Genomic DNA, 116,797 nt, shown 5'->3' with positions numbered 1-116,797 from the left:
GAGAAGTATGTCTTTGTTGAATCAGGCAACGGGGCCCACCAATGATTCTGGACTGAGCCACCATTTTTTAGATATTGAATGCATTTGGTGTGAAAATTGAGGGATCACTCCTTCTGCCTTTACATGTGAGCTCACATGTTTCTTGTTGGGTCAATATTTGCTAGGCCATTGCGGCCCACACAACTGAGAAGAACAACTTTTATGGCACAATACATCATGGTGAGTTGAGTCGGTGAAAATATATCCGTAAGTCGTAACATAGAAATCTTTCTCTACAGTTACAGTTGTGCCGTCAAACTTTAACGGTTGGAAAACTACCATACCAAAGCATGCATGAAATAGTGTTAGAAAGACTGCATTACAGACCACCTCTCTAATGTCAGTGGGTCTCATATACGATATTGGTGTCCTCTTTTATCAGGAGAGGTGTTCAACAATGTGATCAAGTTTGGAACGAGAATCTGCTTACGATGAGGTAAATTACTAGGTGAGAAGGGGTGAAAGTGAACAGAACATGAGAGGGGAAGAAGAAAGCAGTCAAACGCTAGGAAAGAAGAAGCCAATAAGACCAAAAGGCTCAAGTAACATAGTTGATAGTACTAATACATGCATCTAAGGGCCAGTTTGGGATTGTTGTGTTTTTTTTTAAACTGCTTCAGTTGTGCTTTTTTTTAAACTGCTTCAGTTGTGCTTTATTAAGAATAATCAGCTGTAAAATAAAGTTGATGAGTGTTTGGTTAATTGAATTTTAAAAGCTAGATGAGTATAAAAAGCACCGTAAAAGTAATAAATAATCAGCTGTAAAATAAAGTTGATGAGTGTTTGGTTAATTGAATTTTAAAAGCTATATGAGTATAAAAGCACCGTAAAAGTGTTTGGTAAAGTTATATAATTGTATAGACATTGTAGTAGAATTGGAGGTGAGGACAACAGTGGTAGTAATGGTGATGGTGCTAATAGTGGGATGTGTTGGTTGGCGAGGAGAGGTCACAATGGTGGTAGGGCGGTGGTAGCACCGGTAGTGGCGGTTGAGGTGGTAGTGGTGGTGGTTGCGATTATGGTGGTAGTGGCGGTGGCGGCAATGATGGTGGTAGTGGCAGTTTTGGTTGTGGTGGGAGTGGAGGCGGTTGTGGTAATGATGGTGGTGGTGGTGGTGATGGCGGCAATGGTGTAACAATGGTGATAGTGATGGTGGTGACAATGTTGGTGGTGGAGGTAGTGATGGTGGTGACAATGGTGGAGGTTGTGGTTATGGCAGTGGTAGTGGCAAAAAGGGTTGTTGTAATGGTAGTGATGATGTAAAGTTAGTATTTGTAGTGGTAGATAGTAGCATTTAATTTTTTTAAAAGGATAAAATGTGTGTGGAAAGCTAAATAATGTCATTTAAAAAAAAATAATGAAGGTATAAAACAATTGTAAATATTTATTAAAGACACAACTCTGCTTTTTATTAAAGCAGCTTTTAAAAGCATTTAAAAGCTATTCTCCGGAGCCAATTGCTTTTAAAATAAGTAGGATATTTTACTTTTACCAAACATTTTTAACTACATAACTTTAAAGTGAATCAGTTTTTAATGAAAAAAATACAATACCAAACGGGGTCTAAGTCAAGGCTCAAAGGCTAATAGTTGACGCTAATACAAACTCTAGATATATCGTCTTGGCAAGCACTGCACTGCAATTACTAGTTACTGTTACAGGCATACGAAATCTACAGTAGAAGGCACTTTTTCCTTGAGATATCGAATAACATGATCTCTCGCATTCTCTTCCTCATTCTCCGGTAGGGCATTGCTCTCGATTCCCGTAGGCCAACACCAAAACCAGACAGGATTAATAACGATCTTCTCCCGTTCAACGTTTGTTCTTCATCAAGTACTTGACATGCTTAACACAACATTTATGACCACGATACCCCGCTATTTCTACTATCTTGAGGTTCTGATGGGGGGCACAGGGCAGCTTTCTCTATTTTTGCCATCTCTGCGTTGGATCCGAAACCCAACTGCATCAAGGAAAACAGTTTGACAAAACTCAAAACCTTAACTTTTGCTCCCCAATATTTATACTATTGGTTCTTCGAAAATATTGGTAAAAGAAGGGAGAGAAGATACGAATGCAAATGCATACATACAAATATCAAGTTATACTTTGTAATGTATTGATAACAAACACATACATACCCCCAAAACAAGTTTCTGCAAGTTAGGAGCTGCGTTCATCAAAGAAGCTAAGTGAACAAGGGACAAACAGTATTCGGCATCAACTAATAATTCCAAATGCTTCAGATTTGATAGCACTGGAAATTTATAATTCTGATGGTAAACCTGAAACCCAGCGAAAAAGTTAGGAACAAAACAATACAACAAAGAAGAAAAGAAACTGGCACATCATATATAACAACATGGGTATACTAACCGCTCCTCTGATATCCAGCTTCAGAATCTCTATATGAAACAGTTGGCATGAGAGTCGGCTGAAGACACCCCTTAAAAATTCAGCAAGAACGCCAAACTTAGAAATGGATACCTCAATAACCAGCATCGGCACATTATTGAAATGAAAATCTGCCAGCCATCCATGATGACTAAACGAAACAATTTTTGCATAAAAAATCTCAATCTTTTGGAGTTCACGACAATATTCTCAGAAGATATTTCAATGCGATCGAGGGACCAACAACTCTTAGACTAACTAAGTCTTTGGCAAAACTCAGCGATAATCGTTCAAGAACTGGACAGTTGGACAATAAGAACTCAACAGCTTCTCCGGTCACACCAACATACTGAAAACGTTCGAAGAGCTTTGAGGGCCTTGAAACCAAAATTGTTTCCGCAAGGCGCGGTAGACTTGGAACGTCAGAAAACGGACCCATCTCCAGACCCAGTAGTAGTTTTTGGGGAAATGCATGTATAGTTATTACCTAAGAAAGCAATTGATTCTGCCAGAAACTCCAACTCAAGTATTTCAACCCTCTTTTCCATTGCAAATTGAATCCATTTATCAATGGAAGCTGCATATCCGCTTTCTATAAAAAAGCAAGCCCTGAATCGTTCAATGCATGCATTGTCCTCTGTGCTGCTCCACAACGTGATTCACCCAATTGACGTAGCCATGACTGTCCCGGTCTCTCGTTTCTTCTTCGAGGTACAAGAAGCGGTGTTAAGTATCACCTCCTTCAAAGTTAATAGCTTCGAAATTGAGAGTCATAGCAGACGCCCAGACATACCGCCATGGCCTCGTAAGGACACTAGTAGCTGCTAGCTACTGCTTTCTTTAGCGGCAAGAAAGACACTATACGAACAAGAAGTTCGGGTGGTGAATTACTGATTCGGTCCACATTGTTCTCATCATTGACATCCCACTGATCTGGTTCAACCTTGACCCTGTAACAATGGCGTATGAAGCTGGAGGTAGAAGACGAAGGAAATCCTAAAAGACGAAGGAGCAACAGAAGGATAAAACCAATTTCGTAACATATTAAAATATGAGAATGAGCGTTACGATATAAGGAAGGCTATTGAGCCGTGCAAGTCACGTGAGACCTCAATTGCCAACTGGCCCAATAAATAACAACCCTCTAACAGACAAAGCCCAGCAAATTACAATTTATTATTCCCAAAAGCCCATTTCACAAGGGAAATTTTTTATTATGACAGGAATACGGATGATATATTACGTGTTTTTATGTAAATGGTGGAAAATTTTATTTTTAAGTTATTAACTTTTTAAAGATATTTTCACAAATATCGATATACAAATTTGTGAAAATATTGACAAATAATGAATATCCATTGCTTTCAATAGAAATGATGGAAATTTAAAATGAACTTTTAGGGATTATATACATTAGTTTGGACAAAATTTAAGAGGCTTTCTAATATTTAACAGATGTGTAAAAAATATTAATGACATTTGTCGATTTTAACTTAAGTTTAAAAGTTTCTTTGATATAAGAACTTCATCCCTATTTCTATATCTTTCTCTAATATTTTTAGATATTTTCAAATATGGATGGTGTCGAGTAAACTTTAAATATTAGTCCTAGCTTACGTGCTCTATTTTATTTTCTCTTCCCTTCACTGTTTGCTGCAAAGAAGCACACTAGAGATTTTTCAATGTGATCGTCACACGAGGTGGTATACCACGTGTTTTTATATAAATTATGGAGTATGTGTGTTAAAAGGTTAATAACTTAAAAATTAAAATTTTCCACCACTTACATAAAAATACGTGATGTACCATCTATATTTCCGTCACTAACAAAAAATTTCTCGAAGCAAACAGTAAGACAAAAAAGAACCAATCCCGACGATGAAAATCCGGAGGTAAAAATAATATTTACCGCTCGATTTTGCCACCACCAATTTAGGCAAAAAATTTAGTAGACAAATATTTCCCTCCTGCCTCGACCTGCCCTACTCCCCCATCATTTACCACACAGTGACAGAGCGGACGACGACCCAGAAAAATTTCAGTGGCAGAGACCACCACCTGCGTATAAACCTCTGTGTCTCCGAGGGCTTTTGTACATAGTTTTCCGCCGCTCTAGGGCTTCTGTCACGCTTCTGCATCTTCTGGAAGCTTTTCGGAGTTTCTGTATCGTAGGTAAGAACTATGATCATGTTTTGTGTATTGGGTTTTCGTTTTTTTCGATTTTAATTTGGTGTTCAATTGGGGGTTTTTGAGTTTTTGGTTTGGTGATTATTGGGTTGGTTTTTCTGGGTTTGAATGTATTGCCCTTGTTGATTTTTTAGATTTTGGAATTCTGAGGTTTTTGTTCTTGGGTTGTTTTTGATTCCAGGAATTCTGAGGTTTTTAGATTGTTTTTTGTTTAGGATGTGTTTTTTAATCATGTGTTCGTGTGGATGAGTAAAAGGTGTTCACTTTACTGAGGTTTTGAGAGATTGCATGCGATTGAATCCAATTTCACAAAGACAAAAATAATGGGAATTTAGTTGTTCATTCGAAGTTGTTAAATTCAAACAAAACCAAATCTTGTTTCAGCCTGCAAAAGTCGAACAAAGTTTTATGCGTGCTGCCAATGAATGCTGCCAATGAAAAGAAAAAAGAGAATGGGAAATTGTGATATGAGTGCTGTTGCTTTTCTTATAGTTCCCGTTACGATGTTTTCTTGTGGTGATGAGTAGATTTTGGTCATAAATTTTCTTGATGCGATGGGGCGTTTAACTGTAATGAATGCCCTTATGCTAACGTTTATGCTATGCCTTGCATGTGTGCAGACTGTGTAGTGCAATGTTGTTAACTAAGAATAGGGAGAAAGGGTTTGTATTTACACAAAATCATGTTTTGAAGTTGGCTTAGGTAATGGAATATCAAACATATTGTATATATGTTGGACTGGACATTCGAGTTTTTCGTTGGAAATACTTGTGGTGGTTTGGGAATTAACCAAGAATTGCTACCCATGTTTTTACTACAATTGTGTGTTATGGTTAAGTAGAGACGGGCATGCCTTATAACATTAATGGTTTTTCCTTTTTCTCATTTTGTTTTTCATGTTTTTCGATTATCAATGTCATTATATAAAGTAGTAGTTGATTGAATGCTCAAGTTTCCCCATCCCAACCTCTAATAATGGAGAAAGAAAGCTGTTTCATAATTTATACTCTTTCTCTTTTGCAGGTTCATTGCGGTCTGAGGAGAATGGGTAGTAATGGTACTGAACATATTCCCATGGATGAGCAGGTTGAAGGGTCTGAAGCCACTATTGAGATTAAAATTAAAACATTGGATTCACAAACCTATACTCTCAGGGTGGATAAACAGGTTGCATCTCTTGTGACTTTTCATTATATTTCCTGCTTTTGGGCAACAGTTATATCCTTGTGTACAATCTTGACCACCATAATGTTTGTGCATTTTTAGTGTACCCATATAATATGTTCTTACAGGTTGAGATAGTTTCCTTCAGTTAAAAGTGCTTTATGTGTGAAAACTCTAAACGTTAGTACTGAAGCTTATTGGTGAAGGGATATTGCATGTGAGGACATGCTAGTAGAAAGTCTTTTTTGTAGAAGTTTTCCAAACAGGTTTGAATTTACCAAATTGTGTCTTCTGAACTGCAGATGCCAGTTCCTGCTTTGAAAGAACAGATTGCTTCTGTCACCGGTGTGCTATCAGAACAACAACGACTGATATGCCGAGGAAAAGTTCTAAAGGATGATCAGCTTCTCTCTGCCTATCGTATCCTATTCTTTTTGTCTTTTGAATTGTGGAAGACTTTTTAGTTTTGAAAACCTTGTGGCACCTCTATGTTACTTAATTCTATGTGTGCTTCATCGGCCCATTTCCATTATACTCACCAACTTTTCATTTTACGGATTTGATATTTCCTTAACACAGTTTAGATGTTGAAGATGGCCACACCTTACATTTGGTTTTGAGACAACCTATTCCACCATCACCTGAAGGATTACCAGATCATCCAGGTTGATCTTAATACTATGTAGTATTCTACAGTTCTACATCTGTTAACATGTTTTAAGTTATGGGCACATTGATGGCAAATTATCTGATAGTTTGGGTTCCTGGGTTGTTTTGTAAGATTGGTTACCATTAGTGGCAAACCTTATTTCTCTTCTAGATCTTTGATTCAACTGTTAACGTCATTGACATTGTTTTCATACTGCCAACTCTCTGTGTAGGAACTAATCCGGCTTCAAGTACAAGCCGTCATGTTGGCCCTGGTGTTGTCATTGAAACTTTCAGCATGCCTGTTCAAGGGGATGGGTTTGCACCTGAAGTAAATCGGGTGAGTCTTTAATTATATACTTTGTATTCCTATTTGGTGTAAATAATTTTCATGGTAATGATTTCCACCTTATCTCTGTGTCTGAGCAGATAATCTCTGCTGTTCTTGGCTCTATAGGAATGCCAAATATTGCTGGTGGCAGTGAAGGGATCGAAGTCAGGGTAAATTTAAAATTGAAAATTTCTGAAGCTAATCTCACTTTAATGGATATTGCGTGTGTGTGTGCATATGTATATCATTTGCTATTTTAAATTCATGTGCACCTTGTGCTTACATATTTAATCTGTTATGGGGATGGTTGATATGCTGAAGGAACATGGGTCACAGAGGCCAGAAAGGACATCGGGTTTGGGGGGTATGTTTGATTTCTCCCAATTTCATTCTGAACAAGCTGCCACAAGGGGTCCATCTGACAGATCAAATGGGACTTTTATTCATTCAACATCATTTCCTTTGGGGCCTCATCCACCTCTGGCAAGTTAAAAGTTTCCAATTTGTTTTGATTAAGTTTTAATCTTCTTGCGTAGTTTGAACTTAACTTAATGAATCTCCTTGAAACAATAGTATAAATATTCTGCTTTATCGGTGGTCTTTGCAGGTAATTCCTGATTCTTTGACCACTTTAACCCAATATCTGAGTCATATGAGGTGTGAATTTGAGGCCATTGGTGAGTTTTCTATGTGCAGGAATTTTTATTATATAAAGTTGTTTCACAAATGGTGCTAGTTTTCTGAAATATTTTAAGTGTCAGCTCATTTAACAACAGGCATAGATGCGGGAAGCAATCAAGCAGCTGCTACTCATAGGACGGAAGAAAGCTCCAATTCCTCCTCACGTTCAGGGACAAGGCAAGAGGGGCTCCCCACTCCTGCATCATTGGCAGAAGTCATGCGTTCTACTCGACAATTACTCGCTGAACAAGTTGGAGAATCCTTACTTGTGCGTTCTCATGTGTCATTGTAATTTTTCGCTATATTATTGCAAGTATATATATTGGTGTTCCAAGTTGACAAGTAGTGCTGGTAGCTTGATTTTCCATTAGTTGTCACAAATGAGCAATTTATTGTTTAAAGTAGAACAATCTAGTTACTGTAATTCTATATTAGCTACAAGCTTTTGGCTGTTTGATTTATCATGTTAAACAAAAGGACCTTGCAATTTTCATGTTACATCTTGGCAGCAATTTGCAAGTCAACTGGATAATCAAGTGAATGTGACTGATCCGGCAGCACGGTTGAGCACCCAAGCTAGTGCATCGAGAAATGGAGCTTTATTTCATAACCTAGGTGCCTTTTTACTTGAACTTGGTCGTACAACCATGACATTGCAAATGGGTCAAGCACCGGTAGTGTTTCCTGGAATTGTCCTTGTCATGTCATTTTGTCCATTTAGATCTCTGCTGACTTATAAACTTTTATCTGGGTCAACTTATGCAGTCTGACGCGGTGGTTAATGCTGGACCTGCTGTTTTCATATCCCCTACTGGCCCTAATCCCATTATGGTTCAGGTACTGTAACTTTCTAAACACTTAATTAAGACCTTGTTGAAAATAGTTCTATTTGTACTGACTGAATTGAATCATATTTGGCTAGCCTCTTCCTTTCCAATCTGGAACGAACTTTGGTGCCATCCCCATGGGAGCTGTGCAGCCTGGTTCTGGTCTTGGTAGTGGACTTGGTACCGGTTTTCTTCCAAGGCGTATTGATATACAAATACGAAGAGGTACCTTTAAGTATTTATTCCCAGGTTATTTCCGTCGTTTGGTTTACTTTTATTTAATGCTTAAGTAGAAGTTAACTTTAAGAATTATTCATTTTATCCATAAGGTTCGTCAGCAACCACACCCAATGCCACTCGAGAGGAAAATGGGGAGACTCATCAGCCGTCAGGGCAAAGAAACCCAGCAACAAGTTCTGGTGGTGAAGATCCTACTAATCAAGCCACTTCAAGGGTCCCAGGTGGTTCAGCTTTTGCTGGAGATCCGGCTGTAAGGATAGTGCCAATGAGGACCATGGTTGCAACAGTCCCTGCTTCCCTCAGTCGCCAACCATCAGATTCTTCTGGTATTTCGGGAGGGTTATACTATCCACTGCTTGGAAGGTTTCAGCATGTAGCTTCAGGGAATGTGAGTAGTGAACGAGTAACTCCAGCGTCTAGAGATCATCACCCTGCCAATCTCCATACTGATCAGCAGTCTTCTGAATCTGCAGCAGAACAGCAAAATGCTGCAGATTCTTCTGCTGCAGATTCTGCAAGAGATGGTAATATACTCGTTGGCAGTGCCAAGAGAGGACAATTTGTTCTCTGTGGTGGTGCCAGAAGTTTCTCAAATATTTTGTTCTTTTAATTTAGATAATGCATGTGTCTTAATTTGCTGTACTACGTAATTTGTGAAGTAGCATCTAAAGAAAAGATTAGTTCAACAAATAATAACACATAGCTCGTCCAAGGTCTTACGCACAAGAATTGAGTTAGGCAGTAGCTCATCCAAGGACTGGATTTGAGTTTTTCATCTCTTCTAATGTAGTTAACCATGGTGGTTAAGTTGCTGTCATTGGTTGAGTGTATTCATTAGTGGCTTTTTCCTGCAGGATCAGCTCCCAATGTCAGACGGCCATCTATCTCACGAAGTGTCAGTATCAATATTTTATCAGCTGGTGGAACCCCAAACAGCCAAGACTCTGAGAGACAGGTCCCAAGCAGTATATTACAGTTTATAAGGACCCTCTTTCCGAATGGTGAACTTCATGTAGAAGATGGCAGTGCTGAGGGAGTGATTGCAGGTTCTGTACCAGATCAGGCAAGGACATCTAGTGGTGGTGTAGCTGCACCGGAAGCAGAGCCAAGGGCCACCGATGAAGGAATATTTTTGTCAAATTTACTTCACCAAATCATGCCATTCATATCTCAAGCCACAGGGGGAGAGCCAGGAAATTCTTCTGAGCACAGAATGGCCCAAGATTCTTCCACCAGGGTACGTTTTCTACACCAGTCATCATTTCCATGGCATTTTACGCCAACATTCAGTGCCCTCGTTCTCGTGAATGGCCAAACAAAGCATACCTGCACATTAAGTTGTAAATCTTGATGTTAGGCTGAAACAAAATGTTACCGATCGGTTTAAAAAGTGATAAAGAACAAAAAGATGACTCTGTTTTGCAGGCTGAAACGTCCAATGTTGGGTCATCCCATCAGCGTAGTGATTCTGAACCAGATCCTCCAACTTCAAAACGCCAAAAGGTGACAACGATGTAGATGAAAATCTAAATCCGTTTTCTTTTCTTTCTTGTACTCCTTATCTGCGTTCTTTGATTTTCCGATGTTTATAACTAGTATCTCATTTCTTCAATGCAGACGGAGTAGTTATGATCGGACAGTTCAAGCAACGTTATTCATTGTCGTGAAAAAGTGATCGGTTTTTTTTTAGCACAATCATTAAGTATGGCTTTTGTTTTTTCAACACAGATTGCTTCTTGTTTTTCACTTCATGCGAGACTGGAAAAATTTCTTTCGAGTTGTGGAGATAGTATTGAGATATAGTTTTTGGTCGGATGTAATATCATAGTGTTACATAAAATTCGTGAAACAGAATTTCGTCTTTGCTAATTAATGCCTAGTTCTCCATGGAGTTTTGATCCAGAGAAGGCAGATAGATGCTTTGTTAATTTCCATTCCTCACCATATTGGACTAACCTGACGGAATTTGGATCCTCTATGGACCTTAGTGTTCGTAGGCTAAGGACCACGAAATATGGACCCTTGGTTTGTGTGCCAGAGAGATCGAAGTACTTGATTTCTATGAGCCGAGCCGATGGAATGAGTTTTTGAGGACTGTCAAATTTAATTTGAATGGTTCGGATTGTTTGGTCCTTGGACTCTGGATAGTGAGATTCAGAGAGGATCTTTGTCCAACCTGATGGGCTAACGGATAAGAACTTTACACCGGGCTACTTGGTTGCACTTATCATCTGTCGTGAACATACAATTAATTGTATGCATGAACGGCACTACGATATTTGACAAAATCTCCCACAAGTAGTAAATTAATCTAGTGAATATATTTTTTTCAAACAAGTAACTGGTAAATGTAGCTTAGAGTAGTAATATGCTCGTAATAAAAATAAACTTGAAATTCTCTCATCGAAAAAAAAGAAACGGAAACAAAGGCTGGCAGAGTGGGAGTCGGCCCGAACTCACTCAATTCGCGCCTTCTTTAAAAGATACATGCTAATACAAACACGCGTGCGGAGCGCCAACGTAAGAGGGGTAGGGTTTTGTGAAACGTTGAATCGCCTCCTCTGCTAACACCTGGACTCCTCTCGAGCTATCAATCATGGCAGTACAGGTCGGTTCTTTTCTTCTATACCTGCTAGTTGTTACTGTGTCCAAAATGTTGTCGTTTATATCTTTCAAGCAGTCGTTCTATTTGATATTTTTGACATTTTTGGTTGCAGACTGAGAAGGCGTTTCTGAAGCAGCCCAAAGTGTTCATCAGGTAACCGGTTAATCAAATAAATTTCAATTTTCTTGTTGGGATTAAGATTTGTTTGTTTTAAATTTGTTTTGCTTAATTATGCATTTGCATTTGGGTTTTATTTATATTTATATTTATATTTTTTGTTCTACTGTAATCGAATTTATTAACCAGCTCGAAGAAATCGGGGAAGGGAAAGAGACCCGGAAAGGGCGGCAACCGGTTCTGGAAGAGCGTTGGGCTCGGTTTCAAGACCCCAGGGATGCCATTGAAGGTCCCCTTGTAAGATGATTGTAAATAAAATCAGCGGAATAGATTAATCACAGTACCATAAGTAACCACTTACCTGAAGAAGACATCTCTTGGGAACTAGGAATCTTCTGCAGCTCTCCTCAACTGGATGCAATCGCTCAATGAATGGGATCTGAGTATTCTTTACGTTTGCGTGTGTTTGAGTGAGCGCAAGGACCCCTTGTTTTAAACTGTATACGATGATCATTGATTATGACTCTTCCCATTATGCAATCCCAATCATTCTAACCTTATCACCGAGAAAACCTATCATTCACATCCATTATAAGTGTTTTAACACTATCGTGACTGTTTTAGCTGAAACTCCAATTACACAAAATCCTTATCAGCTTACAACGTTAGTTAATTCCAATCTCTTATATCCTCACGTCTCCAAACTAAAGATGATACAAGTGTTCATCTCTCATTAGAACTTACATTCTCCCACTAGAGCTAACACTTGATTCAATAGTAGCTGGCGTTATGTGAAGCTATTCTTAAATGGCCACGAGATCAGCACCAACTTGAATCACGAATACAAGTTCAGGTCATCAATTAGTATTCATGAAGAACTAAAGGGTAACATGTTCATTTCGTCGAACAATATCCCCATAATTACTTTCACAAATCTAACTAACACATTGAACTCCCACAAGATGCAAAAATTTGTGTAAAATGTGTCTGTAGATGTATAGTTTCTCACATCCTTCACTTGGTCCCCTTAAGAATCGATAGATCAATTCATCTTAAAGTTTCATATTGAAACCCTTTGGTTGTTTGCCCTACTGACAATCATAACATTGTCAAAACCCTTATGCATAATAAAATATACACATACTGTCATAACTAAAGCTGTGCATCTAGAGGGAAAACTTTGAAACAACCTCACAACTTTAAGACTTCAGTAGTGGGGAAACCCTATCAATGAAGAAAACTTTATTAATACTTATTCAAAAATACCAGTCATGTGAACTAGTGACTGATAACAAAACACGTTCGAAGATTTACTTGCTCCCACTAATTAACATCATCAAAACTAGCTAACAGACCCATCTTTGCAACATGCTTCTTGAAAACCACAATTGGAAGTGCTTTGTTTAAAGGATCTGCAATCATAGAACTGGTCTCTAAGTAATCAATCTTCACCAAACCTGCCATCACTTTCTCTCGAGCAATCAAATATTTGATATCTAAATTCCTCGTTGCAGATGATCTTTTGTTGTTCTTGCTGAAGAAAATAGCTGCATTATTATCATAATAAATTTGAATTGGTCTCGAAATAGAATCCACAACATTAAGTCCTCCAATGAAAATTTTCAACAAAATAGCTTGATTGAAAGTTTCACAACATGAGAGATATTCAGCCACCATGGTAGAGGCTGCCACTGTTGCCTGCTTCACACTTCTCCACGAAACTGCACCACCTGCCATAGTGAAAATATAACCCGAAGTAGACTTAAGGTCATCTGGACATTCAGCAAAATTTGAATCACTATACCCTTCTAAAACAAGCTCACCAGTTTCCCTGTAAATAAGCATATGTTCCTTGGTTCTTTGAAGATACCTCAATACCCTCTTGGCTGCATTCTAGTGAGTCTCTCCTGCGTCTGATTGAAACCTCCCAAGAACACTGATTGTGAAAGCAAGATCAGGTCTTGTGCACACTTGTGCATACATTAAGCTTCCAACAAGAGAGGCATATGGTTTGCCTTCCATGTTTCTTCTTTCCAACTCATTCTTGGGACATTGTTCTTTGCTTAATTTGTCACCCTTTGAAATTGGCATTTCAGCAGTGCCACAAGAAGCCATGTTGAATCTTTTTAAAACCTTGTCAATGTAACCCTTTTGCGATAACCCCAGCATTCCATTCTTCCTATCTCTTTTAATTTTAATACCGAGAACATATGAAGCTTCTCCAAGGTCTTTCATTTCAAAGTTTTCTTGCAGCAATTTCTTGGTTTCATCCAATAAGCTAGTTGTGTTCGTTGCAAGTAGTATGTCATCCATATAAAGAACCAATATTATGAAGCTACTCCCACTGATCCTCAAGTATATGCAGTTATCAGAAGAATTCTCAACAAAGCCATTCACTTTAACAACTCTATGAAACTTGAGATACCATTGTCTCGATGCTTGTTTTAACCCATAGATTGACTTTTTCAATCTACAAACTGAATTTTCATTCCCTTCTTCTATGAATCCCTCTGGTTGCTTCATGTAGATGCATTCTTCCAAGTCACCATTTAAGAACGCTGTCTTGACGTCCATTTGGTGCAAGATTACATCAAAATGTGCAACGATAGCCATAATAACTCTAAATTCATCTTTTGTTGAAACAGGACTGAAGGTCTCTTTATAATCAATTCCCTCTCTCTGAGTAAACCCTTTTGCTACAAGTCTCGCTTTTTGCCTCTCTACGTTTCCCTTCGAATCTCTTTTAGTCTTGAATAACCATTTGCAACCTATTGGCTTCATGTTTTCTGTTTTCTCTACAAGCTCCCAGACTTCGTTATTTTTCATTGATCCCAGTTCATTTTCCATTGCTTCTATCCATTTGGTAGCATTTATATTTGAGACTGCTTCTTTAAAAGTTTTGGGATCATCGAATTCTGACAAATCAATGTCGTTGGCTGCTGCTTCAGTCATGTACACAAAATCTTCTAAGGCGGTTGATTTCCTTACCCTAGTTGATTTCCTTAGAGCCATTGGTTGATTTTCAACTATGCCACCCTCTTGCCCTTGTTGTGTTTGCATGTTTAATGCTTCGGTGTCCATAGGCTCATTGACATCATTGGTATTATCAATCGGTGGTATGGCTCCCACATTATTTCCTTGCTCAGAATTCATGTTCCCTTCAACTTCATTTGTGTCATCATGCATGTGCATTGGAAATTCAATTGCATCCATGTCATTATGCATGTGGTTTGAAAATTCACTTGCATCCGTGTCATTATGCATGTGATTTGAAAACTCACTTGCCATTGTTGGTGCCTCGAGATAAGAAGTCTTTGCATGTTCTATAGTAGTGTCAATGTCTATTTCCTCTTCAAACACAAAATCATTATCATTTGTCCCAGAATCATCGTCCAGATTATACTCCATAAATATTGCTTTCCGTGTCTCAACAATTTTCGGACCTTGATTGCTAGAACAGTAGAATCTAAACCCTTTTGATCTCTCGGCATAACCAATGAAGTAACAACTAATTGTCTTGGGATCAAGTTTAACACTACTGGGGTTGTAAATTTTGGCTTCTGCTTTACATCCCCAGATGTGTAAATGATTCAAGCTCGGTCTTCTTCCAGTCCATAATTCAGATGGAGTGTTTTCTACTGCTTTTGAAGGAACTCTATTCAACAAATAATTTGTAGTTTTACTGCGTCTCCCCATAAATATTTAGGCAAGTGAACCCTACAAATCATGCTTCTTACCATATCCATTAGGGTTCTATTCCTTCTCTCTGCAACCCCATTCTGCTCGGGTGTGCCTGGGGTGGTGTATTGAGCCACTATTCCATTGTCTTGTAAAAACAAGGCAAATGGTCCTGGATGCCTACCATTTTGTGTATATCTGCCATAATATTCTCCACCTCTATTAGACCTTATGATTTTAATTTTCTTTTCCAAATGGTTTTCAACTTCAGTTTTATAAATTTTAAACACTTCCAAGGCTTTTGATTTTTCTGGGATCAAATATATGTAGCAATATCTAGAATAATCGTCAATGAAAGTGATAAAATATTTATTTCCTTCGATTGTTTGTGTAGGGAATGGACCACATATGTCTGTATGGATTATTTCTAGGAGCTGCTTACTCCTAGTTGAACCCTCTTTACGTTTATTAACCATTTTTCCCTTAACACATTCAATGCAAAAATCAAAATCATTGAAATTCAATGGAGGCAAGATGTCACTTTTAACCAAAAGTTCCATTCTTTGTTTTGATATGTGGCCGAGTCTCCTATGCCAAAGATTTGAAGAATTTGTCAAAATTTTGACTTCCTTTTCAACATTAAAGACACTTTCAATCAAATTGGTTTTGAATTTAAACATACCGTCACATAGAAAACCAGTGCCGATATGAGAAGATTTATAAAAAACATTGAAGCCAATATTATTTAAAGTAAAATAAAATCCCAATAAACGGAAACCAATTTCCTTCTCATGGAAGGTACATAGACCACGTTTTCTAGCTCTAAGCAAAAACCAAAATCTAATTTTAATCTAACAGTTCCTAGTGCCTTGACTTCAACTCTTCTTCCATTGCCAACTGAAACCTTGACTTCATCCTTATTTGGTGTTCTCTTTGTTATGAAGTCCTGCAATGAATTTGTAACATGAATAGAAGAGCCGGAATCAAGCCACCAAGCATTGCTAGGTGTATCAATCAAATTGGACTTAAAACAAGCAAAAACATTTGAAAATTTATTTTTACCTTTATTTGCCTCTTGTTTGGCAATCCATGACTTGTATTTAGGATAATTTCTCTTCATATGGCCTGTCTTTTTGCAAAAATAACACTTAAAAACTGATGAGTTATTAACTTTGAAGGTCCTTTTAGAGGGAGGAATGTTTCTGGAAGAATTCCTTTTGGCAGTATCTGAGTTATAGTTATTGGCATTCTTTGCATAACCTTGAACAAAATTCACCGACTCACCCTTCTCCTTTTCAGCCTTTTCCTTCTTAATCCTCACTTCCTCACCCACACATATAGATATTAATTCATTGACATCCCACTTTGCTTGCAGTGCATTATAGGATACTTTCAACTGAGTATAAGAACTAGGCAAGGAATTCATGATGACATGGACCAAAAATGTTTCAGAAATGGGTATGTCGAGTGTTCTAAGCTTCCCAGCAATGTCGATAACCTTGAGAATGTATTCACGGACATTCCTTTCACCATCGTATTTGATGGTTGTCAGTGAGTTCATCAAGTTCCCAGTTTTTGTCTTTTCAGATTCTTTGTTCTTCTCTTCGATCGATTTCATGAACTCCTTTGCATTAGTTGCATCTCGGAAGCCTCCACGAACTACATCAGTCATGGCCCTCTTGATTATCATGAGGCATATTCTGTTTGATTTCTCCCATTTTTCATGCTTGGATCTTTGGCTCGAAGTGCATCCTTCATTTGGCATTGGTGGTTCTTCCGTTCTCAGCTCTAAATCCATATCTATGACACCCAAAAGTATCTCCAAATCTTGTTTCCACTTCTTATAGTTGACACCGGTGAGATGTTCAACTGTGTTGAGGTTCATGGAACTTGGGTTCATGGCTGTATTCATATATAATGAAAGTATTAATCTTTAATCCCCATCTTTATTTCACAGACTCAACAATTTTATATTGAGAAGTATGTGAGTAATTCTCTTAATCATACCACCTTCATATCCAATGTATGAGTTTTCTGTAGTCATGAATAGAAACCTTTATGATTTATAAACTGACTTGATTCACACGTTGATATATGAAGTGTTATGCCACTTCGAATCCAAGACATAAACAACTGAACTTCTTTAGATGATCAGTGTCTATGTTTCAAATCCTAGTGCCATTACTGATGTATATATATTGGTATTGATAACACTTTCGTCAACACAGACAGCTTTAGTTGTCATGTGTTCATAGACATCCTTCTCTGTATAATATATATATCAGTTCTTTAATCTGCAACACAAAAGAATTCTTGATGCTTTCTTCTTAGGGTTAATTGGTATGTGAAAGCTTTGATACCAAATGTAAGATGATTGTAAATAAAATCAGTGGAATAGATTAATCACAGTACCATAAGTAACCACTTACCTGAAGAAGACATCTCTTGGGAACTAGGAATCTTCTGCCACTCTCCTCAACTAGATGCAATCGCTCAATGAATGAGATCTGAGTATTCTTTACGTTTGCGTGTGTTTGAGTGAGCGCAGGGACCCCTTGTTTTAATCTGTATACGATGATCATTGATTAGGACTCTTCCCATTATACAATCCTAATCATTCTAACCTTATCACCGAGAAAACCTATCATTCACATCCATTATAAGTGTTATAACACTATCGTGACTGTTTTAGTTGAAACTCCAATTATACAAAATCCTTATCAACTTACAACCTTAGTTAATTCCAATTTCTTATATCCTCACGTCTCCAAACTAAAGATGATACAAGTGTTCAGCTCTCATTAGAACTTACACCCCTTCCCACCCTCATCTCTCTCGATCTTCCTTCTACTTTTGTATCTTACTATCTTGTATATGTATAGTATTTCAAGTTATGCAATGAATGAATTTAAAGCGTTTTAGTATGATTGATTAGTTGTAACCGGATTGATTAGAACACGGTGTCTGTGTAATGTTGCATTAGCATTGCCCATTTTATAGATGATTTGCATTTTTGAAGTCTTCAGGGTATGCAACAATGTGGTTGATTAGCGTATACACAACTACCTTTGAATTAGAAGAATTAAGCAGACAAAGACTATTGTGGCGGGTTGACTTCTAAGTTCTAATAGAAAGTTTAGGTACCATTATGATCTTGATATATGAGTGTTGTTCCGTGAAATAACTCGAATTTCAAATCAATCACTTGAAATGCTTATGTTTTTTGGGATTTCTAAAGTTCGGTTCATAGTTCTACTCCAAATTGAGCATGGTTGTACTCTTCATTTCTTGTCTCAGTATTGGGCACGTGCAGTGTTGTATTGGCTGATACGATGGCTTCCTGTGCTTACTGTATCTTACAGGGACCTACATTGATAAGAAATGCTCTTTCACTGGAAACGTTTCTATCAGGGGCCGCATCTTGGCTGGCACTTGCCAGAGTGCTAAGATGAATAAAACAATCATCGTTCGAAGGAATTATCTACATTATATAAAGAAATATCAGAGGTATGACGTTCACGATCATTTTTTTTCACTTTCTATTGTGAGAATTGACAAGTACCATCCTCTTTGCTCTTCTGAAATCTTTTTCTTTCATGCCACTTACTTAAGATATGAAAAGAGACATTCCAACATCCCGGCTCACGCATCTCCATGCTTCCGTGTGAAGGAAGGAGATCATGTTACCATCGGCCAGTGCAGGTGATTTACCTCCGCTCGTTTCTAACTACATGTTTAAATATGTAATTTGGCATGCGCTAGTGCTCATTTTGTTTATTTTCTTTTGTACTCTGCCAATGTTCAGTCCGCTGTCCAAGACTAAGTCTCCTGCTGGATCTTCCGGCACTGGCAAGAAGGCTTTCGCTGGAATTTGAATTTGGAATTCTTGAGTTTCATGGTAGGCCGGCGCTGTAGGCATTGAGGAGACAAAGTAGCTTCCCCTGTACCCTTTCAATTTCTTCCGCTGTAGGCATTCATCCATGAAACTTGGTGGTGGGGAATCAAAGACGGGCTGCCCGTCCTGGAAGGGGGAGGGGGATGCTTGCTGGGTTATTTTATGTTATTTTGGCCTTTTAGCGAAAATCTTCTCTAAAATTGGCATAACTCTTTATTTTGGGTTTTGAGATTTGAAATCATTAGAAGTTGTCATTCCCTAAAAAATCTTCATTAAATAAGGATAAAATGACAAAAATACCCTCAATTTTGTTGTCAAATCAGTTTGGCCAATTGCTTATTAAATTGAAGGTATTTTTTTGTCATTTTGGTCCTTATTTAACAAAAAATTTCACGTAAAGATTATAATGATTGATAGTGGACAAATTGAAGAACCACTTCTATCGATTTCAAATATCATGGACCAAAGTGAGGAATTATGCCAATCTCAGACCTTTTTTGCTATAAAGCCTTTTATTTTTTCACTATTTTTTGTAATTCAATTATTAAAAAATATTCAATGGATGAGATTTTATTAACTAGGCTATATATAATTGTGCCGTGTGTCCATTTATTTCTGTGTTGAATAATAGAGTTAATTAAACTTTAAAAGGCTCCTCCCCAACGCCGGACTAGCGCCTAACGCTTTTTAGAACCTTGATTTTCAATAAATAGTATCGTTCGATGCTTGAGCCCGAATAAAAGATGAATTTAGGCGTTTTACTTCGTTTAGAGGGTTAAATACAAACTTTGATATATTTATGTATATTTCAAGTAGTGTTATAACTCGCACCATTGATATCTTATAATATTTTAATAGGTTGATGCATATCTAGGGAAAGATCATATAGAATTTTGGTGTGAGGATGAGAAAAATTGGAGGAGAAAACTAGCCGTTGGACATTTTTGAAAAAAAAAAGGATTTTTTTTACCTTTTTTAATTTTATTTACAAAAAAATGAGGGTCGATGGATTAAATTAAGTGTTAGAATTGGATAATAAAAAACTTGCCATGTGGATTTTTTTTTCATTCAAACCTGAACCCGAAAGAGCCTATTGGAGAACAGTAACAAGAGTAATTAATTAATGACGGATTCACTCTCAAATCGTCCTTCTCATCTTTAAAAGCCAAATCATCGTCGGCATCTAAATTGGACTAGTATTTGGAATTACAGCTGACCATCGTGACAGGACCTGTCCGTCGATTATTATCAGTCACTCTCCCTCTCATGTGGCGTAAAGTGTACACGTTTGGCGCAAAAAAATAAAAAATAAAAAATTACCTCGTGGCTGACGTCAGCAAGAACAATCCTAATCCTCCTTTCCATTTCCTTAGTCACAGAGTTGTAATTTCGTTTGTAATGAAGGGTGACAAGAAAAAAAATGTATAAAATGATTATAACAAATAAATTGATCAAACTTTGTTTGAAACTTTCTATTTTATAACAGCAACAAGAAGGCTAGCAGGAAAACCGGACGGAGAGGAGTACTAAAACGAAGAAATTTTACCAAGACTCTGTTTTATCTTGCTTTCTGCTTGCCCGGCCCTGAGATTTCCCAGGTACGCCATTAATGTTTTTCCATTTCCTAGATCTTTTCAACTTTTTGCATGCATGCTTTCTTTCTTCAACTTTTTCGCTTAGATTTCCCAGGTATGCAACTAATCCTTTTCATTCCTACATCTTTCTAACTTTTTGCATGCATGCATGCTTTCTTTTCTTCAACTTTTTCGCATGCATGCTTGATTGCTTTGCTTTCTTTTCAGGTCTCTTGGTAATATGACAAATTTAAATGAAGAAATCAAACAGTACGAGCCAATGCTTTAATATTTACTGTCTTTTTAATTACTTTCACTGTTTGTCTTTTTAATTACTCTCGCTGTTTTGTACTTATGCTTCCTGCTTATGGGTTTCTTCTTCTGGCCATTGTTTTCTCGAATTTAGGGTGGATTCCTGGCTCAATTATGACTATGATCCATTTAACGAAGAAGCATCAAATCCCGAGGGTAAAAATGAGACGATAGAGTAAGTACAATTTTATGTGTATATGAATCTTGATTGATTCTTTGATGTTTCTTGGTTTTCTTTACATATTTATTCAATGTCTTTCTCTTTCTTTCTTGCGAACCACAAATCACATGGGTTTTCTTGTAATCTTTCTCTCTCTCTCTCTCTCTTTATAATTAGGGTTATCGTCTTCGGTGTGATCGGAGGAATAAGTCAACAGCGTACTGTAGCATTGCCCACTCAAGCCACAGTGGGTATCCTGAAGAAAAAGATACAGGAAATGCTAGGCCTGCCCATTGCTAGGCAAGTCCTGTCGCTCGACTCTTGCATCCTTGCGGACGATGAGAGAGAAGTCGTTGAGTCACTTGTATCGCCTTCACCCATAAGAATCGAGCTTACATGTCCAGACTCACCAGAACCCGTTGCACCTTCAACTGCAGATGCGACATTGGCAACAGCCACAGCTGCAGCTGCACAAGTGACAGACACAGCCACAGCTACAGTGCCAACAGCCACAGTTGCAGTGCCAGAAGTGACAGACACAGTTGCACTGCCAACCGTCACAACTTCAGCTGCAGAAGTGATAGCCAGCACGACTTCGTCAGCTCTGCTTCCAAAAGCACGGAAGTCTAGGGAGCCTAGTGAAGTGCTTCCAAATGCACGGAAGTCTAGGAAGGCTACCGCTGCACGTACGCTGAGGCTAAATGTAATGCTGAATGCAGGAGGAAATTCCATGGAGGTGGTAGTAGATAGACTGGACAAAGTCGAGGGATTGAGACAAATGCTACCATCACTGTTTCCTGCAAATGAAATTCCAAATTTCTATTTGTTTGCCCACAACAAATCAGTCATGGACGATAGCCAGTCATATTCGTGGAACGGCGTTCGACTAGAGGGGGAAGCCGTACAGGTTCTTACACAGGAGCAGTCTCCTGCAATGCCCTACAACATAAATGCCAACCTAAACGTTTGGGTGGCTCAGCGTGGGTGTGACAGCAAAGTTCCGGTGCAAGTGCACCCGGGAGCTACCGTGGAAGTGTTGAAGAGTATAGTTTCAGAACACCATTTGGATTTCAACGTTCCAGCACGTATCTTCTGGAACCTGTTCCATGAACAGAAAAGCACTGGATTGTTGTTCCAACTCAGTAATGTAAACAGGTCCCTCAGTTCCTACAATATTCGTGAAGAAGATATTTTACATGTGGTTCCAAGTTCTGCAGAATTGACTACAATGAAGGTGGAGTTTGCAGGGACAAATCAGATAATTGAAGTGCCTGTGCAAGTAACAGATGATGTAAGGATGCTGAGGAACTTGCTGATACAGAAGGTCCAGCACGAGCCTCTGCCACAGGGGTATTCCTTGATGTACAATGGACATCTGATGCACGAAGAAAAACCCTTCTATTGGCACAGAATTGTTGGGGACGGTCCTCATCAGAATATAAAGCAGCTTCCTCTACTTGACCAGTCTGCAGGATCACTGTGTAAGAAGATGATCATACCTTCACTATTAGCTAGAATGCAGCAATGGGTAGCGAGCACCTACTAGCTTGTATATAACCTGATACACATTGGTTCACAAATCATTACTCCTCCGTATAGCTAGAAATGAATGTTCTGAAATTTGAAAACTTGTTAATGAGTTCCGAATTCTGATGAATGTGTTGAGAATTAAGCTGCATTCTTGCTTTAGAAGTTACCCTGCAGAAGCTAAACCTGCAGATGAAATAAAAAAGGAGCTGAGAAATGTGAAGAAATTAAGACCTTACTAAATCAGGAGTAGCCATTGAAATTTAACGGCTAGTGTCTTTTACTAGTTTAAGAAAGTTACAGCTGGTGTTTTTCTTTCTTTTGTCTTGTTAATTGGACTGAGCCTTCCCATCTTCTTCCAAGTGGATGGATGATATCCTCCAATAACCATTTATGGTCGGAGAGGAGTTCTAGGTTCCTAGATGTAGGATCTGATTTTAGACCGGCTGTAAAAAGATATAGTCTTTTGTAATTTGTCTTTTGAGATATATGAAAATACACAGACTCTTGCTCTTCCTCCTCTCTCTTGAAAGAAACAAATTTCTTCAAACCCTTTCTCAAAGTTTCAATCTTTATCAACCTAAAACGATATGCCTGGTACCATTTCAAACATGGTATCAGAGCTCCGGTTCTGATTTCGAAGAAGGGACGTGATTCTGTGAAGATAAAAAAAAAATTCAGAAAGGGTTAAAGGTGGTACCTTTATAACCATTCGTGCTGTGCTACCTGAGAAGATGGCTGGATCAAGCTCCTCCGGTGGTGATTTACGAACACCACAATTTAATGGATCAAACTACGATTTTTGGTCCGTAAAAATGGAAACCATTCTCATAGCTTACGACTTATGGGATGTGGTTGAAGTTGGTCTTGCTGGACAACAAACAACCAGAGAGGAAACCTCTGAGGAAGAAGAAGAAAGCGAGTCAGAGCATATTCCAGTTGAAAAACCAGTTGTTTCAAAGGAGGAAAAGATCAAGAATGCCAAGGCTCTAAGCCTCATTCAAGGAGCAATCACTGATGAACTTTTTCCCAGAATCCGAAATGAGAAGACTGCAAAGGGTGCCTGGGAAATCCTGAGAAGAGAGTTTAGAGGAGATAAAAAGGTAAGAGCTGTGAAATTACAAGCCATTAGAGCTGATTTTGAATATCTAAGGATGAATGATGTTGAATCTTTGGATGACTACCTGGCTCGGTTCTTTGAAATAGTAAACAACTTGAAATCTCTAGGAGAAGATGTAACAGAGAAAAGAATTGTTCAAAAGTTGTTGATGAGTCTAGGTAGGAGATATAAGTCTATAGTGTCAATCATTGAAGAAACCAGAGATCTGGACACTATTAGAGTTGAGGAAGTCTTAGCTTCAGTGAAGGTCTATGATAAAAGAGAAGACCTACATGATGAAAGAGAGAAATAAACAGGTACTGAGAGAGCTTTCAGTAGCCTTAAAGTCGGAGGAAATGGAAATGGGAATGGAAGTGTCAAAGGGAATCAGTATAAGACAAACCCAAAATGGGGTCAGTATAAGAAGGGTAAGAACTGGTCTCAAAACACCTGGAATAATGGAAGTGGAAGTGGCTGGAACAACAAATTTTCTACACACAACAGGCAATCAAGTGGCAGCCAAGGAAATGTGAAACCTCAGTGTCAAGTCTGTGAAAAATACCATTTTGGTGTGTGCAGATACAAAGGAAAAGCCAAGTGTGGAAGGTGTAATCGATTTGGTCATTTAACTAAGGATTGTGACAACGGTAAACAAGTTGCAAACTGTGCAAAGGAAGAAGATGCAGTCACAGCAACCATGTTCTATGCTTGTCGTGCAAGTTCAATTGCATTAAGCAAGTCAGTGTGGTTTGTGGACAGTGCATGTAGCAACCACATGACCTCTCAAGAGTCCTTATTGATCAATCTTGATAAATCTGTGACCTGCAAAGTAAAAATGGGTACTGGTGATCTTGTTCAAGCCACAGGAAAAGGAACACTTGTAATTGAGACAAGAAGAGGGAAAAGATACATAAATGAAGTGCTGCTAGTTCCAGGATTAGATGAAAATCTGTTAAGTGTTGGTCAAATGATGGAACACGGTTATTATGTTCTATTTGGTGGCAACATGGCTGTGATATTTGATGATAGAAATCTTGAAAATGTGGTAGCAAAGGTGATTATGACAGGGAACAGATGTTTTCCATTGTCCTTTGAATCTATAAATGCAGTTGCTAGAAAAGCCTCAATTGAAGAAGAGTCAAGGATCTGGCATAAAAGGCTTGGTCACTTGAACTTTAACAGTCTAAAAAGGATGCAAAAAGAAGGATTGGTGCTTGGGCTGCCTGCATTATCTGAGATGAAGGAAGTTTGTGAGAGTTGTGTTTCTGGGAAAATGCATATAGAACCATTTGATAAGGAGAAAGTGTGGAGAGCTAGTCAACCATTAGAACTGGTATACACTGATGTTTGTGGACCAATGCAGAATGAATCTGTTGGTGGTAACAGATATTTCATAACATTCATAGATGACTTCTCAAGAATGTGTTGGGTGTATTTCCTAAGGAACAAATCTGATGTGTTCAATGTGTTTAAGAAATTTAAAGCCTTTGTTGAGCTACAAAGTGGTTTCAAGCTTAAGAAGCTGAGAAGTGACAGAGGAGGTGAATATACCTCACATGAATTCTTGAATTTCTGTTCTAACATTGGAATGGAGAGACAATTAACAATTGCATACTCCCCTCAACAAAATGGAGTTGCTGAGAGAAGAAATAGAACTATTTGTGAAATGGCTAGATCAATGATGGCTGAGAAGAATATTCCTGTGATTTTTTGGGCTGAAGCAGTTGGAACTGCAGTATACTTGCAGAATAGGTGTCCTACAATCTCAGTGAAGGGTAAAACACCATTTGAAGCTTTCACAGGGAGAAAACCAGGTGTAAAACATTTGAGAGTGTTTGGAAGTATTTGTTACAGCCACATTCCATCAAATCTGAGACAGAAATTTGATGACAAAGCAAGCAAGGGGATCTTTATGGGGTATGGCAGTTGTGAGAAAGGTTACAAGATTTATAATCTTCAAACAGAGAAGATTATTCTCTCAAGAAGTGTAGTGTTTGATGAGTATAAGACCTGGAATTGGGAAAACAAACAAGATGAAGATGTCTACATGCCTCTCAACATTGGAAATGAAAACACTGAGATAACAGAAATGGAAGAATCCTCTCATGAAACTCACAGCATTGACTCTCCAAATCCTACTCAATTAATCTCAGATGATGAACATGTTCCTGGAAGCAACATTGCCAATACAAGTCAAGGCTCAACACCAAGCAATACACCAGTAAAGCTGAGAAACTTGGATGGCATTTATGCAAGATGTCATATGACCATCATTGAGCCTGAAACCTATCATGAAGCTATTGAAGACAATGCATGGAAGGAAGCAATGGATGCTGAGATTGAAACTATTGAGAAAAATGGAACTTGGGAGCTTGTGGAAAGACCTGCAGACAAGCCTGTCATAGGAGTCAAATGGGTGTTCAAAACCAAACTGAATCTCGATGGATCAGTTCAAAAACACAAGGCTAGACTTGTGGCAAAAGGGTATGCTCAGAAACCTGGTATTGACTATAATGAAACCTTTGCCCCAGTGGCAAGGTTGGATACAATTCGAACTTTGATTGCACTTGCAGCACAAAAGGGTTGGAAATTGTTCCAACTAGATGTTAAGTCAGCCTTCTTAAATGGAGTGCTTGAGGAGGAAGTTTACACTGAGCAACCCGAGGGTTTTGAAGTCAAAAATGCAAGTCACAAGGTCTATAAGTTGAAGAAGGCTCTCTATGGTTTGAAGCAGGCTCCTAGAGCCTGGTACAGTGAGATTGACACTTATCTCACAAACTGCAATTTCAAAAGAAGCATAAGTGAGGCTACCTTATACACTAGAACTGATGATGAAGGAAATATGATCATAGTCTCTATATATGTTGATGATATAGTATACACTGGAGGTAGCAATACACTGCTCAGTGAGTTTAAAAGAGACATGATGCAGAAATATGAGATGACTGACTTAGGACTCTTACATCATTTCTTGGGAATGGGAGTTCTACAAACTGAAAGAGGGGTTTTTATTCATCAAAGCAAATATGCAAAGTCCTTACTTGTAAAGTTTGGTCTGGAGGATTGTAAGTCAGTGACAATACCTCTACCAACAGGTGAGAAACTGAAGAAAGTTGATGGAAGTGAGTTGACCGATGAAGGGTTGTTCAGGAAAATAGTTGGCAGTTTGCTATATTTAACTACAACTAGGCCTGATATAATGTATGCAGCCAGTTTGCTATCAAGGTTCATGCATGGTCCCACGAAGAAGCACATGGGAATAGCTAAAAGAGTTCTCAGATACATTCAAGGTACTCTCAGCTATGGCATTGAATTTACAAGGGACAAGGATGCTGTTTTGATTGGATTTTGTGACTCAGATTGGGCTGGAAGTGAAGATGACAGTAGAAGCACATCTGGATATGCATTTAGTTTTGGAAGTGGTGTTTTTTCATGGGCCTCAGTCAGGCAAAACACAGTTGCATTGTCAACTGCAGAAGCAGAGTATGTCTCAGCAGCAGGAGCAACAGCTCAAGCCATCTAGCTAAGATTTGTTTTGGATGATTTTGGTGAATTGCAAGCTGATGCAACACCATTGTTTTGTGATAACATGTCTGCAATATCGATGGTCAAAAATCCGGTTTTTCATCAGAGAACCAGACACATAAACAGGAAATATCATTTTATTTGAGAAGCATTGCAGCAAGGATCCATTGATGTGAAGTACTGCAGAAGTGAAGAGCAGTTGGCAGATATATTTACAAAAGCTTTGCCTAAAGATCGATTCAATTACTTGAGGATGAAGTTAGGAGTAAAGCCAGTAAGCAGCTTAGGAGAGGCTGTTGAGAATTAAGCTGCATTCTTGCTTTAGAAGTTACCCTGCAGAAGCTAAACCTGCAGATGAAATAAAAAAGGAGCTGAGAAATGTGAAGAAATTAAGACCTTACTAAATCAGGAGTAGCCATTGAAATTCAACGGCTAGTTTCTTTTACTAGTTTAAGAAAGTTACAGCTGGTGTTTTTCTTTCTTTTGTCTTGTTAATTGGACTGAGCCTTCCCATCTTCTTCCAAGTGGATGGATGATATCCTCCAATAACCATTTATGGTCGGAGAGGAGTTCTAGGTTCCTAGATGTAGGATCTGATTTTAGACCGGCTGTAAAAAGATATAGTCTTTTGTAATTTGTCTTTTGAGATATATGAAAATACACAGACTCTTGCTCTTCCTCCTCTCTCTTGAAAGAAACAAATTTCTTCAAACCCTTTCTCAAAGTTTCAATCTTTATCAACCTAAAACGATATGCCTGGTACCATTTCAAACAGAATGAAGTTAAGAAAAGAACTTGTTAAATAATCTCACATGTTTAACAGACCTGCATTTTTTTTTGTTTTTTTTTTGAGCAATTTCACTACAAGAAAAATGGCCACCATACAGAATTATTTGTGCCGTATGAGACTTAATGACACTAATATATGTGTTCTATAATAATAGCAACAGTGCAGAACCAAAATATTATTTATGCATATATGGCCGTGCCTTTTGGTCATTGGGCATAACATGGGGGTTGTGTTAATATGGCAAGGCACAATTTGTGCCTTGGTTCTGACAGGTCCGACAACCTTTTCAACTGATTGGCACTACTTTGTAATCATGCTCAATACTATACTTACTTAAAAATTAGAAAATTTATTTTAAAAAAAATAAAAACATTTCACATGAATTACATCTGGTCAGGGTCATCTTTTGCTCGAACCCGGCCAAGGCCTTGGCATCTGGGTTGCTGTTCCGGGTCTCCTAGCAGAGAAAAAACACGCGTTTGAAATTGGGGCTGGAATACATAGATGGAGCGAAAATGGCAGCAAAATATTGAGAGTGCGAGGGTTTATACCTTTTCTTGTCTGGTCAGTGAAGTATGAGATCTCTGTCATGCTTGTATTCATCCCACCGTGAGCTATGGCCCCCACCACGCACAGAACTCGTTGTCCAAGCATTTGTAAATCTCAATAAATCGCAATGGACTTAATTTGTCTGGCACTTTGTCTCCAAGCATTTGTAATCTTCCTTACTTAACTGAATTCAATGTGTCCAAGAACTTCTTCTCTGGTCCTTTCCCTAAGGGTTTGGCAAATTGTCATTATCTCGAGATTCTCGACTTGTGCACAAATAGGTTTCATGGAGAAATGTTGACCACTTTCTGCAAAATGACCAACCTTAGATTATGTGTTTGGTGAAATGCCTGAGGAGATAGGGAATTTAGCTTCACTTGAAGAGCTTTTCATTTACAGTAATAATCTTATCGGTGTCATTCCCACGTCAATTAGTAAGTTGATTTGACTGTGAAGTTTAAAAGAAATGCCGGTTGGTGAAGAACCTTGGGTGGGGATTTGTGTTGACTTGACTGTGAATTTCAGAATCTAAGTTGAGTTTTTGAAGATTGTGTTCAATTTGACCCTTCACTGAATTGCAGTTCGTGCCTTTGATTTTGGTGTCAAATTATAATGCTCATCTGAAGGATTGATATTTTTATACATATTGGATGTAATTATGCAGTTATTTTCACCATGTATGTCGAATTTCGAGTCAATTCGATATTTCTGAGAGTCCTGTATGTATTGTATCAAAGTTGGTTTTTTTTTCGTATACATTTTTGTACTAGAGATTGGCCCTTCTTGATCGAGTCGATTCGATTTCTGTAACTTTTCCATTTGCATTGTATTTGAGTTAGTATAGATGCATTGTATTTCTGTAACTTTTCCATTTGCATTGTATTTTACTTTTCCATTTGCATTGTATTTGAGTTGCAAAGAATTACAGCAACTCTATCTTTCCTATGAGAACACACCATCATTTTCATGGTTAATTTTATTTTTCTTGATCTACTTCTAATCTGAACCCCTCAGTTTCCCTAAACACAATCCGATGGCCCTTCTTATATCCACACAGTTCCCTAAGTAGCTGGATCAAGATATCACTTAATTGGCTAACGGAGATAAAGAGAACCATTAGCAATCCGGACCGATGAGAGGCGCAATATATGAGTGTTAGTCCGTGAAATAACTCGAATTTCAAATCAATCACTTAAAATGCTTATGTTTTTTGGGATTTCCAATGTTCGGTTCGTTGATCTACTCCAAATTGAGGCGATTTGTACTGTTTATTTCTTGTCTCAGTATTGGGTACGTGCAGTGTTGTATTTGCTGATACGATGGCTACATGTGCTTTTTGCATCTTACAGGGACTTACATTGATAAGAAATGCCCTTTCACTGGAAATGTTTCTATGAGGGGCCCCATCTTGGCTGGCACTTGCCATAGTGCTAAGATGAACAAAACAATCATCGTTCGAAGGACTTATCTACATTATATCAAGAAATATCAGAGGTACAACGTTCGCATTTATTTTTTGTCATTTTCTATTGTATCGGCTGTCATTTTGGAGAATTAACAAGTTCCATCCTCTTTGCTCTTCTGAAATCTTTTTCTTTCTTGTCGCTTACTTAAGATATGAAAAGAGACATTCCAACATCCCGGCACACGTATCTCCATGCTTCCATGTGAAGGAAGGAGATCATGTTACCATCGGCCAGTGGAACGCAAAAACACCCGTTCCAGGGGGGAGGTGGGACGCAAAAACACCCAAAATCTGTCCCGTGGAACAACCCGTTCCACCCATTTTTCGCGCACCAAACGCGGGACGGAACGCCTTGTCCCGTTCCGTCCCGTCCCGTCCCACGTACCAAACGCACCCCTAAGGATCAAACATTGTCTTCGGTATCTGGAGGATCTCTGGATTCTGGAACCACTTGACTTTCTTCTGACCAACAGTGACGTCCTTCATGCTGTCGATCTCCATCATCGCTGTCACGGTTGAAACCCTAAGCACAAACAAAAATAGCAAAGACTTAGAACTCGATCAAATTGTTTTATTTTTTATATAAATTTGAATTGGATATGAGGATGTTTTTTGTATCCTTGTTTTTGAAAATTCTAGTATGATCTAGTGTATCTCATACACCGAAAACTTTGCACCGGAGCATATTAGAAAATCCGGCTTCGTTTCCCTTCAACGGACGGCCAAACTAACCTCTTCTTCACCATCTGGAGGACTTTTGGATCTTCGTACCACTTGATTATTACCTTATCAATGAAGCTTCTCCCCTCTTTGGTCTCCATCGTTGCTCTTGAACAGATGAGATGAGAGAGAGTAATTTGGAATTTAATAGGAATAGAAGGAAATATTGTATATATGGTGGTTTGCCATGTGGATCAAGACTCTGTCTCTCGAAAAAATAAATCCACGAAGATCGCAGCCGCTCAATTGATCAGGGACAAAAGTTAGGAAATCTGAGCCGTTGAACATAATTGAATGGATGGGATTATAGGGAACTGAATCGCACACACCATCATTTTCTTGGTTAATTTTATTTCTCTTGATTTACTTCTAATCTGAACCCCTCAGTTTCCTTAAACACAATCCGATGGCCCTTCTTATATCCAAACAGTTCCCTAAGCAGCTGGATCAAGATCACACTTATTTGGCTAACGGAGATAACGAGAACCATTAGCAATCTGCACCGATGAGAGGCGTGATGTTTTATAAGGTTATCTTGTACTCTCTCCAAACTAAAGCGTTCCCACAAAAATAGGGTTTGCTCAGAATGGGAATTGAGTTGTTCATTCGAAGTTGTTAAATTCAAACAAAAACCAAATCTTGTTTCGGCCTGCAAAAATCGAACAAAGTTTTATGTGTGCTGGCTAGTGAGAGTGGATCAAAGTCAAAAGGGTCATGGATGCTGCCAATGAAAAGAAAAAAGAGAAAAGGAAATTGTGATATGAGTGCTGTTGCTTTTCTTATAGTTCCGTTACATGTTGGTTTGTGGTGATTGTTGATGCAAATTTCTTCGTCCTTGATTTTGGACAAAATTGCACCTACAAGACAATTAATACCTTAGAGTCAAGGCCAAGAGCCTTACGAGCCCACGATGAATGAGAGGGTTTTGGCCGAAGAACCTCTGATGCCAAAGTTAAAATTTAGAGAGAAAATTGTTTAGAGAGTTTTTGGAGTTTTGCAAGAGTGTGGACTTAGCTTTTTAGAGAAAATAGAGTTCAATATATAGAGCATGGCCGGCCCTCTTGGGAGAGAGAGTGGCCGGCCTTTTGGGTAATTTTGAGTGTAATGGGTGATTTATTTGGCAATTAATGGATTAATTAGGTAATTAATCCATTAATTGGCCAATTAACTCAATTTATATGGAATGTTTTGAAGGTTATGGAATAATTTCCTTGTAGGGAATATAAGATGGGGATGAATGATTTTGTCATTTTTACCAAAAAATCCACATGTCGCCTTGTGATTATTTTTGGCTCCACGGTGATCAGTAGATTTTCGTCATAAATTTTCTGGATGCGATGGGGCGTTTTTACTATAATGAATGCCCTTATACTAATGTTTATGCCAGTTCCTGCTTTGAAAGAACAGATTGCTTTTGTCACCGGTGTGCTATCAGAACAACGACTGATATGACGAGGAAAAGTTCTAAAGGATGATCAGCTTCTCTCCGCCTATCGTATCCTATTCTTTTTGTCTTTTGAATTGTGGAAGAATTTTTTAGTTTTGAAAACCCTGTGGCACCTCTATGTTACTTAGGATTCTATGTGTGTTTGATCGGCCCATTTCCATTATACTCACGAGCTTTTCATTTTACGGATTTGATATTTCCTTAACACAGTTTAGATGTTGAAGATGGCCACACCTTACATTTGGTTGTGAGACAACCTATTCCACCATCAGCTGAAGGATTACCAGATCATCCAGGTTGATCTTAATACTATGTAGTATTTGTAAGACATATTCTGAAATCACAACAATAAGACATTATGATTACGAATAAATCAAATCAATATAAAATAGAGATTAACTAATTATATTAAACTTATCTGTGGAATACGGAAGACATTGCAGATTTCTAGGTTGTCTTCTACTTCCAGTACTTCAATAATATCTCTCTGCTATATGAATAGGGTTTAGCGTATCTGAGAGATTAAGCGTATGGAAGCAGGGACTTCACCATAGTATTTATATCATTAGCGTTTAATCACAGCCAGCCTATTATTGGTTGTGAAAGTCAAACCCTATCCCTTAAGTGTTTAAGTCCCACCATGATACTATATCTTTGTAGAGAAATCCATCAGATTTCTTTAGGTCAATTGCAAAGAATAAGACTTCATAATCCTTATTTCATTAGGACTATCAGATTACTTAAGTTGTTAACAACTCAATAAACAAGTGGCCTACAACATAAGTAATCCAATACATCATTCATTGTCATTCACAACCTTACATTCTCCCACTTGAATGTTAATGATTTATCCTAACAAATAAGAACTCATAGTGATCACTGAGTCTTCATAAGTATCCAACAACCTTTCCTAGCAACCTGTCACTTTGAATCGAATGCAAAACCAAAGAAAACAAAGAACAACTTGGTATGTTCCTTGCACTCCAAGCTCACATACACATTCAACTTAAAGCACTTTGTTGCTAACAAAGTCATGGTGTCAAGAGCTAATAGTCAAAACATTAGCTCACAATTGTCGAATTGAAAATATGAAAATATATTTTAGTACAAAAGTAGTTCACAAAAGAACTCAACAACGTTGGTAACAACATCCAACTTTTCTATCAATTTAGAATATGATAAAAGAACAAGTAAAATACGACATACTATTTACAAAATTAGGATCTCTTATTAAAACTTATGAACAAAACTTAAACAAAAAACTCTTAAAATATCAGCCACTAGCACTTCAAAATTTTAACACAAAGGTAATCTCTTATTCCCACTGATTAAAAGAGACAAAATTATATAAATTATTATTACTCCCACTGATTAAGAGAGTAAAAAAAAACTTTGTAAAGGTCTACATAATGAAACATATACCTTTCAAATACTCCCATTAGCAAAACATTAGGCACGGGATCTAAAACATAAAATTTGTGAGCTCAACATCTTTATTCTAGATATTTGTAGGGAAGTGATTCTTGTGACTGAAAAACTATACAAAATCATTTGGTTAGTTTTGTTCGTCTAACATTTGACAGAAATAGAAAACTTTAACTAAATGTTTTCTTACTGCATCAAAAACATATCATTCTAGAATCATCTTTAGACATAAACTAATTATATTAGGTTTGCATAGCTAAAACATAAAATACAAGGGCAAACGTATATAACTTCAACACTTTTGAGCAGATGAATTATATGCAATCTTGTCAATTTCATGTTCACTATACATTGATTTATAGTTGTATTGAATAAGAAAACACTTTTGAGCAGATTAATTATTCATCAATAACATATAAATCACAAGTCCAATTTCTTGAACAACAAACAAGAATTAATAAGCAAAACACTTTTGAGCAGAATATACTCATTAACCCTTCTTGAATTTCCTACAAGATTAGTTGCATAGATAAAATATAAACTAGTATGATAATGTACGTTTTATCTACCAAAACTATGACCATTAAAAGCATGCAAAATTGATGAGTGTGAAGCCCATAATACATTATTTCTCCCACTTGGGCAAACACTAAAAATTGCAAGATTAAACACTAGAGAAAATGGTTTTCATATAACAAAATATAGGCTAGTTGAATCAATAAAGATAGTGTACACAATCCATTATATAATGTAACATGGCAACTTTTTACAAAGTTTGGAGTTAGAAAAATCTATCAAAATTGTAATCAAATAGGACACGTTGCAAGGTATGCAAAACTCCATCAGTATTTCCCAAGCTCCACCAAAATTTTAGATTTAATCATAATTTAAATAAAACCAATTTACAATCTTTAATATGCTCAAAACATGAAAATTTCTGAAATAAATTTGCCGAGTCACAAAATAGTTGATTTGGACATAATGAATCAATCTATATGTATCAAAATTAGGATTATTTAAGGAACATATCTCAACATCATTAATCGATAAAAGTGACAAGTGATTAGATAAACCAATGGCTACAAAATTTATTTTAGTGTATGAGAGATGTGACGACCCGTCCCTAATTTTTTTATGTAATTTCTCCCCGAGTATGTGTATTGACGATTATACCCTTATTGGCAAGAGACGTGGACTTATTCTTATTGCTTTCCTTTTTATTTCTCACTATCGCATTTAAATTGTACACGCTAGTACGAGTAGACGTAGATTTTAAAGTGTAAAAATATCTACTTCGAATAGATTTCGATTTCCTTTTACTGTAGGAAATCTAAAACTTATCCATTGGATTCCTTTTTATCCCATCCTGTGCACTTCTCTTCATTATTTCACTCTCACATATCCCATCTCTTCTTTATTTTCTGTCCCCCTCTATCAGAAAAGGTTCTCTCTCTCTTCTCTCTCTCTCCCGTATTTTCTATTCCTTTGCAACGCCATGAACGAACATCAAAGCTCATAGATCGAGCTTGAAACCAACCCCATTTTACTCCTCTCATCCTCACGAACACAACCATACCAACCAAACCAAGAATGGACGAGTTTTGACTCGCCAACTCGGAAGGTCTGAACTTGGACGAGTTGAGTTCGACGTGTTTTCAACCGAGTCACGATGTTTTAGGACTCGGTCAAGCCTCTACGCAACTCCCTAGGGTCTCTAGTCAAGGTTTGAGGAAGCTTTGACGTGAAACAACTCGGTTTCGAGAAGTTCAAGTCTGACCCGTGCCTTTCGAGCCAATTTTTCGTCCAAACCACGGAGAGTTAGATATCGTGCGAGGTACCATTCTCTTCGTCTCTTCGAGAACTACAACTTTCGTTTTTGTTTCACTCGATTTCGTTGCGTAACGAGGAAGTTAGTAACGTTTAAAGGTTGTTCAGTTTTCTGGCCGAATCCGGCCTTCCCTTCCGTTTAACTCCGGCGAGCTGCAACCCAAACTCAGGCCCTTCGGGCCGTTCCTGCCAAGCCCAAAACCCTGGGCAGCCCAACCTAATCCTTTATTATTATTATTATTATTATTTGGTTAATTAAAGGCCTTTGGCCATTTCCTTTTGGGCTTTAAGCTCATGCATTTTAAATCTTAAACCTTTTAGTTTAGGCCTTTAGGCCTAAAATCCTTAAGTCCAACCTATTAATCTAACCCAACCTAATAACCCTTAACCCAAATGAAATATTCCGTTAGAGAATTTTCCATCCGTCAGAGAATATTTCGTCTTTCAGGGAATATTCATCCTGTTGACTTTTCGGAAATTTAAGCAGGACCCTTCTTAGGGTAATTCGACGTTCTGAATCCGTTTTTGACATCCGTTTTTCCAAATTCAATTGTTATAGTATATTTTTATTAATTGTACCTTTATGTGCTTAGGGACAATTATTAGTGGCGTTTCCATATTTGCTAGGTTGCGTGGCTTGTCAGCGGCGAAGTATTTGTGAGTGGGCAATTTGTTTTTATACCTATACATATTATAGTTTCCATGAATGCGTATTTACTTCAATTTTACGCTTATATTGCCAAGTATTCGATATTGTGATATGAAATGTGATAAATGCTGCTATATGGTTGAGATATTATTGTCATGACATTCATACTTGTGTACATGCTCATCTTGCTACACCCGGTGTTAGTACTCGCCCCAAGGCCAGGGCCAGTCCTTCACGTGTATGTTCACATTCGCACCGTTCGCTCACCTTGGATCCAAGTTTAGGTGCCAGTCTTGTCGGGTAGATTGCATTAGGCGATCCGACTTGTATGTGATGTGTTTTTGCACCAGTTTTCACGTGATCGTAGTACTAGAGCATATTGATTACACCCAGTCCTGTTCGTGTCAGAAACCATCTGTTCGAACTTGTGTGTGTAGCTTAGATGATGAGCAACCTGCTTATAATTGATTATCACATAATTACATTACCTTGGCATTTGATATATCATGACTTGGCATTTTTCTGGTTATATTGCGGTTATATTTGATTACATACTTACGTAGTATGTTTTGAGGAAACTATACTTATTTTACAGTGAGGGGTTAGTATATTAAAAAATAAAGGTTTTCGTATAAGTATTGTTTTACTGACCCACTCAAATTGTTTTTCACCCCTCCAGGTTTAGTAGCGGTGTTTACGCGTATACGAGGATTCTGGCAAATCTCAGGAGATGGTTACCTTCAGTGGTGTAACCCTCAACCTATTTACTATACTGTCTTTTGCTCTGACATCACGTGTGAATAGGGTTCAAACCTGCTCACCTGCACACTCTCTTGATTAGGCACTTTAGGTTTAAATTTACCCATACCTTCCACATCACTACACTTTATGGCTACGTCACCCTTCAGGTGTCGGCCAACACAACTCGATTTGGAGTCCAAGTGGACATTCCGGGTCGGGGTGTGTCAAGAGAAGACACATATGTGTTAAAGATTAGGTCATAAATTAAAATGAAACCTAATAAGAGAATCCAAACTTAAAATTTATGTTTTAATTCTAAAACAAAGTCGATTAAAGTAAACATATAGATATCTCAACAACATCAATTTTTCAATTTTAATCCAATTTAGAACTCACAGAAAATTAAGGAAAAAGATTGGCAAATTTACCTACTCATTCTCGATTCTGAAAGATTCATCATGGAAGTAGTCGAGTTGTGGATGATCGAACCAACTCCAAATTGCATGATTGTTACACCTTTGGGCAGAAACTAATCATGCAAAGAAAATACCTGCATAGCTAGCCAAAACATAAAATACACAACATACATATAGCTTCAATAACTTTGGCCAGATGAAAATATGTTAGAAGTACTTTAATGTTTGCTATAATACTAATTTATAATTGGTGGGTGATTTCCTGAAATTCCCATTGGGACAAAAGTATTCACCATATAAATTAGCAGAATTCTGATTTTTCAAAATAATTCTTTAGAACAGTATTAAATAACCGTTTTGTTGGATATTCAATGATTCTGAAAAGATTCAATCAGACACAAAAATATGTCATTGTTGACATTGAACAATAGAGTTCTCGAAAGAGGAAACATGGTTATTTAATTATTCGATAGGGACCAAAATGATCAATTGGTAAACTGATGCCACTTTCCAAGTTTCTCTCAAAAGACAATTATCATCATAATCAGAATTGATGACCAAACAAAACATTGGTTTAAGCAAAACAAACCAATACATCTTTAAATCAAAATTTAATCAGTGTTGTCTATAAAATTCATTAGCATTGATAATTTGCATAAAATAAGGACATATTGGAACCATAAACTTGTATAATAGTTGGTACCAATAGATGTGCACAAATCAGTGAAACAATATCACATAACAAAGCTAGTTTTGAAGTACCAAAATTCAGCAGTACTACTTTAGTTTGCAAATTCACTAAGAACTCAATTCTCTTTAGATTGTCATGAAACTTTTAAAGTATGAACTAGACATATATGACTACTATTTTGCAAAATTTCATGATTTTTAAAATCGTATAAGCGAGCCAAAAATGAATTTGAAAAGAGAGGTGCTGCAGAAACAGCAGAAAATGTTCAGTACATACCTGAGATTATAAATTCACCAAATATTCATTGTTCATCCGATATTCATCAGAATTTTCAGACATAAAGTAAACATAAAAAACTGTTATTTCCCAAAATTTCATAAGTTTTGAGATTTTACAAGTGTACTAATAACAAATTCGAAATATGTTGTGATGCTGAAACAACAGAAACTCTGCAAAACATACCCGAGACTAAATAATTCACCAAAACTTCAATCTTCCTCCAATGTGCATGAAAATTTTCAGAAATGAAGTAGACATATAAATTTATTGTCCCCTAAAATTCCATAATGTTTTCATTCTTAAAAGTGGGCTTGAAATAAAATTGAAATAGAATGTGCTGCAGAAGCTGTGTAAATTCTGCAATGTACTCCCGAGGTAAAAAATTCAGCAATAAGTCATTTTCAAACCAATGTGCGTGAAAATTTTCAGACCTGAAATAAATATTTGAATGTATATCATACTAATATTTCATGAATTTATGAGTCACATAGATATGTCAAAATAATATCACTAGCAAACTATTCTACAGAAGTCTGCAGAATTCCAGCAATATGGTATCACACTTAAAAAAATTACCATAAATCCATTTCTGGTCCAAAAAAAGGTGAAAAAATATCAACGTCTACAATCCATTTGATATTATGACATGACCAAATTTCATAAAATTTGGAGTTATGAAAAATCTATCAAAAACAGAAACTAAAATAGAACAAATTGCAAGGTATGCTAAATTGCATGAACATAGCTAGTCTTGTTTTCATAACTTTACTAAAATCTCATAAACGCACATACCTCTTAAACGCTCCCACTGATCAAGCATTAGTCAATGATTTATAATTACAAGAGTTGAGGATTCAACATCAACTACTAATTTTTCTCCTCATCTCTATGTCATAATTGAAACGGACAACCAATTTTAGAGAATACTAAAAGTAATATTCATTGCAATAATAGAAGCGACTATCACTTCATAGAGAAATAACCAAGAACCAAAACTTACTTATTCATTTGCATATGCGCTATAAGGATAAGAGTCGAAAACTGCAAAATTGAATTAATCCCAAATGAAAACACTGTATTTGCTTCAAAACAACAGGATAGTTTTCAACTTCTCAATTATAATATCACAAAATCAATTCAGTTGGAACCAAAAGCTTAATTTCAATTCAACCAAATTGCAATAATTTATGAAAAGCAGTTTCATACCTTCGCGAGAATACCCCGAAATTTCAAGCTTCAATTCGAGCATTACAGTGATTGAAGGAGGTTGGTGTAAGCTGGGCATTGATGAACAGCAACCCTCACGCGAGGGAAAAACCATTTACTGTTCCCATGTTTTAACCTTTTTTTTTTCTTTTCTTTTAATAATCAAATAGGAACGGGTAATATTTATCAACTAAATTAATAATCAGAAAATTATATAATAAATCAAAATATTACCCAAGATAAAATTAGGTCATCGTTCACCGAAAACAATAGTGACCTTGATATATATATTTATTAATTCATAATTCATAATTATCAAATAGGAGTCCATAAGTCGCATACAACAAACCTAGTTAGAGTTGTATACCAAATTTCAGTTTATCTTGATGCCCAGGTAAACGTAATAAATAATTTATTTAAAGATACTTGATTCATATAATTAGAAAAATCACAACATAGATGACACGATCTTCTCGGCAATACAAGGTTAACATATACATACAAGAATAAAAAATAAAAAAAAAAAAAAAAAAAAACGCGGAAGCAAGAAAAACTCCACAGAATCATATCACAAGAGCGCAATTAGTCGAACCAAAACATACCCACTCTTAATAATTAAATGAGTGCCAACAAGAAAAATAAATAATTAAATTTCATGAAAACTACTTAAGGGCAGCAGTATTCATAGTCACCACCCAGACCAATCCATATATTATTAACCACGAAAGATCATTGCATACCAACACAAAATTGCGGAAGCATCAAATTTTTTTTTCGTGAGATGGAATAGTAGAAGGCATCCAGCCAACATTTTCTTAGTATGTTAATCATCTTCAATAAACAAATTTGCTTATACCTTTATATCGGACCCTAAGCTTGTTGTGCGGCTCTGATACCATATGTAAGACATATTCTGAAATCACAACAATAAGACATTATGATCACGAATAAATCAAATCAATATAAAATAGAGATTAACTAATTATATTAAACTTATCTGTGGAATACAGAAGACATTGCAGATTTCTAGGTTGTCTTTTACTTCCAGTACTTTAATAATATCTCTCTGCTATATGAATAGGGTTTAACTCATCTAAGAGATTAAGCGTATGGAAGCAGGGACTTCACCATAGTATTTATATCATTAGGGTTTAATCACAGCCAACCTATTTTTGGTTGTGAAAGTCAAACTCTATCACTTAAGTGTTTAAGTCCCACCATGATACTATATCTTTGTAGTGAAATCCATCAGATTTCTTTAGGTCAATTGCAAAGGATAAGACTCCATAATCCTTATTTCATTATGACTATCAGATTACTTAAGTTGTTAACAACTCAATAAACAAGTGGCCTACAACATAAGTAATCCAATACATCATTCATTGTCATTCACAACCTTACAGTATTCTACAATTCTACATTTGTTAACATGTTTTAAGTTATGGACACATTGATGGCAAACTGTCTGATTGTTTGGGTTCCTGGGTTGTTTCGTAAGATTGGTTACCATTAGTGGCAAACCTTATTTCTCTTCTAGATCTTTGATTCAACTGTTAACGTCATTGACATTGTTTTCATACTGCCAACTCTCTGTGTAGGAACTGATCCGGCTTCAAGTACAAGCCGTCATGTTGGCCCTGGTGTGTCTCGTGTGTATTTGCGTGTTCCGTACATGCCAGTAGGCTTTCAGGTCACGACTTCGAAAGTCTTTAAGTCTTTTACAACCTTCCTCAGTATCCTTAACTCTTTTACAACCTATAGTGGCAACAACTTCATCCTATTCATTTGCATGCAGGCTGTTGCACCTATATACTCAACAGCTTCTCCACCCATGAAATTACCCAATTGATATGATATTTCCTTAGACAAAAATAAAAAGATATTTCCTTGAAATGTGGGGGCAAGGCTGCATGTTGTTCGACTGCGCACTACCTCAAAGAAATTGAGGGGTGTTTGTTTGGCCTCACTAAGAGGGACTAGACTAGACTGGATTAAGTATTTAGTGTAGTCCCATGTTTGGTAGGTAGAGGGACTGAGTTTAGTGGGATAAACCCGGACTCGCTCAGACATACTCCTTCGCTAAGAGTTCTTAGTGAGGACCCCCAAATTTCACGGTACTACTAAAGCTCGTCCAGCGAGAGAGAGATTCGCGCTTGTCTGCAAGAGAAGACGTCCTACTCATTCACCCTCGTCCTGCTCGCCCTCCTCTGCGTCCTGCTCGTCCTCCTCTGCTCCTCGTTAGGTAAATTTCGAACCTTGGGTGGGAATTTGTGTTGATTTGACTGTGAATTTCAGAATCTAAGTTGAGTTTTTGCTGATTGTGTTCAGTTTGACCCTTCACTGAATTGCAGTTCGTGCCCTTGATTTTGGTGTCAAATTATAATGCTCAATTGAAAGATTGATATTTTTATACACATTGGATGTAATTATGTAGTTATTTTCACCATGTATGTCGAATTTTGAGTCAATTCGATATTTCTGAGAGTCCTGTCTGTATTGTATCAAAGTTGGTTTTTTTTTCTTATACATTTTTGTACGAGAGATTGGCCCTTCTTGATCGAGTCGATTCGATTTCTGTAACTTTTCCGTTTGCATTGTATTTGAGTTAGTATAGATGCATTGTATTTCTGTAACTTTTCCATTTGCTTTGTATTTGAGTTAGAAAGAATTCCAGCAACTCTATCTTTTCTATGAAAACACACCATCATTTTCGTGGTTAATTTTATTTCTCTTGATCTACTTCTAATCTGAACCCCTTAGTTTCCCTTAACACAATCCGATGGTCATTCTTATATCCAAACAGTTCCCTAAGCAGCTGGATCAAGATAGCACTTAATTGGCTAATGGAGATAAGGAGAACGAGAACCATTTAGCAATCTGGACCAATGAGAGGCGCAATATATGAGTGTTAGTCCGTGAAATAACTCGAATTTCAAATCAATCACTTGAAATGCTTATGTTTTTTGGGATTTCCAATGTTCGGTTCGTAGATCTACTCCAATTGAGCCAAGTTGTACTGTTTATTTCTTATCTCAGTATTGGGTACGTGCCGTGTTGTATTTGCTGATACGATGGCTACATGTGCTTTTTGCATCTTACAGGGACTTACGTTGATAAGAAATGCCCTTTCACTGGAAATGTTTCTATAGGGGCCGCATCTTGGCTGGCACTTGCCATAGTGCTAAGATGAATAAAACAATCATCGTTCGAAGGAATTATCTACATTATATCAAGAAATATCAGAGGTATGACGTTCGCGATCATTTTTTTTCGCTTTCTATTGTATCTGTAGTCATTTTGGAGAATTAACAAGTACCATCTGTTTGGATTAAAACTTGATTTTTGGCCTAAGGATGGAGTCGGCCCAAAAGGAGGCATGGAGGAATAGAAGATCAAAGCCCAGCCGAAACTTGGGAAGGCAGGAAAGGGCCTTTTCTGACTTGATACAATTCACAAAGGCCACTTGCCTACCTACCCAAGGACCAAGTGGTGTAGACTGATCAGACTGCACAGCCCATAAAGTACTTTATGGTGGCATTACATGTAATAAAGCTGATGAGTCATCACCCTCAGACCGCATTCGGGCAAAGCTGTCGCTACAGGAGCCAAACCGAGTAGTCTATAAAAGGAGGAAGAGAAGACAGGAATAAAGACACTCAAACAAACAAACAAAAGCACAAACTCTGCTCAAACCAGATTTGCCAAAAGCCTTCTTTTATCTAGTTTATTAGCTCTGCTGCTCACTTGCGGTATCGATCTCATTTGTAGCTTTTATGTACTCATTTCCAGCCATATAAATTACAAGCAATCTGCAATTTTAGTCACTTTCCTCTATCATTTATATTTCCAAGCAACCTTGTCATTTACATATTGTTCTATCTCTTCATATAAGTAAAGTCCTTATTTTTAAGGCAAACAAAGAACCTTAATTTGAGCAACTCCCACTCAAATGGCACAATCTCTTGATTTGAAGTCAAAAGGCGCAACCTCAATCATTCAAATCCCGTCTACTAGCGGCATCTAGTAGTGGCACGCCCGCACCCACCAATCTCGTATGTGAAGTAAATCCCCGGCTTGCCCGCAAGGCACCATGGCGGATTTAGGGAGCGAACATATTTTGGCACGCCCGGTGGGATCTCTAATCAGAAGATAGAGAAACAGATATGCCAGAAGACTTGCAGACCACGTTATTTCAAATGCTGCAACGCTTGGAGAAAGCCTCCACGGGCTCTAGAAGTGATATTGATGTGGTTCCTCCCAAAGGAAAAAGACGTAAAAACAACCAGCCAAACGAGATGGACGTAATCAACCCTGCATTTCCCTTTTCAGAGGCCCCTATAAATATGCTCAATATGACGTGGGCGGAGAAAGGAAAAGGGAAGATTACAAGGGAAGAAGAAGAAAGACTGGCCAAAAAACCTACAGAGAGAATAGACAAACTACCCGAGTATCCAAAGGCTGCCATAATCAAGGGGATGGTTATGTGCAGTAAATGCCAGTGTGAGTGTGAGCTCGAGATTCCTTCGGCTGGAGTTCTCATTGATCACGAGTTAATCAGGAGGAAGGAAGAAGATACAAGAAGAGAAGCCCGCGAGAAAAATAAGCAGGCAACAAGGAAGGACACCTCCTGAAGTGTTTTTCAACACTTAGGAGGTGATTCCCAACCCAAGGCTTTGTTAGAAGTGTTTCGAAACCATGAAGCTTCTGACGAGGCAGAAAAAATGGAGGCCACAATCCAAAGAGGTGCAGATCATCCTCAGAATGGCCAGATGGGGAGGGAAGTCAAGAGAACTGATGGGATAGCTAATCCCGACAGAAAAGGGAATCCTGCCCACCTTGGGCGAAAATGGTATGTAGTCGGGAAGAACGGACAACCTACCAAACCAATGGGAGCCTCTATAATCAGAAGGGTTCAAAGGCAGCACAAGGCCTACATGAATTCCTTAAAGACCCCCACTACCTCTGAAACCTCAAAAACTCAAAAGTTGGAAAGAGCAACATCTGGAGGTAGTAGCCAGCTCCGTTGGCGAAATAAGAAGGAAGTAGAGAAAGCCAACAGCAAAGCAGAGGGGGTGGGGGATCATGTGCCGCAGAACCAACATCCTGGGAAGTATAGGATCTCGAGAAGAGCTCAAGAATATCTGATCATGGTACCAACTCCTGGATGGAAGCCGGAGCCTATTCATATGGGAACTGTTGCGAAACCACTTTCTCTGCCATTGGTGGATCCCTTTGGTGAAGTTCCGAAACAAACGCCGTACGAGGGCATGGATCAACCACAACAAGAGGGGATACCAGAACCTCTGCTTCCAGCCGATGCGATGGCCTGGTTAGATGAGTTCATGGACCAAATTGGGAGTAAGAAGGAGGATGTACTCGAGCCCAGTAATTTCCACATCAATATGGCGTATATATTATTCGCCACGTTTGGTGCCAGACTTGGTCAGCCTGCTACTATGGAGGGTGATTACTTAACAACAGAGCCAATGACGACACAAGTCAATGTGGATATAGCGGAAGAAGAAGACTCGGGCAAGGCTGAGCCCTCAGAGGCATCCAACGGTGGTCCTCTAAGGATTTACACAGATGAGATGGTGTTCAGCCGCCCGAGTATTTCGTTGGCCAACCATCTGAAGCCTATATATGTTTCAGCTCACCTAGAGGGTGTGCCCTTCAAAAGAATTTTGATTGATGGAGGAGCAGCTGTTAATGTGTTACCGGCCAAGCAGATGAAGAAGATGGGGAGAGGTACGTAAGATCTTATTCCCACGGACCTTACGGTATCTAGCTTCTCAGGTGCTATCACTAAGACTCATGGGATATTACCTTTGGAGGTGGACTTGGGATCCAAAAAGATAATGCTGGCATTCTTTGTGGTGGACTGCACCTCCACTTACGGAGCCTTACTCGGAAGAGATTGGATCCATCAAAGTTTAGCCATACCTTCCACTCTTCATCAACAGTGGCTATATATCATGAGGCGGGTGTTGAAGGACCAGGCTTTTGGGAGATAGTAGAGGCCGAAACACGGCCGTTCCTCCCCTCAGCCAATGTTGCGGAAGCAAGTTTCTACAATCCCAACGTAGGAATCTTGAAATGTTCAGGAGCTGATAAGAACGGCCGCCCTACCAAGGTGACGGCCCAAAAGCTTTTGGAACAAGGAATGCTCCTTACTAAGGAGGAGTGGGATAGACCCTGTCTCATACCAAAATCCCTACACCATCAATGACTGGACAAAAGAAGAAAGATCAGGTCATGGCAGTCAGATCCCTGATTAAAAGACTGTTGGTATATGGGAAGGGAAGAAGACAAGAGAGGGAGCAGGAAGAGCGAGAATGGCAGGGAGAAGCTTCGACCAGCCAGCATGGAAATAAAGAGGAATCTTGCAGTGAAGAACTGGATAGGGCCATTCAAATGGCCGAGTGCATATATGATCTAGATGGGCCAGACGACTTGCCCGAGAGCCCAGAGTTGGTCGAATTTTTATGTGCAGTACCTGATAAGCCATCACCCGAAGTACAGGATCCTTTGGAAGTTATTGATCTAGGCACAGAGGAGGATCCAAGACCAATACAGATCAGTGGTTTATTAGGGGCCGAGGATCGGGCCAGGATTATTTGTCTTTTGCAAGAATTCAAAGACTGTTTTGCTTGGCATTATACCGAGATGCCAGGGTTAGATCCAGCCTTGGTGGAACATAGAATGCCCATCAAGGAAGGATATAAACCGGTCAAGCAAGCACCACGGAGGATGTCAAAGGAGATAGAAGAAAAGGTCAAATAAGAGATTGAGAGGCTAGTGAAAGCTGGTTTTATCAGACCAGCCAAATATGTGGAGTGGTTGGCCAACATCATACCCGTTTTAAAAGCTGTAACAAAAGCAGTACGATGTTGTGTTGATTACAGAAATATTAATGGCGCTACACCAAAAGATGAGTACCCCATGCCTATGGCTGATTTATCCATAGATGCAGTAGCAAAGCATAAAGTTTTATCTTTTATGGATGGAAATGCTGGATATAACCAGATAAAGATGGCTCCATATGATATTCATAAAACAGCTTTTAGGTGTCCTGGTCATGTGGAGGCATATGAGTATCTGGTCATGCCATTCGGGCTCAAGAATGCTGGCGCAACATATCAAAGGGCAATGAATGCCATTTTTCATGATCTAATTGGCCAGAGCATGGAGGTATATATCTACGACATCGTGGTGAAATCTAAAACAGAGGAACAACATCTAGTTGATCTCAGGCAAGCATTAATAAGGATGCGAATCCACAAATTGAAGATGAATCTAAAGAAGTGCGCATTTGGAGTAAGAGCGGGCAACTTCTTAGGATTCTTGGTGCATCAGAGAGGTGTGGAAGTGGACAAGAACAAGTCTCGGGCAATATTGGAATCACCTCCACCCACCAACAAAGTGCAGCTTCAAAGGCTACTAGGCAAGATCAACTTCTTGAGGAGATTCATTGCTAATTTAGCAGGCAAAATCCAGCCGCTGACTCCTTTACTAAGATTGAAAGATAAAGAGAATTTCGAGTGGGGGCCGACCCACAAACAGGCATTTGACAGCATCAAGGCCTACCTAACTTCTCCACTAGTGCTGGTACCACCTCAAAGGGGAAAGCCCTTGAAGCTATACATTTCTGCTTCGGAAAAGTCAATTGGGAGTTTGCTAGCTCAAAATAATGAAGGTGGAAAGGAGCAGGCCGTTTACTACCTCAGCAGAATTTTGACCGAAGTAGAAACAAGATATTCTCCGGTGGAGAGATTATGTTTGGCTCTATATTTTACTGCCGGCAAGCTAAGACATTATATGTTACCTTGTCACGTACACATCATTGCCAAAACAGATGTGATAAAATACATGTTGTCAAAACCTATGCTAGCAGGAAGGATCGGGAAATGGATCCTAGCACTGTCAGAATTCAGCTTTCAGTATGTACCTCAAAGAGCAGTCAAAGGCCAGGCAATTGCTGATTTCTTGACCGAGCATCAGGAACCTCAAAGTGAGGTAATCAATATCCTAGGAAGTTTGGAGGTTACTAGCGTTTGGATCCCACCAAGAAGTGATGTTTCGGGCAAAGAAGAGTGGATCCAGCAAGAGATAAGAGAAGTAACGGGCCTCTGGATTACTCCTTGGAAGCTGTATTTTGATGGATCCCACACTCAGAAGGCTGCAGGGGCTGGGATTGTGGTTATAAATCCTCAGGGGGTTTATCAATATTACTCATTCTTGCTCGATTACCAAGAAAATACTAATAATCGGGCAGAGTATGAGGCATTGATTATTGGTCTGGAAATCTTGTTGGATTTGGGGGCAGCAGAAGTAGAAGTCTTTGGTGATTCAGAGTTGGTAATAAACCAGCTAAATGGCGAGTTCAAGTGCAGACATATCACTATGGCGGGGTACTATATGGCAGCAACACAATTGTTGAGTTTCTGGGAATCTGAGATATCGGTCAATCATATTCCTAGGGGATCTAACTTGGCAGCCAATGAAATGGCGCAACTAGCCTCAGGAGTGCCAATACAGGAAAGAAAGTATGGAATAGATGTCGAGATTCAAACAAGAAACCTTCCTTCCATCTTAGATCGGGGATTTAGTTTGGATGTAATGGTTCTAGAAGCCAAGACGGAAGATTGGAGGGCACCCATCATTCATCATTTGAAGGATCCCTCTTCGCCTACAAGTAAGAAGAATAGGCAGCAAGCAACCAGATATGTCTTATGGGCGAAGAACCTGCTAAGGAAAACCCCAGATGGATTACTGTTAAAATGCTTAGGCCAGGAAGAATCCATGAGAGTGATGGCCGAAGTACATGAGGGAATATGTGGAGCACATTAAGCAGGGACAAAGATGAGATGGCTACTCAGAAGGTACGGTTATTTCTGGCCCGACATGGAAAAAGACTGCAAGTCTTATGCCCGCGGTTGTGAAGAATGTCAGAGGCATGGACCTCTCCAACACGTGCCTTCAATACCTTTGAATCCAATGGTCAAGCCTTGGCCGTTCCGAGGATGGGCGATGGACTTCATCGGGCAAATTTATCCAGCTTCCAGTAAAGGGCATACTTTTATAATTGTAGCAACGGAATACTTCACCAAGTGGGTGGAAGCATCAGCAGTAAAATCCATAACTTCCACCGTAGTCAAGAATTTTATCGAGACCAAGATCCTGCACAGATATGGGGTGCCCGAGACTATAGTGACAGACCGTGGGCCATCTTTTATTTCAAAAGAAGTCGAGGAGTTTGCAAGCAAGTACAAGATAAAGATGATCCAATCCAGTCCGTACTACCCTCAGTCAAATGGGCAGGCCGAAGCTAGCAACAAGATCCTGGTCAACATTATTAAAAGAATGGTGATAGATAGTCCAGAAAAGTGGCATGAGATGTTGGGGAACACGTTGTGGGCATACAGGACTTCCAAAAGAGCGGGGACAGGCACAACTCCTTATGCCTTGACGTTCGGGCAAGATGCAGTGCTCCCCATGGAGATCAACGTTAGTTCCGTAAGAATTCAAAACCAATTTGGGTTACATAGTGCAGAATATATTGAAGCCATATGTCAAGGTATTGAAGACCTGGATGTAGCCCGAATTGAAGCCTTGAACCAGATTCAAGAAGGAAAGATAGCTGTTGCCCGAGCTTATAATAAGAAGGTGAAGGTAAAGTCTTTTAAAGAGGGAGATTTAGTATGGAAAACAGTTCTCCCGCTCGGAGCTCAGCTTCGGGGTTTTGGAAAGTGGAGCCCGACATGGGAAGGTCCTTTTATTATTAGTCGTGTCTTGAATAAAGGAGGATACTACCTAGCGGACCTCGAAGGAAATGGGCAGAAACATCCCATTAATGTTAGATTCTTAAAGAAATATTGTCCTACATTATGGGATGTTAGGGATTGTTACATTGAAGAGGGGACAGAGTGAAGCGAGCTTCGGGAATCTCATATGCAGTGTTTTTTGTTCATCAAACATTCAAAGAAGGCAGAAAGACAGAAATTGCTAAAATAGTATTTATTTCATGTCGACAAATTGATGAAAATTACAGAGTTCCAATCCTATGTATTACATTTAATTCTCTCTGAGTTTGGTAGTGTCTTCAGCTGGTTTCCCGACGTCTTCATGGATGGAACCCAATTGGGTGATCGGGTTGTGCGGCCAACATGAGCCTGGTAGAGGATCCTCCGACGGGGCTATCACCATATGTAATTGTGAAGCCCAACTTATCACCGCAACTTGCGGGAAGGCAAACTATCGGGAGGAAGCCGCCTGACCAGGGGTGTTGGAGATAGAGGGGCGGTCGACCAAGGGTGTTGGAGATAGCGGTCATCAGGTGAAACCTCATTTTCTCGCGAAAGGGGAGTTTTAGGAAACTCCACTCAAAACATAAGGAACCCATTTCTTAGTTGCTAAGAAAAAACAAGAACGCTCAAGCTGGATGGAAGTTGAAGGCCAGAGCCAAAGGGAAGTTGGTAGTTTGATAGGAGAAGTCCCGAGCTAGATTTTATAGGGCTCAAAGGACAGTTCAAGGGTCATGAGAAGAGCAAGGGGCACCGGAAGCACCAATTCCCAAGGACGGATATGCATGCATGCGGGTATTCAATCAATGTCGACGCTTGGGATTCCAACCTTCACATTAATTGAAGGGGGCACTGTTTGGATTAAAACTTGATTTTTGGCCCAAGGATGGAGTCGGCCCAAAAGGAGGCCTGGAGGAATAGAAGATCAAAGCCCAGCCGAAACTTGGGAAGGCAGGAAAGGGCCTTTTCTGACTTGATACAATTCACAAAGGCCACTTGCCTACCTACCCAAGGACCAAGTGGTGTAGACTGATCAAACTGCACAGCCCATAAAGTACTTTATGGTGGCATTACATGTAATAAAGCTGATGAGTCATCACCCTCAGACCGCATTCGGGCAAAGCTGTCGCTACAGGAGCCAAACCGAGTAGTCTATAAAAGGAGGAAGAGAAGATAGGAATAAAGACACTCAAACAAACAAACAAAAGCACAAACTCTGCTCAAACCATATTTGCCAAAAGCCTTCTTTTATCTAGTTTATTAGCTCTGCTGCTCACTTGCGGTATCGATCTCATTTGTAGCTTTTATGTACTCATTTCCAGCCATATAAATTACAAGCAATCTGCAATTTTAGTCACTTTCCTCTATCATTTATATTTCCAAGCAACCTTGTCATTTACATATTGTTCTATCTCTTCATATAAGTAAAGTCCTTATTTTTAAGGCAAACAAAGAACCTTAATTTGAGCAACTCCCACTCAAATGGCACAATCTCTTGATTTGAAGTCAAAAGGCGTAACCTCAATCATTCAAATCCCGTCTACTAGCGGCATCTAGTAGTGGCACGCCCGCACCCACCAATCTCGTATGTGAAGTAAATCCCCGGCTTGCCCGCAAGGCACCATGGCGGATTTAGGGAGCGAACACCATCCTCTTTGCTCTTCTGAAATCTTTTTCTTTCATGCCGCTTACTTAAGATATGAAAAGAGACATTCCAACATCCGGCTCACGTATCTCCATGCTTCCGTGTGAAGGAAGGAGATCATGTTACCATCGGCCAGTGCAGGTGATTTACCTTAGATCGTTTTTAACTACATGTTTATGTATGTAATTTGGCATGCGCTAGTGCTCATTTTGTTTATTTTCTTTTGTTCTCTACCAATGTTCAGGCCGCTGCCCAAGACTAAGAGGTTCAACGTCTTGAAGTTGACTCCTGCCGATTTTTTTTAGCACAATCATCAAGTATGGCTTTTTTTTTTCAACACAGATTGCTTCTTATTTTCACTTCATGCGTGACGGTGGAAAAATTTCTTTCGAGTTGTGGAGATAGTATTGAGATATAGTTTTTGGTCGGATGTCATATCATAGTGTTACATAAAATTCATGAAACAGAATTTCGTCTTTGCTAATTAATGCCTAGTTTTCAATGGAGTTTTGATCCACAGAAGGTAGATAGATGCTTTGTTAATTTCCATTCCTCACCATTTGGACTAACCTGACGGAATTTGGATCCTCTCTGGACCTTAGTGTTCGTAGGCTAAGGTAAGGACCACGAAATATGGGCCCTTGGTTTGTGTGCCAGAGAGATCGAAGTACTTGATTTTTGTGACCCGAGCTGATGGAATAAGTTTATGAGGACTGTCAAATTTAATTTGAATGGTTCGGATTGTCTGGTCCTTGGACTTTGGATAGTGAGATTCGGAGAGGATCTTTGTCCAACTTGACGGGCTAACGGATAAGAATTTTACACCTGGCTACTTGGTCGCACTCATCATCTGTCGTGAACATACGATTAATTATATGCATAAACGGTACTACGATATTTGACAAAATCTCCCACAAGTAGTAAATTGATCAAGTGAATATGTTTTTTTTCAAACAAGTAATTGTTAAATATAGCTTAGATTAGTAATATGCTCGTAATAAAAATAAACTTGAAATTCTTTTGTCGAAAAAAAGAAACGGAAACAAAGGCTGGCAGAGTGGGAGTCGGCCCAAAATATCCCGGCCCGAACTCACTCAATTCGCGCCTTGTTTTTAAAGTTATATGCTAATACAAACACGCGTGCGGCGCGCCAACGTGAGAGGGGTAGGGTTTTGTGGAACGTTGAATCGCCTCCTGTGCTAACACCTGGACTCCTCTCGAGCTATCAATCATGGCGGAACAGGTCGGTTCTTTTCTGCTATACCTGCTAGTTGTTACCGTGTCCAAAATGTCGTCGTTATTATATCTTTCAAGCAGTCGTTCTATTTGATATTTTTGACATTTTTGGTTGCAGACTGACTAGGCGTTTCTGAAGCAGCCCAAAGTGTTCATCAGGTAACCGGTTAATCAAATAAATTTCAATTTTCTTGTTGGGATTAAGATTTGTTTGCTTTAAATTTGTTTTGCTTTGTTATGCATTTGCATTTGGGCTTTATTTATAATTTTATTTTTATTTTTGTTCTACTGTAATCGAATTTATTAACCAGCTCGAAGAAATCTGGGAAGGGGAAGAGACCCGAAAAGGGCGGCAACCGGTTCTGGAAGAGCGTTGGGCTCGGTTTCAAGACCCCCAGGGATGCCATTGAAGGCCCCCCTCCCACCCTCCTCTCTCTCTCTCTTCCTTCTACTTATGTATCTTACTATCTTGTATATGTATAGTAGTTCAAGTTATGCAATGAATGAATTTGAAGCGTTTTAGTATGATTGATTAGTTGTAACCGGATTGATTAGAACACGGTGTCTGAGGAATGCTGCATTAGCATTTGCCCATTTTATGGATGATTTGCATTTGTGAAGTCTTCAGGCTATGCAGCAATGTGGTTGATTAGCGTATACACGACTACCTTTGAATTAGAAGAATTAAGCAGACAAAGACTATTGTGGCGGGTTGACTTCTAAGTTCTAACAGAAAGTTTAGGTACCATTATGATCTCAATATGAGTGTTGTTCCATGAAATAACTCGAATTTCAAATCAATCACTTGAAATGCTTATGTTTTTTGGGATTTCCAAAGTTCGGTTCATAGTTCTACTCCAAATTGAGCATGGTTGTACTCTTCATTTCTTGTCTCAGTATCGGGTATGTGCAGTGTTCTATTAATTTGCTGATACAATGGCTACCCGTGCTTATTGTATCTTACAGGGACTTAAATTGACAAGAAATGCTCTTTCACTGGAAATGTTTCTATCAGGGGCCGCATCTTGGCTGGCACTTGCCATAGTGCTAAGACGAATAAAACAATCATCGTTCGAAGGAATTATCTACATTATATCAAGAAATATCAGAGGTATGACGTTCGCGATCATTTTTTTCACTTTCTATTGTATCTGTAGTCATTTTGGAGAATTAACAAGTACCATCCTCTTTGCTCTTCTGAAATCTTTTTCTTTCATGCCGCTTACTTAAGATATGAAAAGAGACATTCCAACATCCGGCTCACGTATCTCCATGCTTCCGTGTGAAGGAAGGAGATCATGTTACCATCGGCCAGTGCAGGTGATTTACCTTAGCTCGTTTTTAACTACATGTTTACGTATGTAATTTGGCATGCGCTAGTGCTCATTTTGTTCATTTTTTTGGGTACTTCACCAATGTTCAGGCCACTGTCCAAGAGTAAGAGGTTCAACCTCTTGAAGGTGACTCCTGCTGGATCTTCCGGCACTGGCAGGAAGGCTTTCGCTGGAATTTGAATTTAGGAATTCTTGAGTTTAATGGTAGGCCGGCGCTGTAGGCATTGAGGAGACATAGTAGCTTCCCCTGTACCCTTTCAATTTCTTATGCACTGGTTAAATTTTGTTCTTTTGACGACTCTCGTGGTATTGAAATAGGAACATTTTTTTATCATGTTTGAATTATAGTGCGTGTATTTTGGTATGTAACGCAAAGAATCTCCGGGTGTGCCAAAACTATGTTGGCTCACACAATTCGTGCCATTTTAGAATGCCTTAGAACACCTTAGACCATCTCCAGTGGTGACTTATAACCTAAAATTTCCCCTTCCCCCCCTCCCCCCCCCAAAAAAAAATCCACTCCAACCCATGACCCAAAATTAACCAAAAATTTCCCCTCTTTTAAATGAGTTATTTGTTATGTTAGGCATGCCAATATTGGTTAATACCAAGCAAAAGGTTGAATACATTTGGAATGCAAAGATCAACTGGCATTAGCATTTCAAATTTCCTGATATGATGGCAACTGGGACATTGGCAATCGCCTTGTTAGCAGTAAACAAGGAAAATTAAACAAAATCTCCGATCCTCGAGGTCGTAATTCTGTTGAAGTTAATTCCTTTCGACATCGTTGCTGTTCTCAACTTCATCACGACAGCATGTAAAACATAACGGTGAGGATATATGATCATCTTCTCTAAATCGTCAGCATGCTCGAAACATAATATGCGAACTCAATAACATTAGACCCACATTCACAAACAAACCCTGACTAAATTGCCAAAAAGATAAATAGTTCCTAAATATCTGAGCAGCCTGAAAGAAAAGCCAGAAAAATAAAGACAATTATATTGTATTATATATTAAGTTATTAACAAGAAATTAATGAAAGACATGACGTAAAACCTAAGGCACTGGTGTTTGATTGCACTTAATATATGAATAACTATGTTTGTACCATACTTGACGAATCCCGAAACTATCGAGCACCGGTCAACGTTATGCCGTCAAGGACCCAGAAGAGTTTCCCTCCAACCAGGAGGCCAATCACAGTGTGACACGTGTCGACATCAGAAGCCAATCATAGCATGACACGTGTCAACATCAGAAGCCAATCAAGACACGTGTCAATGTCAGAACAAAGCTAGAAACTCTCTTCTATAAAAGGAGATCATTCTCCCACAATATTGCCTAATGTCATTTGTACTAAATCATTCACTAGTACTCACAAAAGGAGAGCTTGAACCTATGTACTTGTGTAAACCCTTCACAATTAATGAGAATTCTTTTACTTCATAGACGTAGCCAATCTGGGTGAACCACGTACATCTTGTGTTTGCTTCCCTGTCTCTATCCATTTATATACTTATCCACACTAGTGATCGGAGCAATTTAGCGAAGGTCACAAACTTAACACTTTCTGTTGTACCAAAGTCTTCACTGATTTTGTGCATCAACATTTGGCGCCGTTTGTGGGAATGACACTTATTCCCACTCTCTTCAGCTTTGTCAAGCTGGTTTCCACCATTTGTACACTCTGTTTTGACCAGGCATCCCTTTCCAACATGGGGGAGCGAAGGAAGCCATAGCACACAGAATGATACCCCTCTTGCACCTAGTGCGAAGCAACGAAAGAAGGAAGGAAATAGGGTTGCTCTTCAAGCTAAAGTCGATGAGCTAGAAGCTCAGAACAAAAAAATAGCAATGAAGAATGAGGTCATCCAGGAGCAGTATGAGAAGCTCTTTGAGACGCTCCACGAAACTAGGCGTACTCAAACACGCGAGCTCATTACCCCTGTGGACATCAACCATCATCTGGGTGCCCCCAACACGGAGGGTCACCTTCATTCGACATGGGTATCCTTGATAAGGAGCGAGCTAATAATCAAAATATTGATCAACATGAGACTTCTCTCAACCCAGCTGCTTTGACCCGAAGCAGGAGAAGTGAAGGAAGACACCTCATTGCAGAAGCGTTGGAAGGGTCGAAAGTCGTTTATTGTGACCGCTGAGACTTCCTAAAGCATTGTCGAGATAATCCCCTCCATTTGTTGAAGCTTTTGTGGTGAAGCTTTGTAGGTGAAGCTTTGTTGGGTACCATGAATTGATTTTGCTTCACACTATCTTGATCAAGATAGTGTGAAGCTTTTGAGAATTTGTAGTTGTCCTCCATTGATGAAGTTTTTTTTATTTTTTTTATTTTTTATTTTTTGGGAAACTAGAAATTTGAAAATGTGGGAGAGACAATATATACAAATTTTGCTTCCACACTGTTGAGCAAGATATTATGATGCAAACCATACCTTGTAGTAGTCGAAGGTTTGGATGAACCACATAAATTGAATTTGCTTCAAACAGTCTTGATCAAGAGTGTGTGAGGCTTTCTACGAGTTGTAGTGTTTGCATTGTTACAGAGGAGAAATGTTTGAAGTAGATGCAAGAGGGCTGAAGAGCTTGATCTTCGTATACCATGCACTGAAGCCGTTGTTGGCTTGCAATAAGACTTTGTTGGTGACTATAACTCTTGTTAGGCATAAGTGCTCCCCTAGTTGAGTTGTAAAGCTTGAGGGTTTTGGATTATTTGTGAATGCTAGAAGTTCACATGTACAAGTTGTACCACTCGTCTTCTGGATGGTGGAATGAATGGTGAGTTGCTTTCATCACTTGGTTGGTGGTACGAATATGAGTTTTTCATCACCTTTCATCACATTTCATCACCAGGTTGGTGGCACGCAGATGAGTTCCTTCTTTACTTGGTTGGTGGCATGAGTGGCAAGTTGCCAAATGATATTAGAGTACGGGTTGTACATTTCATCACCTGGTTGGTGGCACAAAGATGAGTTCCTTCTTCACCTGGTTGGTGGCATGAGTGGCAAGTTGCCAAATGATATTAGAGTACGGGTTGTACATTTCATCACCTGGTTAGTGGCATGAAGGAGAGTACGGGTTGTACATTTTATAACCTGGTTGGTGGTATGAAGATGAGTTCCTTCTTCACCTGGTTGGTGGCATGAGTGGCAAGTTGCCAAATGATATTAGAGTATGGGTTGTACATTTCATCACCTGGTTGGTGGCATGAAGGAGAGTACGGGTTGTACATTTCATCACATGGTTGGTGGCATGAAGATGAGTTCATTCTTCACATTTCATCACCTGGTTAGTGAGAATAAGGATAAGGTGTCGAGGCACATTGTAGCAAGTCTCGAATGACACAAAGTATGTTGAACCCTTTCGAAGTACAGTTGGCTTATGTACGGATGTGTTGGAATGTATGATGTTTATGTATGAATGTGTTGGAATGTATGATGTTTATGTTAATTGACATGAGTGATGCTTATGAATGTTTTGCTATGCATGAAGGGATCCATGCTTTCGATATGTGAACCATGTTGGTTGTAACACTTAGTATCACATACTTTGTGTCAAAGTACGCATGTTGAAGCTTTGAGTTGGAGTATAGGGGTAGGTCAGCGTAGACCAAGTGTTCCAATGCTAGGAATGCAAAAAACTCAAGAGAAGTTGTCTGAATTCCCTCTTCTTGCCGAATGGCTTGTGTGACAAAAGATCTCAAGCGGTTGAGGGTCAAAACATTTCTAATGTGTATGCCTTCTTATAATAGTATTTCCTTCAGTACCTGGTCCTCCTATTTGAAAGAGTGAGGCTTGGCCACATAGTCATAATAGTCGACGGTACGTTCACCCTTAGTTGTCTTGATACGAACTTTTATCCCTCTTGTTGTAATGGGCTTGCTGAGAGTAAAAATCATTCCTCTTACCAAGAGACAAATACGTTTGGTGACTTAGCGAGTAGCTAAATGAGGCAGGAGATGATGCAATGGGTGTCTGAATGGTTAATATCTCCTCACTTGGTAAAACTTGACTTCCATTTCCCACTTGTTGATAGGGGTTAACCATATGGGGGTTTCCTTGGTATATCCTTGCTTCGGCGGAGTCGTGGTTGTAAGCATGCGCCATCACCTCAGAATAAGTCCTCCAAGTGTTGGCATTGATCATGTACTTGAAGAAAAAATCACGTAAGCCTGCCGTGAAGGCCTCGAGGGCGGTCTTGTCATCTGTCTCAATGCAGCAAGAATACTCATGGTTGAAGTGACTGGCATACTCTCGTAGTGACTCATCCAGCTTTTGGCTAATAGTGTACAAGTCATCAGTTTAGAGCTCTGCCAGAGAGGGTGGAAGGGAAGAGAAGACATCCCACTTCGTCGGTGTGCATCTGATATGCCATGGTGGACTCAAAGTGGTTAAGGTGTTTAATTGGGTTCTCCCTTTCATTATAGAGTTGTAAACCAAGCTTTTGTTTTGTCTTCGCTTAAAGGAGGGTGTCGAGGATCCTCATTGTGAGAGGGTCAGGCCTGGGTTGGTTCCAGTCAGGGATCTCGGCCTGACGTTCGGCCTTCAACTTGTTTACTTCCTCAAGGAGCTGTAGGACAAAAGGGTCCTGAGTGGAGTCATGTACGACTGGAATTTTCTTCCATAAGTCTCTATCACCTCTTGAAAGTAGGAAAGTTTGAGCAAGAGCGTGTGGTTTTTTCTTGAACATGCCGTACTGACTTCTAGGGTGAGTCTATCGGAATACCTCCGAGTCCCCTGTACCTTCATGTTCCTTTGGGACATGTCGTTCATTCCCTAGATTAGCAGCTGGCCTGGGTCGTGGGAGGGGACCGAGTCTTTCAGAAACCCTTGGGTCATTGATCTTCGAGCTTATGTGGAGGGGATTTTCTCGACGTTGCTTTAGGAAGTCTCGGCAGTCACGATAAACGGCTTTCGATCCTTCTAACCTTTCTGCAATGAGGTGTCTTCCTCCACTTCTCTTGCTTCGGGTCGAAACAGCTAGGTTGAGAGAAGTCTCATGTTGATCAATGTTTTGATGATTAGCTCGCTCCTCATCAGGGGTACCCATGTCGAAGGAAGGTGACCCTCTGTGTTGGGGGGCACCCAGATGATGGTTGATGTCCATAGGGGCAACAAGCTTGCGTGTTTGAGCATGCCTGGTTTTGTGGAACGTCTCAAAGAGTTTCTCATATTGTTCATGAATGATCTAATTCTTTATTGCTATCTTGTTGTTCTGAGCCTCTAGCTCATCAACTTTAGTTTGAAGAGCAACCTTCTTTCCTTCCTTCTTTCATTGCTTCGCACTAGGTGCAAGAAGGGTGTCATTCTGTGTGCTGTGGCTTCCTTCGCTCCCCATGTTGGGAAGGGATGCCTGGTCAAAAGAGAGTGTACGAATGGTGGAAACCAACTTGACAAAGCTAAAGATAGTGGGAATAAGTGTCGTTCCCACTGACGGCGCCAAATGTTGATGCACAAAATTGGTGAGGACTTTGGTACAACAGAAAGTGTCAAGTGACCTTCGCTAGATTACTCCGGTCACTAGTGTGGATAAGTATGTAAATGGATACAGACAGGGAAGCAAACACAAGATGTACGTGGTTCACCCAGATTGGCTACGTCTATGGAGTATAGGAGTTCTCATTAATTGTGAAGGGTTTACACAAGTACATAGGTTCAAGCTCTCCTTTAGTGAGTATTAGTGAATGATTTAGTACAAATGACATTAGGAAATATTATGGGAGAATGATCTCCTTTTATAGAAGAGAGTTTCTAGCTTTGTTCTGACATTGACACGTGTCGTGTTGTGATTGGCGTCTGATGTTGACACGTGTTGCGCTATGATTGGCTTCTGATGTCGACATGTGTCGTGCTGTGATTGGCCTCCTGGTTAGAGGGAAACTCTTATGGGTCCTAGATGGTATAACGTTGACCGATGCTCGGTAGTTCGGGATTGGTCAAGTATGGTACAAACAGACTGGATTTGAGTTTTTCATCTCTTCTAATGTAGTTAACCTTGGTGGTTAAGTTGCTGTCATTGGTTGAATGTATTCATTAGTGGCTTTTTCTTGCAGGATCAGCTCCTAATGTCAGACGACCATCTATCGCACGAAGTGTCAATATCAATATTTTATCAGCTGGCGGAACCCTAAACAGCCAAGACTCTGAGAAACAGGTCCCAAGCAGTATATTAGAGTTTATAAGGACCTTCTTTCCGAATGGTGAAATTCATGTAGAAGATGGCAGTGCCGATGGAGTTACTGCAGGTTCTGTACCAGGTCAGGCAAGAACATCTAGTGTTGGTGTAGCTGCACCGGAAGCAAAGTCAAGGGCCACCGATGAAGGAATATTTTTGTCTAATTTGCTTCACCAAATCATGTCATTCATATCTCAAGCCACAGGATGAGAGCCAGGAAATTCTTCTGATCACATAATGGCCCAAGATTCTTCCATTAGGCACCCAATTCTTATCGATTTAGACAGGAATGTTAAGAGCATAATCTTTTCACAAGCTTACCAGACTTACCAGAAACAGTTCCATGTAGGTGTGAAGTTAAGCCGTCTTTTGGTAAGAGATTGGTGAAGATTGTAGTGTAAGTGATCAGCAAGTTGCATCACTATCTTCACGTTAAATTAAATGGTCACCACTCATTATCTTACTATAATTCATAACCATCATATCTTATTTTGGTAAACCTTTTCGATGACGTGATGTGTTTGTCTTAACGCATCTTTTTATCACTTGACTCCAAGACTCTTTTGTTTATGAGTATGTGGATATCGAAACACTTCTAACAGATCTTTTGGTGCACTCTGGGATGGCACTATAGCATGGTCGAGGCGAGAATCGGAAGATCTTTACACTTTTCTCGAAAGGTGTGTGCTTTCTTTGGTTTTTAGGTTGATCACTTGAGAGTTTCTCTTCTTTTCACCAACTTTAATCTTGTTTGACTAGAAGTCTGCAACTAAGCAAAAATGGGAAATTGCCAAGAGATATTGCCTGTTGGGAAATGTGACTTCTCATTTTCTGGTTGCTTGGCTCGAGCTTTTGGGTATATTACTAACATGGTAGCCACTTCTCTTGAATTCCAAGGTACAATTTTCAAGTGAGTTCTTTGTTGGCACACTGAAGTAGTTGGTCACTTTTGGAAGAACTGAGAAGAATAGGATGTTTGGTTCTGGATAGAGTTTTACGACGACAGTTTCTGTTTTATTCGGTTTGGGGTATGGCACTTTTTGTGACATGGTATGAAAGTTGCTACATGCAACACTGGTTGACAGAGGAGTTTTGCAAAATGATATTCAGAGGATCGAATTTACGACGTGTGAGATTGTGCATCTTCAGGAAATCACTATTTGCTTAACGAGAACAAATGGGTGGTCGATATCGCGGGTGGCCGACTGTGGTATCGATAACTTATTTGTTGGGTTCGTTAAGCAAGTGGGCAAGAAGATTCATTTACGGCAGCTGTCACAGAATTGTTATTCTTGGGATTCGATTCAAAGACACATCTGTTCTCAGAGTACGTAAGGTTACGAATTCTTAGGCGAGACCCACTCTCATTTTCAATTTTGGATTTCAGTACAAGTATTTTAACTTCCTTTACTTTAGTTATTTTTTTTTGTCGTTACAAATTTTTTGGGGGAATTATTTCCGTTTTTAGTTTTAAGTTCAGCAAGAAGTTTTTGACCTATATGTTATTAAATATATATTTTGACGTTATCATATTTTACGTACTTACTTTTGACCTTAAGCTATTTTGTGTTTCGACTTTATATCTTTATAAAGTATGTTTATACTTTTACACTGATGGAGAAGAAAGTGAGCTTGGAGGCATGATAGAGGATTTTGCAAACCACTCGAGATGGTGTGGCATATTCTCTTTTGTGCACCCACTTTAACTTGATTACTCTTAATACATATATTCTTCTTTCTATTTTTTTTTTTTTGAGTATTTCAGTTTAGTAAGTGATTTTAAATTTCGAGGATGAAATTCTTTTAAGGGGGTAAATTGTTAAACCCCACCCCCGAATTTATATGTAATTTTATAATTTCCAAAGTTTTATTGAAAATTTCATTTTGGTCCCCTAGCTTGACTAAATTTGGACCCTTTATCTAGATTCCTAAACTCTCTCAAACTGCCACATGGCAGCACCCCAAAAATCCTCATCTTTCTCTCTTTCTGTCCCCTACCTCGTGACCCTTTTCCTTTCTCTCTCTTTGTCTCTGCACTCACTCTCCCTTCTCTCTCTCAAAACTCTCATCCCTCTCCCTTTCTTGCACCGTGAGCACACACATCCATACACAGAGCTACACCACCTGCGAGGAAGACACCACCATCATCATCATCAAACCTCGTCTTTTTCTCTATCTCCCGTCGCTGCGAGGAGCGGTGGAACCCAGGAACTATCTGGCGATATTCTTTCATTTTTTCCAGTTAGGTAAGCATCAGGTATCCTTCTATTTATTATAGGTCGATGCTTGGATGTGGTTTATTGATTTTATCTCATTATTTCCAAGGTTTTAGACCGATTTTGGCTCGGGGGAAACACACCCAGCTTCGGCGAGCCCGTAGTCGTCCAGGGGTTTTCCGGTCACCTCCAACTGTTTCACGGAAAGCGGAAGGTATAAACACACTCTTCTCACATTGTGCTTCCTTTTGGCATCTAGATCAGAGCTTAGGGTTCGTGTTTGCAGTCGGCCGAAGCTAGGAAAGCTCCGGCTTCCATCCCGTAGAGATAGGCCTTCAGGCCGTGTAGAAGAACCCAGGGCCTTAGGCCTTCACCCAAGCCCAAACCTTTCGTGAACCCAACCCAATATCCTCACCCAGTCCATTTTTATTTTTAGTTAAGTTCTTATTAAACCAATAGGCCTTAGGGCCGTGGCAACCAAACCCAAACCCTTAGCTTCCAAGCCTTAGGGCCGGGAGGAACTCGGGCTTCAAGCCCGTTAAGCCCATTTTCTTTTATTTATTTTATTTTAATTGTTTTAAGAATCAAACAGGCCTTTGGGCCATTTTTGTTGAGGGCTTAATGCCCAAAACCCAAAACCTAATTGGCCCAACCCTAAGACCTTAAACCCACTTCCCTTTTTAAACCCTTGGGCCCAATCCGGACCCAAACCCTAAGCCCAGACCCGTTTAACCCGGTCTGACCTTTGACCCGTTGACTCTGACCGTTGACCAGGTTAACGGTCAGCGTTGACTTTGACTTTGACTGGTCAACGGCCAACGTTAACTTTTTAGGGTTTTGTCCGGGACATCTAGACTAATTTCGACGTGCTGGACCCGTTTTTTAAGTCCGTTTTCCCAAATTCAATCATTTGAATAAAGTTTGACTAAAGGTACCCGCTTTATGTGATTAGATGCAATTATTAGCGGTGATTCTGTTATTCCTTTTTGGTACAGCTTTGCACCATCAGTGTAAGGTGAGTGGACCCTTTCTAAAATTACATGATTTCATAGTTTAATTTCATAAATGAATAGCATGCCTTATGAGTTTATGAACTGATTTTATGTTAAGCATGTTTATGGAATATGTTGTTTATTGTCTCGTTTTTGGTGAGGAATTAATTTTTAGCTTATATTGAGCTATAGTTTGATGTATCATATTTTCTATAAAAACCATGAACTGGTAGACTATCTGATGGGTGATGATAGGATGCTAGAATATGTTTTAGAAACCCCCCTTTATAGTATAGACGATGGATGACTTTATACTATGAAGTGATTATTTATGAGAGGTGTAAATATTCGTGCGTACCTAGTGGACACTATGCCGCCTGGGGTGAGGATCTGGTGTTGGCAGATAAGCCGGGAGAAATAATCCCTAGCTACGGGCTGAGGGAGATGGAGCAGGCATTGGGCCAGGAGTTGGAAATCTCTGGCTACGGGCGCAGAGACCATGGTGTTGGCATAGGGCCGGGAGTTATATATATTCAGTGATCTTACTGGCAGCACACCGCGATTACGAGACGATCTGTGAGACGTTTGATGTTTTGATTTCCGCGATGTTATTCCACGATATGTCTTTAGAGATGTTTTGGCATCTTAGGGTTTTCAGTAAACCTATCACTTTTTATGATAGTAGTTTTCTGTATATAAACTGTGGGGGTTACTATCTTGATAACTGTTTTATTATTACTGTATTTATAAACTTGGTCCACTCACCTTTGTTTTGCACCCCCATTTAGGACTTAGAATCGAGACATACAATCCCGACGTCAAGGCACTTCCGCAGCGGCATCTTCGAATCCTCTTGGTGTAGGACATACTCCTTTGTTCATTCAATTTTATATTATTTCTTCTAGTATTCTGGTTAGTTGTATGCTCTAAACATGTTCCTTAAATGCATATTCATTATTCTTTTATATTTATAAGTCTTATCTATCCCTTGTTTTTAGCATTTGCACTCAATAAATGGCTTTCGTCACCATCGGGTGTCGGCCAGCATATGCCTATCCTGGTATTTAGGGAATATCGGGATCGGGGCGTGTCACATGCAAGAAAGTGAATCCTAGACATCCTTAGTCATACCCTCCATCAATAGCGCATCCTAACTACCCAATAACATTAAAGTCGGGTAGTAATGAAGAGGTAAGTTCTCATGGGTGGATACAAACTCTGGTTAATTTGTGTGTAGGGTTGTGGTACTTTCAATTGGAGTCTAAGAGTTGGAAGGTCAACAAGAGAGTCAAGCAAAAAGAAAGTCAGATATGGAGTTCAATCACAATTGTCTAGTTGTTGTATACTTTGTTTCAAATTGTCTGTGAGTTTTCTCAATCGAGCAGACAAATGGCTAAGGCTGAAGTTAAGGAACTAGTGGTGCACTTGGAGAAAAATTTGGAGCTATCTACAATGGAACAAGGAGTAAAGTTAGTGGGCACTGCTTTGGTAAACAAAACCCTCAACAAATGGGGAGTTCGAAATATACTCAGATCCTTATGGAAAAAGATGGGGCAGATAGAAATTAAGTGGGTTAAGGACAATACTTTCATTATCATAGTTCAAGATAAGAGTACAGCTATAAAGATCATTGACCAGGTTCCTTAGGGGGTAATGAAGCAGAATTTTTCAGTAAAAAAATGGCCACAAGAGTTAGCCCTGGAGGAAGTCAATGTGGAAATAGTTTTGTTCTGGATAAAAATCAGGAGTGTCCCGTCTAATCTGAGTTCAGAAGATAATGTGAGGTGCCTTGCGTCAAAGATTGGGGAAGTAGAGGAAATTGAAGATCTAGCAAAGGCAAGGGGTTTTTTGAGAGTCAAAGTTGCTATAGATACTATGAAACCCCTTACTACTGGATGCTGGCTTCCGAGGGAAAACAACAATAAGACTTGGATTGAAGTTATATATGAAAGACTTCAAGATTTTTGTTATCGTTGCGGGAGAATTGGACATGCAAATACCGAATGTACTTTTGAAGCTGTGAAGGGTGGTATGGTAGGGTATGGGGACTGGACAAAAGCTGCACCAGTGCGAGATTTTACTAAAGTGCTAAGACCTTTGGCCATAACTATGGGCGAACGTAGAAGTGTGGGAGCAAGAAGAGTGGGACCAAGGGCTACAATTATGCATCGAATGAAGGATGGCATGGGGGAACACAGTGAAACAAATGCAACAGGTGAGGGGGTCCCCAAACAACCAGCATTGCAACAAGGATAAAACAACAGTATAAAGAAATGGCAAAGGGTGCATAGAAGGAGAGAGAGACTGAATCCTAACCCGGCCCAATGGTTCATGGATGAGTGTGGGCTGATGTGGCAGAACTGCCTAGTAGTGGGCTTTGAATCGGGGGGGGGGGGTCCCAAATGAGTATGGAAGAATCCCATCTGTATTGATTGAGGAAATACTAGAACCGAATCTTTTACCAAATGTGGGTGGAACAATGGTGCTGCATAACCATGGTCAAAGTTCACAGACACATTAGATGACTGCTCAAAGTATGGAGAGGGCGGAATTCATGAGTGTCTTAGGCCAAGCTATGGAGGGGATGGGAAGTAAGAGTAAGCGAGAGTTGGAAAGTGTGAGTAAGGAGGTGAAGTTCTTATCTCAGAAGAAAACAAAAACTGATGAAGAAACAAAAAAAGAAAGAGAAATAAAAGAAAGGGCTGCGGAGAGATTGGGAAAGATGACCATCAGAGAAAGATGCATGATGATGGAAATGGCGATATATGCGGATGATGAATTATAGGAAGTCCCGATCGAGTATCAAGACATGTGGGAATACACGGAGGCGATCTCTGCAGGTGAGAATGAACTTTGATGAAAAAGAAAGCGGGTACTTCATCCCGAGGTGGTGGCGGTTGGCTTTCAACAGCCGCAAGATCGCCATGATACACCTTTTTTGGAACTGCCCTGGTCTAGGGTCGGACATGGTGGTTCGTGCCCTACATGGGCAAATTAGGGAACATAGACCCTTTATGATCTTTCTTTCAGAAAAAAAATGAATGATCACAGAATAACAGGAGTAAGAAGACGTATAAGGTACTCGAATGGGTTTGACGTTGCACCAGTTAGGAGAGCGAGAGGTCTTAGCTTTGGTTGGAGGATTCGGTCCAAATGGAGGTGGTGGACTATTCAAAGCATTTCATTGACGCTGGATGTAGGTTGGTTGACTCACAGTCTAGATTTCGGTATACCGGAGTTACGGGACGTCGTATAGGGAGGAGAAAAAGGAATTTTGGAGGGGCATGATAGATAAATTTAGTCCGGATAATATCCCATGGATTTGTGGAGGGGATTTTAACGAAATCTTATAGGACCATGAGAAATCGGGGGGAGCATAAGTGAGATACAACCGGCCTAGATACTTAGAGGCGTTTATGTGCAAGGTAGAGGTTATGGATTTGGGTTTTAATGGCCCCAAATACACTTGGAAGGGGACACGAAATGGGCAGCTGGTGGAGGCTCGGTTAGACAGGGGGTTAGTGAATGCTAGTTGGCAATCTTTTTGGCCGAATACCTCAGTTAAAATTGGCATGACCTTAGGGTCCGACCATAGTCCAGTGTTGGAATTATGTGAGCCACAACTTCGAAAAAGGAAAAAGTTGTTTCACTTTGAGGTCTTTTGGGCAAAGGATAGGGAATGTAAAGAAATTATGTGAGAATTGTGGAATATTACAAGGGAGGGGAATCCTATGGAGAGATGGAACTTCAAGATTAATGCTTGTCATGCCAAATTAATCAGTTGGAGCACTAGAAAGTTCAGAAATCGCGGGAAGCAGATAAAGGCGATTGTGGACAATTTGGGTGGCCTCCAGCAGAATTAGAGAGAGAACGCAGAGGAAATTGGGTCTCTTTCCAAAAATGTTGACCAATTATGGAGGCAGGAAGAGTGTTACTGGCAGCAAAGATCTCAGGTGCAATGGCTAAACGATGGTGATGCCAACACAAAGTTCTTTCACCAGTCTACCCTTTAGAGAAGAAGAAGAAACAAGGTGGTGACTTTAAAAATAGCAACGGGGATTGGATTGATAACCCAAATCAGGTTAGAAAGATGGTGGATGAGCATTTTGTGGATTTATTCAAGTTTTTGGGGCTGCGTGAATGGGGAGAAATCCTTGACCGTGTGAACACGAAGGTCACTAATGAAATGAATGCATTCCTCTCAGTTACAGTTTCGGTAGATGAAGTGAAGGTTACAGCCTTACAGATGGGTGGGTTAAAGGCTCATGGACCTGATGGCTTTTCAGGGATCTTCTATCAGGCTCATTGGGACATTCTTGCTTCTGATGTGAATGAAATCATCGGAGAATTGATGCATGGTTTGGAAAATCCCAAGTGGATCAATGCTACTCATTTGGTGTTGATACCGAAAGTTCATAACCCGGAAACAGTTTCCCAATTCCTGCCCATTAGTTTATGTAACTACTCTTATAAAGTGCTCTCAAAGGTTTTGGCAAACCGCCTCAAATTAATTCTTCCAGAGTTGATTTCCCCAACCCATAACGCTTTCGTGGCAGGAAGGCAAATCCAAGATAATATTGAAATTGCACATGAAATATTCAATTTTCTGAAAACGAGAAAAGCGAAAAGCAAGTTTGAGTTGGGTATCAAATTGGATATGCACAAGGCCTACGATCGAGTGGAGTGGGATTTTTTAATGGCGGTGATGGAGAAGATGGGGTTTGATTGTAGATGAAGAAGCTTGATCATTGGTTGCATTTCTTCTGTGAATTTTGCAATCCTTCTTAATGGTCAACCTGGACCAAAGTTTGCGCCATCAAGGGGTCTTAGGCAAAGAGATCCACCTTCCCCTTATCTTTTCTTGTTAGTAAGTGAAGTTTTATCACTTCTTATACAACATTCAAGTGATCGAGGTTGGCTTAGAGGAGTTCAAATGAGCAAGCCTGGCCCGACAATATCCCACATTTTTTTCGTTGATGACACACTGATTTTTCTAAGGGCTGAGGAGGAGAATTGCCGACACTTAACCCAAGTGATTGATGATTATTACTTGGCATCAGGTCAGAAGGTTAACAAGTCCAAGTCAAGTGTCTTCTTTGGAACCAATGTGCCTAAGTCTTTATCCCAACAATTGGTGAATATTCTTGGTATGGAGAGGGTTGAAAATCCTGGTTTATACCTGGGAGTTTCTGCCATTTGGGGCCGATCAAAGAAAACTAGGCTAGCATACGTTAAAGGAAGATTAATGGGAAAACTCCGAGGTTGGAAGAAAGCTGCTCTCTCTCAAGCAGGGCGGGAGGTCCTCATAAAGGCGGTGGCGCAAACAATCCTTGCATATCCAATGAATTTATTCAAGTTTCCCACATCCCTTTGCAATGAATTAAATGCCATGATTTCAAAATTCTGGTGGGGGCAAAAAGATGGTGAGAACCAAATACATTAGGTATCTAGAAAGAAGTTGGGATGGGCGAATGAGAGGGGTGGTTTGGGTCTAAGGAGTTTTCAGATGTTTAACGATACTCTGTTGGCGAAGCAGTGTTGGAGATTAATTGTGGTATCGAATTCACTGTGGGCATTGGTGCTGAAGGCCCGGTACTTCCCTAATTGTTCTTTCATGAATGCAAAAAGGGGCGGGAGAGCCTCTTGGGCTTGGCTGAGTCTCGTAACTGGAAGGGACATTTTATGTAATGGAGGTCATTGGCAGGTTATGAGTGTAAATGAGGTTAGGGTTTGGGTTGATAGATGGATCTCGTTTATTCCTTCGGGAAGACATTCCCCCTTGGGCACGGTGCAGGTTTCAAAACATTTTATGGTTAACTTGCTAATTAGCCCTGAGAATGGGGAGTGAGACATTGACTTTTTGAAACCTTTCATGGTGATGTCAGAGTTTGACGCAATCCTCGAGACGCATATTGGCGATCCTTTGTTGCGGGATCGGTTGGTTTGGCATTTTGATAAAAAGGGGATATATTCGGTTAAATCCGGATATCAATGGGCAGTTACTCGAAATCTCTCCCAAGGGGGCTTTAACGTTTCTGTTCCGGACTACTTGTGGAAGTGTATATGGAAATTGAAGGTTCCTCCAAAAATCAAATGCTTTATGTGGAAGACCCTTCATGCGGCTATGGCTACAATGGCAAACCTATACCAAAGAAGATCTTCCTCTTCTCCATTGTGCCCTATTTGTATGGTGAAAGATGAGTCTATTGAGCATTTATTTCTGCAGTGCTCGTGGGTGGCAGTTATATGGTTTGGGGGAAGTTTGAGCTTGAGGATTAACCGGACGGAGATTACAACTTGGGTGAACTGGTTGCTTCAAATGTATGACTCAGCTAAGGAAGGAGGTGAGAAATAATATGTTTTCATATATTACCTTTACATGCTGGCATATATGGAAAGCTAGGTGTAATTTTCAATTCAACCAACAACAAATTTACCCTAGACAAGTTATTATGGCTATCTCTTTGTTGGCTTCTACCTTCTCAGAGGCAAGATGTGAGCCACCCACTTCGCCAACGCCCAGAGTGCAAGAGACAAATGAAGGTGTTTGTTGGTCTCCACCGAGTTCGGGCATCGTAAAGATTAATGTGGATGCAAGTTGGGGAGCTAGTGATGGTCAGGGATTTACGGGGGTAGTGGCTCGGGATGAGGAAGGAATGTTTCTAGCAGCTTGCAGATCCGGTGTAAAGGCTATAAGTGCGGCTATGGGGGAGGCTTTAGCTATCATGTATGGGTGTATGCTAGGTAAGAGAAGGGGCTGGAATATGATTGTTGTTGAGTACGACTCTTGGGAATCAATTTCTTGCCTTAGGGACATGGCAATGAAAGGCAATTGGGATGCCTTCCCCACTCTTGTGAAGTGTTGTAAATTGGGAAAGGATTTTCTTGATTGCTGCTGGTCTTGGGTTCCAAGATTGGCCAATTCAACAGCGGACCATTTGGCGTCGCGATTTATAAGGAAATATGTGATCTCGTGTGGGTTGATAGACCCCCATCTTCCCTTGTTCATGTTCTGTGTAATGATGGCCTTCCATGCCCCCCCCTAAGTGCATATGGTAGTGTGAGGAGGGACGCTCTAGCATTAGATACTACGTCGTGGTTATAATGTGACCTTCCATGCCCCCCCTAAGTGCATGCGACCTTCTCGCACTACTCTTTTCTAGTATTTATCAGTTGTTTGCCTCGGTGTAGGCTTTTCTGTAACTTTGGCATCTTTGCCCAGATAATGATATATCTTGTCTTCCAAACAAAAAAAAGAACAGAAATGAAATGACGTTAAATAATTATCAAATAAATATAAGAGATTGGGAAACTTTGAACTTATTCAGGCAAACTTTCTTGCCAGTCGGACAAGTTTTTTATTGTGGCTGAAGTGCTTTGGAATGAAATTTTCTTAAAGAAAATCGTTACTACTAACAATGTAGCAAAGCTAAAAACATAAACACAAATACTTAAGTTGGAACACTAATATTCTTCATGTGAATTGGTATTAGGGTTTCACAATGATATATATATGAAATCCTTCATAAATGCAAATGCTTAAAACTCTGCATCACTCGCGCGTCACGTTTCATCGTGTTGATAATGCAAGTCGGACGCACTTTGTGAAGAATGCAATCTCCCGCAATTTTCTTTACTAATTTCAACCAACGCAATGGACCTAAAGCAATGATATAATCTTCCTGTTCATTTACGAGCAAAATAAATTTATTAATTTCATCATTCCCCACTTACGAGAATTTTTTTTTAATGCTTCAAAAATACGGTTTATGTATAAAGTGTCATTAACACAAGTGGTTGAATTTTTTTCAAACATCCAACTACTTGTATACTACACTTTTATAATAAGTCGTGTTCTAAGGGCATTGAAAAATCTCTATCTCCTCACATGGAGGTGAAAAACCTAACAAACAAACGTACAATTAGTAAAACCATATAATCACAAAAGGGGAATAGTAACACTTACGCGGAAGAAAACATGGCAGTCTAGCTGTGCTGCAATTGCCTACAATTGTGTTAGGAAAGTTTAGAGATACAGCAAACATGAACAATTCTGAACTTGTTTGTAAGTGTTTTAAATTGATTAAAAACATTTTTAGAGAAAATATTTTTGTATTCTAAAAGCACTTTCACTTGCATTTTCACTAAAGATTTGTTCACAACTTTTTTTCACTAGAAACATTTTCAGTCATTTTAAAAGCACTACCAAACGAGGTTTATGTTTCTGTACACATAATTTTTCATTAGAGTTTATCCTTTTGTTTCATAATTTAGTTTCCCAAACAAAAGATGAGTAAAACGTGATTACAAATAATTTATGCACCTCTAAGCCTGAGGGACCCATGAGAAGCTTCCGTCGTTCGACATATTGGTCCTGCACGCACACAATTTCACCGTTACATCTTTGTTTCAATAACCCCAACTAACCAATTCTCAGAAACTTGAATTTCATCAATGTTAGTATTATCTACACATCTATTCTCACTTTTTACACTTTTTTTTTAATTCTTGGTTGTTGTATCTAATGAATTGAAGAAGGTCAATAACAAAAAATTACCAAAAGTGTGAGACATTCATGAATAAGCGATAACCCTATATTTAGAATGAGGGACTTTCAAAATACCAATAAGACTCAACGGTAATTATAAATGCACTACACAAACATTACCATGAACTACTCGAACAATAAAATGCTACAATTTAAACAGTAGAAATGCACATACGACACTAAGCAAAGGACTTTGGGGATAACATAATCCGATAATCGTTTAAAATTCTCTCCAATGTATTGCATCTGGTCATTATTAAGTCTCTATTCAACTTGTGTGGTGCATCTGTAATACATCTAACCTAAACTCCATAAAACTTTAAAGCCCTCATCCAACCATAAGGTAAAAGTTATTCATAACTTTCCATGAATAACAAACACTAAGTTCCCAAAAAGGTATACCGTACGGACGTTTGACCCCTAAACTAACACCCTAGTTGAGAATGACAACCCCCACCTCCCCCATGATTTTTTTTTGAAAAATTAAGGACATAAACTTATTTGAATTAGTTAATTAACCCCTTGTCAGTAGATTCCGTCCAATAACAGTTTACTCACTCTAAAAATTAAAAATAGAAGGAGAGAGAGATAAGCAATACTCACCCGCGTGATCCCAAATTTTATGCAAAGACCACCACTTATATGCCCAATCCTGATCATTTCATACTGAATTTCACCCAGGACTTTCATTGCCTGAAATCAAAATATTGTGTGCTGAAATTTAAATATTTATATAGGAGATACAGATAAAAAAAGGAGTTGCATGAAACAATAATTATATTAAGTTTTCAAGTAAAAAAATCAAAGTATATATAATATATATTACCAGAGGTATAGGAATACTCTTTGATAAAAGGTCAACAAGATCCCTGGCCTTGGGAATAATATCTGGGTCTGTTTTCTTGGTTGTTCTGAATACTAGGTTACAAAAAACCTGTCAAATATTGAAATAAACTAATTTAATATGTCAATTACACATTAGAGAGTGTGCTCGGAAGAGAGTCTGGTAATAAGGTGTACTAATACAATAATATAATTGATTAGAAATATGAAGAAAAAAAATTTCAATTAGTTGTATTATAACAATGTCATTTGGTGTATCGTGTTCTTATTTCTGGTATACTGAAAAACTTTTCCAAACATTGGTCATCTAATAAAAATTTACAAACTCAAATATATATATATATATTATATACCAGATCAATTATGCATAAAATGCCGTATTCTTCTAAAGTAGATTTCAACGTCGGCCAAGCTTCAAGCAAATCTTTTTCTGAAAAGAAATATTCATAATTAATTAACAATTTGCAAAAAAAAAGTTCTTGTAATGGAAACTAAACAAAATTAAGTCTGATATAATTAGGTACCAAAGCATTTTGGATAGATCCTGCGTAGAGAGGGGCCTTCAGGCTTGCCATCTTCGTCCAGTTGAGGGCCCCACCTCTTGTCCGTCATACGGCGGATGTCTGGATCATCTCGATAGTAGAGCCGCACCAACTTCTCTTCTGCAAGTCTCATAACAGTGAGGATAATATATTATATATTAAGTTACAAACAAAAAATTAATGAAATACATTACGTAAAACCGCACGCGCTAGCGTTTTAGGATATGTACAATCGATTCCACTTAACAAGAAGTAATAAGAAGACATGCCACAAAACAGAACAGCTCTTATTGTGATAATACTCGGTTGTTGCTGTTGTATATATTAACAAGAAGAGAAAAAATTTACCAAAGCCTCTAGGGCAACGGCTGAAGAAAGAGGTGGCGTCAGGCATGCCATCTTCGTTCAGCCAAGGATCAAACATCGTCTTCAGTATTTGGAGGATCTCTGGATTCTCGAACCACTTGACTTTCTTCTGACCAGCAGTGACGTCCTTCATGCTGTCGATCTCCATCATCGCTGTCGCTGTTGAAACCCTAGGCACAAACAAAAAGAGCGAAGACTTAGAACTCGATCAAATTGTTTTATTTTTTAAATAAATTTGAATTGGATATGAGGATGTTTTGTATATCCTTGTTTTTGAAAATTCTAGTATGATCTAGTGTATCTCATACATCGAAAACTTTGCACCGGAGCATATTAGAAAATCCGGCTTCGTTTTCCTTCAACGGACGGCCAAACTAACCTCTTCTTCACCATCTGGAGGACTTCTGGATCTTCGTACCACTTGATTATTACCTTATCCATGAAGCTTCTCTCCTCTTTGGTCTCCATCGTTGCTCTTGAATAGATGAGATGAGAGAGAGTAATTTGGAATTTAATAGGAATAGAAGAAAATATAGTATATATGGTGGTTTTCCATGTTGATCGAGACTCTGTCTCTCGAAAAACTAAATCCACGAAGATCGCAGCCGCTCAATTGATCAGGGACAAAAGTTAGGAAATCTGAGCCGTTGAACATAATTGAATGGATGGGATTATAGGGAATTGAATGGAACACACCATCATTTTCTTGGTTAATTTTATTTCTCTTGATCTTCTTCTAATCTGAACCCCTCAGTTTCCTTAAACACAATCCGATGGCCCTTCTTATATCGAAACAGTTCCCTAAGCAGCTGGATCAAGATCACACTTATTTGGCTAACGGAAATAACGAGAACCATTAGCAATCTGCATCGATGAGAAGTGTGATGTTTTACAAGGTTATCTTGTACTCTCTCCAAACTAAATCGTTCCCATAAAAATAGGGTTTGCTCAGAATGGGAATTGAGTTGTTCACTTCCTTCGAAGTTCTTAAATTCAAACAAAACCAAATCTTGTTTCGGCCTGCAAAAATCGAACAAAGTTTTATGCATGCTGGCTAGTGAGAGTGGATCAAAGTCAAAAGGGTCATGGATGCTGCCAATGAAAAGAAAAAAGAGAATGGGAAATTGTGATATGAGTGCTGTTGCTTTTCTTATAGTTCCGTTACATGTTGCTTGTGGTGATCAGTAGATTTTGGTCATAAATTTTCTTGATGCGATGGGGCGTTTAACTGTAATGAATGCCCTTATACTAACATTTATGCTATGCCTTGCATGTGTGCAGACTATTTAGTGCAATGTTGTTAACTGAGAATAGGGAGAAAGGGTTTGTATTTATACAAAATCATGTTTTGAAGTTGGCTTAGGTTATGGAAAATCAAAAGTATTGTATATATGTTGGACTGGACATTCGAGTTTTTCGTTGGAAATACTTGTGGTGGTTTGGGAATTAATCAAGAATTGCTACCCATGTTTTTACTACAATTTTGTGTTATTGGTTAAGTAGAGATGGGCATGCCTTATAACATTAATGGTTTTTCCTTTTTCTCATTTTGTTTTTCATGTTTTTCGATTATAAATGTCATTATATAAACTAGTAGTCGATTGAATGTTCAAGTTTCCCCATCCCAACCTCTAATATAATGGAGAGAGAAAGCTGTTTCATAGTTTATACTCTTTCTCTTTTGCAGGTTCATTGCGGTCTGAGGAGAATGGGTGGTTATGGTACTGAACATATTCCCATGGATGAGCAGGTTGAAGGGTCCGAAGCCACTATTGAGATGAAAATTAAAACATTGGATTCACAAACCTATACTCTCAGGGTGGATAAACAGGTTGCATCTCTTGTGACTTTTCATTATATTTCCTGCTTTTGGGCAACAGTTATATCCTTGTGTACAATCTTGACCACCATAATGTTTGTGCATTTTTAGTGTACCCATATAATATGTTCTTACAGCTTGAGATAGTTTCCTTAAGTTAAAAGTGCTTATATGTGTGAAAACTGTAAACGTTAGTACTGAAGCTTATTTGTGAAGGGATATTGCATGTGAGGACATATATGCTAGTAGAAAGTCTTTTTTGTAAAAGTTTTCCAAACAGGTTTGAATTTACCAAATTGTGTCTTCTGTGTTGGTATTGAAAAGTTTACTAACTCAATACCAAAATATGTGGGTGATAAGTTTACAAACTCTATCACACCTCTCACTTTGCACTCTCAATAAAATTGGACAAAGAAATATAGAAAGGAGGGAAGCTATAAGCTTTGGCAAAACACTTGGACTTTGATATATGAAAAGAGAGTTTACAAACTCAATAGCTTACAAGCTGAAAATGAGAAAGGAATTGGAGTGGAATTGATATTCTAAAGCCTAGCAAGAAGGCCTATTTATACAAAACAGAAATTGATAAACAATACAACAACACATACAATGAATGATGGTGTTTACCATCTTTCCACCCTTTCAAACACATGCAGCAACTTTGGATAGTTGGCACACACATACATTGCATCCTTCCAGCTTGCAAACACAACCTTTCGGCTAGCACACAACAGCTCACATCTCTGCTGTCTTTCAACACACTTTCAGCTAGCACATGGAGGAAACTTTAGTCTTTGTAGTTGCAGCAAGTGTGAGTACAACCTATAAAGAAACTAACAGCTAGCAGCTGCCATTTACAACCTGTTTTGATTTGAATTTCCAACACACCTCCTCAAATCAAAACGCCTTCATTCCTAGCATTTCACGTAGCAGCCGGAATGATTCAACTAGTAGTGGCTTAGTGAAGATGTCTGCCACTTGTTCCTTCGTGTGATAATAGACAAGTTCGATTGTCTTTTGCTTTACATGATCCCTTAGAAAATGGAACCTGGTATCAATGTGCTTGCTCCTTCCATGTTGAACAAGATTCTTTGCAAGCTTGATTGCAGACATGTTATCCACATGAATCACAGTCGATTCCACTTGTGGATGACACACTGACTTCAATAGATTTCTTAACCAAATTGCCTCACACACTGTTGAGGCTACAGCAACATACTCGGCTTCACATGATGACAAAGCAACAATTGATTACTTCTTTGAAGTCCATGAGAAAGCTGTTGATCCTAGAAAAAACACATAGCCAGTTGTGCTTTTCCTTTCATCTTGGTCACCTCCCCAATCACTATCTGAATAACCAAATAATTTTGCATCTTCACCAAAATTATAAAACAGACCATAGTTTAGAGTACCTCTTATGTACCTCAAGATTCTCTTGACAGCCAGCTAATAAGACTCCCTTGATGTTTCCATGTACCGACTCACGAGTCCAACTCCATAAACTATATCAGGTCTTGTGATTGTAAGGTACCTTAGACTTCCAACCAAGCTTTTGTACACGGTTGAGTTTACAAACTCACCTTCTCCTTCTTTAGATAGCTTCAATCCAGTTGCAACTGGAGTGTTGACAATATTGCACTTATCCATATTGAATTTCTCCAATATATCTCTCATGTACTTTTGTTGAGAGATGTAAATACCGTCACTTTCTTGCTTCACCTCTATGCCAAGAAAGTATGACATTAATCCATTGTCAGTCATCTCGAATTCACTGAACATGGATTGCTTGAACTCACAGAACATTGCTTCATTGTTTCCTGTAAACAACAAGTCATCTACATAGAGACAAATAATTAAGAACTCCCCTTTTGCACCATTCTTCATGTAAACTGAATGCTCGTATGGACATTTTTGAAATCCATTTTGGTGAAGGTAGTTGTCAATCCTTGAGTTCCAAGCTCGTGGTGCTTGCTTGAGGCCATACAAAGCCTTCTTCAAACGATACACCTTATCTTCTTTTCCTTGTACTTGAAAGCCTTTTGGTTGTTCCACGTACACTTCTTCCTCAAGAACTCCATTAAGGAAGGCTGACTTGACATCTAGTTGATAAATTTTCCATTTATAATGAGCGGCAAGAGAGATTAGCAATCTTATCGTGTCAAGTCTTGCAACTGGAGCATAGACTTCATCATAGTCCACTCCATACTTCTGTTTGTAGCCCTTTGCTACAAGCCTTGATTTGTACCGATCCACACTCCCGTCTGCAGTGCGTTTGATCTTGTACACCCACTTGACACCAATAGCCTTCTGATTTGGTGGGAGCTTTGTCAACTCCCAAGTGTCATTCTTCTCGATGGCATGGATCTCTTCTTCCATGGCTTTCTTCCAACAATCTTCTTCCACAGCTTCATTGAATGAGAGAGGCTCGTGGTCTGCATACAAGCAGAAAAAGTTGGTTTCTTCTTCTTCTTCTTGTCCATATATCTCAGTGAGACTTCTTAGCCTTACTGGAGTTGAGGAACTGCTTTCTTCACTGGATGTAGGACCACTCCTTGCAATTCTGTGCACTGGAGTTGTTGTGATTGTTTGAGCAGGCTGTTGCTCAACAGGTGGTATAACTTCTGGTTCTTCAAAAACAGTGGAGACAATCTTCTCTTTACTGACTTCTTTGTTGTTCCACTTCCATGCCTCTTCCTCACTGAAGATGACATCTCTACTAACCACTATTTTGCCAGTTAGTGGGTTGTAGAGCTTGTATGCCTTGGACTCTTCACTATAACCCACAAACACACACTTTTCACCTTGATCATCGAGCTTTCTCCTTTTGGCTTCTGGAACTTGAGCATATGCAACACACCCAAAAACTCTTAGGTGTGCAACACTCGGCTTGTATCCACTCCAAGCTTCTTGTGGTGTCATCCTCTTGACACTCTTTGTTGGACATCGATTCAACAAATAAATCGAACAAGCTACAGCTTCTGCCCACAATTCTTTTGGCAAATTCTTCTCCTTAAGCATGGACCTTGTCATGTCAAGGATGGTTCGATTCTTTCTTTCGGCTATCCTATTTTGCTGTGGGGTATAGGCAGCAGTCAGTTGATGCCTAATTCCTTGCTCCTTGCAGTATGCTTGGAAAACATTGGAGGTGTACTCTCCACCTCTATCTGATCTCACAGCCACAAGCTTATGGTTGCTTTCAGACTCTGTGAGTGCCTTGAACTCCTTGAAGATTCTTAGGGCAGCCGACTTCTCCTTGAGAAAATAAACCCAAGTCTTCCTACTGAAATCATCAATGAAAGTAATAAAATACCTATTGCCTCCATAAGACATAGGATCCAATGGACCACATATATCCGTGTGTACCATCTGCAGTGGTGCCTTTGCTCTCCATGTATCACCAACAGGGAATGATAGTCGTGCTTGCTTGCCAAGCACACAACCTTCACATACTTGGCGTGTGGCTTCAATCTGGGGTAGACCACGAACCATTCCTCCACTTGACAGCAACTTTAGGCCATTGAAATGAAGATTGCCATATCGAAGATGCCATTTCCATGACTCATCTTCCATTACACCAATGTTGCAACTCCCAATCTTTGTGTTCAACTTCAACGAGAACATTCGATTTTTTAACATTTGAACACGTGCAATAAGCTTTCTCCTTGCATTCCTGAGAGTGAGAAACATATCCTCCATATGTATAACATACCCTTTCTGGAGCAGTTGACCAATGCTCAGAATGTTGCTCTTCATACCTGGTATGTAGTAGGTATCGGAGATGTATTCTTCTTTTCCATCCTTCTGGATGATTTTGATCTTTCCTTTGCCTTCAACTGGCAACTTTGAGGAGTCACCAAGACTCACAGATCCATAAGGCCCATCTTTGAGTTCGGCAAAAAACTCTTTCTTTCCACACATGTGGTTGCTTGCACCAGAGTCTAAATACCAAACATCTTGTTGGCTACTGATATCATGGTGTGCTAGTAAGACTGTAAGTTCCTCACCAGCATTTCCATTTGATTCTGCCATGTTGACATGCTCACCATTTTTATATGAACATTCATTTGCATAATGTCCATATTGCTTGCAAGTGTGACATTGGATATGCGCCTTTCCTCGGGTAGATCTCCACTCTTGAGATTGACCTCGGTTTTGTTCATAGCCTCGACCTCTTCCTCGGGCTCGTCCTCGGCTACGGTTAGATGAACTCCCACGACGTGAGTGCCCACGACTTTTATTTGGTTTGTCAATATTCAACTTTGACTCCAAAGCTTGCTCTAGCGTTGTGGGGCTTGCATTCTTCTGAATGCGTTGCTCGTGAACTAGGAGGGATCCTAGTAGCTCATCTGCATTCATGACCTCCAAATCCTTGGATTCCTCAATGGCAGTCACCACATGCTCAAACTTAGATGTGAGTGATCGAAGTATCTTCTCCACAACTCGTACTTCATCGAGTCTCTCCCCATTTCTCCCCATCTGATTTACTATCACAATGAGCCTTGAGTGATAGTCGGAGATGCTCTCCCCTTCATTCATGTGAGCAGTTTCAAAATCTGCTCGAAGTGACTGTAATCTCACTTTCTTGACTCGATCTACTCCTTTGTAGATTGTACTGAGTGTGTCCCATACTTGCTTGCTCGTTGTTGCTTCTGCAACCTTCTCGAACGTTGAATCTTCTAATCCTTGATAGAGAAGATACAACGCCTTCTGGTCCTTCTTTCGTAAATCCCTGAGAGTGTTCCTTTGATCTGCAGTATATGTGGCTTCTTGCTCGGTAGTGGGTACAACATACCCACTACTGACAACTTCCCATAGCTCTTGTGATCCAAACAATGCTTTGAATTGGATGCACCATCTTTCATAATTTTCTTTCTTCAATGTGGGAACTTGGAGCTGTACTAAGTTGGATGCCATAACTGCTGCACCTACCAGAATGGTATTCTGGCTCTGATACCAATTGTTGGTATTGAAAAGTTTACTAACTCAATACCAAAATATGTGGGTGATAAGTTTACAAACTCTATCACACCTCTCACTTTGCACTCTCAATAAAATTGGACAAAGAAATATAGAAAGGAGGGAAGCTACAAGCTTTGGCAAAACACTTGGACTTTGATATATGAAAAGAGAGTTTACAAACTCAATAGCTTACAACCTGAAAATGAGAAAGGAATTGGAATGGAATTGATATTCTAAAGCCTAGCAAGAAGGCTTATTTATACAAAACAGAAATTGATAAACAATACAACAACACATACAATGAATGATGGTGTTTACCATCTTTCCAACCTTTCAAACACATGCAGCAACTTTGGATAGTTGGCACACACATACATTGCATCCTTCCAGCTTGCAAACACAACCTTTCAGCTAGCACACAGCAGCTCACATCTCTGCTGTCTTTCAACACACTTTCAACTAGCACATGGAGGAAACTTTAGTCTTTGTAGTTGCAGCAAGTGTGAGTACAACCTGTAAAGAAACTAACAGCTAGCAGCTGCCATTTACAACCTGTTTTGATTTGAATTTCCAACATTCTGAACTGCAGATGCCAGTTCCTGCTTTGAAAGAACATATTGCTTCTGTCACTGGTATGCTATCAGAACAACAACGACAGATATGCTGAGGAAAAGTTCTGAAGGATGATCAGCTTTTCTCTGCCTATCATATCCTATTCTTTTTGTCTTTTGAATTGTGGAAGAATTTTTTAGTTTTGAAAACCTTGTGGCACCTCTGTGTTACTTAGGATTCTATGTGTGCTTCATCGGCCCATTTCCATTATACTCACCAGCTTTTCATTTTATGGATTTGATATTTCCTTAACACAGTTAAGATGTTGAAGATGGCCACACCTTACATTTGGTTTTGAGACAACCTATTCCACCATCAGCTGAAGGATTACCAGATCATCCAGGTTGATCTTAATACTATGTAGTATTCTACAATTTTACATCTGTTAACATGTTTTAAGTTATGGACACATTGATGGCAAACTATCTGATAGGTTGGGTTCCTGGGTTGTTTTGTAAGATTGGTTACCATTAGTGGCAAACCTTATTTCTCTTCTAGATCTTTGATTCAACTGTTAACGTCATTGACATTGTTTTCATACTGCCAACTCTCTGTGTAGGAACTGATCCGGCTTCAAGTACAAGCCGTCATGTTGGCCCTGGTGTTGTCATTGAAACTCTCAGCATGCCTGTTCAAGGGGATGGGTTTGCACCTGAAGTCAATCGGGTGAGTCTTTAACTAAATAATTTGTATTCCTATTTGGTGTAAATAATTTTCATGGTAATGATTTCCACCTTATCTCTATGTCTGAGCAGATAATCTCTGCTGTTCTTGGCTCTATAGGAATGCCAAATATTGCAGGTGGCAGTGAAGGGATCGAAGTCAAGGTAAATTTAAAATTGAAAATTTCTGAAGCTGATCTCACTTTAATGGATATTGCGTGTTTGTGCATATGTATATCATTTGCTATTTTAAATTCATCTGCACTTTGTGCTTACATATTTAATCTATTATGGGGATGGTTGATATGCTGAAGGAACATGGGTCACAGAGGCCAGAAAGGAAATCGGGTTTTGGGGGGTATGCTGAAGGAACGCGGTGGTTAATGCTGGACCTGTTGTTTTCATATCCCCTACTGGCCCTAATCCCATTATGGTTCAGGTACTGTGACTTTCTAAACACTTAATTAACACCTTGTTGAAAATAGTTCTATTTGTACTGACTGAATTGAATCATATTTGGCTAGCCTTTTCCCTTCCAATCTGGAACGAACTTTGGTGCCATCCCCATGGGAGCTGTGCAGCCTGGTTCTGGTCTTGGTAGTGGACTTAGTACCGGTTTTCTTCCAAGGCGTATTGATATACAAATACGAAGAGGTACCTTTAAGTATTTATTCCCAGGTTATTTCCGTCGTTTGGCATGATGTGGACCTCAGATTTTGTGAAACATTATTGATCTTGATTTTAGTTTGCAAAGAATATATGATGCATTTGGTTATTGGATTATCTAGGTCCTGTTCTTGTCATGTACCAGACATTAGACGGAACAGGGGTAAGTTAGTCATTCAATCTTTTGGTTCCGTTCCTTCCAGCGCGTACCAAACGCAGAACGGAACAACCGTCCTGTTCCATCCTGTGCGTACCAAACATAACACGGAACCCCATTCTGTCCCGTCCTGTTCCATCCCGTCCTGTCCCGTTCTGTCCCGTCTGCGTACCAAACGGTACCTAAGGTTCGCCAGCAACCACATCCAATGCCACTCGAGAGGAAAATGGGGAGACTCATCTGTTGAATTAGTGGCCAAGTGGCCAAAAACCTTTCAGTGCATATAATAAAAATGAAGGACATAATGATGTGGAAACATCATTATGAGGAGACAAATGATTATGTTTGTTGAAAAGAAAAAAGAAGGTCATGATGATGTTTGTAGAGGAATGATTATTCCTTTACTTTGAATTTTTTATTTAGCCTTTGGAAATGAGAGAAACAGAAAGGGAGTTGTAAAAGGTGTAGAAAATAGAGAGCATTTTCTGATTGTAGTTGTAGAGTGCACCAGAAAAACAGAAAAGAAAAAATAAAAGTGTTGCAGCCCCTCTTTGAAGAGAAGAAGAAAATGCTCCTCTCTTTGGTTAGTAATCATCGACCAAGATAATTGTTGTTATAATAGCTTTGAGCTTTGTATAGAGAAGAAATTAATTACTATATTTCTTTCTCTATTTGTTTTTTTGGTGTGTGAGAGCTATTGGTTGTATTGGGATTTTTTGAGTTGTGAGCTTGCCAACACTTTGTAAACTTCCATTTGGTTTATAGTGAATTATTGGGTGAGATCCTACTGCTCTGAGGATGTACTCCAGTTACACTGACTGTTGAGGAACCTCGTTAAAATCTTGGTGTCTTTAATATTTTGTTCTTGCATTTCATTTGATATATTTCCTGTGGGTTAGCTTGAGTTGGTTATAATTGGTGTGGTGATATCCTAGCACAATAATTGGTATAAGAGCACTGGTTGCTCTTGGGTACTGTCTAGTTGCCAAAGATGTCAGACGGGCAAGATGAGAATCCTTTTGGAAGCAGCTCTGGGTTTGCAAGAAATACAGTGCAAAATGCAAAGTTCGAAGTAGAAAATTTTGATGGCACAAACAATTGGCAATGTGAGGTCAAATATGTGTTGGCTCAACAAGATCTACTTGCTGCTTTATGAGAGAAGCCGGAAGCTATGTCGAAGCCGGAATGGGAGAAATTAAATTTGTCGGCTTGCTCTTCAATCGGTTGTGCCTTGCAAAAACTTAGAAATATTTTGTGATGCGGGAGACAGAGAACCGGCTACACTTGAAGAAAAAGCTCTACCGCTTCCAATACAAAGAAGGTACAAAAATGATTAGACACCTTGATGCTTTTACTAAGTTGATTGCCGACTTGCTAAATTTAGATGAGGATATTAAAGATGAAGATAAGGCCTTAATATTGTTGAATTCTTTGCCGGACTCTTATGAGCATTTTGTTACCACTATTATGCATGGTAAAGAAACTGTGAAATTTGAAGATGTGTCAAATGCTTTGATGAATTATGAAATGTGGCATATAGATAAAAATCATGATAGTACCTCTGAAGTTTTATTTGTCAGAGATAGATCATCGGAGAGGAGATCCTCTTCTAGTAAGAAAAAATCACACTCTCGACCTAGAGGAAACTCTAAAGGTAGAAAAACCTTAGAAAAGGATGAATGTGCCTTTTGTCATAATAAGGGTCATTGGAAGAAAGATTGTCATAGGTTGAAGACCAAAGGAAAAGAAAGTTCTGAAGCCAATGTTGCTGAGGTTGAAACAGATTTTTTTTATTTTGCTTTAACCACTTCCTCATCATTTGATTGTGCTACTAAATGGGTGTTGGATACGGGTTGTACTCATCAAATGACTCCTCATAAGGATTGGTTTTCAAGCTTGAAAGAGTTTGATGGTGGTGTTGTGTTCATGGAAGATGACAATCCCTTGTACAACAAAAGGGATTGGTACAGTTCGTTTGAAGTTGCATGATGGCATGGTTAAAGAGTTGACAGGTGTTCGGTATGTACCGAATTTGAAGAAAAATCTTATTTCTTTGGGCACTTTAGAATCCAAGGGCCTCATGTTTCATTCAGATGGGCAGACATTGAAAGTTACTTATGGTGCACTTGTTGTGATGAAAGCTCATCAATGTGGTCATTTGTATCTATTACAAGGAAGCACCGTGACAGGTGAAGCGTCTGTAGTCTCAGAAAATATGGGCTCATCTGATTCAGATACTACTAGACTGTGGCATATGAGATTAGGCCATGCCGGTGAGAAAGCTCTACAAGGGCTTGTGAAAAAAGGTCTTCTAAAATGTGCCATGACTTGTGAGCTTGATTTTTGCGAGCATTGTGTCTTGGAAAAGAAAACTAGAGTGAAGTTTGGTACTGCAGTACATCAGACGAAAGACATTCTTGATTATGTGCATTCGAATGTTTGGGGTCCTACAAAGACTCCCTCTTTGAGTGGTAGACATTGGTTCGTGACATTCGTTGATGATTATTCAAGAAGGTCTTGAGTCCACACTATGAAGCACAAAAGTGAGGTATTGAGCATTTTCTTAAGTTGGAAGAAAATGGTTGAGAACCAGACTGGGAGAAAGATTAAGATTTTGAGATCGGATAATGGTGGTAAATACAAATCTGACCCTTTCTTTAAAGTTTGCAAAGAGGAAAGGATTGTGAGACATTTTAGTGTCCAAGGAACTCCACAACAAAATGGAGTTGCAGAAAGATTGAATCGAACCTTGCTTGAGAAGGTTAGATGTATGTTGTCTTAGTCGAGTTTAAGCAAGTCATTTTGGGCAGAGGCAGTTAATTATGCATGTCACATCATCAATCGGTTACCCTCAACTGCTGTTCAGGGTAAGACACCAATGGAGGTATGGACTGGGAAACCTTCTACTGATTATGATTATATTCATATTTTTGGTTCGCCTGCTTATTTTCATGTAACTGAAAATAAAATTGATCCTAGAGCCAAAAAGGCTATCTTTCTTGGTTTTAGTAGTGGTGTTAAAGGTTACAGGTTGTGGTGCCCAGAGATGAAGAAACTTGTAATCAGTAGAGATGTGACATTTGATGAATAAAGTATGTACAAAGACTCTGAGAAGAATGTGAAAGATGTTAAACAGGTGGAGCTTGAGAAAGTTGCCTCTGGTACTTCAAATCCTATTTCCGCTGATGTCGAAGCCACTACAAGTGAAGAAGTTAGAGACCATGAGGATGTTAAAGAAGTTGAACTTGAAGATTCTATTCAAGTTGAAGAGCAAGTTTCACCTCAAGAGTCTATTGCCAAGAACAGAGGAAAGAGACAAATTACTAAGCCAGCTCGGTATAGTGACTATGTTGCTTTTACTCTTCCTATTATCATTGATGATATTCCATCCAATTTCGAGGAAGCCATTGAGAGTGAGGAGAAGGGGAGGTAGTGCAATGCCATGGTTGATGAGATGAATTCTCTCTTGAAGAACAAGACTTGGGAGTTAGCTAAATTGCCTAAGGGCAAGAAAGTTATCGGTTGCAAATGGGTGTATGCCAAGAAGGAAGATGCTGATGAGAAAAGCAATGTGAGATTCAAAGCAAGATTAGTTGCTAAAGGATATGCACAAAAGAAGGGCATTGACTACAATGAAATCTTTTCACCGGTTGTGAAGCACTCTTCAATTCGCATTATGTTAGCTCTTGTTGCACAATATGATCTTGAGCTTGTGCAACTTGATGTGAAGACGGCTTTCTTACATGGTGATTTGAATGAAGAGATCTATATGTGTCAACTGGATGGGTATACAGTGAAAGGGAAGGAGAATTTGTTTTGCAATTTGAAGAAATCACTTTATGGCTTGAAGCAATCTCCAAGGCAATGGTATTTGAGGTTTGATAAATTTATAAGAAGCCAAAAATATTCTAGAAGTCAATATGATCATTGTGTGTATTTCAAGAAGTTGCAAGATGGGTCTTTCATTTATTTGTTGATATATGTTGATGATATATTGATTGCCTCAAAGAATGTCGAAGAGATTGAGAAATTGAATAAGCAAATGAAGAATGAGTTTAAGATGAAGGATCTTGGTGAAGCGAAGAAGATCCTTAGCATGGAGATCACTAGAGATAGAGAAAAGGGTTTGATCAGTTTGAATCAAAGACAATACCTTGAGAAGTTGATTCGAAAGTTTGGAGTTCATGATTCAACCAAACTGGTTAGTACCCATTTGGCTCCTCATTTTAAATTGAGTTCTCTACAATGTCCTAAAACTGATAAAGAGAAGCTGCAAATGAAAAATATACCATATGCAAATTTGGTTGGTAGTTTGATGTATGTAATGATATGCTCTAGACCAGATATTGCTCATACAGTTAGCATGGTGAGTCGATATATGCATAACCCAGGTAAAGAGCATTGGCAAGCAGCTAAGTGGATATTGAGGTATCTCCATGGTACTCCAGATGTTGGTTTATGCTTTGAGAGAGATGACTATGGTATTGGTCATTTTGCAGTTGGTTATGTTGATTCAGATTATGCATGTGATCTGGATGGAAGGAAGTCTACTACAGGCTATGTGTTTACTATGGCTAAAGGACTAGTTTGTTGGAGGTCCATTTTGCAGTCGTCTGTTTCCTTGTCTACTACAGAGGCGGCAGTTGCTGAAGCTATAAAGGAGGCCATTTGGATACATGGGCTGATTAGAGATTTGGGGGTTGACCAAAAGCAGGTGGAGGTACATTGTGACAGTCAGAGTGCCATTTATTTGGCTAAGTATCAGATTCATCATGCAAGAACCAAGCACATAGATGTGCGATATCACTTTGTGCATGAAGTCGTTGGTGAAAGAGAGATCATTCTCCAGAAGATTCCAACTAAAGACAACCCCGCTGATATGTTGACTAAGGTTGTTGGTGTAGCCAAGTTTGTTCATTACTTAAACTTGGCTCACATTTTGCCTATATAAAGAAGGCATTGAGCAGTAGGAGTTTTGGAGCATTTGGCTCGACATGAGTTGTTCTCTTGCTAGTGTTTGGGAGTAATTTTTGTTGATTATGTTGTTTTGGTCAAGGTATTAAATATCGATAATATCGGAAATATCGGTAGTCCGAAAACACGGAAATATCGATGGAAATATCGGGATAATATCGATATCGATAAAAATAATATGGAAACCACGGAAATTGTAAGAAAAACTTGGAAATTTTTATTGAAACTTTGCAGGATGTTTATTTAGTCAATTATCTATTAGTTTATCCCAAAAAAATTGGAAGGAAATTCATTGCATGATGGATTTAACATTATCAAGTTGATTATATAGCGAGCTGGCAAACATTGTGAATGTAGAAAATATGTAGTAATTAATGAAAGAAGTTTAAACACACCATAATAATTTATATATAATGAATTAGTACAATATTTTACACTTTATACATTGCATGGTAAGATACATGAGTGACTTAGTACCACATTGAGTTCCTATGAGGTTCAAATTTTTCACTATCTTCATCATCTTTATGTGTAGAGTGAGTGTATTGTGAAGAGTAGTTATCAAATGATAAATCCCCAAAATAGTTTTGCATGTAATTGTTAACATGCCATCTATATGGATCCGAGATTGGTTGACCTTGTCCATAAGTAAAATCATTTGAAGATTGAGTCTTGAATTGTTTCCATGAGTCACTCGATTCCATCCCAACAGGAATCGGATATGAAGGGTAGGGAAATGGTTGGTTATGAGTATAACCATAGTTACTACTTCCCAATCCAACATAGTCCGAAGTTATAGATAACAAGTCATCTTCTTGACTTGACAAAATCCCCTTGCATCTTTCTCTACGAGTATAGTCCTTCCCTATGGCATAAATTCCTGGTCCTGCTCGCCTACTGCCATGGTCCTCATCCTGTGTTGCATGCGTAAAGTTTGCCTTACCAATGAAGGGGCTCATAAATCCGGGATGTGGTTCAACATAGTTTCCATATCCACCACCACTACCTCCAGCTCCACTATATCCTTCATCATTCCCACCTCTGATGGTAGGTGAGTCTCCTCTTGATCTTGTACTAGAGCTATCATTAGTATCAGCACGATGTTGTGGTTGTGTAGGATTGGAAGAAGGTGGAATTCCAGTGTTTCTTGGTCTTGGGTGTAAAAGTTCTTCCAAAGAGTCAGCGCTGCTAGATCGCACCTCCTCCGCTAATACTCTTTCTACATTTATCCCTTTATTACGTGCTTCTTCAGCAACTCTGGGAGCTGGGTTGCCTTCATCATCATCTAAATGAAGAGGTCTAATCCATTGATAAAGTTGGTTACCCTATGTATCATCATCTTCAGCAACAATATCAAACACATCTAGTAGGTCACCACGGTCGACATGATCTATTTCTGCTTCCTTATCTCGAATTTGAAGCTTCATGTTGTAGTAGCAATAAACTAATTTTTCCAACCTACCATGAGCCAACCTATTTCTTTGCTTTGTGTGTATGAGTGCAAATGTGCTCCAATTTCTTTCACAAGCAGATGAGGAAGCTGTTTGTGATAATACTTTGATTGCTAACTTTCTCACAGTTGGTGCATCGGTCTCATACATGATCCACCATTCAGCTACAATGAAAAACAATATTGATAAGCCTAATAACTCCAACAAATTCTATTATAAACTTATCGTGAAATATGTTTACACTCACCAGGAGACATTTTTGTTCCAGCAGCAACTGATGTTGGTTCTCCAAAAGTTCTTTTTGCATCTTTAAACCATGTTAGCTGAATTCAATAAATCATGTTAGTTTAATCCAACAAAGTAATTATTATAATTTAAGTAATTGTGTACCTCATTTCCAAATTGGCCAACTGCTGGTGATGCAGGGTCTAATTTAGAGTATACATTATGTACAACACGTATAAGAGTACCATCATCTCCAACACCGGGTCTGTATTGGTATCGAGGATTCAAATAATATGTTGTTCAAAGAAACACATACTCTAATAAGAGAAATAATACTTATGCAACTAAAGAAATGAATTGCAAATTATGACATAATTTATACCTGCTGCATGCAAATCGTGGTATAATGTTTTATACCATCGGTCTTCAATTATCTTTATGACCCACCTTGCACCATGTTTTCTTTCCAATTCATCCTTCACTACACGCATCAACTCATATATTGCTCCCATAGTAGGATACACTTCTGTGTCAACGATCCGTAAAACTTTGTAAAGAGGTTCAAACACTTGGCACACATGTTCTGATTGAGTCCAAAAAGCATGATCAAGCACTATACTTTCCACCATACGACCTGCATTTGAGCGGCTAAAATTGTGGTTGGCCCAATCGTCACTAGTGAATAGTTGCTTCAACCTTGCTTTCTTCTTAAGTAGGCTGTCTAATGCAATATAGTTGGTGGCGAATCGAGTGGTAGTTGGACGAATAATTTCTCCTTTGCAAAATTCACGCATCTTTGCCAACAACCAACCGTGATTATAAATATAATTTGTGATCGTTCTAGCTCTTTTTACCACAGTAGCAACATTCTCTCTCTTCCCCATTGCCTCAAACATGAGATCAATACAATGTGCTGTACATGATGTCCAAAACACATTATGATGCTTCATTAACTTTTTTCCAGCTTTGACAAATGCAGAACCGTTGTCGGTCACGACTTGGACAACATTATGCTCTTCCACCTCCATGATTACATCCCTCAATAATTTGTAAATATACTTGTAGTTCTTTATATGGTCTGAAGCATCAACAGACTTCAAAAAAATTGTCTTTCCCTTAGAGTATACCATGAAGTTTATGATAGACAATCTGGTCGGGCCAGTCCATCCGTCACACATGATTGTGCAACCATTAGTTTCCCACTTTGACCTCAACTTGTTAACATACTCGCCAATGTCTTTATACTCCATATCCAAATATTTGTTTCTTATCTCATAGGGAGTGGGAGGTTGTACTCCAACACCGGCCTGTTGACATCCCACTACCATATTTTTGAAATGATGTGATGATGCTTTCTCAGCAGAGACATTTTTATAGATAAAGAACTTGCTAATTAGATGCCCCATTCCCTCCAGTGAAATAACTCCAAACACTCTTTTGATGTGTTTTGGAGGGCTTATATAAACTTAGGGCTATTGGTGGTGTTGGTTGTGATTCTCTAAGACTGCCCCCCCCCCCCCCGTCTTATTTGTGCACCACCACTTGTCCCAGAACCTTGCTGACTGTTTGGAGGCACGTAATGCTTGTTTCAAACTGCGTCGTTCTTCAGGTCCCATGTCATCATCACATTCGTCCTCATCGTCATCATCATCACTGTCAACCGCTTGGCCAATGACTTCTCCTCGTAGCCCAGCTCGAATATTTTCCATTCCATGTGTTATATTTTCCTTCTGCTGTTTTTTATTTTTTAATAATGTGCTGATGAATGCCTTCACTTCTGGGGGGGACATTATCGCATCGTTGGACATTTTTTGCTGGATCTAATCCACTAAGATGGTACTTAAGCCGTGTCACTCCGCCACTCTTCATTACCTGACCACAATATTTGCAAATTGTGCCATGTTTGTTTCCGTCTATTGGGTCTCCATGTTCCCAAGCTGGATCACGTCTAGTAACTCCACTGGACATCTTAAACGTACCTATATTTATTTTGCATGAAAATTAGACAATTATTTTTTGGCCAAAAAATATAGTAGTGATGACGATTATATAAGAGAACTTACATAATAAAGTTATTCTACAGAAGAATTAAATACGAAGTAAAGAAAATGATTGTAAAAATTTAAGTAATTATAAAAATAATATGGAATAATAAAACCTAATATTAATGAATAATAATCCAATTTGATAAAAAAATAATCCTAATATAAAACATAGTGATGAATAATAATCCAATTTGATAATAATCCAATTTAATAATAATCCAATTTAATGAATAATCCAATTTGATAATAATCCAATTTAATGAATAATAATCCAATTTGATAATAAAAAAAACCTAATATTAATGAATAATAATCCAATTTGATAATAAAAAAAAACCTAATATTAATGAATAATAATCCAATTTGATAATAAAACCTAATATTAATAAAATAATAAATAACATTAAACATATTAAAATTATCCTAGGGAATAATTATACAACATTACTTAATTATTTAAAAAAATTAACATGTAATTGTTAACATTACTTAATTACTTACAAAAACTAACATGTAAGTATTAATTACTTAAAAAAATTAACATGTAATTGTTAACATTACTTAATTACTTACAAAAACTAACATGCAAGTATTAATTACTTAAAAAAATTAACATACGAGTCCACACAAATTTTGTTGTTGTTGTATAAATTACAATAATATAAATATAAGTTTGTAAACTTACTTTAAATATGGAACTCTTTGTGTTCAAGCTCTGGAATGGATCTAGAATGACTTTAAAAGGGGTAAGGGAAGAAGAAGAAACGAAAATGCTCTGAATGGCTCTAATACTCCACCTCTTGAAAGAATATCACAGTGGCACACGGTTTTGAATGAAACCACCATCCATGGTCTGAAATTGTACAAGTTATAATTGTAAAAGTTGTCTACGCTTTGAATTATTTAGATTCTTTTCAAAGAAATCACTATTATTTTTGTCCATGGTCTGAAATTGTCAAAATAATTGTAAAAGTTGTCAGAAGTTCCTGAGTGTGTCCTGAGTCTTGACAGGAAGAACCCCACACACACACACAACGCACGCAACTACACACGCACGCACACAAACATCACACATGTAGACACACAGAGACCTATGTCTATCTCTCTTGATCCTTCTCTATTCTCTCCATTATCCACTCCCCCACACACACACAGAGATCTCTCGATCTCTCTTCTCCCTTCTCCCACACACACACACACCACGACCTTCTGCTCCTCCCTCTCTTTTCTCTCTGCATTGAGACCCACATACACCTCTCATTTCTCTCTGCACCGAGACCCACACGCACACCATCGCACCTGATCTGGTGAGTTTCTTCAATTTCTCCGGTTAGGTAAGCTTCGGGTTTTTCTTTTTTTGTTCTAGATCGAAGCTTAAATGTGAAATTGAAGTTCTATCTCGTGTTTTTGCAAGGTTTTTGGGATGAAATCAGCTCGGGAATAGGCACACCCATCTCCGGCGAGGCCGTGGGTATCGACGAACTTTCCGAACACCTCCGACCGTTTCACGGCAAACGGACGTTATAAAGACGTTCCTCTCGTCTTCTATTTCATTTTCATACCTAGATCGGAGTCTAGTGGGCTCTTTTACAGTTGGCCGGAGCTGTAGAAGCTCCCGCGTTCTTCTTCGATTTGCACAGTTCTGAAATTCCGCGATAATATCAAAATATCACGATATTTTGACGAAAACCAATTGGATAACCATTAAAATATCGGTCTCGCTAAAAACCGATAATATCGGCGAAATATCACCGACATTATCGGCATTTAAGACACTGGTTTTGGTTTATCATGACATTTTCGGAACTTGGCCAAGGTGGAGATTGTTGAATTATTGGCCAAGTGGCCAAAAACCTTTCGGTGCATATAATAAAAATGAAGGACATAATAATGTGGGAACATCATTATGAGGAGACAAATGATTATGTTTGTTGAAAAGAAAAAAGAAGGTCATGATGATGTTTGTAGAGAAATGATTATTCCTTTACTTTGAATTTTGGGTAAAAGACTGTTTACCACCCTTATGTTTCGTGGTTTTCAACATTTAGTACATCAAGTTTTTTTCGTCCCAGAGTCATACCTAAAGTGTAAATTTTGGGACAGTCTCATACATCTGTTAGTCAAACTGTTAGTTCTCCCGTTAAGTGATGACGTGGCGCTCTGATTGGACGCCACGTGTCATTAAAAAAATAAAAAATTTATTTAAATAAAAATAATATTAAAAAATATTAAAATATTAAAATATTAAAATATTAAAATATTAAAATATTAAAATATTAAAATAATAATAAAATATTTTTTTTTTCTTCTTCTTCTGGGTTAGGTTTTTTTTTTTTTTTTTTTTTTCTTCTTCCTCCTCCTCCTCCTTCTTCTTCCTTCTCCTTCCTCCTCCTTCTTCTTCTCCTTCTTCTTCTTCTTCTGGGTTCGGTTTCTCTTTTTTTTTTTTTTTTTCTTCTCCTTCTTCTTCCTCCTCTTTCCTCCTCCTTCTTCTTCTCCTTCTTCTTCTTCTGGCTTCGGTTTCTCTTTTTTTTTTTTTTCCTTCTTCCTCCTCCTTCTTCTTCCTTCTCCTTCCTCCTCCTTCTTCTTCTCCTTCTTCTTCCTTCTTCTTCCTCTTCTTTTCTGGGTTCGGTTTTTTTTTTTTTTTTTTTTCTGTTTTTTTCCTTCTCCTCCTTCCTTCTTAAGAAGGAAGAAGAAGGAGAAGAAGAATGAGGAGGAAGGAGAAGGAAGAAGAAGAAGGAGGAGAAAGGAGAAGGAGAAGGAGGATGAAAAAGAAAAAAAAAAAAAAAAAAAAAAAAAAAAAAAAAAAAGAAAAAAAAAGAGAACCGAACCCAGAAGAAGAAGAAGAAGAAAAAGAAAAAAAAGAAGAAGAAGAAGAAGAGAAGAAGGAAAAAAAAAATATTTTATTATTTAAATATTTATTTAAATATTTTTTAATATTATTTTTATTTAAATAAATTTTTTATTTTTTTAATGACACGTGGCGTCCAATCAGGGCGCCACGTCATCACTTAACGGGAGAACTAACAGATGTATGAGACTGTCCCAAAATTTACACTTTAGGTATGACTCTGGGACGAAAAAAACTTGATGTACTAAATGTTGAAAACCACGAAACATGAGGGTGGTAAACAGTCTTTTACCCTTGAATTTTTATTTAGCCTGAAATGAGAGAAATGGAAGGGGAGTTGTAAAAGGTGTAGAAAATAGAGAGCATTTTCTGATTGTAGTTGTAGAGTGCACCAGAAAAACAGAAAAGAAAAAATAGAAGTGCAGCATTCCCTCTTTGAAGAGAAGAAGAAAGTGCTCATCTCTTTGGTTAGTAATCATCCACCAAGATAGTTGTTGTTGTAATAGCTTTGAGCTTTGTATAGAGAAGAAATTAATTACTATATTTCTTTCTCTATTTGTTTCTTTGGTGTGTGAGAGTTATTGGTTGTATTGGGGTTTTTTGGGTTGTGAGCTTGCCAACACTTTGTAAACTCTCATTTGGTTGATAGTGAATTATTGGGTGAGCTCTTACTGCTCCGAGGATGTACTCCAGTTACACTAACTGTTAAGAAACCTCGTTAAAATCTTGGTGTCTTTAATATTTTGTTCTTGCATTTCATTTGATATATTTCCTGTGGATTACCTTGAGTTGGTTCCAATTGGTTTGGTGTTATCCTAGCTCAACATCATCAGCCGTCAGGGCAAAGAAACCCAGCAACAAGTTCTGGTGGTGAAGATCCTACTAATCAAGCCACTTCAAGGGTCCCAGGTGGTTCAGCTTTTGCTCGAGATCCGGCTGTAAGGATAGTGCCAATGAGGACCATGGTTGCAACAGTCCCTGCTTCCCTCAGTCGCCAACCATCAGATTCTTCTGGTATTTCGAAAGGGTTATACTATCCACTGCTTGGAAGGTTTCAGCATGTAGCTTCAAGGAATGTAAGTAGTGAACGAGGAACTCCAGCGTCTAGAGATCGTCACCCTGCCAATCTCCATACTGATCAGCAGTCTTCTGAATCTGCAGTAGAATAGCAAAATGCTGCAGATTCTACAAGAGATGGTAATATACTTGTTGGCAGTGCCAAGAGAGGACAATTTGTTCTCTGTGGTGGTGCCAGAAGTTTCTCAAATATTTTGTTCTTTTAATTTAGATACTACATGTGTCTTAATTTGCTGTACTATGTAATTTGTTAAGTAGCATACAAAGAAAAGATTAGTTCAACAAATAATAACACATAGCTCGTCCAAGGTCTTACGCACAAGAATTGAGTTAGGCAGTAGCTCATCCAAGGACTGGATTTAAGTTTTTAATCTTGTTGGTACCACATATTGGGCCTCGTCTTTGGGCTTCATGATGCAAAAATTATCTTAACACACAAATTTAACCCTCTTTTGACAATTGTAGTATAAGTATAAGTAGGGATAGTTCTGGACCGGGGATTAGGAGGGCTTGCTAATAACCTCTAAACTGACTCAAAAACATAAAACTAAACTTAAAAATACTTAACAAGACTCACAAGACTCAAAGGAAACTTAAAATACTCAAACCAGCTTAGAACAACTAAATAAACTTAAATTAGACACTAGGAATGACTTTGGACGAAAATTGACTTTTACTTGAATCAAAACATTTAAAAACACAAATTAAAACAGATTCTAACTAATTAGACACACTAAAGTAAAGGGGGATTGAGTTTTGGACGAAGTTGAAACAAACAAACAAGTATGAAAAACTAGACAGATTGTAAAACAAATTTGAGAAATAAGATGATGAATGTGATAGCTAGAGGCTTTTTCTCCACACATGACATGTATGCAAATAACTCGATATCCAGTTACCACTTCATTGAATTATGAACGACAATGCTCCAAATTAACCGTGACATTACTAGTTAACTCTTAGATTTTCCTTGTTTTATTGGATTGGATGACATCATTCGACAACCTAAAACATTCTTCTAAAGTTCCTTACATGACATCATAATAGAGATACAATCAAAGATCATTACGTTTAATGAAAATCATAAGCATTGACAAAGCACTTGCAACTATGACATCATGTTACTCATGCTATAATTAAACTTAACGCGATCATTTATAAGCGACCTTCACTACATATGAATATAAGTTTGTAACGATTATGTCAAACTTCCTTATATTCTAGCAACGGATTTATGCATGCCAATTAAGTGTCGACCCTTAATTAACAAATACAAATAAGTTATCAATCAAATAGTTAAGCCAATTGCATTTACGATTCAAGAGTTCATAACTGGAATTTATCAAATCATATTACACACATAATCATGGCTTTGAAATCACCCCTAGCCAAGAGAGGTTTAGCCATTCATATTCACAACAAAAGAAAAGAAAATGAATTTAAACATTGGAAACAAAAGAAAGAAAACACCTAAACGCTCCAACGATCTAAGTTGGACAGCAAGCACGTCCAAGCACTTTCCTTCCCTTCCTTTGCTAGGGCATAAGGTGTTGGTAAGTGTTTGAACGTTTGTTTGTATGGAGGAATGGATGTGCAGATGAATAGATGTGTTTGGATGAAGGTTGTATTGAATGCAGCAAAGAGTGGAGAATTGTGTAGATGATGTGTGTGTATTTTGGATGGATTTTTTCTCCCTTGTTATGGTGAAGGGTGGATGTATTTATAGGCTAGGGAGAGGATCACCATCTAATTAAGGTGGTAGTGGTGTATGTTGTGGTAATGAGTGGATGTAATGGGTGTAGTGGGTGAATGTTTGGTAATGAGTGGATGTAATGGGTGTAGTGGATGGATGTTTGTAGTTGTAGGTCAACACACTTGCACACATACATGCTGATTTCTAGCCTTCAAATCTTCAAAAACGTCCATCCTCATGTCTCCATGCTTGCACTATCCAATCTTGGCCCAAAAATGCTCCAAAATGCTCCAAATAGCACTTTGTTGCTAACTTTGTTATTTGAACCTACAAACACACGAAAATAGCTTAAAGTACTAAAATAACTAGAATTAAACTAAGTAAATGCCAAGAAACAAGCTAACTAAGTTGCATAAATATGCTTCTATCACTTCATCTCTAAGCCCATGATTTATGTAAAAGGGAAGGGAGCCTCTATTCCATAAAAGGGATCCATCACCCTCATTAAGGGACTCACATTCAGCCTGACCTTCACAGAAGGACAGGGAGTTTCACACTCAACCCTCATAACAATAGAGGGCAATACCTTCTCAGCCAAACAGAGAGCAAAATGGCAAGGGTTGCATCCACAGAGAGCTCCCTTGCCGATCTATTGTAATTCATACATTCATATAGAGAAATGGAATCAACATCAGTGTGGACGTAGCCCAAACATTGGGGTGAACCAAGATACATCTTTGTGTTCTTATGCGTTTGTGTGATTCACAGCCTGATTTACGTTGGTCCAAGATCCTCCGGATTTTATGCATCAACATTTGGCGCCGTCTGTGGGAAACGACACGAAAAGCTATGTCGGTTCTCTTTCATTTTTTTATCTCACCACCGTGAAACCTCACCACAACCTCCACCGTCAATCTGCAGAAACCCAAGAACCAAACACCTGCACATATACTCCCTAACCTGCTCTCTCATCCCTCTCTCTAGACCTTTTTTTACCCTATGAACCTGTAAACCCAGCATCTCGTCTTCACCCAGCTCAAGACGCAATCATGACCTGGTGGAAGGTTGCCTTCAATTTTCTTCTTTTTTTTCTTGCAACATTTACTCTCAACTTAGATGGGGTTCTTCTGATTTCCTTAAAATACTCAATCTTCAGCGATCCGCTCTCAGTCCTCGACTCCTGGAACTACGAAGACAAAACCCCATGCTCTTGGACTGGCGTCACGTGCACCCAGCTGGGAAGCCCAGGTACCCTAGACATGTTTAAAGTCACTAGCTTAGTCCTCCCCAACAACCACCTGCTGGGTTCAATCTCACCCTAGTTGGGTTCACTCCAACACCTTCAAAGGCTCGATCTTTCCAATAATTTCTTCAATGGGTCTCTGCCTGTCGCCCTCTTCAATGCCTCGGAGCTTCAGGTCATCTCTCTCTCCAGCAATGTGATCTTCGACGACCTACCGAATCAGTTGGTCTCCGGCCTCAAAGGCCTCAAGTTTCTCAACATCTCCGACAATGCATTGGCCGGAAGAATCCCAGAAATTCTCACTTCTTTACAAAACCTCACTGTAATTTCTTTGAGGAGTAACTACTTTTCTGGGAATCTACCCACTGGTTTTAAGTCCGTTGAGGTTTTGGATCTCTCCTCCAACCTCCTCAATGGGACTCTGCCTCTCGACTTCGGTGGTGAAAACCTGCGCTACTTGAACCTCTCCTACAACAAAATCTTTGGGAAATTTCTAGTTGGTTTCGCGAAAAGGGTTTCGGAGAACTTCACTATTGATCTCTCCTTCAACAATTTAACTGGACCGATACCGGACTCGCGGGCTCTGCTCAGTCAGAAAACAAAACAGTTTGCAGGAAACAGTGAGCTCTGTGGGAAGCCATTGAAGACCCTTCTATGACCATTCCTTCACCACCACCACAACCACCATTACAGACCCAACTCCAGCACCGAGACTCTGGTCCAGTACAAGATTCTGCTCTCCGACAACAATCCATCAAAGAAGATAAAGATTCCATCTTCTACAAATTATCTTTGTTTATTTAATATCTTATTATTATAATATTTGTTACATGATTGCGACACTTCACAAAACTTTCACTATTGCTAATGGAATAATAAAATTGAAAGGTTGGAATCAATCATGATGTTGGAAAAAGAAGAAAATGAAATAATAAAAACACAAAAAGTTGTAAATTGGAGCTTACCTCCACGGATTGGCAGGTATCTTTACTTAAAGTGAATATATTCCTACTTTTGCTCTAAACCTTCCCCACAAACATCATGATGATATCTTTACTTTTCCTTTTTTATTTTTATTTGCTGAAAATGGATGTGAGTTGGCAGTCGAAAATATACAGGCTAGTCCGCACGATGTCTTTATATTATTTTATTATTTGATGTCTGCATCACACACATTAGGAGCAGCATTATAGGCTACATACTAGCTGTTCACGCGCTACTTAATTCTGTTATAATATCATTAGTCTTTGTATCTTATTAATGGTTTATCACATGACTATTTCCCATAACATGTGACAAGTCTGACCAAATTGGATATCAACAACTTGAATGAAAATATATAATATATATATTATTCATCACCTAGTGACACATATTTAACCCAAGTACGTGTGCAATATTTATTCATGGCCTAAAGTATTGTGACTGCCATTAAACTATGTCACTTATACAACATGTGATTTACCACACAACTAAATAAATTATTTATTTGTAGTAGGTACATGGTACAATATTTTGTCTTGACAAACTCTGTTAATTTGATTTATTCAGTATATGGTTATACGTATACTATCATTTATTGTCAGGAATTATTGAGCAACTAGATTCACTAATCAACATTGTTGCTGATTAACAGAACCCAATATGCGAACCCGACAAGCGGACCCGAATCATGTCGAGAATCAACTTATACTAAGTGCACGCTGACATAAAGTACATACTTGCAATGAGGAACACCACGAGCCGAGCCGCCTCGCAGCGAGCATTACCTCTAGCCGAGTAGCCTCGCAATGAGCATCGCCTCCAGCTGAGCAACCGCCTCGCCACGAGCATAGCCTCTAGCCGAGCAGCCTCGCAACGAGCATCGCCTCCAGCCGAACAGTCTCGCAACATGTGATACCTCTAGCCAAGTATTGCTTTATGTTGAATTGGATTTGAAGTCTCCAGCCAAAAGACTCTCTTAACTGAAGACTTGGGGGACTCCTGTTGGTACCATAGATTGAGCCTTGTCTTTGGGCCTCATCCCTAAGCCCATGATTTATGTAAAAGGGGAGGGAGCCCTTATTCTATAAAATTGACTCTCCATCACCCTCATTAAGGGACTCACATTCAGCCTGACCTTCACAGAAGGAAATGGAGCCTCACACTCAACCCTCACAACAATAGAGGGCAATACCTTCTCAGTCAAACAGAGAGCAAAATGGCAAGGGATGCATCCACAAAGAGCTCCCTTGCCGATCTATTGTAATCCATACATTCATACAGAGAAATGGAATCAACATCAGTGTGGACGTAGCCCACACATTGGGGTGAACCATGATACATCTTTGTGTTCTTGTGCGTTTATGTGATTCACGGCCAAATTTATGTTGGTCCAAGATCCTCCGAATTTTGTGCATCAACACATCCCTTCTAATGTAGTTAACCTTGGTGGTTAAGTTGCTGTCATTGGTTAAGTGTATTCATTTGTGGCTTTTTCCTACAGGATCAGCTCCCAACGTCAGACGACCATCTATAGCACGAAGTGTCAGTATCAATATTTTATCAGCTGGCGGAACCCCAAACAGCCAAGACTCTGAGAGACAGGTCCCAAGTAGTATATTATGTTAGATAGTGGCCAAAATTAGTGGCCAACTTGCAAATACCTTTTGATTAAATAAAGAAAAGAAAAGGTACACAACATCATTGTGTCCCTTCCTTGTTTTGGGGAAAAAAAAGGCACCTTATCTAAAGTTAGTTGTTTTGGCCATCAACACCCGTGGGTTTTGGTTCTTAATATAGTGCTATTGCCTTTGGAGCAATTTGAGAGAGCAGAGAGGTATGCATCAGAAAAACAGAGAAGAAGAAATAGGGGTGCTGAAGCCCCTCTTTGAAGAGAAAAAGAAAGTGCTCCTCTCTTTGGTTAGTAATCATCCACCAAGGTAGTTGTTGTTGTAATAGCTTTGAGCTTTGTATACATAAGAAATTAATCACTATATTTCTTTCTCTATTTGTTTCTTTGGTGTGAGAGAGCTATTGCTTGTATTAGGGTTTTGGGTTGTGAGCTTGCCAACACTTTGTAAACTCCCATTTGGTTGATAGTGGATTATTGGGTGAGCTCCTACTGCTCTGATGACGTACTCCAGTTACATTGACTGTTGAGGAACCTCGTTAAAATTTTGGTGTCCTTTAATATTTTGTTCTTGCATTCCATTTGACATATTTCCTGTGGGTTAGCTTGAGTTGGTTCCAACGGGTTTGGTGCTATCCTAGCACAACAATTGGTATCAGAGCACTGGTTGCTCTTGCATTCCATTACTGATGTATATATATTGGTATTGATAACACTTTCGTCAACACAGACAGCTTTAGTTGTCATGTGTTCATAGACATCCTTCTCTGTATAATATATATATCAATTCTTTAATCTGCAACACAAAAGAATTCTTGATGCTTTCTTCTTAGGGTTAATTGGTATGTGAAAGCTCTGATACCAAATGTAAGATGATTGTAAATAAAATCAGTGGAATAGATTATTCACAGTACCATAAGTAACCACTTACCTGAAGAAGACATCTCTTAGGAACTAGGAATCTTCTGCCGCTCTCCTCAACTAGATGCAATCGCTCAATGAATGGGATCTGAGTATTCTTTACGTTTGCGTGTGTTTGAGTGAGCGCAGGGACCCCTTGTTTTAATCTGTATACGATGATCATTGATTAGGACTCTTCCCATTATACAATCCTAATCATTCTAACCTTATCACCGAGAAAACCTATCATTCACATCCATTATAAGTGTTATAACACTATCGTGACTGTTTTAGTTGAAACTCCAATTATACAAAATCCTTATCAACTTACAACCTTAGTTAATTCCAATCTCTTATATCCTCACGTCTCCAAACTAAAGATGATACAAGTGTTCGCTCTCATTAGAACTTACACCCCTTCCCACCCTCATCTCTCTCGATCTTCCTTCTACTTTTGTATCTTATTATCTTGTATATGTATAGTATTTCAAGTTATGCAATGAATGAATTTAAAGCGTTTTAGTATGATTGATTAGTTGTAACCGGATTGATTATTAGAACACGGTGTCTGTGTAATGTTGCATTAGCATTGCCCATTTTATAGATGATTTGCATTTTTGAAGTCTTCAGGGTATGCAACAATGTGGTTGATTAGCGTATACACAACTACCTTTGAATTAGAAGAATTAAGCAGACAAAGACTATTGTGGCGGGTTGACTTCTAAGTTCTAATAGAAAGTTTAGGTACCATTATGATCTTGATATATGAGTGTTGTTCCGTGAAATAACTCGAATTTCAAATCAATCACTTGAAATGCTTATGTTTTTTGGGATTTCTAAAGTTCGGTTCATAGTTCTACTCCAAATTGAGCATGGTTGTACTCTTCATTTCTTGTCTCAGTATTGGGCACGTGCAGTGTTGTATTGGCTGATACGATGGCTTCCTGTGCTTACTGTATCTTACAGGGACCTACATTGATAAGAAATGCTCTTTCACTGGAAACGTTTCTATCAGGGGCCGCATCTTGGCTGGCACTTGCCAGAGTGCTAAGATGAATAAAACAATCATCGTTCGAAGGAATTATCTACATTATATAAAGAAATATCAGAGGTATGACGTTCACGATCATTTTTTTTCACTTTCTATTGTGAGAATTGACAAGTACCATCCTCTTTGCTCTTCTGAAATCTTTTTCTTTCATGCCACTTACTTAAGATATGAAAAGAGACATTCCAACATCCCGGCTCACGCATCTCCATGCTTCCGTGTGAAGGAAGGAGATCATGTTACCATCGGCCAGTGCAGGTGATTTACCTCCGCTCGTTTCTAACTACATGTTTAAATATGTAATTTGGCATGCGCTAGTGCTCATTTTGTTTATTTTCTTTTGTACTCTGCCAATGTTCAGTCCGCTGTCCAAGACTAAGTCTCCTGCTGGATCTTCCGGCACTGGCAAGAAGGCTTTCGCTGGAATTTGAATTTGGAATTCTTGAGTTTCATGGTAGGCCGGCGCTGTAGGCATTGAGGAGACAAAGTAGCTTCCCCTGTACCCTTTCAATTTCTTCCGCTGTAGGCATTCATCCATGAAACTTGGTGGTGGGGAATCAAAGACGGGCTGCCCGTCCTGGAAGGGGGAGGGGGATGCTTGCTGGGTTATTTTATGTTATTTTGGCCTTTTAGCGAAAATCTTCTCTAAAATTGGCATAACTCTTTATTTTGGGTTTTGAGATTTGAAATCATTAGAAGTTGTCATTCCCTAAAAAATCTTCATTAAATAAGGATAAAATGACAAAAATACCCTCAATTTTGTTGTCAAATCAGTTTGGCCAATTGCTTATTAAATTGAAGGTATTTTTTTGTCATTTTGGTCCTTATTTAACAAAAAATTTCACGTAAAGATTATAATGATTGATAGTGGACAAATTGAAGAACCACTTCTATCGATTTCAAATATCATGGACCAAAGTGAGGAATTATGCCAATCTCAGACCTTTTTTGCTATAAAGCCTTTTATTTTTTCACTATTTTTTGTAATTCAATTATTAAAAAATATTCAATGGATGAGATTTTATTAACTAGGCTATATATAATTGTGCCGTGTGTCCATTTATTTCTGTGTTGAATAATAGAGTTAATTAAACTTTAAAAGGCTCCTCCCCAACGCCGGACTAGCGCCTAACGCTTTTTAGAACCTTGATTTTCAATAAATAGTATCGTTCGATGCTTGAGCCCGAATAAAAGATGAATTTAGGCGTTTTACTTCGTTTAGAGGGTTAAATACAAACTTTGATATATTTATGTATATTTCAAGTAGTGTTATAACTCGCACCATTGATATCTTATAATATTTTAATAGGTTGATGCATATCTAGGGAAAGATCATATAGAATTTTGGTGTGAGGATGAGAAAAATTGGAGGAGAAAACTAGCCGTTGGACATTTTTGAAAAAAAAAAGGATTTTTTTTACCTTTTTTAATTTTATTTACAAAAAAATGAGGGTCGATGGATTAAATTAAGTGTTAGAATTGGATAATAAAAAACTTGCCATGTGGATTTTTTTTTCATTCAAACCTGAACCCGAAAGAGCCTATTGGAGAACAGTAACAAGAGTAATTAATTAATGGCGGATTCACTCTCAAATCGTCCTTCTCATCTTTAAAAGCCAAATCATCGGCGGCATCTAAATTGGACTAGTATTTGGAATTACAGCTGACCATCGTGACAGGACCTGTCCATCGATTATTATCAGTCACTCTCCCTCTCATGTGGCGTAAAGTGTACACGTTTGGCGCAAAAAAATAAAAAATAAAAAATTACCTCGTGGCTGACGTCAGCAAGAACAATCCTAATCCTCCTTTCCATTTCCTTAGTCACAGAGTTGTAATTTCGTTTGTAATGAAGGGTGACAAGAAAAAAAATGTATAAAATGATTATAACAAATAAATTGATCAAACTTTGTTTGAAACTTTCTATTTTATAACAGCAACAAGAAGGCTAGCAGGAAAACCGGACGGAGAGGAGCACTAAAACGAAGAAATTTTACCAAGACTCTGTTTTATCTTGCTTTCTGCTTGCCCGGCCCTGAGATTTCCCAGGTACGCCATTAATGTTTTTCCATTTCCTAGATCTTTTCAACTTTTTGCATGCATGCTTTCTTTCTTCAACTTTTTCGCTTAGATTTCCCAGGTATGCAACTAATCCTTTTCATTCCTACATCTTTCTAACTTTTTGCATGCATGCATGCTTTCTTTTCTTCAACTTTTTCGCATGCATGCTTGATTGCTTTGCTTTCTTTTCAGGTCTCTTGGTAATATGACAAATTTAAATGAAGAAATCAAACAGTACGAGCCAATGCTTTAATATTTACTGTCTTTTTAATTACTTTCACTGTTTGTCTTTTTAATTACTCTCGCTGTTTTGTACTTATGCTTCCTGCTTATGGGTTTCTTCTTCTGGCCATTGTTTTCTCGAATTTAGGGTGGATTCCTGGCTCAATTATGACTATGATCCATTTAACGAAGAAGCATCAAATCCCGAGGGTAAAAATGAGACGATAGAGTAAGTACAATTTTATGTGTATATGAATCTTGATTGATTCTTTGATGTTTCTTGGTTTTCTTTACATATTTATTCAATGTCTTTCTCTTTCTTTCTTGCGAACCACAAATCACATGGGTTTTCTTGTAATCTTTCTCTCTCTCTCTCTCTCTCTTTATAATTAGGGTTATCGTCTTCGGTGTGATCGGAGGAATAAGTCAACAGCGTACTGTAGCATTGCCCACTCAAGCCACAGTGGGTATCCTGAAGAAAAAGATACAGGAAATGCTAGGCCTGCCCATTGCTAGGCAAGTCCTGTCGCTCGACTCTTGCATCCTTGCGGACGATGAGAGAGAAGTCGTTGAGTCACTTGTATCGCCTTCACCCATAAGAATCGAGCTTACATGTCCAGACTCACCAGAACCCGTTGCACCTTCAACTGCAGATGCGACATTGGCAACAGCCACAGCTGCAGCTTGATAAAGTTTGTTTATTTTGTGTTTTTGATTGAGTGTTTGAATCGGTTTCTTGGGTAGGATAGTAGAGAAATTGAAAAAAAAGTAACTTGGAGATTGGTTTCTGCTATGCAAATAATGCAGCAGACTTAATTGAATAAGTAGAGTGATTTTTACACAAGAGTATGGTGCATTTCCATCACCCATACTTTCTACAAAAGGTGATTGACAAGAGGCTTTAACAACCATTAAGCCTTACTACTCCAGATTACATCTTAACCCTTCATTTTGGGGTTAAATGATTTAATCTGGAGTGTACACTTGTCACTCACACACTTACACAAACATTTAAAAACAAAACTAGCCGTTGGAGACTAGAACCCTTCATTTTCTTTCTTCTTCTTCGATGCAGATGACATCCTTTTGCTCGGGAGTATCTTGCTGCCTTCGACTCCCCGACTCCAGGAGCTGGTTAGCTTCCAACACTCCCTTCTAAACTGCTTCTGGGAGTCAATCCGAGCAAACCCCTCAGGTAATTGAATCTCTCCTTCGGTAGTGCTTTTGTGAATATGTCTGCGATCTGATCTTCTGTGCTGCAATAGATTAGCTTGATTGTGTTGTCTTGCAATGCTTCTCTGATGAAATGATATCTTCTCTTGATGTGTTTTGTTCTCTGATGAAATACTGGGTTTTTAGTCATGGCAATTGCAGAGGTGTTGTCACACAGAAGTGGTGTGGCTTCAACTTGCAATTCGCCAAAATCTTTAAGTATGAACCTTAGCCAAATGGCTTGAGATGTAGCTTCTGATGCACTCACATACTCTGCCTCGGCTGTGGACAGTGCAACACTTTGTTGCTTCACAGAGGCCCATGAAAAAACCCCTGATCCGAAAGTGAAAGCATAGCCCGATGTGCTTCTACTATCATCCTCACTGCCACCCCAGTCACTGTCACAGAATCCAATTAGAATAGATGACTTTCCCATCTCATATTTGATCCCATAATCAAGAGTTCCTTGTACATATCTTAGCACTCTCTTAGCCGTGCCCATATGTATCTTGCTAGGATTCTGCATAAACCTAGAAAGTAGGCTTGCTGAGAACATCAGATTCGGCCTTGTTGCAGTTAGATACAATAGACTGCCAACAATGCTTTTATAGAGACTAGCATCTATAGGTTCACTTCCATCCTCCTTCTTGAGCTTCTCATTTGCAATTAAGGGTGTAGAAACTGGTTTGCAACCCTTCAAACCAAACTTTTCAAGCAAAGTTTCAGCATACTTCTTTTGATGAATAAAGATGCTACTTGCTTTTTGAATTACCCCAATGCCAAGAAAATGATGCAAGAGGCCTAGGTCAGTCATCTCGTACCTCTTCATCATTTCTTCCTTGAACTCTTCCATCATTGCAGCATCATTTCCAGTGTAGACAACATCATCCACATAGATTGAGACAATGAGTGTCTTGTTGTTGCTTTCTGTCTTGGTGTAGAGTGTAGCTTCACTAGGACTTTTCTGAAATCCTTTCTCAATGAAATATGAATCAATCTCACTGTACCAAGCTCTTGGAGCTTGTTTTAGGCCATAAAGAGCCTTCCTTAACTTGTACACTTTTTCTGGAAACTCTTGATTTGTGAACCCTTGAGGTTGTTCCACAAACACTTCCTCCTCTAGCACTCCATTTAGAAATGCAGATTTAACATCCAATTGATGCAGCTTCCAACCCTTCTTGGCTGCTAGTGCTATCAAGGTCCTTATGGTGTCTAACCTTGCTACTGGAGCAAAGGTTTCATTGAAGTCTACACCAGGTTTCTGTGAGTAACCTTTGGCCACTAACCTGGCCTTGTTCTTTTGCACAGAACCATCTAGATTTAGCTTCACTTTGTACACCCATTTTACACCAATCACAGGCTTCTCACTTGGTCGATTTACAAGTTCCCAAGTGTCATTCTTTTCTATCATTTCAAGCTCTTCCTTCATTGCTTTCTTCCAAGCTTTGTCTTTCTCAGCTTCTTCATACGTTTCTGGTTCTACTACACAGTAATTACATGTAGCATAAATCTCATCCAGATTTCTCAATCTTACTGGAGTTGAACTAGGAGTTATTGTCTGTGATTGACTTGATTGTGGACTCATAGTAGCTTGCTGTGGGGTCCCTTGTATGTCACCATTATCTGTGACTTCTTCTTGAACTGAGGTCTCTATAGGCTCCCTTGTTTGCCTTTTGTTTAGGTCAATTTGTAGAGAGACACTGTCCTTTTCCTCTACCATTGTATCCCAGTTCCACATTGAGTCTTCATCAAAGATAACATCCCTTGATAGGATTATCTTTTGAGTCAATACATTATAAACTCTGTATCATTTCTCACTGGTACCATAGCCTACAAAAACACCCTTGTTACTTGATTTCTCCAACTTGTGCCTTAGTTGATGAGGGATGAGATTGTAGCATACTGAGCCAAACACTCTCAGATGCTTCACAGAAGGCTTCCTTCCACTGAACACTTCAAATGAAGTCTTCTTCTCCAATGCCTTAGTAGGACACCTATTCAATAGATACACTGAGGTGTTCACAGCTTCACCCCAAAATTTATAAGGCATGTTCTTCTCATGCATCATAGACTTAGCCATTTCGACTATAGTCCTATTCTTCCTTTCTGCAATCCCATTCTGTTGTGGTGTATATGCCACAGTGAGTTGCTTCTCCAACCCTACATCTTCACAGAATACATTGAACTCATGTGAGGTGTACTCACCACCCCTATCACTTCTTAGTCTTTTGATTTGGTATCCACTTTGCAATTCCACCATTGCCTTAAACTTCTTGAATATTGTGAATACCTCAGACTTGAACCTCATGAAATACACCCAACACATCCGTGAATAATCATCAATGAAGGTTAGGAAATACCTGTTTCCACTGATTGTTGTTGTTCTCATTGGTCCACACACATCTGAGTGAATCAATTCGAGTGGCTTTGTTGCCCTCCAAGCCTTTCCAGCTTCAAATGAATCTCTGTGATGCTTGCCTAACACACACCCTTCACAGATTTCATTGCATTGATCCATTTTTCGTATACCTTGCACCATTTCATCCTTTTGCAGATTTTGTAAGCTTGTCATGTTTAAATGACCAAGTCTCTTGTGCCATAGTTTCATAGAACTTGTCACACTTGCTTTCTTTGCCACTTCTTCTAAGTACTTCAGTACAAGTGGAAAGCTTCTGTTTTTCACTTCCACTTTGGTCACCAAGTTTGATAGGGATCTGTCATCATAGATCTCAACCACAGTTCCCCCAAAGAGTAGGAAATAGCCATGCTCCATCATTTGACCCACACTAAGTAGATTCTCATCCAATCCAGGCACTAGCATCACCTCCCTTATACATCTTCTTCCTTTCTTGGTGTTGATAACCAGAGTTCCTCTTCCAGTGGCTTTGACAATGTTTCCATCACCCATTTTCACTTTTCCAGTGAAGTTTGTGTCGATGTCAATAAGTAAAGACTCATGTGCAGTCATGTGGTTGCTGCAGCCACTGTCAATGTACCACACTTCATTGTTTCTCTCCATTTTTGCATTGAAAGCACAGAACACATTTGCTTCTTCTTCCACTTAATTTGCACAGTTTACTTGTTGCACATTCTTTGATCTGCAGTCCTTCATAATGTGCCCAAACCTGTTGCATTTGTGGCATCTAGGCTTGTCCTTGAACCAACACTCTCCAAGGTGGAATTTATCACAGTGCTTACATTGCTGCTTGGTTCTTGGACCTACATTGGTGTTGCTGCCTTGGTTAGGTCTTGAGTTGTGATACCCTTTTCCTTCCCATTTCTTGCTTTTGCCCTTCCACTGTGGTTTCTGATTGCTTGCACTGGCTTGACTACTAGATCCAACATTGAGTGTTTGAAAGGCTTTCTCAGGTGCAGAGTCAGCATGCCTCTCGAGCCTTTGATCAAAAGCTCTTAAGGATGCCATCACCTCTTGTACACTGAGAGTTTCAGTGTCTTTGGTTTCTTCTATAACACTCACTATTGAATCATAGGGTTTAGTCAAACTAATCAACAGTTTTTGGACAATTCTTTCATTGGGCAGTTCCTCACCATATGTTTTCATCTTGTTTACAACATCAAACAGCCTAGTGAAGTAGTCTTTTAACAGCTCATTTTCCCTCATTCTTGTATACTCAAAATCTCTTCTAAGGGACTGAAGTTTTACCTTTCTAACTTTGGTGTCTCCTCTGTATTCTTGCTGTAAAACTTCCCAAGCTCCCTTTGCAGTCTCTTCATTTGCTATCCTCGGAAAAATGGTGTCTGAGACAGCACCTTGAATGATTCCAAGTGCTCTAGCATCCTCCATCCGATTCTGCTTCAGTGTTTTGAGTTGTGTTTCTGTGAGATCCTCCTCTAGAGCATCGATCTCCATCTCAGGTAGTTCATACCCATGTTGAACCATATCCCATAGATCATAGGATTTGAAAATGGTTGTCATTCTTATTCTCCAAAAATCATAATTCTCCCCATCAAAGACTGGAGCTTTTAGCTCACTGCTACTGCTGGATCCTTTCATTTCCAGAATTGTTTGTTGATTATTGTTATAGAAGACACTACGTTGGTGCTCCCAAAGATCTTATCTTGCACAGATTACGCCCCGAAAGTTGTAAGATCAATAACAAAGCTCTGAGGCCATGATAAAGTTTGTTTATTTAGTGTTTTTGATTGAGTGTTTGAATCGGTTTCTTGGGTAGGATAGTAGAGAAATTGAAAAAAAAGTAACTTGGAGATTGGTTTCTGCTATGCAAATAATGCAGCAGACTTAATTGAATAAGTAGAGTGATTTTTACACGAGTATGGTGCATTTCCATCACCCATACTTTCTACAAAAGGTGATTGACAAGAGGCTTTAACAACCATTAAGCCTTACTACTCCAGATTACATCTTAACCCTTCATTTTGGGGTTAAATGATTTAATCTGGAGTGTACACTTGTCACTCACACACTTACACAAACATTTAAAAACAAAACTAGCCGTTGGAGACTAGAACCCTTCATTTTCTTTCTTCTTCTTCGATGCAGATGACATCCTTTTGCTCGGGAGTATCTTGCTGCCTTCGACTCCCCGACTCCAGGAGCTGGTTAGCTTCCAACACAGCTGCACAAGTGACAGACACAGCCACAGCTACAGTGCCAACAGCCACAGTTGCAGTGCCAGAAGTGACAGACAAAGTTGCACTGCCAACCGTCACAACTTCAGCTGCAGAAGTGATAGCCAGCACGACTTCGTCAGCTCTGCTTCCAAAAGCACGGAAGTCTAGAGAGCCTAGTGAAGTGCTTCCAAATGCACGGAAGTCTAGGAAGGCTACCGCTGCACGTACGCTGAGGCTAAATGTAATGCTGAATGCAGGAGGAAATTCCATGGAGGTGGTAGTAGATAGACTGGACAAAGTCGAGGGATTGAGACAAATGCTACCATCACTGTTTCCTGCAAATGAAATTCCAAATTTCTATTTGTTTGCCCACAACAAATCAGTCATGGACGATAGCCAGTCATATTCGTGGAACGGCGTTCGACTAGAGGGGGAAGCCGTACAGGTTCTTACACAGGAGCAGTCTCCTGCAATGCCCTACAACATAAATGCCAACCTAAACGTTTGGGTGGCTCAGCGTGGGTGTGACAGCAAAATTCCGGTGCAAGTGCACCCGGGAGCTACCGTGGAAGTGTTGAAGAGTATAGTTTCAGAACACCATTTGGATTTCAACGTTCCAGCACGTATCTTCTGGAACCTGTTCCATGAACAGAAAAGCACTAGATTGTTGTTCCAACTCAGTAATGTAAACAGGTCCCTCAGTTCCTACAATATTCGTGAAGAAGATATTTTACATGTGGTTCCAAGTTCTGCAGAATTGACTACAATGAAGGTGGAGTTTGCAGGGACAAATCAGATAATTGAAGTGCCTGTGCAAGTAACAGATGATGTAAGGATGCTGAGGAACTTGCTGATACAGAAGGTCCAGCACGAGCCTCTGCCACATGGGTATTCCTTGATGTACAATGGACATCTGATGCACGAAGAAAAACCCTTCTATTGGCACAGAATTGTTGGGGACGGTCCTCATCAGAATATAAAGCTGCTTCCTCTACTTGACCAGTCTGCAGGATCAAACACTGTGTAAGAAGATGATCATACTTTCACTATTAGCTAGAATGCAGCAATGGGTAGCGAGCACCTACTAGCTTGTATATAACCTGATACACATTGGTTCACAAATCATTACTCCTCCGTATAGCTAGAAATGAATGTTCTGAAATTTGAAAACTTGTTAATGAGTTCCGAATTCTGATGAATGAAGTTAAGAAAAGAACTTGTTAAATAATCTCACATGTTTAACAGACCTGCATTTTTTTTTGTTTTTTTTTTGAGCAATTTCACTACAAGAAAAATGGCCACCATACAGAATTATTTGTGCCGTATGAGACTTAATGACACTAATATATGTGTTCTATAATAATAGCAACAGTGCAGAACCAAAATATTATTTATGCATATATGGCCGTGCCTTTTGGTCATTGGGCATAACATGGGTGTTGTGTTAATATGGCAAGGCACAATTTGTGCCTTGGTTCTGACAGGTCCGACAACCTTTTCAACTGATTGGCACTACTTTGTAATCATGCTCAATACTATACTTACTTAAAAAATTAGAAAATTTATTTTTTAAAAAATAAAAACATTTCACATGAATTACATCTGGTCCGGGTCATCTTTTGCTCGAACCCGGCCAAGGCCTTGGCATCTGGGTTGCTGTTCCGGGTCTCCTAGCAGAGAAAAAACACGCGTTTGAAATTGGGGCTGGAATACATAGATGGAGCGAAAATGGCAGCAAAATATTGAGAGTGTGAGGGTTTATACCTTTTCTTGTCTGGTCAGTGAAGTATGAGATCTCTGTCATGCTTGTATTCATCCCACCGTGAGCTATGGCCCCCACCACGCACAGAACTCGTTGTCCAAGCATTTGTAAATCTCAATAAATCGCAATGGACTTAATTTGTCTGGCACTTTGTCTCCAAGCATTTGTAATCTTCCTTACTTAACTGAATTCAATGTGTCCAAGAACTTCTTCTCTGGTCCTTTCCCTAAGGGTTTGGCAAATTGTCATTATCTCGAGATTCTCGACTTGTGCACAAATAGGTTTCATGGAGAAATGTTGACCACTTTCTGCAAAATGACCAACCTTAGATTATGTGTTTGGTGAAATGCCTGAGGAGATAGGGAATTTAGCTTCACTTGAAGAGCTTTTCATTTACAGTAATAATCTTATCGGTGTCATTCCCACGTCAATTAGTAAGTTGATTTGACTGTGAAGTTTAAAAGAAATGCCGGTTAGTGAAGAACCTTGGGTGGGGATTTGTGTTGACTTGACTGTGAATTTCAGAATCTAAGTTGAGTTTTTGAAGATTGTGTTCAATTTGACCCTTCACTGAATTGCAGTTCGTGCCTTTGATTTTGGTGTCAAATTATAATGCTCATCTGAAGGATTGATATTTTTATACATATTGGATGTAATTATGCAGTTATTTTCACCATGTATGTCGAATTTCGAGTCAATTCGATATTTCTGAGAGTCCTGTATGTATTGTATCAAAGTTGGTTTTTTTTTCGTATACATTTTTGTACTAGAGATTGGCCCTTCTTGATCGAGTCGATTCGATTTCTGTAACTTTTCCATTTGCATTGTATTTGAGTTAGTATAGATGCATTGTATTTCTGTAACTTTTCCATTTGCATTGTATTTTACTTTTCCATTTGCATTGTATTTGAGTTGCAAAGAATTACAGCAACTCTATCTTTCCTATGAGAACACACCATCATTTTCATGGTTAATTTTATTTTTCTTGATCTACTTCTAATCTGAACCCCTCAGTTTCCCTAAACACAATCCGATGGCCCTTCTTATATCCAAACAGTTCCCTAAGTAGCTGGATCAAGATATCACTTAATTGGCTAACGGAGATAAAGAGAACCATTAGCAATCCGGACCGATGAGAGGCGCAATATATGAGTGTTAGTCCGTGAAATAACTCGAATTTCAAATCAATCACTTAAAATGCTTATGTTTTTTGGGATTTCCAATGTTCGGTTCGTTGATCTACTCCAAATTGAGGCGATTTGTACTGTTTATTTCTTGTCTCAGTATTGGGTACGTGCAGTGTTGTATTTGCTGATACGATGGCTACATGTGCTTTTTGCATCTTACAGGGACTTACATTGATAAGAAATGCCCTTTCACTGGAAATGTTTCTATCGGGGCCCCATCTTGGCTGGCACTTGCCATAGTGCTAAGATGAACAAAACAATCATCGTTCGAAGGACTTATCTACATTATATCAAGAAATATCAGAGGTACAACGTTCGCATTTATTTTTTGTCATTTTCTATTGTATCGGCTGTCATTTTGGAGAATTAACAAGTTCCATCCTCTTTGCTCTTCTGAAATCTTTTTCTTTCTTGTCGCTTACTTAAGATATGAAAAGAGACATTCCAACATCCCGGCACACGTATCTCCATGCTTCCATGTGAAGGAAGGAGATCATGTTACCATCGGCCAGTGCAGGTGATTTACCTTAGCTCGTTTTTAACTACATGTTTATGTATGTAATTTGGCATGCGCTAGTGCTCATTTTGTTCATTTTTTTGGGGTACTTTGCCAATGTTCAGGCCACTGTCCAAGACAAAGAGGTTCAACGTCTTGAAGGTGACTCCTGCTGGATCTTCCGGCACTGGCAGGAAGGCTTTTGCTGGAATTTGAATTTAGGAATTCTTGAGTTTCATGGTAGGCCGGCGTTGTAGGCATTGAGGAGACATAGTAGCTTCCCCTCTACCCTTTCAGTTTCTTATGCACTGGTTAAATTTTGTTCTTTCGACGACTCTCGTGGTATTGAAATAGGAACATTTTTTTTATCATGTTTGAATTATAGTGTTTCTATTTTGGTATGTAACACAAAGAATCTCCGGGTGTGCCAAAACTATGTTAGCTCACACAATTCGCCCTACGAGTATTTGTAACTCTTGCCATTTTAAAATGCCTTTGAACACCTTAGGCAGGCATCCGACTCTTTTAAATGAGTTATTTGTTACGTTAGGCATGCCAATATTGGTTAAAACCAAGCAAAAGATTGAATAATTTTATCATTAGAATGTAAACTTGCACCACAAGTGAGTTGAGTGTTTTAATCAGATTACTATACCATGAATAGGGTTAAAATTCATGTTAGTTTCTTTTCTATGCCTTGTTCTTTAAAGGACTTCAAATATTGTCTTTATGTATGCCAAATGATAATCACAAACTAATTGGATATTAGTTTGACTCAGTTTGCAATCCTCATATAAATATAATCACATAAATATATGGCAGGCTATATGAAAATGAAGTAACAAAAATGAAGTGACGTTATTAAATACTTATCAAATATCCCACAACAAAACAAATACGAAATATAAGAGATTGGGAAAGTTTGTATTCAAGCAAACTTTCTCGCCATTCGGACAAGTTTTTTATTGTGGTTGACGTGCTCCGGAATGAAGTTTTCTTAAAGGAAATTGATACTACTAACAATGTAGCAAAACTAAAAACATAAACACAAATGCTTAAGTTGGAACCCTAATATTCTTCATGTGAATTGGTATTAGGGTTTCACAATGATGTATATATGAAATCCTTCATAAATGCAAATGCTTAAAACTCCGCATCACTCGAGCGTCCCGTTTCATCGTGTTGATAATGCAAGTCGGACGCACTTTGTGAAGAATGCAGTCTCCCGCAATTTTCTTTACTAATTTCAACCAACGCAATGGACCTAAAGCACTGATATAATCTTCCTGTCCATTTACGAGCAAAATAAAATTTATTAATTTCATCATTCCCCACTTACGAGAAATTTTTTAGTGCTTCGGAAATAAGGCTCGTGTATAAGGTGTCATTAACACAAGTGGTTAGAATTTTTTTAAAACATCCAACTACTTGTATACAACACTTTTATAACAAATCGTGTTCCAAGCGTATTGAAAAATCTCTGTTTGCTCACATGGACGTGAAAAACCTAACAAACAAACGTACAATTAATAAACCATTTAATCACAAAAGGGGAATGGTAACACTACGCGGAAGAAAATATGGCAGTCTAGCTGTGCTGCAATTGCCTACAATTGTATTAGGAAAGTTTAGAGATATATACAACAAACATGAACAATTCTGAACTTGTTTGGAAGTGTTTAAAATCGATTAAAAGCACTTTTAGAGAAAATATTTTTGTAAGCACTTTCACTTGCATTTTTACTAAAGATTTGTTCACAAAAACTTTTCCCTAAGAACATTTGCAGCCATGTTAAAAGCACTTCCAAACAAGATTTAAGGTTGTGTAGACATAAATTTTCTTAACAAAAGATGAGTAAAACGGGATTAAAAATAATCTATGCACCTTTAAGCCTGAGGGACCCATGAGAAGCTTCCGTCGTTCGACATATTGGTCCTGCACGCACACAATTTCACCGTTACATCTTTGTTTCAATAACCCCAACTAACCAATTCTCAGAAACTTGAATTTCATCAACATTATTATTATTTTCGCATTTATATTATTTTTCACATATTTTTTTTTAATTCTTGACTGTCGTATTTAATGAATTGAAGAAAATTAATGATAAAAAATTATCAAAAGTGTGCAACATTCATGAATAAGCGATAACCCTATATTTAGAATGTGGGACTTTCAAAATACCAATAAGACTCAACGGTAATTATAAGTGCACTACACAAACATTACTATGAACTACTCGAACAATAAAATGCTACAATTTAAACAGTATACGACACTAAGCAAAGGACTTTGGGGTTAACATAGTCATTTAAAATTCTCTCCAATGTATTGCATTTGGTCATTTTTAAGTCTCTATTCAACTTGTGTGGTGCATCCGTAATACATCTAACCTAAACTACATAAAACTTTAAAGCCTCATCCAACCATAAGACAAAAGTTATTCATAACTTTCCATGAATAACTAACCCTAAGCTCCCAAAAAGGTAAATGGACGTTTGATCCCCTAAACTAACATATCCTAGTTGAGAATGACAACCCCCTCCTCCCCCCATGATTTTTTTTTTTTTTTGAAAAATTAAGGACTTAAACTTACTTGAATTAGTTAATTAACCTCCGGTCTGTAGATTCCGTCCAATAACAATTTACTCGCTCTAAAAATTAAAAAGGAAAGAAGAGAGATAAGCAATACCCACCTACGTGATCCCAAATTTTATGCGAAGACCATCACTTATATGCCCAATCCTGATCATTTCAGACTGAATTTCACCCAGGACTTTCATTGCCTGAAATCAAAATATTGTGTGCTGAAATTTAAATTTTGGGTAAAAGACTGTTTACTACCCTCAAGTTTCATGGTTTTCAACATTTAGTACATCAATTTTTTTTCATCCCAGAGTCATACCTAAAGTGTAAATTTTGGGACAGTCTCATACATCCGTTAGTCAAACTGTTAACTTTGCTGTTAAATGATGATGTGGCACCCACGTGGACAATGACTGGGTGCCACATGTCATTAAAAAATTTAAAAATAATTAAACTATTAAAATAATTAATAAAATGAAAGTAAAAAAAAAAAAAAATCCCCAGATCACTTTGTCTTACCCACCCCGACCCCCCTCCCTTCTCCATCTGCACATCCATCCTTCCCCCATCCCCTCCGCCCCCTTCATCCCATCCACCCCCTTCATCTTCTCCATCCGAGCACCCCCATCACCCACCCCTTGCCTACCCGAGCCACCCTTTCTCCATCCACTCCTCCCTCTGGCACTTGCTGCAACCGCCACCCTCTCTTCTCTCCTCTGCAACCACCCACTCTCCTTCCCTCTCTTCTCT

General features: G+C 38.9%; 2 protein-coding genes and 2 long non-coding RNA genes across 5 annotated transcripts; 3 read left to right on the top strand and 1 right to left on the bottom strand.

Annotated features, from left to right (window-relative positions):
- The first annotated feature begins 4,359 nt into the window (after positions 1-4,359).
- On the top strand, positions 4,360-10,442 carry LOC103447408 (ubiquitin-like domain-containing protein CIP73). Of its 2 annotated transcripts, none has more exons than XM_008386597.4 (16): positions 4,360-4,608; positions 5,647-5,790; positions 6,090-6,207; positions 6,372-6,452; positions 6,669-6,775; positions 6,865-6,936; positions 7,088-7,249; positions 7,374-7,443; positions 7,528-7,715; positions 7,957-8,121; positions 8,213-8,284; positions 8,370-8,499; positions 8,604-9,038; positions 9,369-9,751; positions 9,940-10,017; positions 10,132-10,442. In XM_008386597.4, the coding sequence occupies exons 2-16, from the start codon at positions 5,668-5,670 to the stop codon at positions 10,138-10,140; spliced, it is 2,193 nt and encodes a 730-aa protein (XP_008384819.2). In that variant the 5' UTR covers positions 4,360-4,608; positions 5,647-5,667; the 3' UTR covers positions 10,141-10,442. The 2 variants fall into 2 exon arrangements, with proteins under 2 accessions (XP_008384819.2, XP_008384827.2); XM_008386605.4 differs by having other exon boundaries at positions 4,390-4,608; positions 7,543-7,715.
- Positions 10,443-31,947: 21,505 nt separating this feature from the next.
- Positions 31,948-81,347, top strand: LOC139188127 (uncharacterized). The gene is made up of 5 exons (XR_011571333.1): positions 31,948-32,025; positions 80,590-80,670; positions 80,887-80,993; positions 81,083-81,154; positions 81,304-81,347. It is a non-coding gene; the product is annotated as an uncharacterized lncRNA (long non-coding RNA).
- On the top strand, positions 41,077-51,202 carry LOC114822573 (uncharacterized). Its single transcript, XR_011574525.1, has 4 exons — positions 41,077-41,453; positions 42,313-42,456; positions 50,712-50,800; positions 50,904-51,202. It is a non-coding gene; the product is annotated as an uncharacterized lncRNA (long non-coding RNA).
- On the bottom strand, positions 69,936-73,440 carry LOC103406866 (KRR1 small subunit processome component-like). The gene is made up of 9 exons (XM_029099182.2): positions 73,317-73,440; positions 72,920-73,107; positions 72,554-72,691; positions 72,383-72,459; positions 72,013-72,120; positions 71,790-71,879; positions 70,962-71,012; positions 70,605-70,643; positions 69,936-70,320 (listed from the first exon to the last, which is right to left on the bottom strand). Exons 1-9 carry the CDS (start codon positions 73,403-73,405, stop codon positions 70,162-70,164), a joined length of 939 nt encoding a protein of 312 aa, XP_028955015.1. The 5' UTR covers positions 73,406-73,440; the 3' UTR covers positions 69,936-70,161.
- Positions 81,348-116,797: the final 35,450 nt, after the last annotated feature.

The sequence above is a fragment of the Malus domestica genome, chromosome 02, assembly GCF_042453785.1.
Source record: "Malus domestica chromosome 02, GDT2T_hap1".
In the NCBI taxonomy this organism is placed as follows: domain Eukaryota; kingdom Viridiplantae; phylum Streptophyta; class Magnoliopsida; order Rosales; family Rosaceae; genus Malus; species Malus domestica.
This window is presented reverse-complemented; position numbering and strand designations above follow the sequence as displayed.

Coding starts and splice junctions, on each gene's coding strand:
- LOC103447408 (XM_008386597.4), top strand. CDS start 5,668: ATGGGTAGTAATGGTACTGAACATATTCCCATGGATGAGCAGGTTGAA. Junction 6,208..6,371: donor TCAGCTTCTCTCTGCCTATC/GTATCCTATTCT, acceptor AACACAGTTTAG/ATGTTGAAGATGGCCACACC. Junction 6,776..6,864: donor TTGCACCTGAAGTAAATCGG/GTGAGTCTTTAA, acceptor GTGTCTGAGCAG/ATAATCTCTGCTGTTCTTGG.
- LOC103406866 (XM_029099182.2), bottom strand. CDS start 73,405: ATGGAGACCAAAGAGGAGAGAAGCTTCATGGATAAGGTAATAATCAAG. Junction 72,121..72,382: donor TTTTATGCATAATTGATCTG/GTATATAATATA, acceptor AATATTTGACAG/GTTTTTTGTAACCTAGTATT. Junction 71,013..71,789: donor TAAAATTTGGGATCACGCGG/GTGAGTATTGCT, acceptor GTGTGCGTGCAG/GACCAATATGTCGAACGACG.